At 37.5% G+C, this 144,179-nt stretch overlaps 2 long non-coding RNA genes across 2 annotated transcripts; one reads left to right on the forward strand and one right to left on the reverse strand.

The window, feature by feature from the left end:
• Nucleotides 1-36,805: 36,805 nt before the first annotated feature.
• Nucleotides 36,806-86,835, reverse strand: LOC143854277 (uncharacterized). The gene is made up of 2 exons (XR_013237474.1): nt 86,090-86,835; nt 36,806-38,202 (listed from the first exon to the last, which is right to left on the reverse strand). It is a non-coding gene; the product is annotated as an uncharacterized LOC143854277 (long non-coding RNA).
• On the forward strand, nt 79,103-85,715 carry LOC143854283 (uncharacterized). The gene is made up of 3 exons (XR_013237475.1): nt 79,103-80,142; nt 85,087-85,258; nt 85,357-85,715. It is a non-coding gene; the product is annotated as an uncharacterized LOC143854283 (long non-coding RNA).
• Nucleotides 86,836-144,179: the final 57,344 nt, after the last annotated feature.

Here is a 144,179-nt window from a genome sequence, read left to right on the forward strand (position 1 = left end):
CTCCTAAAATTCTAATTTCATGGAGAGTCCTAAGTGATTTAATTAAGCATTTACATGAAAATTAATATACAAAACACCACAATTTGTTGTGGAGCCGACTCGCGGTTGGTATGCCATCAGACATCTAAGCTGCCTACGTACCTAAGCCTCACTGGGATCAGAGTCGACGTAGTTCGGTGCACCTAAGCTAAGCTACATATGCCTAACTCAACTACGACACCGACCTAGACGGGATTGACTGTTTCAACAATTTTAGGAGAAGTTATTTAATTCAAGTTGAAGGTTTTATTATCTTAGGATTTCATCTAAGATGCTATATGATTCTTATCTAAATGCAAGTTGTTCCTTAGACTAATGCAGGTTAGCCTACATCCTAGTTTACTAGGCTTGTCCTAGGGAGAGATTGGGTGACTAGTGTAACTAGACTTATGGCACGGTTGCTATCCGTAGCAAGCATTCGTGATGAGGCTGGACTCCTAACTCTAGGACTCCCTAAAACCTAAGACTCCCTAAAACCTAGGACACGACCTGACATAAGTGTTCCTAAATTGGGCTCTAATGGTTCCTATGACGAAAACCGTGATCCAACGGTTCCGACAGACACGAGATGAATCGATTTCAGTTCTTAAAGTTAGTTAATTTCAGATTTCAAGGATTTTTCAGTTTTTTTGGACATTTAAGGATTACCAATGGCTCTACGGTTCACCAATTTCGGCCTAGAATAGCATCCGAGGAAGGGAATCGTGCGCTCTTTCCTTGCGCAATTTAATACTTAGGTTATAGCATCTTATTGCCTGGCATATCTCAGGATTTCTGTGGACAGTAACCTCGGAGCCAACAACATGCTATAGCTTAAATATTCAAATTGTCAAAGATCGAGTGCAATAGGGATACGATTATGGATGCACTGGCCATTTTTCCAGGGAAATCTAAAGATCCTAAAATTTCTGTTTTAATGGATTAAGGAGTTAATATGTGACAGAGATTTAAGGTTCTTTAGAGATTTTAAGATGATTTTCAATTAATTTCGGATTTTCAATGAATTTTATCAATTTTAAACATATGAGTGATTTTACAAGTGAAACTGTTGCAAACGGATTCAAAATGAGTTAAAACTTGTACAGCAGCAAGATATGATGAAATGTAGCTTATTGGAAGATTTTTACAGATTTTTACATTAAGGTCATATTTAATTTTGATTTAACAATTAATTGACAATATTGCAAAAATAATACAGAAACTACTAGAAATAGAAATCTATATTCAATGAAATTTCTACATAAATAAGATATGAGTAAATATAGCATGCTGTGATATTTTCATGAATTTTAGAAACTATTTACTATCCGTTTCCGATTTTTCAATTTTTAGATCAGATTATGAATTAACACTACATCCCATATGAAACAAGATCTAAATCACTTGCAAATTTTACAGAAACTAGAAATATGGAATATAAGAGTACTGTAAAATTTTGAGAATTTTATCTGTGATCTGATGTCTGTAAAAATTCTCCCAAAATCTGATAATTTTCAAAGAAAGCATAAAATAATATACCAAACCAAATCCAAAAATTCTCAAAAATTCATGGTAAAATGTATCAGCATTATATTATTTTTCCACGAAATTTCATTAATTTTGGAATTCGTTTAGATATATTTTATTTTTCTTCGTCGAAAAGATATTTTTGAAGAGTTTTTTATTTTTAAAACACGATTTTCGAGAAAATTACGATTCCGGAAAACGTCCTCCAACCTTGTTCTGATGTGATGAACACAAAAAAATTTTAAAATTCCAAAAAATAGATCATCCTGAGATGGCTATTTTTTCGAATTTCGTAATTACTCAGCCAATATTTTACATAAAATACCACTCTTCACTCAAATTCTAAAAAATCGTTGATCCAATGTCCGATCCGATCCGATAGTTATTTTACTCTATTTAAGTAGAACATCGTATTAAATTTTGGGACGAAACGGATTTGAAACACTCATGCAGATCATGATTTTTAGCTCACACATTTAATATTGAATTAAATTTAATTAAATGCTAAAAACCATGCAAAATTCATAAAAAAATGCCAAATAATCTAGGAAAAATCTGAGAATAGTGTACTAACCTGTAGGCGAGATCTCTGCCGAGTTCAAGAGTCGAAAAATCCGAAAAATCTCGCCAACGCTCGATCCGCTCCGCTTTTCTTCCTCTTTATTTTTCTTTTTTTTTTAAACTGTGGAGAGAGCGAGAGAGAGAGAGAGAGAGAGAGAGAGAGAGAGAGATGGTGAGTGAGACAGAGATTGAGAGTGAGATTGTAAGAGAGAGTGAGAGAGAGATAGAGGGGAAGGGAGAGATATAGAGAGTAACAGAGGGTAGGAGGATGAGGCAAACCGAAAACAGAGAACCGTGGGGAGGTATCCAAGATGCTCTTCTTCTTTTTTTATATGGATCGAGAGAGATGAGAGTGGGGTAGAGAAGGGCTGAAAAGTTGCTATTGTGAACGTGAGAGAGGATGAGACTGGGAACTTAGGATCATAACATGATGCTCTACTTTCCTCTCATTTTTTTTAAAAAAAAAAAATCCAAGCTGCTGCTGTTGAGATAGATGTCTAGGTCGGGGAGATGAGAGGGATAAAAGGGTGAGAGGGATAAAAGGGTGAGTGAGATGAAGAAAGAGACAGAGGGTGGTGGATATAGTGAGAGAGAGATAGAGAGAACGAACAGAGTATGAGAGGGGTAGAGAGATAGAGAGAGAGAGAGATAACAAAAAAAAGAGAAAAACATAGTATTCAATACTCTGTTTTTTCACGTTTTTTGTTTCGTTTGTTTTTTTCTTTTTTTATATAGGCTGCTGTTGGTGGGGATAAGATGGGCTGTGGAGGACGGGTTCACAGAGCTTGAGAGCAAAGGAGGTAGAAAGATTGAGAGATGAGAGCGATCCGAGAGAGCCCAGCGAGCAGTTTTTTCCTTTTTTTCTTCTTCTTTTTTTTTAACTAGGATTGGGAGAGGGATCGGGAGGAGTAGAGGTGGTGGAGTTGGGTAAGAGAAAGAGAGAGGGAGAGAGAGAGAGAGAGAGAGAGAGAGAGAGAGAGAGAGGGAAACAGAGAGGGATCCGAGAGAGATGGAGAGGACCGGCTGTGCCGAATGAGAGGGGACTTGAGAGAGAGGTGAGGATGAGAGATAGAGAGCTGTGTGGGGTATTATAGAAACATGGAAAAACAGAGGAAGAGTGGGGAGAGAGAATACCGTGCAGAGTGACGAAGAGGGTGCATGAAAAACAGAGGGTGGTAAAAAGACTCAAGAAAAACAGAGTTATCGAGGGAGAGCAAGTGAACGTGAGAAGATCATGGTTGTTCTTGGAGTAAAAAAAAACAGAGATATCGAGATGCAGAAGGGGACAGAGCATAGAGAGTGCGCAGAGTTGGGGAGGGCCTCAAGGAGGTGCTGTCTGTCTCCCTTGGAGAAGAAACCGAGAGCCCCTTTCGAAGGGCACAGTCCTTCCTTTTTTATTGATTTCTTCTTTTCTTCACCTGTGAGACAGCTTTTTCTTTCTTTTTTTTTCAAAGAGCCTCCTCCACAGAACGGCAACATGCCATCATAAAGGAATTGCATAATGTTAACTTTTTAGAAACAATCTTTGCTTTCTATCACAGCCACCCATGTTTCCATCTTTTAGCACATATAAAAGAAATACTTGCACTTTTGTTCAAATAAAAAAACTTTGTCATTATGGCAATTTCACACGTGCACAGGCTTCCTAAAATTGAAATTTTTGTTACTAGTGGGCGCACTTACTATCTTGACTGAGCATGCATTTTCCCTGCGACCGAGACATGTGGTTGGGCCCATGTTCACATTAAGTAGATGGTTCGGATCGTTTGGTGGGCCTCAATATGGAATGGGTGTGTACCCAAATTATTTCGATAGGATAATCTGGACCGCCCATTTGATGGGTCACCCTATAAATAGGGTGGCGCCCCAAATCATTTCCATGTAATGATCCGAACTATCCATTTGCTAGGCCACGGGGCAGATTGGTTACACATCCAAAGCCATTTCCATGGGCTGATTTGAACCATTTCACTTTGACGGGCCATGGTGTGAATTGGCCTTGTCCCATAAATCATCTCCGTAGAACAATCCAAACTATCCGTTTTACGGGCTGCGGCATAAATGGATTGTGCTCCCTAAATCATTTTTGTAGGCTGATCCGAGCCACTTAATTAATTGGCCTCAATGTACATCAATCAAAATTTTCACCCTTTGGAATTTCACTTATAGCACTATGCAAACCGATATCTACACCACAATGCTAGATTTACACCATGTAATAAATCATTGTGGGCCCACCACCATGGTCAAATTCTATGAAATAATTTAGTGAGCCTCACATGTGATTGTCGAATGGTGGTCTCTACTCATTGACCAAAGCCCAAGAAAATCCAATACTTGATCATTTTAAAGTGGGTCCCCTCCCATTGCTAGATTTTATTGAAAACATAACTTTCCGCTGTAAACAATGTATGGACCCTCTTGTATGAATTCTTGCGAATAACCCTTCTCAACACTTAGCGAAAAAATGCGAAACACGGCGGAAACGATTGAAAAAATTGAGAAAATATAAGAGGCGAACTCAGGAATTGGGAACACTGAAAAAGACTGATAACAAGAATACTAATTTCTTTGTTGATTAAAGTGGAGCAAAATGGGGGTGTCTACAGATGCCCCTCTTTGGTAGAGATGACGTAGTCATCGAATACCAAAGTCAAAAAGTGACAGAGCCATTTTGCGTAGCTTTAATCGACAAAGGACTCTCTAGACACAATGCAACTTAATATAATGTAAGACCCTAAACGAAATCCTAGAATTGGAATGCAATAAAAAAACCCGCTGCGTTGCCGTTCACAAACGGGCAACGAGAGCATGAGATACCATTTTAGAATGGATATTCGGAGGGAAATGAGATATCACATTTGTGTGATGCTCAAAGAGAATAAAAGACCATAGTTGTATGGACTTGAAGAGAATGAAATACCGTATTTATACGGATTCCAAGGAAATGAGACATCATAGTTGTATGATGTTCAAAGGGTATAAGAGACCATAGTTGTATGGACTCGAAGAGAATGAAATATCGTATTTGTACGGATTCCAAGAAAATGAGATATCATATTTGTGTGATGCTCAAAGGGTATAAGAGACCATAGTTGTATGGACTCGAAGAGAATGAAATACCGTATTTGTACGGATTCCAAGGAAATGAGATATCATAGTTGTATGATGTTCAAAGGGAATAAAAGACCATAGTTGTATGGACTTGAAGAGAATGAAATACCGTATTTATACGGATTCCAAGGAAATGAGACATCATAGTTGTATGATGTTCAAAGGGAATAAGAGACCATAGTCGTATGGACTCGGAGAGAATGAAATACCGTATTTGTACGGATTCCAAGGAAAATGGGACATCGCATTTGTGTGATGCTCGAAGAGAATAAGAGACCATAGTTGTATGGACTCGAAGAGAATGAAATACCGTATTTGTACGAATTCCAAGGAAATGAGACATCGCATTTGTGTGATACTCAGAGAGAACAAGAGACCATAGTTGTATGGACTCGAAGAGAATGAAATACCGTATTTGTACGGATTCCAAGGAAAATGAGACATCGCATTTGTGTGATGCTCAAAGAGAATAAGAGACCATAGTTGTATGGACTCGGAGAGAATGAAATATCGTATCTGTACGGATTCTAAGGAAATGAGACATCGCATTTGTGTGATGCTCAAAGGGAAAATATTATTTTCAAATGGATTCAGAGAGATATGATAATTTGAGTTTTGACAGAGATTATCAGAAAAAGGAAATCGAAATATCCAATTAACAACTTTAGAAGCAAAGGATTTAATAACACTATGCAGCAAAGGACTTTCAGGGCTTGGATATGAGATGCCACTTCATTAGCAGCCTGCCCCAGTTTGAGGCATTCTAACCCTCTTCTATTCATTGACCAGAGATTATTCTTTCAAACATCTTCGCCATTCGTGACAGTCTCACCTTTTCCAAATTTCTCAGAACCTGTTAATGAACCTGCCTTCAGAGTGATTGCACCCTACAACAATTCTAAAAATAGAGTTCGTAAATAAATTTTTTTTTTTAACAAAATAGAACCACTGACATTTGTAATAAGAGACAAAATAAGAAAGATTACTCCAGTAATCTCGTGATGCTTCTGACTTATCAGCATTTTCTTTTGGGTTAGGCTAGCCTCTTTTAAAGAATGTTTCTCCATTGATAAACTTCTTCACTTATTTTTAAGATAGTGATACTTCATATATCTTTCTGTCAACTTTCAGATTGCTTTTGAATTAATGTCCATAGTTTCAGGAATTGATGTTATTAGCTTTGCCTGACCTACTGTGAGCTTAGAGATTGCTGTAATTCTTCTGGGAAGAACCTAATCTTACCACGACCAAGTTCCCCTTTTCGGATTTTCAACTTGGCGGACCGCTCGGCCTTAACTTTTGCCTGAATCGCCTTTTCAGGTTTTCGACTCAGCAGGCCACCCCCTTAACTTTTGCCTAAGCCGCCTTTTCAGGTTTTCAACTTAGCAGGGGAATGATCCTAAATTTTGCCTAGATCGCCTTTTCAGGTTTTCAATCTAGCGGATCTTCAAGCTCCATTTCTTTTTTTCTTTTTCTTTAATTTTTCATTTTCTTTTTCTTTTTACTTGAACACCAAAAGGACTTTATAGGTGAGGTAGGGCTTTTCAAAGAATGGCTTAAGGTTTTGCAAGAGTTTCGACCGAACCTGTGAACAGGTTGCCTACGTATCCCAGTGTAGGAATCATGTCATGCGAAGTTCAGGGCGAATGCCCCTAGTTTGAAGGTATTTCAATTTTTCTTTTCTTTTTGCATGGATTTTTTTTCTTCTTCTTTTTTTTCTTTTCAACTTCTGTTTGGAATAATTGATTTTCTTCTTTTGAAACAACCGAACTCGGTTTGGCCGAGCTGCCTACGTACCCCAGTGTAGGGATCAAGTCATGCGTAGTTCAGGGCGAATGCCCCTAGTATATTAGGTTTTGAAGGAAAATTTTATTTACGCTCAAAAGGGTTTGCAAAAGGTTATATATATATATATATATTTTTTTTTATCTTGGGTTATGAATTTGGGATTTATTCGGCCAAAAGACGGCCTTCCGGTGTTCAAGCATAGAACTTCTTGAGTTGATCAAGATTTGTTGGTTCTGACAATATTTCTCCATTTAAATTACGGAGCTTGACGGCTTTTCCGGGTAAGATTTGGTCCATAATGTATGGTCCTGACCAATTTGGTTTGAACTTGCCCCTTGGGTCAAACACTGGTGCTCGGTTCTCTTTCAAAACAAGATTGCCTTCTTCTAGATCTCTGATTTTAACCTTTTTATTAAAAGCCCTGGCTATTCTGCGCTGATAACCCTGCACATGGTAAAGCGCCTTTAACCTCTTCTCGTCTAGCATGTTCAGCTCTTTATATCTGGCATCTGCCCATTCATTTTCTGGCAACTTGACTTCAGTCAATACCCGGAGCGAAGGTACACGGATCTCAACAGGTAGCACTGCTTCCATCCCGTAAACAAGAGAGTAAGGGGTTGCTCCAGTTGAAGCTCTAATTGATGTTCTGTAAGCCCACAAGGCGTACGGCAACTTATTTGACCAATCCTTATAAGTTTCTGACATTTTGCTAATGATAGTCTTGACATTTTTGTTTGCAGCTTCTACCGCTCCATTTGTCTGTGGCCGATAAGGTGAGGATTTATGATGCTTAATCTTGAACTCTTCACAAAGAGTGATTACTTCCTTCTTGAAATGAGATCCGTTATCTGAGATAAGTTCATGGGGAATCCCGTATCTGCATATGATGTTGGTGCGTATGAATTTAGCAACTGATGCGGATGTAAGCTTTGCATAAGAAGCGGCCTCGACCCACTTGGTGAAGTAGTCAATTGCGACGAGTATGTACTCGTGACCATTAGATGACTTGGGAGAAATCTTGCCAATTATGTCAATTCCCCATACCGAAAACGGCCAAGGAGAGGTAAGAGAATGCAATTCGGTGGGTGGTACGTGGATGAGATTCACATGTATCTGACATTTATAGCATTTCTTCACAAATGCGTGACAATCTGCTTCTAATGTTGGCCAATAGTACCCCAGACGTAGGATCTTCTTTGCCAACATCTTTCCATTCATATGAGGTCCACACACCCCTTCATGAATATCTGCGAGAATTTCTTCTGCCTGATCTTCAGTGACACATAAGAGTTGAATTCCGTCAAAAGACCGTCGATACAACTCCCCTCCACAAATGACAAAATTAGCTGCCAATCTCTGCAAAGTCCTTATTTCTTTACTCGACGCCTCATTCGGATGCCCCTGGCCTGAGATGTAGTTCTTTATGTCCGTATACCATGGTTTTCCATCGGGACATCTTGCAGCTATTTCTATAGCATCAACATATGCAGGAGCCCATTGCTCTTGAACCGTGATGGGCCTCATCTTCATATTGTGAGGTATGTCAATCATAGAAGCTAATGTTGCTAAGGCATCGGCGAATCTATTCTTCAACCTTGGCAGATAACTGAAAGTGATGCGCTGGAATTGTTTAGCAAGAGCATCCAAGTATTCATGATATGGCAATAGCTTTTCTTCTTTGGTTCTCCACTCTCCCTGAGTTTGGCAAATGATTAACTTCGAATCTCCATATACGTCAAGATTCTCTATGCCTAAGGCCAATGCGGCGTAAAGCCCAACAATGCATGCTTCATACTCTGCCATATTGTTGGTACAATTAAATTGTAACTTAACGGCAAGGGGAACATGCTCATTTCGGGGTGACACAAGCAATGCCCCTACTCCTTGTCCTGTTTGGTTTCCTGCTCCATCAAAATAGAGGGTCCAACCAGTTTCTAGATATTCATCTTCTACCATCATGATCTCTTCATCTGGGAACATTGGTTTGAAAGGCTGATTTTCTTCTCGGGGTGCTTCTGCCAATTGCTCAGCAATGACTCGGCCCTTTACTGATTTTTGGGTTACATGGGTGATGTCAAACTCAGACAACAACAATAACCATCTGGCAGTCCTGCCTGTCAAGGCTGGTTTTTCAAAGAGATATTTCAGAGGATCCATCCTTGACAGGAGCAAGACCTTATGTGATAAAAGGTAATGCCTGAGTCGCTGAGTAGCCCAAACCAGAGCTAAGCAGGTTTTTTCTAGGACAGTGTACTTCTGTTCATACTCCAACGTCTTCTTACTAAGATAATATACAGCCTTTTCATGCTTGGTTTCTGGATCTTGCTGTGCTAACATACAACCCATAGTGGTTTCTGTTACTGACAAGTAAAGCAGCAATGGATGCCCCGGTATTACTGGTGCTACTATTGGTGGTTCAACCAAACTTTGTTTTATCTTCTCAAAGGCCTGTTGACATTCCTTCGTCCATTCTTTGGAAGAGTTTTTCTTTAAGAGCTTAAAGATAGGCTCACAAGTTGATGTCAGATGAGCGATGAATCGTCTCAGGAACTGTATCCTTCCTAGGAATCCCCGAATTTCCTTCTCAGTTCTGGGCGGCGGCATCTCCTGGATAGCCTTAATCTTCTGAGGATCCACCTCTATACCCCTTTGACTCACCATGAATCCTAGCAACTTACCAGAGGTAACCCCGAATACACACTTGCTAGGATTCAAGCGAAGCTGGTATTTCAGTATTCTTTCAAAGAACTTCTTAAGGTTCGGGATATGATCTCTCCTTTCCTTGGCTTTTACAATCATATCATCGACATAAACTTCGACTTCTCTATGTATCATGTCATGGAGTAAGGCCGTAGCTGCTCTTTGGTATGTCGCACCAGCATTCTTAAGACCGAATGGCATTACCCGATAGCAATATGTCCCCCATTGTGTAATGAACGAGGTCTTAGCCATGTCCTCGGGTGCCATCTTAATTTGATTGTAGCCCGAGAAACCATCCATGAAAGATAGTAATTCATGCCCGGCCGTATTGTCTACCAGGATATCAATATGTGGTAGAGGGAAATCATCTTTTGGACTTGCCTTGTTCAAATCCCTGAAATCTACACACATTCTCACCTTTCCATCTTTCTTCGGTACAGGTACTATATTTGCGAGCCATTCTGGATATTCCACCACTTGCAGAAATCCAGCATTCAACTGCTTAGTAACCTCTTCTTCTACTTTCAAGACCCACTCGGGCTTCATTCTCCTTAGCTTCTGCTTTTTAGGTTTAATTTCTGGCAACAAAGGTAGCTTGTGCTGAACAATGTCTTCACTCAACCCGGGCATATCTTTGTAGGACCAGGCAAAAACTTCTTTATATTCCTTAAGTAGGTTTATTAATTCATCGCGCTCTTCAGATGATAGAGTATTTCCAATTCGTATTTCCTGTATTAAATCTTCTGTTCCGATGTTTATAATTTCGATTTCATCTTTAAGAGGCTGGGCTCGGCGCTCCTCCTCTTGTTTGAGCATATGCTGCAATTCAAGGGGAGTTTCGTCGATCCCTTCTTCCTCGTCTGAGGAGGGAGTGTTATCATTATTAAAGTCAGAAGCAAACACAGAGACATACTGAGAATCAGATTTCATTGAATTGAAAGAAATTACATCATTATTATTGGACTCATCCTGAACAGGCTCAGGATTCACATAGTAAATAAAATCAGAAAATGACTCGCCTGGACTAGACACTGACACTGATTCAATCGACTTAACTGGACTTGACTTAGCAATAAAATAAGATGGAAAAACATCAGAACTCCAGTTTGAAAGATTTTCTGTTGCAGGTGCAATCTGACTCTGAGGTTCAGTAAAGGTATCATTACTCTGAATAACTGCCACCAGCACAACTTCACAATCTGTCTCTTCTTGTTCTTCAGAATAGTAATCAACATCAGGCACATTTTCTTCAAACAAAGATCCCAGCACATCTGGCTCAAGGTAGACTAACCAGTCCTCAACAGCTTTCTCAACATAATATATCGGCGGTTCTGTTTCTGGGAGAGCAAGGCCACTGAATATTTCAAAACCGGGTATCATGATCCCTGTCACTGAGTCATACCATGGTTCAGAAAACCCATAGTATGTAGAGGTCTCACCTTCTTTGATAAAATGACCATTCATCGATAAGGAATATGGAGCCATTGGAAGTACCCTTCCGGTGCGGCGGACTTCTTCCTTCAATTTCAATAATTCTTCCATGGCTTCCTCCTCCTCCTCAGTAGGTACATATCCAAGACCGAAAATTCCACGGTTTGCTTTGATTGGGCGCCAGTGAGATGCCTTGCTTGGATCACGACCCAAATTCATACCAGGGAAGTAGTTCATTTTTCTCATCATCTTGGCCACCACAGGACTGATGGCAAACGGCAAACACAACTCCTCCCTAGAGGCATCCTCATAAGAAATAGCAGCAACGTCGAATGCGAAACCATTCAAGTTGTAGTCATCTACTTTTGCAACTGGAAGGATCAAGGTTTCTCCTGTTATCTGCCCTATTTCTGGCTCTTCGTCACCTCTGACAGTGAACAACTTCCCATCTTTGATGAACTTCAGTTTTTGGTGAAGGGTTGAAGCAACAGCACCTTCCTTATGCAACCAGGGACGTCCCAGAAGCATATTAAACGAGGCTTTGATATCAATAACTTGAAACTCAACCTCAAATTCTTGACCGCCTATAACGATCTTGGTGGTGAGGACTCCGACCACATTTCTGCGGGTGTTGTCATATGCGAGGATACCAAGGGTTGATTCGGCAAAATCAGTGGGACCGAAACCCAAGGTAATGGCAGTTCTCAATGGACACACATTCAAGGCGGATCCGTTATCTACCAATACAGATGGTACTTTCTTGCCTCCACAGATAATAGTGACATGAAGAGCTCTAGCATGATTCCGACCTTGGGGAGGCAGCTCCTGATCTGAGAAACTGATGACCCTGGTGGCCTGGGTTAGAGCAACAACTTCAGCCAGCTGCTCTGGAGATATTTCTGAGGATACCTGTGTTGTATTCAATTCTTTTAACACAGCCTCTCTGTGTTTCTTTGATGCTATCAATAATCCCCATACAGATATAACAGCCTGAGTTTTCTTCAACTGCTGCACAACTTCATCATCTGGATCTTTCACATATTGCGGCTCCTCTCTTCGAGCCAATGCCCCTGGATTTTCGACTCTCAATTCAGCAGGTTTGAAAATTCTTCCGCCCCTTGTCACATGTCTGACTTCATCCAATTCAGGCTCATCATAAGTGATAATTTGAGGGACTTGTGGCTCATAGGTGATTACCAAGGGAGGTACTGACTCTCTTGGGTATGATTCATCACAGAAGATGATTTGGGGTTCAGAAGCGGGTTCTAAAGCACATATGAGGGTGAGAGGGTCAAACTCAGGATCTCCTATGGTTATGGCATTAACGGCAGCAGGATGATTTGCATGACCAGGTAGAGGGTTTTGGGTGACATTGGGTCTTGGTTGGAATGCAATGACTTTCTCATCAATGAGTTTCTGGATTCTATATTTCAAGGCAATGCAGTTGTAAGTAAGATGACCAGGACCTCTGTGGTACTCACAGTGTAGGTCAGCTCGCCAATTTGTAGGTAAAGGATTGGGGGGAGGCCGGATGGCAGGTAGGGTTATGCGACCTGAAGCAAGACACTGCTTAAGCACCTCTGAAGATGGAATGGGAAGAGGGGTAAATTCTACCCAGGTTTGTTGCCGAGGTGCGGCCGCGGGTTGAGCATAGTCCATTACTAGAGGTTCTTGGGATTTGGAGGACTGAGCATTGGAACGAGAGATGTTACTGACTTGGGCTGGAGGGGACTTTTTGAAGTCTCTGGGGTTTGGGTTGCTACGGTTAAATACACCTTGAGCCATAGCCTCCTCTATCTGGGTGCCAGCCACAATGAAGTGTTTGAAGTCTGGATAGTATTGCAATGACATGTGATACTGGAGCTAGGGGAAATATTTTTCATGATTATTTGAACCTGCTCTTCTTCAGACAGGCGCTCCATCATCTGAGCTGCTATTCTCCTCCATATTTTCACAAAAATCAGGAAGGATTCCCTCGAGTCTTGCTTTGTTCTCTCTAAATCCTTTCTGGTGATTTCTGTCCCATCATCATATTTGAACTGCCTGATGAATTGTTCGCCGATATCCTTCCATGTCCTGTAACGACTTTTGTCCAAGACCATGAACCATCTCCTAGCAACCTTGGTTAGGGAAACTGGGAACAATTGAGCCATTTGCTCATTCTTCTGGAGATACATCGATCCATGTCGGAGAAATCTCTGGATTCATTGGTAAATGTGGTCCAGTCTAGTCTATCCTTTGTCATTCAATAGGGTCTACCGTTACTCCGGGGCAAGACTGGACAATTCTACTCGAGACGTGATCGGTCTGAATGACTTTTTTTGGGTTTCATGAATGAAAAAAAGATGAGTACGCGCGCCTGACTAATAGGGGCGCAACGGCAGAGATAAGCCTTGAGGCTGACACATGATGGTGAACATTTGCAAATGTGTGATTGGACAACCCACACCATCATATTTGTCGAAATCTGGCATTTGAAAATTAGCAGGAAGGCGGATTTCGGGAAATAGAGTAAGATCACTGGGATTGAAACCACCCTGGTCTTGAAACTGAATGTCTTGAACTTTCTTGGTAAGAGTCTCTAATTTCTCCATAACAGACTTATTAACCATGAACTGAGAAGGCCTACTGCGATCCTCGCTGTACTGCTCTTTTTCTAAGTCTTCTTCGGCTTTATCAGGGATATTGATGAACACTGGTTGGGCAGGCACTGCTGAAGTAGCTGCTTGGTGCATAGGCCATTTATCCTTGGACAACGACGGTCCCAACTTCTCAGAAAGCTGAGCCTTGATAACTCGGTTCTCTTCTTTGAGTTCTTGAAGCTGCTGGAGAATCAAGGTAAGAGTATCGGTAATAGCAGCAGGTGGAAGGCCATCTTGGTTATCTGCCATTGGTGAGGATGAGAAAGAAGCAGATGCTGGGGTTCTCAGAGAGGGTGGTGGAGAGACAGAATTCCTCTCCAATCGTGAAGAGACCCGAACCCAAGGAGCAGTGGGGTTAGCTATGGTGTTTTACTGCCCTGTAATATTTGAAAGACACATTTTAAAATCAAGGAAAGAAGTAAACAATGACGCATGCATAGACTAGGATAATGAGAGAGAAAGATGAACTTTATTGATCAATCATTAAAATTTGAGTACATGGTTCAATCTTTCAAAGATAAACGGATAAGATTAAACATGGAACTAAGCATTCTTTTTAGACTTCTTCTTTGGACGACAATCTTTCTCAGCTGACTCTTTTAGAGGTTTGGTGATCCTGACATCCCAAGCAGATGAAACGGCTTTGACAATCTTGGGCTTGAGATCCTCAGGCGGGTAGAAATGACGAAGGGGAGGCGCAATGGATTGCTCCTTCCATACTGACGCTGAATCCTGGCAGGAACATAGAAGGAAGTCTTTTTGAGGCCAAGAAGGCGAACATAGTTAGCTTCTCCAGTGTTGAAGACGGCTTCTTGGATTCCAGGAATTTGCCAATAAATCTGATCTTGTTGGCGAGAATTTAACCATTCAACTCAATCGCTTTTATGATCAAAGGAAACATCATGACGCCATTCACTGAAGGTGTATAACGTATGATCGAAATGCACAGGAGCTGCGATTTTTAGCTTGTGGCATAACCACACCTGGAGCAATGTAGGACATCCCGAGAAAGAACCAACGAATGAGCGAACATAAGAGCCTGGACATGAGCTGGCACGAAGACGAGCCATATCATCCAATCCATTGAAGGTTTCTGCAAGCATAGTAGGAATTGGATTGGCGCCACGATCCATTTGATCAACGAGGTCCAGAAGAACAGCTGACGCAAAGCGAGAAGGCTGGGCAGTGAGGAACCTAGCAAAGGAGCAGAATCTCAAAGTGCGCCGTCCGGCTTTTTGAATATCAACACCACCAATGTGTCCAACAGGAGGGTAAATGTCAATCAGTTGCTGCATGGACACTTCTTGGCCTTTGATGAAAGAGTTCATGGATTCATCTGGATTATTCATCAAGCGAAGGAACAAAGGACGATAATCTGGAACACATGATGGCTTCACTAGAGGGCCATCCACAAGATATTCCAATAAGGCACACCATTCTTCAAAGGTGGGACACATTTCTAGGTTGCCAAAACGGAAGACATGATGATCGGGATCCCAACACTCTGATGCGGCATAGAGTAATCCCCAATCGAGCTTGATGGTTGCCACGTAGCCGAAGAGATTCTTCTCTTGTTCACTTATGGCATAGATGTGAGATTCTCTTAATGTACCACGGATCCAATCAAGAATTGCACGAGTAGACATGGTGCCTGCAAGCCAAGAGAAGGGATAAAGAATTATCAGGATTACGTGAACACGAAATTGGGATAAGTTCCTGCCAGTAAGAGAAAGTATGGATACATGATCGAATCACATGATAGAAGATTAAAAATTGTACGATCAAGAGATGGGATGAGATAGCATAGGATTGCTTTCAACGGATAGGTCATGAATGACTAATCCTATGAGATCTTTGGAAATGATGGGGTTTATATCCTAACCCCAAAGGGAAAGTTTTTTAATCTTCGCAAATTTTAACAGTGTTACCTGAAGGCATCAACCCTAATCCTAATCTATCGGAGTGGAGAGAGAATCTCGACTCATGACTTTGTTCGTGCATCTAAGGACCGATCGTGACCATTGGAAGATGGACCACGGCCTAATCTAGACACAAATGGGTAAGATATCCTAAACTAGGCTCACACACGTGATGCACATGTGTTCGTATACTACATGCATGTGTGGGTTAATCTAAGGGTAAGGCCAAGAGTTCCCTTAGCGCGAATCCATGTTCGATATACTGTACCAGTGTCCGGCGTATCAGTACGTGAACAAGAGATCCGTTTACGCACCATAAGGTGCTAGGCTAAGGGTGGAATGCTTCTCTAGCACAGAGGCACCAGGTGATGAAATCCCAGTCAACCATGCTAGATAACACTCCGGGTTCCTAAAATAGGACGTGTGTGCATGTGAGATGCAAGAGTTTAGATGCGAGTGATGTAAGTGTGTGCAATAAGTTCGCGCAATCTATGATGCCTTCAGGTTTTGTTAGATTAAGTTTGAGTAAAATGCGATGAGAAAATAAAACATACAAACTAATCTAATAGACTTTTCATGAGCCAGTTAAATTAAATTCAAATGAATTATCTTTTGAAATTTTAATGAAGTTAGGTGGTCCCCAGCAGAGTCGCCAAACTCTGGGACCCGATCCCGCGAGAGGGGTGGGGTGCGAGCCGCCACGCTCTCTCTTGGTCTCTCGTACCCACGCGATTGGCGTGTGCATTTTTATTATTGATTTTAATTCATCTTTTATGTGAACTTGGGATCACTAAGGCAATCCGAATTCCACACAAAAGAGAGTGACAGAGTCGCCACCTAGATGTGGGATCTAGGACCCATAATCAACCAGAAATCTAGACTCGCTACCTGGTTACAAGAATGGAAGGTATGGGGATTTATCCACGACATGCATCATTCCTGCCCGATAATCGGTCTTCGATTCCAAAAGCTAACTCTTTTAGATTCATTTTAAATGGCTCATTCAACTCTTTATTAATGTGTTAGCTATGTGACATGCATCCTATGATCTAATTTAAATGTGAATCATAAATGTGTATCTTGATTTCTTAATTTGTCTGGATTCAATCTAAGTGAAAATTCTCCTAAAATTCTAATTTCATGGAGAATCCTAAGTGATTTAATTAAGCATTTACATGAAAATTAATATACAAAACACCACAATTTGTTGTGGAGCCGACTCGCGGTTGGTATGCCATCAGACATCCAAGCTGCCTACGTACCCAAGCCTCACTGGGATCAGAGTCGACGTAGTTCGGTGCACCTAAGCTAAGCTACATATGCCTAACTCAACTAAGACACCGACCTAGACGGGATTGACTGTTTCAACAGTTTTAGGAGAAGTTATTTAATTCAAGTTGAAGGTTTTATTATCCTAGGATCTCATCTAAGATGCTATATGATTCTTATCTAAATGCAAGTTTTTCCTTAGACTAATGCAGGTTAGCCTACATCCTAGTTTACTAGGCTTGTCCTAGGGAGAGATTGGGTGACTAGTGTAACTAGACCTATGGCACGGTTGCTATCCGTAGCAAGCGTCCGTGATGAGGCTGGACTCCTAACTCTAGGACTCCCTAAAACCTAAGACTCCCTAAAACCTAGGACACGACCTGACATAAGTGTTCCTAAATTGGGCTCTAATGGTTCCTATGACGGAAACCGTGATCCAACGGTTCTGACAGACACGAGATGAATCGATTTCAGTTCTTGAAGTTAGTTAATTTCATATTTCAAGGATTTTCAGTTTTTTTGGACATTTAAGGATTACCAATGGCTCTAGGGTTCACCAATTTCGGCCCAGAATAGCATCCAAGGAAGGGAATCGTGCGCTCTTTCCTTGCGCAATTTAATACTTAGGTTATAGCATCTTATTGCCTGGCATATCTCAGGATTTCCGTGGATAGTAACCTCGGAGCCAACAACATGCTATAGCTTAAATATTCAAATTGTCAAAGATCGAGTGCAATAGGGCTACGATTATGGATGCATTGGCCATTTTTTCAGGGAAATCTAAAGATCCTAAAATTTCTATTTTAATGGATTAAGGAGTTAATTTGTGACAGAAATTTAAGGTTCTTTAGAGATTTTCAGATGATTTTCAATTAATTTCGGATTTTCAAAGAATTTTATCAATTTTAAACATATGAGTGATTTTAGAAGTGAAACTGTTGCAAATGAATTCGAAATGATTTGAAACTTCTACAGCAGCAAGATATGATGAAATGTAGCTTACTGGAAGATTTTTACAGATTTTTACATTAAGCTCATATTTAATTTTGATTTAACAATTAATTGACAAGATTGCAAAAATAATACAAAAACTACTAGAAATAGAAATCTAAATTCAATGACATTTCTACATAAATAAGATATCAGTAAATATAGCATGCTGTAAGATTTTCATGAATTTTAGAAACTATTTACTATCAGTTTCGGATTTTTCAATTTTCAGACCAGATTATGAATTAACACTACATCCCATATGAAACAAGATCTAAATCACTTCCACATTTTAGAAAAACTAGAAATATGGAATATAAGACTAATGTAAAATTTTTGAGAATTTTATCTGTGATCTGATGTCTGTAAAAATTCTCCCAAAATATGATAATTTTCAAAGAAAGCATAAAATAATATACCAAACCAAATCCAAAAATTCTCAAAAATTCATGGTAGAATGTATCAGCATTATATTATTTTCCCACGAAATTGCATTAATTTTAGAATTCGTTTAGTATACATTTTATTTTTCTTCGTCGAAAAGATATTTTTGAAGAGTTTTCTATTTTTAAAACATGATTTTCGAGAAAATTACGATTCCGAAAAATGTCCTCCAACCTTGTTCTGATGTGATGAACACAAGAAAAATTTAAAAATCCAAAAAATAGATCATCCTGAGATAGCTATTTTTTCGAATTTCGTAATTACTCAGCCAATATTTTACATAAAATACCACTCTTCACTCAAATTCTAAAAAACTGTTGATCCAATGTCCGATCCGATCCGATAGTTATTTTACTCTATTTAAGTAGAACATCGTATTAAATTTTGGGACGAAACGGATTTGAAACACTCATGCAGATCATGATTTTTAGCTCACACATTTAATATTGAATTAAATTTAATTAAATGCTAAAAACCATGCAAAATTCATAAAAAATGCCAAATCATCTGGGAAAAATCTGAGAATAGTGTACTAACCTGTAGGCGAGATCTCTGCCGAGTCCAGGAGCCGAAAAATCCGAAAAATCTCGCCGACGCTCGATCCGCTCCGCTTTTCTTCCTCTTTATTTCTCATTTTTTTATAACTGTGGAGAGAGCGAGAGAGAGAGAGAGAGAGAGAGAGAGAGAGAGAGAGATAGAGCAAGAGAGAGATGGTGAGTGAGACAGAGATTGAGAGTGAGATTGTAAGAGAGAGTGAGAGAGGGATAGAGGGGAAGGGAGAGATATAGAGAGTAACAGAGGGTAGGAGGATGAGGCAAACCGAAAACAGAGAACCGTGGGGAGGTATCCAAGATGCTCTTATTTTTTTTTTTATATGGATCGAGAGAGATGAGAGTGGGGTAGAGAAGGGCTGAAAAGTTGCTATTGTGAACGTGAGAGAGGATGAGACTGAGAACTTAGGATCATAAGATGATGCTCTACTTTCCTCTCATTTATTTTTTAAAAAAAAAATCCAAGCTGCTGCTGTTGAGATAGATGTATAGGTCGGGGAGATGAGAGGGATAAAAGGGTGAGTGAGATGAAGAAAGAGACAGAGGGTGGTGGATATAGTGAGAGAGAGTTAGAGAGAACGAACAGAGTATGAGAGGGGTAGAGAGATAGAGAGAGAGAGAGAGATAACAAAAAAAGAGAAAAATAGAGTATTCAATACTCTGTTTTTCACGTTTTTTGTTTCGTTTGTTTTTGTCTTTTTTTTTATAGGCTGCTGTTGGTGGGGATAAGATGGGTTGTGGAGGAGGGGTTCACAGAGCTTGAGAGCAAAGGAGGTAGAAAGATTGAGAGATGAGAGCGATCCGAGAGAGCCCAGCGAGCCGTTTTTTCCTTTTTTTCTTCTTCTTTTTTTTTTAACTAGGATTGGGAGAGGGATCGGGAGGAGTAGAGGTGGTGGAGTTGGGTAAGAGAAAGAGAGAGGGAGAGAGAAAGAGAGAGAGAGAGAGAGCTAGAGGGAAACAGAGAGGGATCCGAGAGAGATGGAGAGGACCGGCTGTGCCGAATGAGAGGGGAGTTGAGAGAGAGGTAAGGATGAGAGATAGAGAGCTGTGTGGGGTATTCTAGAAAGATGGAAAAACAGAGGAAGAATGGGGAGAGAGAATATTGTGCAGAGTGACGAAGAGGGTGCATGAAAAACAGAGTGACGAAGAGGGTGCATGAAAAACAGAGGGTGGTAAAAAGACTCAAGAAAAATAGAGTGATCGAGGGAGAGCGAGTGAACGTGAGAAGATCATGGTTGCTCTTGGAGTAAAAAAAATATAGAGATATCGAGATGCAGAAGGGGACAGAGTTGGGGAGGGCCTCAAGGAGGTGCCGTCTGTCTCCCTTGGAGAAGAAACCGAGAGCCCCTTTCGAAGGGCACAGTCCTTCCTTTTTTATTGATTTTTTCTTTTCTTCACCTGTGAGAAAGCTTTTTCTTTCTTTTTTTTTCAAAGAGCCTCCTCCACAGAACGGCAACATGCCATCATAAAGGAATTGCATAATGTTAACTTTTTAGAAACAACCTTTGTTTTCTATCACAGCCACCCATGTTTCCATCTTTTAGCACATATAAAAGAAATACTTGCACTTTTGTTAAAATAAAAAAACTTTGTCATTATGGCAATTTCACACGTGCACAGACTTCCTAAAATTGAAATTTTTGTTACTAGTGGGCGCACTTGACTGAGCATGCATTTTCCCTGCGACCGAGACATGTGGTTGGGCCCATGTTCACATTAAGTAGATGGTTTGGATCGTTTGGTGGGCCTCAATATGGAATGGGTGTGTACCCAAATTATTTCGATAGGATAATCTGGACCGCCCATTTGATGGGTCACACTATAAATAGGGTGGCGCCCAAATCATTTCCATGTAATGATCCGAACTATCCATTTGCTAGGCCACGGGGCAGATTGGTTACACATCCAAAGCCATTTCCATGGGCTGATTTGAACCATTTCACTTTGACGGGCCATGGTGTGAATTGGCCTTGTCCCATAAATCATCTCCGTAGAACAATCCAAACTATCTGTTTTACGGGCTGCGGCATAAATGGATTGTGCTCCCCAAATCATTTTTGTAGGCTGATCCGAGCCACTTAATTAATTGGCCTCAATGTACATCAATCAAAATTCTCACCCTTTGGAATTTCACTTATAGCACTATGCAAACCGATATCTGCCCCACAATGCTAGATTTACACCATGTAATAAATCATTGTGGGCCCACCACCATGGTCAAATTCTATGAAATAATTTAGTGAGCCTCACATATGATTGTCGAATGGTGGTGTCTACTCATTGACCAAAGCCCAAGAAAATCCAATACTTGATCATTTTAAAGTGGGTCCCCTCCCATTGCTAGATTTTATTGAAAACATAACTCTCCGCTGTAAACAATGTATGGACCTTCTTGTATGAATTCTTGCGAATAACCCTTCTCAACACTTAGCGAAAAAATGCGAAACACGGCGGAAACGATTGAAAAGATTGAGAAAATATAAGAGGCGAACTCAGGAATTGGGAACACTGAAAAAGACTGATAACAAGAATACTAACTTCTTTGGGGGTGTCTACAGCATCAAACCATAATCCTAATCTAGCGGAGTGGAGAGAGGATCTCGACTCATGACTTTGTTTGTGCACCTAGGGACCGATCGTAGCCATTGGAAGATGGACCACGGCCTAATCTAGACACAAATGGGCAGGATATCCTAAGCTAGGCTCACACACGTGATGCACATGTGTTCGTCTACTACATGCATGTGTGGGTTAATCTAGGGGTAAGGCCAGGAGTTCCCTTAGCGCGAATCCATGTTCGATACACTGTACCAGTGTCCGGCGTATCAATACGTGAACAAGAGATCCGTTTACGTACCATAAAGGTACTAGGCTAAGAGTGGAATGCTTCTCCAGCACAGAGGCACCAGGTGATGAAATCCCAGTCAACCATGCTAGATAACACTCCGGGTTCCTAAAATAGGATGTGTGTGCATGTGAGATGCAAGGGTTTAGATGCAAGTGATGTAAGTGTGTGCAATATGTTTGCGCAATCTATGATGCCTTCAGGTTTTGTTAGATTAAGTTTGAGTATGATGTGATGAGAAAATAAAGCATACAAACTAATCTAACAAGTATATAAGAGATAGAGTTTTCATGAGCCAGTTAAAATAGATTCAAATGAGTTATCCTTTGGAATTGTAATGAAGTTAGGTGGTCCCCAGCAGAGTCGCCAAACTGTGGGACCCGATCCCGCGAGAGGGGTGGGGCGCGAGCCGCCACGCTCTCTCTTGGTCTCTCCTAGCCACGCGATTGGCGTGTGCATTCTTTTTATTGATTTTAATTCATCTTTTATGTGAACTTGGGATCACTAGGCAATCCGAATTTCACACAAAAGAGACTGACAGAGTCGCCACCTAGATGTGGGATCTAGGACCCATAATTAACCAGAAATCTAGACTCGCTACCTGGTTACGAGAATGGAAGGTATGGGGAGCTATCCACCACATGCACCATTCCTGCCCGGTAATCGGTCTTCGATTCTAAAAGCTAACTCTTTTAAATTTATTTTAAATGGCTCATTCAACTCTATGTTAGTGTGGTAACTATGTGACACGCATCCTATGATCTAATTTCAATGTGAATCCTAAATGTGTATCTTGATTTCTTAATTTGTCTGGATCCAATCTAAGTGAAAGTTCTCCTAAAATTCTAATTTCATGGAAAATCCTAAGTGATTTATTTAAGAATTTACAAGAAAATTAAAATACAAAACTCCACAATTTGTTGTGGAGCCGACTCGCGGTTGGTATGCCATCAGACATCCAAGCTGCCTACGTACCCAAGCCTCACTGGGATCAGAGTCGACGTAGTTCGGTGCACCTAAGCTAAGCTACTTATGCCTAACTCAACTAAGACACCGATCTAGACTGGATTGACTGTTTCAACAGTTTTAAGAGAAGTTATTTAATTCAAGTTGAAGATTTTATTATCCTAGGATTTCATCTAAGATGCTATATGATCCTATCTAAGTGTAAGTTGTCCCTTAGACTATTGCAGGTTAACCTACATCCTAGGTAACTAGGCTTGTCCTATGGAAAATTTGGGTGACTAGTGTAACTAGACCTATGGCACGGTTGCTATCCATAGCAAACGTCCGTAATGAGGCTGGACTCCTAACTCTAGGACTCCCTAAAACCTAAGACTCCCTAAGACCTAGAACACGACCTGACGCAGGTGTTCCTAAATTGGGCTCTAATGGTTCTTTTGACGCAAACTATAATCCAATGGTCCCGAAAGACACGAGATGAATCGATTTAAGTTCTTGAAGTTTATGAATTTCAGATTTCAAGGATTTTCGATTTCTGGACATTTAAGGATTACCAATGGCTCTAGCGTTCACCAATTTCGGCCTCGAATAGCATCCAAGGAAGGAAATCATGCGCTCTTTCCTTGTGCAATTTAATACTTAGGTTATAGCACCTTATTGCCTTGCATATCTCAGGATTTCCGTGGACAGTAACCTCGGAGCCAATAACATGCTATAGCTTAAATATTCAAATTGTCAAAGATCGGTTGCAATTGGGATACGATTATGGATGCACTGGCCATTTTACCAGAGAAATCTAAAGATCCTAAGATTTCTGTTTCAATGGATTAAAGAGTGGACATGTGAAATAAATTCAAGGTTCTTTTAGAAACTTTATGATGATTTTTAATTAATTTCAATTTTTCAATGGATTTTATCAATTTTAAGCCATATGAGTGATTTTACAAGTGAAGTTATTGCAAACGAATTCGAAATGAATTGAAATTTCTACAGCAATAAGATGGGAATGTATGTAGCTTATTGGAAGAGTTTTGCAGATTTTTACATTAAGATCCTATTTAATTTTGATTTAACAATAATGAGACCAGATTGAAAAAATAACACAGAAACGACTAGAAATAGAAATCTAAATTCATTGAAATTTCTACAGTAATAAGATATAAGTAATCATAGCATTCTGTGAGATTTTCATGAATTTTAGAGACTATTTACTACCAATTTCAGATTTTTCAATTTTAAGACGAGATTATGAATTTACACTACATCCCTTAGGAAACAAGATCCAAATCAATTGAAAATTTTATAACAGCAAGAAATATAGAATATAAGACTACTGTAAAAATGTTGAGAATTGTAATTGTGATATGATGTCAGTTAAAATTCTCACAGAATCTGATAATTTTCAAAGAAAGCATCAAATAATATACCAAACAGAATCCAAAAAATCTTAAAAATTCATGGTAGAATATATCAGCACCATATTATTTTCCCACGAAATGTCAATAATTTTAGAATCTATTTAGTATATATTTTATTTTTCTTCGTCAAAAATTTGTTTTCAAAGAGTTTTCTATTTTTAAAACATGATTTTTGAGAAAATTATGACTCCGGAAAATGTCCTTTAATCTTGTTCTGATGTGATGAACACAAGAAAAATTTGAAATTCCACAAAATAAATCATCCTGAGATGGCTATTTTTTCAAATTTTGTAATTTCTCAGCCATTATTTTAAATAAAATTCAACTCTTCACTCAAATTTTCAAAATCCTTTGATTCAATGTCCGATCCGATCCGATCCGATGGTTATTTTAGTCTATTTAAATAGATCAGTGTATTAAATTTCGGGACAAATCGGAATTGAAACACTCATGTAGATCATGATTTTGAGCACACACATATAATATCGAATTAAATTCAATTAAATGCTAAAAACCATGCAAAAATATATAAAGAATACCAAATAATCCTGGAAAAATCTGAGAATAGTGCACCTACCTGTGATGGAGATCCTCGCCGAATGGGCCATTTCACACAGGTTTCGGGTTTTTTCATAAAAAATCAATAAAATCTTTCTAAATTCAACATTCTATATATGGACCCAACCCATTTGACATTTATGGTGCATCCCTCACACATGATCGGACGATCTTTTTTGGGAAATAACTTTTCGGACCAAAATGCCCCTACTTGACTGTTAGACATCCAAATGCGACCAAAATACCCTCAGATTGGTTCACCCCTAAAGGGAAAAATAAAAAATGGAAAGTCTTTGTGGTCAAACTTCAAAAATAGAAACTTTTAAAATTGGGTCCTTTCGGTGAGCAATATTAAACAGAATCATTTGGTGTCCCCTGAAAATACCCAAAATGCCCTCAACACTTAAAATTTCCAAATTAAGCGAAATTCCTGAGAAATTCTAAATTTAGCAGGTTTTCCAAAATTCAGGAAATCATTCATAATCTCTCAGACATATTTCGGGGATCAAAAGAATTACATAGGAAAAGACCAAATTACCCCAAGGTGCTAGAATTTTGGCGAGACTAGGGAAAACGGTGCTAGAATTTTGGCGAGACTAGGGAAAATCCTGAGAAATTCTAAAAATAGCAGATTTTCGAAAATTTATGAACGGACTCAAGATTTCTTAGACACAACTTAGGGACCAAATATGATATGTTTGGAAATGTCTAAAATACCCCCGAAGTGCAAGACTAAGAGAAAATCTTGAGAGATCTAAATTTAGCAGGTTTCCCAAAGCTTACGAAATTACTCATAATCCATCAGCCGTACCCTCGAAATGGTTTTGGACATATGAGAAATGATTGAAATATCCATAAGATGATGAAAATGTGGAAGCCCCATGAGTTTCTAAAAATAGCAGCTTTTTCAAAATTTGTAAAATCACTCAAGATTTCTCAAATATAACTCGGGGGTCAAACGAGACACATCGGGAATGACCAAAATACCCGTGCAGTGCAAAATAGGCAAAAATGAGGGAAACCCTGAAAATTCTAAAAATAACAGGTTTTTTCATTTGCTTGGAAACTTGAACTTTCATCTTTCAGAGGCCAAAGGAACCCCCTAGAGACCTTCAGGATTGCGAATCAACTTCAAAACTCTCATAATGAAATGAAATCTACCCTAAAATGCATGGATGCCTAATCTAATGCTGAATACGGATATAAAAATTGATGATACTACCGAATCTTTTGCTTTTTAAAGCCTAGCAAAATGGGGGTGTCTACAGACTAATGCTAATCAAATTAAATGAAAGACCATCAAGAAGCAAAACATGTTCAACTTTGATGTCTTTAATTTTAATGGTACCTTCACCGATGATTTTGCTTCGTGTTTCGTCCCCAAATGTGACATTTCCTTGGTGGCTCATGGTGACGAAGGCGAACTTGGTTACGTCTCCCGTCATGTGCCTTGAGCAACCACAATCCAAAAACCATTTGTCCTTTGAGGGCTTTCCTTTCAACCAAACCTACAAAAATCAAAACTCATGTTGAAGCTTTAGGTTCCCAACTTTTCTTGGGTCCTTCAAGGTTAGTAACATCATAAAGTTCATCTTTTCTAACCCAAACAAAATTAGATACTTTTGAATTCTTAACTTTACATGCAAATCTTAAGTGTCTTACTCTACCACAATAGTAACAAGTAGGAACAAACGAGCTAGAACTACCATGCATGTAAGAGGAATGCTTTACAAATTTATTCTTGAATGAGACTTCTCCTTTGGAAAATGGTTGGTATCCAAGACCAACTTTTTCTAAAGAGACAAGCTTGTTTTTAAGAATTTCAATCTAACTTATTTTTTCCGCAAGAAAACTTTCTAAATGATAGATCTAATTCCTTACATTTCAAAACAAGTTTTTCATTTTCCTCTTTCAAGCTCTTGTTTTCAAAAATTAATTTATCAACTTCTTCATTCAAGGCTTTGTTGTCCAAGATCAATTTTTCACTTGTATTAGTTTGCAAATCAAGTTCCTTTTTCAAATAGCCAAAATCTCTAGGTATGTCATGCAAAGATTTTTTCATTGTTTTATTTTTAGCAATTTGCAAATCTAGATTTTCATGGAGTTTTTCACAAGCAACAATCAATTCATCATTAGAGAATTCATGACAAATATCAGTAAGATCATTTACCTCGGAAGTGGAGATGTCATTTGTTACTTCGGCTAGTCCCATGAAGCAAAGATCATCTTCATCTTTTCCATTTGATTCATTTTCGGATGAAGCACTCCCTTCATCCCAAGCCGCCGCACATAAAGCCTTCTTGCCGTTTCTTCTATTCTTCTTGTTTTTGTTATTTTTGTTGTTGAGTGGGCAATTTGGCCTTATGTGACCTACCTTCTTGCAATTGTAGCATCTCATCTCCTCTTGGCTTGAACGTCTATTTCTTCCTTGGCTTGAGTTGCCTTCTTTCTTATACTTGAGAAATTTCTTGAATCTTTTAGTGAAGAGAGTAAGATCATCATCTTGTATGTCTTCTTCACTCTCTTCTTCACTCTCAACTCTTGCTTTGAAAGCTATCCATTTTTTTTTTGTATCTTCTTTTTGTTTATTTAAAGTTTCTCTTCCTTTTAAAACCATTTCAAAAGTTATCAAAGAACCTATTATGCCCTCTAAGCCCATTTTTGATACATCTTTTGCTTCTTCAATGACGGTGACTTTAGGATCCCAATCTTTAGGTAAAGATCTAAGAATTTTAGTGACTAATTCCTTGTTGGACAATTGTTTACCTAAAGATTTTAAGCCATTTGTTATATTAGTAAACCTAGTGTGCATTTCGGCTATTGTTTCATTTGGGTCCATCATGAAGAGCTCATATTCTCTAAAGAGAAGATTCATCTTAGACTCCTTGACTTGATTTGTTCATTCATGTGCTACTTCAAGCATATCCCAAATCTCCTTAGCGGATTCAAGAGTCGAAACGCGGTTGAACTCCTCGGGAGATAAGGCACAAATCAAGGCATTCATGGCTTTAGCATTTCTAGTGGATTCATTCTTTTCATTGTCATCACATAGTTCCATGTCAATGGTGGGTTCCTTATATCCATTTTGAATACTTCTCCATACTTCAAAATCTAAGGATTTTAAAAAGACTTTCATTCTAGCTTTCCAATAGGGATAATTCAAGCCATTGAAGAAGTGAGGTCTAGTAGTGGATTGCCCCTCACTACTTTGAGAATAGGTTGCCATTTGGATCTTTCCCTTGTAGGTTTTCAACAGAAATCCTATATAAGATCCTAAGCTCTGATACCAAGTGATATTTCACTTAGCAACCCAAGACGGGGGTGAATTGGGTGTCTTTTGTAATTTTATGGATTTAAAAACTTTGCTTGCACTAGTTTTAGTTTAATTGAAAAGATTAAGAAAGAGATTCAACGACAAGAGTGAAGCACATACCACAATAGAAGAGAGGAAGAGACAAGTGGCTTGACACAAGATTTTTTATAGTGGTTCGGTCTCAAACCCAAAACCTACTCCACTCTTCTCAAGTTTGTCTCCTTGAGGATCCCACTAGAATCTTCTTCCAAGGAACTTAAATACGGCGTTCCTTTCGCCAAGTACAATCCAAGCTTCCAAGCTCCAAGGGTCTTAACTATGCCGCCATTTGTTACTAAGTACAATGCATAGATGAAGAAGTAGCTCACTTCCCTCTAGATAGGCTGATTACAATGTAAAGAACACTCACTCTCAATAAGAAAACAAAAGTACAAATTAATCTTATAATCTCACAAAAGTATTTTATGATTAGGGTTAGGCACAAAGAGAGGATGTGAGAGTGATTAATTATCAATAATGATGCTAAGGTATGTATTCAATGATTCAAGATGGTTATATGAGTTCTTGGAGAGCATAAATGAGCTCTAGACCATCATATATATATAGGAGACTAAATATTGCCTTTTGGGAGTCTCCAACGGCTACTACGGAGGCACTGCACAGAGCTCCATCATAGGCATTATGGCTAAAAAAAAATTGAAACAGGTTATGCCACGAAGCTCCGTGGGAACCCACGGAGTTCCGTGGAGGCACCTAGAATTGTAATTCGTTTAATCTGTTTTGCTTTTTGTTTTGCCTCGGGAACTTTGATTTTCTTGCATAGTTTGTGATGCCATGTGGGTTCAATTATGTATGAACACCACCATGGTATGCACATACATGTATGGTTTCATTTTTAGGGTTATTTTAGTCCTCTTTTTCTGTGCCTTAAAAATGAAATACGAAATGTGAAACACAGTACATTCTAAGTATACTTTGGTCTTCACTTTAATGGCGCTTCAACGAGGCTTCGTCTTTGATTCGATCAACTACTTTGATCCACGTGCACATAGCTTTAGCATTTGGACCGATCACCTTCCTTGAGTTCACTTTGCCCTTGCTTTTTGACTTTGCCTTTGATATTTTCATGTCTTTGACTTAGTTTTGATCACCAAACGATTAGGCAATTGAGGTACATGCTTGAGGTTGCTTGTGCTTGAGACATGATCACTTAAACATTGAAAGGCGTTAGTATAAACAAATATTTTACAACAAATTGAGTTTGTTCATCATCAAAACAATTGATTAGGAGAACTTGTTGAACCCTTGGGCTAACAGGCGGTTTCCTAGCTGGGACGTTGCTATTTATAAGGAAAGGATTATCTTTCCTTCCAAAACCCTTAAGTCGGTTTCTAATTATTCAGAGATGCCACGTGTCATTCATCCACGGTAAGTGACGATTTTACCCCCAACACAGAGTACGTCAAATGGGTATCCTTATCGCGCAAATCACTCACTCCAGCTTTTATTAAGGATAGTTTCGAGAAATTATGGATTTCTGGTACTTTCAAAAACAAGCATCAAACATTGGTGATTCTTCAAAATCGGGTGGATAAAAGACCCTGATACCCTTCTGACATCAACCGAAATCACCTTTTTCATTACTGCCCATTAAATTGGCGCGCTTCACAAGGCTTCTTTTGGTTTGTTTGAATGTGTATTTGAACCGACAGAACCTTGGGTTCGTTTCTATCTTGGCCGTCGGAAATAACTAGAGACGGATGGATGCTTGACACATGTTGAAAAACTTTTTGGAATGCTAACACCTTTATACATAGCCGGTTTGGTTTGGTTTTGAAATCTTTCTTTGAACCCAGAGTCCCTTGGGTTCGTTTAAATCTTGGTCGTCGCCAATATGCATAGACGGTCGGATCCACGACACGTTGACATCAATATGGAACGGTGGCGTCTTCTAATAATAGCGCCTCTCTGTATGAGATTCTGCCGGCGTACCCATTATTTCCGCCGGCAGACACTCTATTTCCGCTTAAACCCTATTTTCGCCGGCGTACCCCTTGATATTCCGGCGGCGTTCTCTAGAATCTGGTGGCGCACTCTAGAATCTGGCTGCGTATTCGATATTCCAGCGGCGTACTCGATACGTTTGGAACACATGTTTGAACCCATAAAATCCGGCAGTGTACTCGATATCCCAGTGGCATACTCTAAAATCCGACGGGATACTTGAAACCTTTGAACGATGGGTGTTTCTTGAATCCGGCAGTGTACTTGATATTCCGGCGGCGTACTGTAGAATCCAGCGGCGTTCTAAGCCAAAAGAGACGTGGGAAATAATAAAATGTTCAATAATGTCGCCGTTCCAAGCCAAAAGAGACCTACGTGATTTGATGTGAAAAGTGAGCAACTTTAACTCTTTTTTATGATATTTTCACTCCGCTTGCATTGACGTTCTCATCCTTTAAATTTTTTAAAGATAATGATTGACGTTCTCATCCATCAGGAAGGGCAACATCCGAGGACTCTCATCATGCCATAAGGGTATCAGGGTCTTTTTTCCACCCAATTTTGCAGAATCACCCGTGTTTGATGCTTGTTTTCAAAAGTACCGAAATATGTAATTTCTCAAAACCATGACAACATTCCGTACTTTTCTCTCTATTAAGTTTCCAAAGCAACAAGAAAGGAATCTGTCTTATTCACGTGTTTCTCTTCCTTCAAAGCTCCACGTGTCCACTGGCTGAGTAATGATACCCTTTTGGGGGAAAAAGAAAGAAATATGTCTTTCAATAATAGCGGTCGAATTCATTTCGTTGGGCTCTCATACTGAAGTTTGACTTCAGAAGTCAGAACACACACATATAAAACATACAATCGTAATCAGATAAAAATGCTTATTACCTGTTTGGTTTTGGGATATAGAATTGTCGAGTGATTCAATCCCAAATCGTAGTCTAAAAAAACTCCACTTCCCTTGAAAAGTTGGGAAATTGACTACGAAAGAAAAATTGACCAGTTAAATTTAAAAAGATTCAGAAATTTTCGGTTAGATTAGATTTTCAACTTATTGACATGTTAGGTTTGTTGTACAAGCAAATGACCAAACTACCCTTTTGTGCCCTCCATCGTTCTCGCCTTTACTCAACTCCATCAAACCGTCGTCTTCATGACCACCATCCTTTGCTACATTGTTTTGAATTTGTCTTTTGTCAACTCCATTAAATTGAAACTTGTCATCATAATTCGAAGGTCACTTCTTCCTCTTCCTCTATCTCTATCGATAGCTTCTTTCGCTTAAACTTTGTCGTACTTTCTCCAGGGAACAGAGCAGTGACGGTTATTTTTTTCTCTACCATGACAGAGGAGACTGGACTTTAACCTCAAAGACCATTCCAAGATTTACTAATTTCTTGTTGTTGTTTGATGAGAATATCCCATCCTGCAATGTTTGGGGCCTTGAACATCATGATGAACAAAATTTCACAGACAATGAAGAAGACAAATACCAAGACAACGAACTTAATATGTTTCTTTTGCCCAGTGTTCATCTTTTCTTTGATGTTGAGTGTCGTCGTTTATCACTGTAAAATGGAGACCCTCCAATCTAAGCAAGAGAACCATTACCAAAGATCAGACAGGAATGTCATTCCGCTCGTCTCTTTCATTTCAGAATATCTTTCTTTTCTAAACCATATATTTTTCGGACTATATTACTTCTCAGTTCTCAAGTGCCTTTTGCCGTTCATCTCATCACTGAATTGAATATTAAAAAGGACTCTGTGTTTTAGCAATTAAAACGTCTTACATGTTGTCATAGGCTTCTTAATATTTCTAATTACATTAGTTTCACTTCTAATGCAAATACGATGTTAAGGTCATCGTTTAGGATGGAAAAGCTATTGTGTGTCCCAACGGCTTATATTTATTGCATAAGGTGCGATCCTCAGAGTTTCCTAGGAAGATTAAATGCCTAGAGTCTGTACCGCTATCATCTCCGAGTTTATTGAAACATGTTAAGTCAGTAAATTATACATTTATTGAGGATTTAGGCAGCATACGTTAATAATGATCTCCCAGTACCCTATGTTGCATCTCGAGCGTCAAGAAATAACTTTATCAGCAAAAATAGGTTTAGGCAGCAGAAGCTAATAATGCATATCGGTGCCCGATGTTTCATCCCGAGTGAAGATAACTTTCTTTGACTTTCATGTCTCTTCATATTCTCCACTTCGAATATTGGGTCTGCACCTTCATCTTGCCAACAACAAGTAATCTCTCTCTCTATCAACCTTGTTAGGGGTCTCTATTGATTAATATCACCTCCAAGTAACTCTAGCATCTGTCATTCTTTTTAAACCTATTTGCAACTTTAGTACTAATAGGTCATGTTATGTGTCCTCAACACAAGGTAATGTATATAGAGGGCAGAATTACAAAGAGAGATTTGGCCAACAGTCAGCTAGAAGTGTTTGCGAATGAAGTTGCAATGGATGATACCAATCTTATTTACGTAGATCGTTGAGTAAGTGTGTTTCTTTCTGTGTAGCAAGTTACGTAGTCACAAGATTTATATTTTTAAATGGCTTTTTGATATTTAGGGAACCTGTTGTTGCATTCTTGAAAGCAACCTAGAGGAAGTGTAGGAATGGTGTGATCCCAAAGAAGGCCTGGCCATGCTCCAACTGATCTCTGAGGGTCGGACTCACGATCCCAATGTTAAAACAGTGACTTGTATGTGAATCCATGCCACAAAAAGGGATGTTGCTTTGTGGGTTTCTTGGCTTGTACACATGTAACATAAAAAGGCAAGTTGCTTGTGATCTACACACATTGGAAACCCTCCAAAACGTGAAGACCTATTCCTTTTAGGGTTATGTCACTTTTGGAATATTGCTTGTACGTGAGACCCCAAAAATAAAGGTTGAGGGTTTGCATCTTCTCTTGTATTGTACACCTCCAATGTTGAATAAAGGAAGAAGGAAGAGATTGTTGCCCATGGATGTAGGCTTGGCCGAACCATGTAAATCCGGTGTGTTTATTCTTGTTTATTTTTTATTCGTACTTCTTTTCTTCTCTATTTTCTCACTTGCTTTCTAATTTGCTTTATTATTTTTATATTGTTAGCCTCTCCACTGCAAGTATTTTCTTAACACCTAGTACCAAAGCCTAATGTTTTTAAGAGATCAATGTAGAGAAGGCTATGTTTTGTATAAAAGTTGCTCGTGATGGTTGGAAAAGTCACAACTAACTTTGAATCCATCATTTTGATGGGACTAATTTTACACTGTGAAAATTAAAGATGAATGAAGTGTCAGTGAAGGATGGTTGTGTGATTGCATTCATGGGGAAAGACAAAAGGTCAGCATGACTGAAAGATGAAGAGTTTTAGGAGGAAAATGAGATGGCTATGGCGGATCTTCTTCTTGCTTTGGATGACAAGGTTTTGTTCAATGTTGAAACTGAGACAATCGCGAAGGGGTTCTAGGACAAGTTGAAAAACATGACCGAGGGTAAATCGTGGCGAACAAAATCTTTTTGTGGTAACAGTTGTACAATATGAAGATGAAAGATGGTGCATCTATATAGGAACACCTTAATGAATTCAACACCCTTATCATTAAGTTAATGGATACGTCGCATAAGGTACAAATATCCATACCTTGAATGGTCATCCGTAAAAGTCACGAAGTATATCAGCCATCCTCTTGTCGAATGAGAAATGGGTCCACATACATCACTATGTATAATCTCCAACAAATTTTGGGACCTTCCACTGTTGCCCTTGAAGGGAATTTTGGTCATTTTACCTTGAAGACATGGTTCACCTGTTGGAAAATGTTCCACTTGGATAGAATCCAATGGACCATCGTTTAACAATCTTGTAATCCTATCTAGGTTAATATGGCCTAATCGAAGATGCCATAGATGTGTGGGATTAATAGTACTCCTTTCCTTTTTGAGGTTTGGAAAATTTTGCATAGAAATATCCTTAGTGTTACTTATATTTTCTAAGGCATAATGTACCTTCTGTAATTAAGGAATTTTCGTGTTTGATAAAAACACTACTTTTATTAAAACATGTTGAATAACCATCAATCAGTAGTCTAGATACTAAAATCAAGTTCCTTTTAGCGGAAGGTACAGGTAGACAATCATTTAAACATAAATATCATCCTGAAAATATTCGTAGTAGATCACCCATAGCTTGGACTGCAACTGTTGCATCCATCCAAACCTGTAGGTAGAGTTCGCCCTTAGTCAACTTTCTGCTTTTCCTGAACCCCTGCAAAAAGTTGCATACATGTCAGGTTGCACCAGTATCCACACACCAGGAATAAGCCGGACCAATCAAATTGGTTTCCGCAACAAAGATTTGCAACATACCTTTAAAAGTATTGTTGCTCTGTTTTGTTGCTAAGTATGTTATGTAATTACACTTCCAATGACCAACTTTTTCATAATGGAAGCATGCATCATTAGAATTGGTTGACTTCTTCTTGAAAGTTTTCTTGTTCTTGACCTTGGAAATATTTTTCTTAGAACCCCGGCCTCTTACCTTTCTTTTTTCCTTGCCTTTTAGTTTGGGAGTTGAAACTACATTAGCTTTAACCAAGAAAGAGGATTTCTTATTCATTTTCTGAAGGTCCTTAGTAGACTGAAGATCATTCAACAACTCTGTCAACGTCATTGACAATTTGTTCATATGGTAATTCATGACGAAGTCAGTGAATGTTGGTGGTAGGATGCTAACACCATGTCGACCTGCGACTCTCCACCTAACATGGCTCCTAAAACTTCGAGCTCATTTAGATAGCCCACCATCTTCAACATGTGATCTCTAACTGGGGTTCCTTCCACTATTTTTGTGAAAACTAGGCTGTTAATCACTATTTGTCTGGCACTGCAATTTTCTTCTCCAAACATTTCTCATAGATTGTATATAATATCCATAGACGAAGCCATTCTGACATGTTGTTGCTGCAACACGTTCGATATCGACTCAAGGATATAACACTGGTCATTTGATCATCTTCATACCATTTTGTGGCTCTGTCCATGACATCTTGGGGAGCATCGGGACCATGCAACTAAGGTGCCTCAGTATCAAGACCCAATAAACTTTCCCTGCTGTGAGAAGTAGAATTAAGTTCCTCTTCCAGTCCTCATAGTTTGGACCAGTAAGTTTAGTGTCTTCAAGAACCCTAGCTAATGGATTGAAGGATACCATATCTAATGCAAAGGAAACGAGGCATAATATAAGCAAAACTAACCATTTTAGATTTTATAATGGCATATAACCATTAGATCTCGATTTTTTATCTATAATGGTACCGCCCATTGTTTGTCTCATTAAATATGCCCCTCAAACACATAAACCAAGAGAAATGACTTGATTCTCCAATGGACATCAGATGCTTATCAACTACAACTTTGTTGACTATGAGTGGATTCATCTAATCCATCATATTATAATTATGATATCTGATTTGATTTTGGCCTCCAAGCAATGCAGCGTATCTATCATTTGGGCATCACCACTCTTTGCTTGGTTAAGCTAATACCCACTGTCTCGAAATCATTTTACAAAACAGACTAGCTTGTGCTTTGCCATATGACTAATATATTTTGCAAAATCTCTTATCCTTATAGGAATCTATTAGTTACTCTAGATAGAAAATCAAGATCGATATCTACTTTGGCATATGACCGTCTTGTTCTCTAAACTAGCCAACCAATAGATGGCTATGTAAGGCCATGGGGATTATTCCTTTCAATTTAAATCCCTATTTACAACTTAATATTATATAAAGAGGGTATCTTTTAAGTGAAAAAATCTAATTTCTTTGCATGTATATAAACCAAACCATCTAATGGAAATACATATATAAGGAAAGGAAAATGCAATCAACCATCACACATCCAAACTATGAACAATAAAGCAATCCCATCCATAAGCTTAATTTTGACATCTTGGATTTATAGGGATTCTACCACTAACCATTTTAGAATTACCTAACTATTTTAGAGTTAGTTCATCCCCATAATGCCATATTACCAAAATTAAGCGTGAAATTTGTGCAGCTATTCGCTATTCGCAATAGGAAAAATCCGCCGACCTCAAGGTGATTTTTCAAAGGTATTGGTACTAATATACTTCATCATTTGGAGTATTTTAGATCTGTAATAATCATGAAGAATGCGTCTGCCCTCATTTGAATTGATAGAATCGAGGTCCACCATCATCTATAGCCTTCTTTAACATCACCATGTCCAAGTTCTCTTTGATTCTTCGATTGGACACATCAAGAGTGAATTTCTTTCTTCATTACTTCTGATTTAATATGAAAATAAACAACCCCAGTGTCCTAAACTAGTCTAAACAATATGTACATCAAAATAAATTCTCCATGGGAAACCAGTTGTCCGCACAACTGCCCAGAGGGAGTACATAAACCAATAAAACTATTAATTATTACATTGCGGACATTTAATTGCTACATTCTGAATTCCTAGGGTTGGGCAACCAAGAGGGGGGTGAATTGGTTGTCTTATAAAAACTATTGCCCTTTTTAAAATTCTTTGCCAATTCACCAAAGATTAGATGTTCCAATTAATCAAGTTGTTAAAATTCTTTGCCAATTCACCAAAGATTAGATGTTCCAATTAATCAAGTTGTATTAGTGGTGTGATAGATGAGTTCAAATCCTAGCTTTGGTTTCAAATACCTGATTAATTAGAGTAGGAACCAAATTAGCAAATCAGTAAATATACAAGATAGATTATATGTTAATCTCACTCAAGTAAAGATATCATAATCAAACATAACAAAGAGAGGGAGAAAGGCGTGTACCAAAAGAGAAATGAGCGCCAAGATTTTTAAGTGGTTCGGCTTTCAAACCCAAGGCCTACGCCCACTCTTCTCAAGGTCGTACTTGAGGTTATCCACTATTTTAAGAGCACACAATGTCTGGCTCCTTACAAATCTTCCGAGGGGTTTAATTACAACGTCCTCCCCCATTACAATGATTGAAGAAGAAGAAGAACTAAGATTTTGCCTTTTTGTTGGATTGATTACAAGTTGTGGCACAAATGATTCTCTCAAGAAAGATTACATGTATAGCCTAATCCAATCTCAAAAGGGTTTACTCAAGATCAAGGCACAAGTGGGGATTAGAGAGAGATTTTCAAAGTTTTAGCTCAAGATAGATTTCCAATCTTTCCAAAAGTTGTTAAATGTGTGAATAAACATTATATTTATAGTCCATATGAGTTTGTGAAAGTTTGGGAGTGATTTGGGCAAGAAACATTTCAAAACAGTAAAAAAGTAACTAGTAGTTTGAGCCCAACAACTCTATTTCAGACCGTTGGCAGTCGGTTGGGCTCGACCAGTCGACTGGCCCAAAGGGTCAGATGGCTTTATATAAAAAAACACATTCTTTCCTCTCCCGTCGACTGGGGGGTCCAGCTGATTCCTGTAGGGTACTGGCTTGTTTTAAAAAAACAAGTTTTGGGGTGTCCAGTCGACTGGAGGGGTCCAATCGACTGCCCCTGCAAAAACTGATTTTTCTAGTTTTTGCAGCCAATCTTGTAAAATAAATGTCTCTCTCGTTTCTTATCAGATTTCGATGTTTTTGTACTCTAAGGATATTATAAGAATGATAGGAATCTGTTAAAAATATTTTCAAAATTCTTTGAAATTTTTTGGACCAATTAAATCAAATTCAAGTGCTAATGTCATGTCTGTCCGTTTGTAAACTTTGGTTAGCACTTGGGCTCTATGTCCACTTAGTTTTGGGCCTATTTTGAAAACATTTTGGATTAGTTTTAAGTGTTCCTTGACTAAGAATAAATCCAAGAGAGAGGAATACATTCTACCATTCAAAGCACTCTCTTGAATGAGTTTTCTCATAGCCTTCATCTGATCTTCACTTTGAGTGCAAGGCTTGCTTTGGGATCTTCAAATTTGAGATCTCTGCTTGACATCTTCCATTCCTCAAGATCTTCACTTGTGAGATGATGTCACCAATATCTTCAGTCTCATTTGTCCTTTATGCATGTCGATCCTCAACTTTGGCCTTCATTGATCTTCCTTTGATTCTTCAAATGCTTGGGATAGTTGAGATAGAGCTCTTCCTTGGTTGTACCTACAAGGCCTGAAGAATCATGTTTGTTTCAGTTCCTTTGACTTGTGTTTGTTACATTGCATAGGCTATGTATGGTGATGTGCTAGTATATGTCAACCTGTGAAACCCTGTCTATAGCACAACACTCAAGGCAACACATTAGTCCATAAGAACTAATCAATTTGTGTTTTTAAATCATCAAAACATGGTGATTGGTTTAACCCATGGAAACCCTTGGGCTTTACACATTCCAGCAATCTCAAACCATAAAAAAAAATAACGAACATCCAAAAATATTATCCATATTAAATCATGCTCAAATTAAAATAAATAATTTTTTCATTTCGAAATTTTTTTTTTATTCAGCCATAAAAACTACTGACATCTAATTAAATAAGATAGAATCAATTCTTATGATGTCAGAAGTCACCAAAAAAATTTCGTGCAAAAATAATATCGTTTGAGAGAAAAGCTCAAAATAGGGGTTTTTGGGAACCCTTTCAGAATAGCATATTTTTTGAATATTTTAAGTGGGATAAAAATTATTTCGAAGACCATATTAGTTATTGGTTATGCTTATTTCACACCCAAATAATTTTTGAAAAATTTAATCTTGAGATATAAATTTTTCTCACAACTTTGGGGCCATTCTGGAATAAAACATATAATTCTCAAAATAAAAATCATCAATTTTGGCCCAACTTGAAAAAATCATATCTCCCAATCCGCTCATCGAATTTTGACGATTATTGATGCGTTGGAATCGTATTCGAGTCTAATTTTAACTATCAAGAAAGATTAGATCATAAATCCCATTTAGTAGATCAAAATTGCTGACTTTTATATAACAGTCTCTATGTACATTGATGAGCACATTTATATGTGAATTGTAGGTAGGAAAAGCATGCATATTTCATATTTAGAGCGGTACTAGTAAGGTATTTTCCTTATTTTTGGTGTTTCAAGGATATTCTTTAATTTCCATGGAAAATAGAGCTAAAGAGATAAAATTCCAAAGAAAAATTCAAGTATGAGAACAACTATGGGATCACCACCATTGTGGCCCATCATTTGAAGGGTTTAGATTATCTATTGTAAGCCCAAGGGTCTACTCTCCAATCTTGTTTGGATGATTCTAAACATAATTGATTGTGTTTTTGAATACTAATCAATTTGCTTTGTAGTATTGTGTTAAAGATAGGATTGATCATTGAAGAAACCAACACACAACATGGTCATGCTTGAAAATGTACCCAACAAGAGTCAAAGGAGCTAAGTGGAGCTCACATCATCACTCAAGCAAGCATACAAAGATGGAAGATCAATTGAAGACCAAAGCTAAAGAGGAATTGAAGGTTGCATAGGTATCATTGTACATCCCTTCTCTTTAGATTTTCAAGTCAAGGCAAAACGTTTTCAAAGTGTTTTTCAAAATTGTTTTCACACAACACTTAACGAACTTCAACGGTTTAGTGAATGAGTATGTGGTGGACCAACATGTTGGGACCCTCATAAACATTCCATAATTATCATAGGAGTTGAGTTCCAAAAGCCAAAAATCAAACAAGAAATAAAATCTCAAAATATACAGATTTTTAGGCTTCTCGGAACTCCGAGATTTTTCTCGGAGCTCCGAGCTCGGAACTCCGAGAGTTCTCTCGGAACTCCGAGAAATGGTCCAGTAGCTTCTGCCCATTTTCTCGGAACTCCGAGAAATGGTCCAGTAGAATATTTTGTTCTTCTGGCCATTTTCTCGGAACTCCGAGAATTTCTCGGAGCTCCGAGAATGGTTCTCGGAACTCCGAGAACCTCGCGACAGTTCAAAAAATAGCCGTTGGGATTTAAATGTTTTGTGGTTTTTGATATCCACACCCCCCAAACGGTCATATTCTTTTGAGGGACTATAAATACAATATCTAGAGGATTATTTCCTCTCTCTTGATCATTTGAAAAATTCCCTTAAGCATTCAAGCAAACTTGCAACCCTTTCAAGCTTAAGATTTTGATTTTTCCAAACTTGCCTTGCATTTGCAAATCTATTGAGTTTGGATTTAGAGCTATCACTTGCAACCATCATTGAAGAGCAATCAAGGATCTACAAAGAGCATCAAGCTTTCAAGAAGAAGCCAAGCTATTCAATCTTCACTTCTTGTATAGGTGGCTAGGGCATTCCTTATTTTAATTCCCTAGAGAGCAACCGCTTAGAACTCGGCGGAGAAGGAGAGTCTTTGTAAAGGTGTAAGGGTATCCTCATTTAATATCCCTTGGAAGTGTAACCGCCTCGGAGCCGGGCATCGTGGAGGTCTCCAATAGTGGAACCTTAAGGACGATCTTAAGAAGAGTGGAGTAGGGCTTTGCCCGAACCACTATACATCGGTGTGTTCTTTCTTGTCTTGCATTTCCATTATTAATTTTTGGTTTGGCATTTCATTTTGTTTCTAATTATTTGCACTAACCAAATATTTAATTAAGTGAAGAAAATTCCAATTAGGTTCACAAGTAATCATCAAAAGGGATAATTTAGTGTTAAAATTCAATTCACCCCCCCTCTTGTTTATTTCAATTGGTATCAGAGCCTCGTCTCTAATTTTTAGAAAACCCTAACCGGTCTAGAGTAAAGATTCTAAAATGGCAAACTACCCTCAACACCATGAAGGTTATTCAAACACTAGGCCACCCTATTTTGATGGAACAAACTATGGTTTTTGGAAAACTAAAATGAAAATCTTTTTAACCCAAGATTATCAAATGTGGAGAGCCATTAATAATGAATACATATTACCCATAAGAAACCTAAATGATTGGACCGAAGCCGAACAACAAGCTTCGAATTATAATGCCAAAGCCATGAATTCCCTTATTTGTGCTCTATCTCCCGGAGAATTCAATAGAGTATCAAATTTGAATTCGGCTAAGGAAATTTGGGACACTTTGGAAGTCACCCATGAGGGAACCAATCAAGTCAAAGAATCTAAAATGAACCATCTCTTTCGGCAATATGAACTCTTTCAAATGACACCCGATGAAATAATTGCCGACATGTACACTAGGTTCACCAATCTTGTAAATGGACTAAGGGGACTTGAAAAACAATTTTCAAATAGAGACTTAGTGACCAAGATTCTTAGGTCCCTACCTTTGTCATGGGAATCCAAAACCTCCGCAATCACCGAAGCCAAGGACATGAACACATTGAACCTAGATGAACTAATAGGGTCCTTGATCACTCATGAGATGATTTTCAAAACAAAAGCACCCGAAATTGAAACTAAAAGTGAAAAACGAAAAGGTGTTGCTTTTGCTTGCAATGTAGGTGAAAATGAAGATACAAAGGAAGACATGGAAGATGAAGTTGCCCTCCTAACAAGAAGGATCAAATTCTTACAAAGGAACATGGGAGGCATGAGAAATAGAAGAACTAATCCCCCATTCAAGAAGAAAGAAGAACTTGGTGATGGGTCTTCTCAACCCCGATGCTACGGTTGCAAGAAGCTTGGACACATTCGCCCGGATTGTCCACTCAACAATGAACCTACTTCAAACAACCGCTTCAAGACAAGAGAAGGCAAGAAAGGAATGACCGCCATGTGGGATGAAGAAATTGAATGCGAAGGCGAACAAAATGATGGCGAAGATTGCTTGATAGCAAAGAACGTGTGCTTCATGGCCTCAACAAACGACAATAACGAGGTAAACACTTTAAATGATGTCGTTGTTTTGAAAGAAGTTCTTGATTCCTTACAAAGTGCAAATGATGAACTTGAAATTCAATTTGATAAAATTGCTTCACTTGAAAACTCTCTTGCTAACATGACAAAAGAATTTGGTTGGTTAAAGAAAGATCATGAATTTTTAGATGATAAAAATGAAAAATACAAAGTAGAAATTCATGAGTTAAATGCTTCTATCACCATTTTGAATGAAAATCGACAAGAGCTTTCGATTGAAAACAACAAGCTAAAGCATGAAAATGGTAAAATATCTTTTGAATATGATGAACTAAAGAAACTATTTGAAAATTTTGAACATAGTTCATTGAAATTAGATAGGCTTGTTAACATTCAAAGAATGCCACATGATAAAAGTGGACTTGGTCTTAAATGGAATACTACAATATCCAACTATAAAAACAAATTTTTAAAGGCTTCTTCTAATAGTACCAAAACTTGCTTTTATTGTGGTTTAGAAGGTCATTATAAAGTTGCTTGCATGCATGCTAAACAAGATAAAATTAAATTGAACTCTAAAGTAAAAACAAATGAACATAGTAAGATTAGGAAGATTTGGGTACCCAAAGGATCTCACTTGCCTATTCATATGTAGGTATGCCTTAAAAGCCATAACAAGAAGAACACATGGTACCTTGATAGTGGATGCTCTAGACATATGACCGGAGACCTTACTCAATTCGCATCCCTATCACTCAAGGATGGTGGAGACGTTACCTTTGGAGATGATAAGAAAGGAAAAGTCAAAGGTGAAGGCACCATAGGTAACTCTACCTCTCCCATACATGATGTACTATTTGTTGATGGCTTGTCCCATAATCTTATTAGCATTAGTCAATTATGTGATAATGGTTTTGAAGTTGTCTTCAATCCCGATAAATGCATTGTTAAAAATAAGATAGATGGAGAAGTAAAATTCATAGGTTCTAGAGACAATAACATTTACACAATTGGACTAGATGATCTTAGACTCCAAAATGTGACTTGTCTTAATGCCATTAGTGAGGATTCTTGGCTATGGCATAGGAGGTTGGGTCACGCCGGAATGGATCTCATTTCGACCCTCTCCTCAAAAGAAAGTGTTAGAGGATTGCCTAAGTTCAAATACATCAAAGATCACATTTGTAGAACTTGTCAATTAGGAAAATAATTGAAAAGCTCATTTGCACCTAAAAATATGATTTCAACTTCCTACCCCTTGGAGCTACTTCATATGGATCTTTTTGGACCAATGAAGACAAGTAGCCTAGGTGGAAAGAGGTACGTGTTCGTAGTTGTGGATACTACTCACGGTTTACTTGGGTCGTATTTCTACCACACAAAGATGAAACTTATGGAAACTTCCTTACATTGTGCAATCAAATACAAAATGAAAAAGGTGTTGCTATCTCTTACATTAGAAGTGATCATGGAACGGAATTTGAAAATGTACATTTTGACACTTACTGTAATGAACATGGCATAAAACATAATTTTTCCGCACCTAGAACACCTCAACAAAATGGAGTAGTAGAAAGAAAGAATCGAACTCTCCAAGAAATGGCTAGAACTATGTTGCATGAAAATGATCTCCCTAGATATTTTTGGGCGGAAGCGGTTAGCACCGCTTGCTATATCATAAACAAGGTATATTTAAGGCCAATTTCTAGGAAAACACCTTATGAGCTTTGGAAAAACTTGAAACCAAATATAAGCTATTTTAGAGTGTTTGGATGTAAATGCTTCATTTTGAACATTAAAGAAAATTTACACAAATTTGATAAGAAGTCGGATGATTGAGTATTCTTAGGGTATTCGTCACATAGCAAGACATATAGAGTATTTAATCAAAGAACCCTAGCTGTAGAAGAATCCATGCATGTGACATTTGATGAAAGAGAGCCAACACCTCAAGAAATGCCACATGATGAGGATGAACCCATTGAACATCTTTTTCCAAAATTGAGTGCTCCTCCTCATGCATCTACAAGTCATACATTACCTAGTGAGGAAGTAGAAAATAAAAATGATGACTCATTGCCTAGGGATAGGAGAACATTGGTAGATCATCCTGAATCCCAAATTTTAGGTGATGCCACATCGCCAGTGAGAACTAGATCATACTATCGTAGTGTGAGTAACAATTTGGCGTTCCTATCCGAATTAGAACCTAAATCCATCAAGGAAGCTGAAAAGGATGAATATTGGTTGATGTCTATGCAAGAAGAGTTAAGTCAATTCGAAAGGAACAAGGTGTAGAGGCTAGTGCCTAGACCTAGTGATCATCCAGTCATTGGCACGAGATGGGTGTATAGAAATAAATTGGATGAAAATGGAATTATCACTAGAAATAAAGCTAGGCTGGTAGCCCAAGGGTACAATCAGGAGGAGGGAATAGACTATGATGAGACATTTGCTCCTGTTGCCCGTATGGAGGCTATTAGGATACTCTTGGCATATGCATCCCATAAAGGATTTAAATTATATCAAATGGATGTCAAAAGTGCCTTCCTAAATGGCTATATCCAAGAGGAAGTGTATGTTGAGCAACCTCCAGTTTTTGAAGACTTCAAACATCCAAATCATGTCTTCAGGCTTGATAAAGCTTTATATGGATTAAAGCAAGCTCCTAGAGCTTGGTATGAGAGGCTTTGCACTTTCTTGGTTGAAAAAGGATTTGAGATGGGAAAGGTGGATAAAACATTGTTTATCAAAAGAGAAAATCAAGATATCCTCCTTGTTCAGATCTATGTGGATGATACCATCTGTGGCTCAACTAATCAAAAATTGTGTGATGAATTTGCAACCTTAATGAAAAATGAATTTGAAATGAGCATGATGGGTGAGTTAACCTATTTCTTAGGACTCCAAATTAAACAATACAAAAATGGAATATTTTTAAATCAAGAAAAATATACAAAGGAGTTATTACAGAAGTATGGCATGGATAGCAGTAAGATATCAAGAATTCCCATGAGTACTACTGCTAAGCTAGAAAATGATGAATTTGGAAAATTTGTGGATCAGAAATTGTATAGGGGTATGATAGGTAGTTTGCTCTATTTGACAGCCAGCAGACCAGACATTATGTTTACTATCTGTCTCTGTGCTCGATTTCAATCGGATCCTAAAGAGTCTCACCTATCAGCAGTTAAGAAGATCTTCAAGTACTTAAGAGGAACCCAAAGTCTAGGACTGTGGTATGAAAGATCATCTTCCTTCACTCTCATCGGATATTCAGATGCAGACTTTGCTGGATGTAGAGTAGATAGGAAAAGCACTAGTGGGACTTGCCAATTCTTGGGAAAATCACTTGTTTCATGGTTTAGCAAGAAGCAAAATTCAGTAGCTCTGTCCACAACAGAAGCAGAATATGTGGCAGCTGGAGCTTGCTGTGCTCAAGTCCTATGGATGAAAAGCACATTGATGGACTATGCAATCAAAATGGAAAATATTCTCATCCAATGTGACAATACTAGTGCTATAAGCTTAACAAAGAACCCCATACAACACTCAAGAACAAAACACATTGAGATTAGGCACCACTTCATCAGAGATCACTCACAAAAAGGGGATATTTGCTGAAAATATATCAACACTGAAGATCAATTAGCGGATATCTTCACAAAACCCCTTAGTGATGATAGAATTTGTTATACCCGAAGTGCCTTAAACATTTGGAGTGCGGATCAAGTCAAAGAAATTGCCAAAGAAATTGCCAAATAAATACTTTGTGTCTTTCACCAGCTTATCTATATAGTATTTATACATATCATCTTTGTTTAGTAGTATCTGCATGAATGAGATGTCAAATATTAATCTTAAAAATCACTCAATTGATACTCTTAGCCTTCTTAGTTTTCTAAGTTGGAGAGGTATCTTCACTTTAATTAAAAATACCTAACAATTTGACATTTGTCAACATCTTGATCATGAACAGGTATATGTGCATTACTTGGCTATATATTTCTATATACCATAAGCATTGATTTAGGGGGAGTTATCTACTCCTAAAATTTTTTTACACCCTTTCTGTCGATGACAAAAGGGGGAGAAGGTTTGAAATTGATTATCTATTCAATTGACTATATGCACAACATGCTTATAACTTGTATCATTTATCTGTGTGCATATATTGAGGGGGAGTTCCAGTATTCACTTGCCTACTATGTCACTCCACACACACCTCATAATCAATTTTGTTTGTCATCATCAAAAAGAGGGAGATTGTAAGCCCAAGGGTCTACTCTCCAATCTTGTTTTGATGATTCTAAACATAATTGATTGTATTTTTGAATACTAATCAATTTGCTTTGTAGTGTTGTGTTAAAGATAGGATTGATCATTGAAGAAACCAACACACAACATGGTCATGCTTGAAGATGTACCCAACAAGAGTCAAAGGAGCTAAGTGGAGCTCACATCATCACTCAAGCAAGCATACAAAGATGGAAGATCAATTGAAGACCAAAGCTAAAGAGGAATTGAATGTTGCATAGGTATCATTGTACATCCCTTCTCTTTAGATTTTCAAGTCAAGGCAAAACGTTTTCAAAGTGTTTTTCAAAATTGTTTTCACACAACACTTAACGAACTTCAACGGTTTAGTGAATGAGTATGTGGTAGACCAACATGTTGGGACCCTCATAAACATTCCATAATTATCATAGGAGTTGAGTTCCAAAAGCCAAAAATCAAACAAGAAATAAAATCTCAAAATATACAGATTTTTAGGCTTCTCGGAACTCCGAGAGTTCTCTCGGAACTCCGAGAGTTCTCTCGGAACTCCGAGAAATGGTCCAGTAGCTTCTGGCCATTTTCTCGGAACTCCGAGAAATGGTCCAGTAGAATATTTTGTTCTTCTGGCCGTTTTCTCGGAACTCCGAGAATTTCTCGGAGCTCCGAGAACCTCGCGACAGTTCAAAAAATCGCCGTTGGGATTTAAATGTTTTGTGGTTTTTTATATCCACACCCCCCAAACGGTCATATTCTTTTGAGGGACTATAAATACAATATCTAGAGGATTATTTCCTCTCTCTTGATCATTTGAAAAACTCCCTTAAGCATTCAAGCAAACTTGCAACCCTTTAAAGCTTAAGATTTTGATTTTTCCAAACTTGCCTTGCATTTGCAAATCTATTGAGTTTGGATTTAGAGCTATCACTTGCAACCATCATTGAAGAGCAATCAAGGATCTACAAAGAGCATCAAGCTTTCAAGAAGAAGCCAAGCTATTCAATCTTCACTTCTTGTATAGGTGGCTAGGGCATTCCTTATTTTAATTCCCTAGAGAGCAACCGCTTAGAACTCGGCGGAGAAAGAGAGTCTTTGTAAAGGTGTAAGGGCATCCTCATTTAATATCCCTTGGAAGTGTAACCGTCTCGGAGCCGGGCATCGTGGAGGTCTCCAATAGTGGAACCTTAAGGACGATCTTAAGAAGAGTGGAGTAGGGCTTTGCCCGAACCACTATACATCGGTGTGTTCTTTCTTGTCTTGCATTTCCATTATTAATTTTTGGTTTGGCATTTCATTTTGTTTCTAATTATTTGCACTAACCAAATATTTAATTAAGTGAAGAAAATTCCAACTAGGTTCACAAGTAATCATCAAAAGGGATAATTTAGTGTTAAAATTCAATTCACCCCCCCTCTTGTTTATTTCATCTATGGTTCACCAATTGGTTGGTTCGGTTAAGCTTTGGAAAATGATTCGATGGGTACAAGCAATTTATCCTAAGGCCCACTAAATGTGCGGTTAAGATCATCGTATGGTAGTGGATTGCAAGGTGCAAATAATTTTACATTGTTGCCCGTCGATTGAATCGTTAAGATCAGCCCACAAAAATGTTTCAAGAGGTGCAACCATTGGTAAGATTGAAATTCACATTGGGATCCATGAAATCAACAGTTTAGATCATCTCATTGGAATGGTTTAGTGGTGCAATTATATTACATGATGGACAGTCAATTGGATGGCTTGGATCGTTCCTTGGAGATCAATAGGGGAGAGGGAATTAGTAGGTGTTTTATGTGTATTACAAAGGAGGGGTAGATTTGCCATTTACGAAAATATGTGGCATGGTTGCAATTCATTGGAAAAAGTGGGGATAACTTTGTTGTTTCGCAATGTAAGCAAGAGGAAAAATAGGGGAAAATCCATTGACTTAGCTCTCTCTCCCAACTTGGTCGATTCTCTCTCTTTCCCCCCATTCCAACGATTTAGCAAATCTAGCATCCCCTATTTTCTCTCCCATCCCCCACCGAAATATCATTCTCACTCCCCTTGCTAATTCGTGTCACTCTCTCTCTCTCTCTCCCTTACACGATTTATTTTATCCATCCTCCCTTAATTTTTAGCCGTTTTGCACCCCTACTTCGTAGGAGTTCAAAAGTTGAAATCCGTTTGGTAATTGTGCTCCCTATTTCGATGGATTATCCTTCCCTATTTTCTAGCAAAAGAAGATACCCAAAATATGGCAGCTATTAGTTGGATGGCTTGGATCAACCTAAGAAAATGGGAAGGGGCCATTGGATTAAAACTTGAATTGAGTTTCGGCCAACTTGGTGGGGCCTACCATTGTTGGGGAGGAAGAATATTCGGCTAGCAAATAATGTGGGCTGTCCAAAATATTTTTCACTTATCTAATTGGTGTTATGTTAGGAGATGGGGCTGACGTTGTTTTTAGTCCACTTAAAACGTGAACATCTAGTGGGCCCATCTTAAGAAACCGACCCACTCTATCTCTTTCTTATACATAGCAGCCATCATGTGCTTGCTTACTTTATTAAGAAAGAAATCTCATATTTTGGATTGTTTCCCAACCTCTTTTCTCTCTCTTCTAAACAAGGCAATCATCTCTTTTATTTAGGGATTAAGAAGGCAAGAGTTGTTTTTTAGCCTACTCTCACTTCCTAATTTTAAACCGACTTTCCCATATCACAACTCTTAGCAATTTTATCTCTGGTCCACTCTCACATGCTGAAAAACTCTCTCTTTACAAAAAGATTTCGAATGTCTCACTCACGGTTTGGAAAAGCAAAAACCTGCATTTTTGGAAAGTCCTCATTCATGTTTCTTTTCTAAAAGAAAAAGATTTTTAGCAAGAAGCCAAAATCCTTGGACTCTTTCTCCCATGTTTAGAAAGTTGGTTGCAGTTTATTTTTTTTAAGAAACCCTTTTCCTCTTATATTCGAGGAAAAAAAGTATAAAAAAGGAGGGCCATTGCATATATCTCTCTTCTTTTTTCTCTCTCCTCTACAATTCTCGCCCACTTTTCTCTCTCATATATTTCTTCCAACATATTTTTCTTCTTCCCCTAATTTTTTTGTCAAAAATTATCTCTTTTGCTCTCTTACACCTGCCTACCTTCTTACATTAATTAATCTCTCACTCTCTCATTTCATCTTCCATCACAAGAGGCTCGATCCGACCATCCAAAATTCGTTCCAAGGCGACACCAAGGCAAAGAAGGAAGGCGATCAAGGATTCCACCATTGCTAAGATGAGAAAAAGACTAAGTTCTTATTAATGTTTTCTTTTATTTCAATTCCAAATTGATGTACTCTTGTTATAATTTCAATATTAAAGAAGAGTATATTTTATTTCTTTTCCCTTTTAAGTTCTTGATTGCACTTTATTTTCTTGTTTTATTTGTTTCTTTTTCCTTCTCTATGAGTAACTAAACCTCCTTTACTTGGGGTTCAGACGAAGCCATGGGGAAGGAGAAAGATTGTTAATTAAAATCAATGAACAGAATTGAATATTGTATAGAGTCTTATATTTGTAACATCCCAATCATTCATGCCATTGGCTTTCCCCTTTCATATGAATAATTGTTGATGAACAAATATAATTTCCATATAATTAATATAAAATTGGGTAGTATGTTTGATCAATCACTCATGGGCAATGACATCCATTGATCTTATTTCCCATTGACCGAATTTATTAAATATACAATTCAATACAAAAGTTGGTTTAATTAATTATCCAATCCAAACCTATGGTGGATTCTAACCCTAAGTAATCTTTTAATTGAATTAAGGTTTTGAAATCAGTTTCCAATTACTTTTCCAATCAACTTTTCCAATCAAAATTCCAATTCAATTTAGAGTAGTTTTTCACTCCATTTTTCCAATCAATTTAAGTTTTTAGATTTTGGTTTTCTAATTAGATGAGATAATTATTTTTAATAGAAATCCTTTATTGGTTTACTTTGCCTAAATATAAGGATTGAGTTTGTAAACGTTTCTTCATTGTTTTCGACCCATATCTATTTAGTTTATAAACTTAAATATATTGTTGGATCCGAGGCTGTAGTCCACGAAAATTCTGAGTACATTCCAGGCAACAATATATCTTAAGTTTATTTTCCAAATAGTATAAGGGTAGAAATCACAATTCTCTTCCCTGAGTTCGACCCATCTACACGCGATTATTTATAATATCACAATCAAGTTTTTGGCGCCGTTGCCGAGGAAGAGTGCGGTTACTTTAAATTTCTTATATTATTCGAAGTGATTTTTAGTTATTTAGTTTAAATTAGTTGTTTCTTTACTTTGGTTTTTTACTACTCCTTGTTCTAACTTCGCAATTTTCTGTGTATGAGTATAGGTTGGGATGCACAACTCTGTCAACCGTTTGGAGAGAGTAATTCAACCAATTTCAATTGCCATGGCGGAAGAGGAAGTTCCTAAAACCCTTCGCGATCGTTTCGACCCTGCCCTAGCAACACAATCTTCTTGTATTCGATTGCCAGCTGCTCGGAGCAATAATTTTGAGTTAAAATCGTAATTTATTATGATGCTCCCTCATTTTCACGGACTCCCTTCTGAGGATGCCTATTTATTTTTACGAGAGTTTGAAGAGGTATGTGCTTTAATTAAATTACAACAACTCACGGATGATGCTGTAAAGTTGTGGTTCATCACTTTCTCACTCAAGGAGGGAGCTAAAAAATGGCTTTACGGTTTGTCCACAAACTCCATCACCACTTGGGAGCAGTTTACAGTCACGTTTCTTTAAAATTTATTTCCTTCACATAAAACTAACAAATTAAGAAACGATATTCTTCAATTTTGGCAAAAATCCCATGAGTCGTTTTCAAAATTTATGGACAGATTTATAGATCTACTCCAAGAATGTCCTCACCATGGCTTAAATACGTAGCACTTGTGCTGTTAGCCTAAGAGTATCCCATGGGTTCATTCAATCACCTTGTTTTGATGATTAACAAACGCAAATTGATTAGTCGTCTATGGATTAATTGTTTGCCTTGAGTGTTGTGCTATACAAAGAGAATTCACAGGTTAAATCCAGGTTAGCACACACTATTTCATGGCCTATGCTTATACATGAACCATACACAAAGTCAAAGGAACTAGAGCATACTTGTACCAATCATGCCTTGGAGGTACCACCAAGGAGAGGCTCACCACTTATCATCTCAAAGCATTGAACAAATAAAGGAAGATCAATGAAGGCTAAAGCTTGTGGATCAACAACTTGCAAATGAGCTTGAACCAAATGGTGGCATCTTCCTTGGAATGTGTCAAGCAAAGAAGCTCAACCTTGAATATCCCAAAGCAAGCCATGCACTCAAAGAGATGATCAAGCAATGGCTACCTCAAGAGTTCATTCAAGAGAGTGGTAAAAAGGGTAGATTGTATCACCTATCACTCTTATGTTTTCTCTTTATCAAGGCACATCTTAAAACCCCTTAAAAATATATTTTCCAAAGAGACTAACACATCCTTTAGGAACTTAAATAGATAAGTGAATGGCCATAGTGGTGTACCAATATGTTGGGACCCATATGGCATTCAACACAACACTGAACAAAACAGAGCTCCGAAGAAACAACCTGGACTAGCAACTAAATCCTATCAAAACTTATTTAAAATATTTTCAAATATTTTTAAAAATATTTTTAACAGATAGCTCTCATTTTTCTCATATCCGTAGAGTATAAAAATGTCGAAATTCGACAAGAAACGAAGCAGATATGAATTTCTCAAGTCGGAAGCAGATTGCTGGAAACCAGCCTCGGAACTCAGAGAATTTTTCTCGGAACTTCGAGACATTTCTCGGAGCTCCAAGAAAACAACCAGGGACAAAAAAAATATAGCCGTTGTGGCCTAACGGCTAGTTGACTGTTTGACCAAATTTTGACTGTTTTGCCCCCCAAACGGTCATATAGAGTTGGAACTTCATATATCACATTAAAAGGGTGTAAAAGAGATAATGACCATGGTCCAACTCTAACAAACCCTTGAAAATTATTTGGCCATCATTTTTGGGTTTTTCTCTCCCGCTTCTCTTTGTGCCTTGATTTTGAGAAATCATTTGAGAGTGGATTAGGCTATACTTTGTACATCTATTTGAGAGAATTGTAGTGAGCTTCTACTTGCAGTGTAGCCTACATAGAGGCAAAGCTTTTAACTTCTTCATCGTTGTAAATTTGGCGAAAGGAACGCCGTGTAAGTTCCATGGAGAGTTTGGAATCGGTGGTAAGGGCATCCGTGTTTAATTCCCTTCGGTGAAGCACTTAGAACTTAGCGAAGTAAGAGAGTCGGTGTAAAGGTGGCAAGGGCATCCTCATTTAATTCCCTTGGGTTGTAAAAGCCTTGGAGCCTTGCGTGGTGGAGACTTCAATAGTGGAAATCCTCCAAGTGCGACCTTGAGTAGAGTGGAGTAGGTCACTGGCCAAACCACTATAAATCTTTGTGTCACTTGTGATGGTATTTGTCTATCTCTCACTCCCGCTTTCACTCTCTTATTTGTGCTTTGCATTACATATTTAGAATTGAGTGAGTTAACATTGGCATTTTACTTAAATACCTCTACATTGCTAATTAGGCCATTAAATCTCCTAATTAAGTGTGTTGTTTAACAAGGGTTTTTAAGCTTCTATAAATTTGTGATATTTGATTAAGTTTAACTATTTCAACTTAATTAACAAGAGATAAAACTAATGGATAAAACTAGGATGATTTTAGTAAGAGTTTTCAAAAGGGAAAGTTTTTATAATGACACCCAATTCACCCCCCTTTTGGGTTGCCTAGTGGGATTTCACTTGGAATCAGAGCTAAAGGCTCTATATAGATTTTTGAACTTTCAAATTTCTTCAAGAGAAAAGATCTATTTTGGAAACCCCTATGGATTTTGAGAAAGGCCAATCCTATCTTGCTCCTCCATTCTTTGATGGAACAAGCTATGGATCATGGAAAGTTAAAATGTTATTCTTTCTCAAATTTCTAGATTGTGAAATAATGCATATAATTAAAGAATACTTCACCTTGCCTAAAAAATGCAACAAGCTTGCTTTGAAAATATTTTCTTTGAATTCTAAAGCTATAATTACACTGTGTTGTGGAATTTCTAAAGATATTTTTGTAAAAATATCTTCATGTGTTAATGCAAAAGAAATTTGCACTACACTTGAGAACATCTATGAGAAAATTATTTGTCCTAGTGCATCTATTGATGAAAATGTTATTTGTGGACAAAATAAAGTTTCTCAAAACTCTTTTGCAAATGAAAATGGTTTCAAAAAGTCAATTTCCGATTTGCAAAATCAAATTGAAAATTTGAAAATGGAAGTTGATGAAACCATTTCCAAAAATGAAAAATTAAGTCAACTCAACAAAATTTTGATAAACAAAAATGTTGACTTAGTTCAAAGATGTAAAGATTTGGAAAGTGAAAATATAGAGCTTATTGAAAATTTTAATTGTTTAAAGGAAGATGAAGAGGAATTAAGAGCAAATTCGTCTCATGAAATTGATCGCTTAGAAGATAAACTTGAGGAGATGAAATTAGAAAAATAAAAACTTGAGTTGGAATATAAGACCCTACAAGAAAAATGTGCTAAACATGTTTGTGATTATAAACATTCTTGTTGTTCATCTAGTCCATCTATGCATGCTTCTATTTGTTGTGATTATTGTCGAAGACTTGGACATTATAAGTCTAAATGCACGTTTAGATTTGTAAAATCAATCAAATTTGTCTAGAAAATAAAAGACACATCACATAGAATAAAATTGGTTGGACCCAAAATGGTTTGGATTCCTAAACCCCCTACTTGAGTCATTTCATGTACTTAGTAGATTTAGGAGATGTGCTTAATTGAAAATCATTTAAAAATTTACTTGCATAAATACCATGTGCTTATTCTTGTTTTGATTCCATGTATCTATGCATGCTTGTGCTTTAATGATAAATTTCTTTTTGGAATTCAGAGTCTATGTGCTTAAACTTGTTTTACAATAAGACTTTGATACTTTGAACTTAAAATGTAAATATCTTTTAGAGATTTTGATGGAATAGATACCATGTATTTATTTGCTTGAAAATTATGGATCTATATCCTTATGCTTAATTATCATATCTATTGGAAAAGGTTCCCTAGATATTTTATGCTAATATCTAGTTTATATTAGTGCAAAATTGTTCAATCTTTTGTAATTTTAGATCCTAGATGTTGTATTCCTAAAGTAGATTGATATCCTTGCATCTAGCCATATGTGCTTCATGTTCACATCTTTTGAGAAGAAACAAATTATATATACAATAGACCTATCTTCTTTGATTCTTATGTATCTATATGTATTATGCTAAGTGCACACCATATGACTTAAATCTTATTGCACTTAGTACTCATCCACATGACAAGCCACATTAGAATACTTAATGTGAAAATCATGATTGATCTTACATGAATATCAACCTCTTCTTTGCCCATGAGTTCAAGTTAAACCCATAAGTGTATATCTTTCATATTTGAACTCTAGTTTGGACAAAATTGGCTTTTACTATATTATTTGGTATTTAAAGTGATTTATATATCATTTCTAGCAAAACTAAGAAATTAAATGCCATGTCTAGAAAATGAACACATCTTAGACATCTTTTATGCTCTAGGTGAGTAAATATAGTTACATATTGCTTAGCACCTAGTTGTCCTTCCAATCCCCACACAAGACTTTTTTATTATGTGCTTAATAGTTATCATTAAAAGTAATAAGAAATCTTTGATAGGTTTAAAGCATTTGTATTCCCGAAAGCTTTAATTGGATATACTCTCATGACTAGTATGAACCTTGAAAGTTAGATGATATCATATGTATTTAGTCATGGTAGTTCTCTTTGAAATACATGTGTCGAAGGTGTTATCACTTGATAGGTACATCCTTAGAGTCCTTGGATTCTTCTCTTAAAGTCATATAAGATTACATTATGTAGAAAAAGTTGATAATGAGTCTAGATTTAACATGTAAAACTCACTTGAGTAAAAATTAAAATTTTTATTTGAATCTAGTACCTTATTTGGGCATCTACTCACTATGGTTGTTGGTACACTATACTTTGTGATGGGAACACTTGTCTCCCATACACTTTGGTTTTCCATGGGATTATGCACTTTGTGCTTAATGCCTTATCATTACATAGGTGGTTGTGGATGTAGGATGTAGATGTTTGAACCATGTACTTCATTTGTCATGTTCTTATGTCCAAACATGGTAGACTATCCATGGATGTGATTGATATGGATCATGTCTTTCTCATGAGGTATACTCTCACCTTCATGAGCCATGTATGTCTCTCTAAGACATGGTACTTTATTGACCATTCTTACTATGTCTTAGTCCTATAGAATTGAGCTCAAATTGGTTTATATATATTCTATAGTTATCACCCCTTGTTTGATAGTATCTATATTTATGAGATGTCAAACCTTAAGTTAAAAGCCATTCAATCGATACTTATGCCCTCTTAAGAGACGGTACCATCATCATAATTAAAATACTTAACCAAGTGGCCTTGTGCCAACATCTCAAACATGAATAGGTATACACTTATATGTGATCTCCCTAGCTAATTATGTATGTTACATACTTAGGGAAGTAAAGATTGAATTTGAAAAATACGATATCACATTTAGGGGGAGCCTGAGCCAAAGATTGAAAATCTTTTTTGCTATGCTTGTTTATCATGTAGAGCTAGATTATGGCTATAATTTTATTCATGATAAACCGACACATAGAGAGTAGAGTGTCATTGTAGCCTAAGGGTTGATCTAAAATTGTTCATTTAAAGATCCCTTAGAGTCTATGTGAGGACAACCCTTTGGATTCATGCATTGCATGATCCTTTTTCAAAAGGGGAGTTTGAAAGTTAATCTTGTCCTTTATGTCTTATCATATGATTCTAAATGTGTATATCATTCCTCATATGATAAGTACACTCATTTGGAGTAAGGCTGCTCCATGTGTGTTGTTTTGGGCTTGTCATGTGTTCTTATTTTGGTATCATTTTCTTTTTGTATAAACAAAAAGCCCATAGCCTAGACCTTAGTGTTATACCATTTAGGCCTTTGACTTGTCTTGGATGATCATACATGTTATCATATATTCCAAGCATAAGTATTCCCATTCTAGAGCTCTATGTTACATAGTCTCTAGAATTTCTTTCATAGGATTTCTCTTATAGATGATTATCCCATTCCTTATGAAAATATCCCCTTATCATGGGCTTATAATGTGAGTCACTCTATATATCCATAATAAGCTTTATTGTCCATGTATTCACTTTCACATCTTTGGCCTATTGTGTCATGTCATGACTTAAATCTTAGGTTTACCTAATGCCAATAACAAATAATAAAGGGAAAGAGCTAATTCTTACTATCTCTATATTTATATGGATCATTGTGAGATGCTCACATTGTCCATTATAATATTTCCCCACCAATTGTGCTTTATGTTGCATATCTTAACAAAGAAAAAAAAAACTTAAATGATCTATCTTTTTAATATTTTCTAATAAGAACTAAAACTTGCATTTTCTTCTAGATACACATTCATAGAAATAAATCAAACTTGCTTATCTCAATTTCTATGAATTTTAGTGTCTATCAAGTGTATTTCCATATATCCATGATAGAGCTCACTGTCATGCCATATTAGGATCAAATGTTCATTTCTATACATGACAATTTAAGAGAATATTTTTAACTTAAAAAATATCTATTCTTGCTTATCATCATGAATCTATAACTACACATCACCTCATGATAAGATTCTAATAGGAATTCAAAAAATTGGGGGCTTATCATGCTAAACTTTAAACTTGCTTGTTTTCTTTCATGATAAGTAAAATATAAGCTTTAACTTGCTAATCTATTATTCTATTATGGGTCATCGGGTAGATTTTTATTACTTTCATTCATATACTATGATATACCTAAAAAATTGTGCTAAAAATGGTAATGACTCTTTGTTTTGCCAACATAGGCTTGATTTGTTTTGTGATTATTCATTTCCTATGTTGATTGTCTCTTATCATGCCATATATACATTGATTTCATTGGCTAATCAAGATAAGAAGCTAGGAGAGCATCATATTCTCATTATATATCTTTGATGCTTTATGTATGGTGCTTAAATGCTTAATCCTTTCTTTTTGCCGATGCCAAAAGGGGGAGAATTTGTGTAATTGATTAGATCTATAATCATATGCATTCTTGTACTATAACTAATTAAATATAACTCATGCATATGTTGAGGGGGGGTAGTTTTGCACATATTGTTTATTTAATCCTCGTAAGTGGTTCCTCCCACCTGTCTAATCAATTTGGTTTGTCATCATAAAAAAGTGGGAGATTGTTAGCCTAAGGGTTCCCCATGAGTTCATTCAATCACCTTGTTTTGATGATTAACAAACGCAAATTGATTAGTCGTCTATGGATTAATTGTTTGCCTTGAGTGTTGTGCTATACAAAGAGAATTCACAAGTTAAATCCAGGTTAGCACACACTATTTCATGGCCTATGCTTATACATGAACCATACACAAAGTCAAAGGAACTAGAGCATACTTGTACCAATCATGCCTTGGAGGTACCACCAAGGAGAGGCTCACCACTTATCATCTCAAAGCATTGAACAAACAAAGGAAGATCAATGAAGGCTAAAGCTTGTGGATCAACAACTTGCAAATGAGCTTGAACCAAATGGTGGCATCTTCCTTGGAATGTGTCAAGCAAAGAAGCTCAACCTTGAATATCCCAAAGCAAGCCATGCACTCAAAGAGATGATCAAGCAATGGCTACCTCAAGAGTTCATTCAAGAGAGTGGTAAAAATGGTAGATTGTATCACCTATCTCTCTTGTGTTTTCTCTTTATCAATGTACATCTTAAAACCCCTTAAAAATATATTTTTCAAAGAGACTAACACACATTTTAAGGACTTAAATGGATAAGTGAATGGCCATAGTGGTGTACCAATATGTTGGGGCCCATATTGCATTCAACACAACATTGAACAAAACAGAGTTCCGAAGAAACAACCTGAACCAGCAACTAAATTCTATCAAAACTTATTTAAAATAGTTTCAAATATTTTTGAAAATATTGTTAACAGAAAGCTCTCATTTTTCTCATATCCGTAGAGTATAAAAACGTCAAAATCCGATAAGAAACGAAGGAGATATAAATTTTTCAAGTAAGAAGCAGATTGTTGAAAATCCAGTCTCGGAGCTCCAAGAAAACAACCAGGGACGAAAAAATATAGCCGTTGTGGCCTAATGGCTAGTTGACTGTTTGACCCAGTTTTGACTGTTTTGCCCCCGAAACGGTCATATTGAGTTGGGACTTCATATATACCCATTAAGAGGGTGTAAAAGAGATAATGAACATGATCCAACTCTAACAAACCCTTGAAAATTATTTGGCCATCATTTTTGGGTTTTTCTCTCCCACTTCTCTTTGTGCCTTGATTTTGAGAGTGGATTAGGCTATACTTTGTACATCTATTTGAGAGATTTTGTAAGCCCAAGGGTTCAGTAAATCACCTTGTTTTGATGATTAACAAACGCAAATTGATTAGTCGTTTATGGACTGATCATTTTCCTTGAGTGTTGTGCTTTAGACAGGTCCTACACAAGTCAAATCATACTAGCACACACCTTGTTGGCCTATGCTAGAAGATGAACCAACCAATGTACAAAGGAGCTAGAACATTCTTGGACAAACCACACCTTGGAGGATCTACCAAGGAAAAGCTCAACAACAATCATCTCAAAGCGTTGAACATACAGAGAAGATCATAAAGGCCAAAGCTGAAGGATCAAGAACCAATGCAAAGGATCAAGGAGCTTGTACCACAACTTGAAGATGTCAAGCATGGAAGCTCAACCATAGAAGATCCCAGCTCAAGAGAAGAGTTCAAGAGAGTGATAGAAATGGTAGAATATATTCATATCTCTCTTGTATTTTCTCTTGTCAAGGCACATTGTTTAAAACCCTAAAACTAGTGAAAAATAATATTTTTCCAAAGAGACTACAACACATCCTTAGAGCCTAATTGGATTAGTGAATGACCACGTGGTGTTCCATCATTATGGAACCCTCATGACATTCCATTTAACATAATAAAATTGAGTTCCAAAAGCCAAAGAAAAATCAGCACTGAAAAACAGAAAATCTGCTGAATTTAGGCTTCTCGGAACTCCGAGAAATGTTCCAGGAATATAAATTATACTTTGGACATTTTCTCAAAACTCCGAGAAATTTTCTCGAAACTCCGAGAAACGGTCCAGGTAGTAAAATTTATATTCTTGCCGTTTTCTCGGAACTCCAAGAGCTTTTCTCGGAACTCCGAGAATTTCTCAGAACTTCGAGAAATGTTCTCGGAAGTCCGAGAACACTTCGAACTCAAAACAATTATAGTCGTTGGAGGCCCAACGGCTAGTTGAGAGTTTGACCCGAAAATAACCGTTTTGCCCTTAAAACGGTCATATTGGGTTGGGATAGCATATATACCCATCTAATGGGTCTAAAACACTTGATGAATATTGTCCAACTTCAACAAACCCTAGAAAATCATTTGTGAACTATTTTTGGGTTAATTTCTCTCACCAACCAAACTCATTGTGCCTTGATTTGAGAAAATCATTTGAGATTGGCTTAGGCTTAAACTTGTTTATCCTTGAGAGTATATTAGGAGCTTCATTGTGCATTGTAGCCTACTTAGAGGCAAAGCTCTCTTCTTCTTCGTTCAATCGGTGGCAAGGGCATCCATGTTTAATTCCCTTGGGTGAAGCGCTTAGAACTCGGTGGAGAAGGAGTCATTGTAAAGGTGGAAGGGCAACCTTATTTAATTCCCTTGGATTGTAAAAGCCTCGGAGCCCGGTGTCATGGAGGTCTCAATAGTGGAAATTCTCAAGGGCGACCTTGAGAAGAGTGGAGTAGGCCGTTTGCCGAACCACTATAAATCTTTGTGTCACTTGTGTGATTGGTATTTCTCTCACTCCCTCTCACTCTCTTATTTGATTATTTGTGCTTGCATTGTTACTTAGAATTGAGTGAGTAGTTAGCATTGATAATCAACTTAAATATCTTAACCTTGCTAACTAGGCTATTAAATCACTTAATGAAGTTTGCTAATCAACAAGGGTTTTGAACTTACATTAATTTGTAATATTGTTTTAAGTTCAATCATTTCAAACTTAATTAAACATGAGATAAAACTATGGTGAAATTAGGAAAAGTTTTTTAAAGGAAAAGTTTTTCTAAACATCCTATTCACCCCCCTCTAGGTTGCCAAACCAAGTCACTACTTGGATTTCAGTTGGTATCAAAGCTTGGGCTCTTGATTAAGATCCTAACTGGTTAAGAGTTAAAAGCTCAATTTTTTGGCAACTAAAAGATGGGATCTAGACTACCAATTTTGGATGGTTCGAATTATGGATCATGGTTGATCCATATGAAGACATATTTAAAAGGTCTAGATAAAGATATGGTAAAGATAATTGAAAATTGATTTGTTTTAAATGCTAAATTTAAAGGATTAAATGAATATAATAAAAAATTATCTTTGCTAAATATAAAAGCCCTAATTGCAATATGTTGTACATTATCACCTAATATTTATGAAAAAGTATCCTCTTGCAAAAATGCTAAAAATATTTTGGACTCTATTGAAAATCTTCAAAATCAAAACATGTGCTTAATGGAATTATCTAATGAAGACCCATTGGATAATGCCGAATTCACATTTGAAGAACTTGTTGAAAATGTCCAAGAATTACATAAGAAACTTGAGGATCAACTAGCTAAGAATTCAAACTTGAAAAATAATTTAGCTACTATTCACGAGGAGTTTAGGTCACTAGAAATAGATCATGCACATCTTAGTGAAGAAAATAAAATTTTTAAAAATGATTTTATTAAACTAAATGATATCATTGCTTCACTAAGAGAGGAAAATCAACTCCTTAAAGAAGAAGAAGAGAAAATCAAAATGTCTTCATCTCTTGAATTAATAAATTTTAAAACGGAAATCAATGACTTAAACATCAAGAATGAAACATTAATGTTGGAAAATTATTATTTACAAGAAAGTGCAAAACATTGTTTTCATCATAGTCATTCTTGTAAATCATCTTGTTCATCACGTCCATCTACCTACTCATATATCTCTTGTGATTTTTGTGGTAGATTTGGACATTATAAATCTAAATGCATGTTTAGATTTGTAAAGAATAGTAAATTTGTTTGGGTTAGAAAAGATACATCAACTAGAACAAACTTGCTTGGAACCAACATGGTTTGAGTTTCAAAATCTCCTACTTGAATCACATCATATGATTAGTAGATTTAGGGGTATGAGCTTTAATTTAACTATCATTTGATAAATTTGATTGTATAGATACCATGTGCTTATTCTTGTTTTGATTCCATGTATCTATGCATGCTTGTGCTTAAATGATAAATTTCTTTTTAGAATTCAAAGTCTATGTACTTAAACTTATTTACAATAAGACTTTGAAATGTTACTCTTAATTATAATATCTATTGGAAAAGGTTCCCTAGATATTCCATGTTGATATCTAGTTATGTTTGTGCTTCATGATCACATCTCTTTCAAAAAGAAATAAATTATAGATACACTTGATCTATCTAGCTTGATTATTATGTATCTATATATGTATTTGGCTAAATGCACACATTATGACTTATATCACTTTACACTTAATAATCATCCCATAGGTTTAAAGACTTGAACTCAAATGGAAATTTATAGCATCAAATAGTATTTGAGTAAAATTTGTGAATATGCCAAGGATTATTCTTTAAACTCTATTTTAGACAAACATGGCACTTGCTAGATAATTGGGTACTTAAATTATTTTAAAATATTATTTCTAGCAAAACTAAGATATTAGATGCTATGTCTAAGAAATCACTTAGAATTCCTTCTTAGACATCTTTTTGTGCCCTAGGTGAACAAACATGTTTATTTTTTTGCACCTAGTTGTCCTATCAAACCCATTCTATTACATGCTTAATGATTTTCATCAAATGTAATAAGAATCATAGATGAGTTAAAAATTAGTGTATTTTCAAAGAGGTTTAATTGGATAATCCCATGACTAAGATGAACCTTAATATGTATAGGTGTTTTATATGTAATTCACTTTAAGTAGTCATGAAAGCTCATATTGAAATACATGTGTCCAAGGTGGTTTCTATCATGTCATAAATATATTCTAAAAGTTCTTGATCTATTCACTAGATTCTTAAGGAATATATTGTGTAGGAAAAATTGAAAATGGTCTAGATTCAATGCATTTAAGTAAAATTGAAAACATCTTGTGAACACTATATGTCTCCCATACCTTGTGATGGGAACATGTGTCTCCCATTTTGGTTTTTCATGGGCTTATGCACTTTATGCTTAATGCCTTGTCATTATATGTGGGTTAAGGATGTAGGGTGTAGATGTTTGGACCTTGTACTTCATGTATCATGATCACCTTGTCCAAACATTGTTGACTATCCATGGATGCTTTGATACGGATCATATCTTTCTCATAAGGTATACTCTCCACCTTCATGAGTCATGGATGTCTCTGTAAGACATGGTATTTTATTGACCATTCTCACTATGTCTTAGTCCTATAGAATTGAACTAAAATTGATTTATACATATTCTATAGTTATCACCCCTTGTTTGATAATATTTACACGTATGAGATGTTAAACTTTTATCTTAAAAGTCACTCAATTGGTACCCTTAGCCTTCTTAGCTTCTAAGAGGGAGATGGTTCATTCACCTTAATTAAAATACATAACAATTTGGCTTTGTGCCAACATCTCAAACATGAATAGATATATGTGTGTGATCTTCCTATCTAGTTTATATGATATACACTTACGGGAAGTAAAATTTAAAATTGTAAACATTAATATCACACTTAGGGGGAGCATGAGCCAAAAATTGAAAATCTTCTATGCTATGCTTGTTTATCATGTAGAGCTAGACTATGGCTATGATTTTATTCATGATAAATCGATACTTAGAGAGTGGAGTGTCATTGTAGCCCAAGGGTTGATCTAAAATTGTTCATTTGAAGATCCCTTGGAGTTTATGTGAGGACAACCCTTTGGATTCATGTATTGCATGATTCTTTTTCAAATGGAGAGCTTTCAAGTTAATCTTATCATTTATGTCTTATCATATGATTCTAAATGTATATAACATTCCTCATATGATAAGTACACTCATTTGGAGCATGATTGCTCCATATGTGTTGTTTTGGGCTTGTCGTGTGTTCTTATTTTGGTATCATTTCATTTTGTATAGACAAAAAGCCCATAGCCTAGACCTTTGTGTATATCCTTTAAGCTTTTGACTTATCTTGGATAATAGAATATGCTATCATCCATTCTAAGGATAAGGTTTGTTGGCCAAGTATGCAATTGTTATATCTTTGGCCTATTGTGCCATGTCATGCCTTAAATCTTAGGTTTATCTAAGGCCAATGACAAATACGAGCTAATCTTTGCTATCCTTATGTTTATATGGATCATTATAAGGTGCTTATACTATCCATTCAAATATTTTTCCCACTAATTGTGCTAAAAATTTGAATATCTTAACAAAAAAAAAGGCTTAAATAATTTATCCTTTTTAAACAAGACCTTAAACTTGTAAATCCTTTTAAAACTACATTCATAGGACAAAGTTATACTTGCTAATCGTAATCTCTATGAATTTGAGTGCTTATCATGTGTATTTCCACATGGCTATCCATATATCCATGATAGAGCTCACTGTCATGCCATATATCCTAATAGTTAGCCATATTATGATCAAATGTCCATTTATATGCATGACAATTCAAAAGAACATTTTTAACTTGAAAAGATATATATATATATATATATATATATATATATATATATTCTTGCTTATCATGATGAGTCTATAACTACACATCATCTCATGATAAGATTCTAAGAGGAATTTCAAAAATAGAAGGGGGCTTACCATGCTAAACTTTAAACTTGCTTGTTTTTTTTCATGATAAGTAAAATATAAGCTTTAACTTGCTAATCTATTATTGTATTACGGGTCATAGGGTAGATTAAAATTAGTTTTATTCATATACTATGATATACCCTAAAAATTTGTGCTAATTTTGAAATGTCTTTTTATTTTTCTAACATAGGCTTGATTTATATTAGTTTATTCATTTCCTATGTTGATATGCTCTTATCATGACAATATACTTTGGATTATACTTTGATTTTAATTGGTAACTCATGATAAGAAGCTAGGGGAGCATTATATTCTCCTTAATGTGTTATGTAATTGTGCTTAAATGCTTAATCCTTCATTTTTGCTTATGCCAAAAGGGGGAGAATTTGTATAATTGATTAGATCCATTATCATATGCATTTTTATATTATAACTTGTTAAATATAACTCATGCATATGTTGAGGAGGAGTAGTAATGAATAAATTGTTTATCTAATCCTCATAAGAAGTTCCTCCCACCTATCTAATCAATTTGATTTGTCATCATAAAAAAGGGCGAAATTGTAAGCCCAAGGGTTCCCCATGGGTTCAATCAATCACCTTGTTTTGATGATTAACAAACGCGAATTGATTAGTCATTTATGGACTGATCATTTTTCTTGAGTGTTGTGCTTTAGACAGGTTCTACACAAGTCAAATTATACTAGCATACACCTTGTTGACCTATCCTTGAAGATGAACTAACCAATGGACAAAGGAGCTAGAGCATTCTTGGACAAACCACACCTTAGAGGATCTACCAAGGAGAAGCTCAACAATAATCATCTCAAAGCATTGAACATATAGAGAAGATCATAAAGGCCAAAGCTGGAGGATCAAGAACCAATGCAAAGGATCAAGGAGCTTGTACCACAACTTGCAGATGTCAAGCATGGAAGCTCAATGAAATTCCACTTAGCAACCCAAGAGGGGGGTGAATTGGGTTTCTTTTAAAATCTTACTAATTTAAAAACTTTATTTGCACTAGTTTAATATTGATTGGAAAATCAATATTAAGATTCAAGACAAAAGTAAAGAACTTCCTACAAGAGAATGAGTGAAGAGACAAAGAGGATTGACACAAGGATTTTTATAGTGGTTCGGTCTTAACCAAAGACCTACTCCACTCTTCTCAAGTTTGGCTCCTTGAGGTTTCCACTATCTTCTCCAAGGAACTTAAATATGGGGTTCCTTTCGCCTTATACAATCCGAGCTTCGAGCTCCAAGGGTCTTCTACAGCGCCCTTTGTGCCAAATACAAAGAAGAGAAAAGGATGTTGCTCACTTGCCTCTACATAGGCTAATACAAGTAGAAAGCACACTCACTCTCACAAGAAAAAGATGTACTGAAATTCCACTTAGCAACCCAAGAGGGGGTGAATTGGGTTTCTTTTCAAATTTTAAGAATTTTGAAAACTTAGATTGCACTAGTTTTAGATTTAATAGGAAATCAAAAATAGTATTCAAAGCAATGGTGAAAACTTACCACACAAGAAGAGGTGAAGAGGCAAAGAAGCTTTGACACAAAGATTTTTATAGTGGTTCGGTCTTAGCTCAAGACCTACTCCACTCTTCTCAAGTTACTCTCCTTGAGAATTCCACTATCTTCTCCAAGGAACTTAAATACGGCGTTCCTTCCGCCTTGTACAAATCGAGCTCCACGCTCTAAGGGTCTTCTACGGCGCCCTTTGTGCCAAATACAAAGAAGATGAAATGAAAAGGCTTGCTTGCCTCTACATAGGCTAATTTAAGGTAAAGCTCACTCACTCTCACAAGAACAAGATGAACAAATGAAGGTCATAAGGTCTCTCAAGAATAATCTAAGGTAAATGGCACAAGAGAGAGATGGAGAGTGAAGATCTTCAAGAGAAGGAGAATAAATGGCTTTTAGTGCTCTTGAAATCTTTGTAAAATCCTTAGGTGAAAAGCCCAAGAGTCCCTAGGTTCATATATATAGGGAGGGCAAAGAAAACACAAAATTTCGCTCCCCAACGGTCGTCTCGGACTCCGGGCTCGGAGCTCCGAGCGACATAATTTTTGAACCTGGAACAATTCTCGGAGCTCCGAGAATTTTCTCGGAGTTCCGAGCTCGGAGCTCCGAGAAGCCTACGAACAGCAGAATTTCCTTATATTTTTGCTGTTTTTGTTTGGGCTTTTGGAACTTTGATTTTTCAAGATAAATGGAATGTCATGAGGGTCCAACAATGTTGGGACACCACCATGAACATTCACAAACCCATTAAATTCTATCTAGGTTGATTTTAACTCTCCTTTGTGCCATAGACCTAGACTAAACATTAAGGACCATTTACATTCTAAATTTACTTGGTCTTCAATCTTGCTGGCACCTTGTAGGGGCTTTGACATGTCTTCACTCAACTCCATTGATGCTTAAGCCAAGCTTGAACTTTTAAGTTGATTTGCCATTTTTGTGCTTGAGTTGATTTGCCATTCTTGTGCTTGAGTTGATTTGCCATTCTTGTGCTTGAGTTGATCCTTGTCATGCACTCTTGAGGATGGTACACTGTGAACATCATAACTTTGCCAATGGAAATTATTAGTGTATAAAACCTTTATAACAAATTGAGTTTGTTAATCATCAAAACAATTCAATAGGAGTACTTGTTGAACCCTTGGGCTAACATGTACAAATGAAAAGCCTAAGGTCTCTCAAGAATAATCCAAGGTCAAAGCACAAGAGAGAGAAGGAGAGCGAAAATCTTGAAGAAAATGAGTATTAATGTCTGTGAATGCTCTTAGAATGTTAGGTTAACTCATTTGATAAGTTCTCAAAGCTCCCAAGGTTCATATATATAGTGGGGAGAAATATATGCCTTTTTTAAGCTCTCCAACGGTCTTCTCGGACTCCGGGCTCGGAGCTCCGAGTGGACCGTAGTCCCTTTAAAATTTGAACCTGGAACAATACTCGAAGCTCCAAGAATAGCTCGGAGCTTGGAGAAGCCTATAACCAGCAGGTTTTCATGTTTTCATTCCTGATTTTGTTTGGGCTTTTGGAATTCAATCTAAACATGATAAACAGAATGTCATGTGGGTCCAAATATGTTGGGACACCACTATGAACATTCACTAACCAATTAAATCATATTTTAGGTTGATTATAACTCTCCTTTGTGCCTTAGACTTAGACTATACATGATAGACTATTTACATTCTAATTTTGCTTGGTCTTCAATCTTGTTGGCACCTTATAGAGGCTTTGACATATCTTCACTCAAATCCATTGATGCTTGAGCCAAGTTTGAGCTTTTGAGTTGATTTCTATTCTTGTTGGGCTTGAATTCGACCTTGTCTTTGAATACCTTTGACTAGCCGTTGTGTTGGTCTATTCTTGTCTTTGAATTGCCTTTGTGATGGTGATGCCTTCTTCATGCCTTTGATATCACTTTGAGCATGAATGATTTGGCATTCGTTGTGCAATCTTGAATGTACTAAAGCTATTAACACAATAACTTAGCCAATGAAAATCATTAGTACATAAAACCATTTTATATCAAATTGAGTTTGTTAATCATCAGAACATGTCAATGGGAGTACTCGTTGAACCCTTGGGCTAACACTCAACCATAGAAGATCCCAGCTCAAGACAAGAGTTCAAGAGAGTGATAGAAATGGTAAAATGTATTCCTATCTCTCTTGCATTTTCTCTTATCAAGGCACACTGTTTAAAACCCTAAAACTAGTGAAAAATAATATTTTTCCAAAGAGACTACAACACACCCTTATAGCCTAATTGGATTAGTGAATGACCACGTGGTGTTCCATCATTATGGAACCCTCATGACATTCCATTTAACTTAATAAAATTGAGTTCCAAAAGCTAAAGAAAAATCAGCACTGAAAAACAGAAAATCTGATGAATTTAGGCTTCTCAGAACTCCGAGATTTTTCTCAGAGCTCCAAGCTCAGAACTCCGAAAAATGTTCCAGGGAGTATAAATTATACTCTGGACATTTTCTTGGAACTCCGAGAAATGGTCCAGGTAGTAAAATTTATATTCTGGCCGTTTTCTCGGAACTCCGAGAGCTTTTCTCGGAACTCCGAGAACACTACGAACTCAAAAAAATTATAGTCGTTAGAGGCCCAACCGCTAGTTGACTGTTTGACCCGAAATAACCGTTTTGCCCCTAAAACGGTCATATTGAGTTGGGACACCATATATTAATGGGTCTAAAATACTTGATGAACATTGTCCAACTTCAACAAACCCTAGAAAATCATTTGTGAACTATTTTTTGGTTAATTTCTCTCACTAACCAAACTCATTGTACCTTGATTTGATAAAATCATTTGAGATTGGCTTAGGCTTAAACTTGTTTATCCTTGAGAGTATATTAGGAGCTTCATTGTACAATGTAGCCTACTTAGAAGCAAAGCTTTCTTCTTCTTCTCTGTTCAATCGGTGGCACGGGCATCCGTGTTTAATTCCCTTGGGTGAAGCGCTTAGAACTCAGCGGAGAAGGAGAGTCATTGTAAAGGTGGAAGGGCATCCTTATTTAATTCCCTTGGATTGTAAAAGCCTCGGAGCCCGGTGTCATGGAGGTCTCAATAGTGGAAATTCTCAAGGGCGACCTTGAGAAGAGTGGAGTAGGCCGTTTGCCGAACCACTATAAATCTTTGTGTCACTTGTGTGATTGGTATTTCTCTCACTCCCTGTCACTCACTTATTTGATTATTTGTGCTTGCATTGTTACTTAGAATTGAATGAGTAGTTAGCATTGATAATCAACCTAAATATCTTAACCTTGCTAACTAGGCTATTAAATTACTTAATGAAGTTTGCTTATCAACAAGGGTTTTGAACTTACATTGATTTGTAATATTGTTTTAAGTTCAACCATTTGAAACTTAATTAAACAAGGGATAAAACTAGGGTGAAATTAGGAAAAGTTTTTTAGAGGAATTTTTTTTCTAAACATCCTATTCACCCCCCTCTAGGTTGCCAAACCAAGTCACTACTTGGATTTCAGATTTGTAGTCAGCTTCAACTTACATTGTAGCCTACATAGAGGCAAAGCTTTTAACTTCTTCATCATTGTAAATTTGGCGAAAGGAACGCCGTGTGAGTTCCATGGAGAGTTTGGAATCGGTGGCAAGGGCATCCGTGTTTAATTTCCTTGGATGAAGCACTTAGAACTCGGTGGAGTAGGAGAGTTGGTGTAAAGGTGGCAAAGGCATCCTCATTTAATTCCCTGGGGTTGTAAAAGCCTTGGATCCGTGCGTGGTGGAGACTTCAATAGTAGAAATCCTCAAGTGGACCTTGAATAGAGTGGAGTAGGCCGTTGGCCGAACTACTATAAATCTTTGTGTCACTTGTGATGGTATTTCTCTATCTCTCACTCCCTCTCTCACTCTCTTATTTGTGCTTTGCATTACATATTTAGAATTGAGTGAGTTAGCATTGGCATTTTACTTAAATACCTCTACATTGCTAATTAGGCCACTAAATCTCCTAATTAAGTGTGTTGTTTAACAAGGATTTTAAGCTTATATAAATTTGTGATATTTGATTAAGCTTAACTATTTCAACTTAATTAACAAGGGATAAAACTAGGGGGATTTTAGTAATAGTTTTCAAAAGGGAAGTTTTTATAAAGATACCCAATTCACTCCCCTCTTGGGTTGCCTAGTGGGATTTCATGTGCCAAATCATATACGAGGGCATTGATTTTCAAACTAAACAATTATTGAGTCCATATGCCCTACAGGATTCACATCCTATACGAATGAAGATGAAACTTTGAAATTCTTGCTTGACTTGGCAGAAAATACCCGTGAGTGGGAATCCACTCAACAAAGCGAAAGGGCCACATCAAGCAAGGGATTCTTAATTGAGGGTACCATGGCCAAGGAGGCCCATTTGGATAGTCTTATCAAATGACTAGAGGCTATAGTTGTAAAGGGACCCGCACAAGTAAATCAAATCAATCAGAGTGACTCAATGTGTAGTTGGTGCCAAGCTCCTGACCATGTCATGGAAGAGTGCCCAAATTTGTCAATGTTTGGTAATTCTATTGAAAATGCAAGTGCTTTGTTTAAAAATAACTCATATAGTAGCACTTACAATCTGAGGTGGAGGAATCATCCCATTTTCTCTTGGAGCCAAGGGAATTACCAAGGTGGGCCATCCCATTTCCAAGGTCAAGGCTAATTCCCCCAACCTAGGCCCACCTTCCCTCCCACATATGTTCAGCCACCCCTAGCCACACCCGCATCATTTCAAAACCCAATTTTAAATCATGTTTCAAATCATCAACCACCGGGTTTTCAAAAACAAGGGGAATCGGCCCGCGTAATTTCTTTGGAGAAAAACATGGAACTTCTCTTCATGACAAGCCAACACAACATGGAGAAGTGAATTTCACAACTCGCCACGGCTTTGCATGAAAGGAAAAAGTGTAAGATGCTAAGTCAACCCGTTCCTAATCCAAGGAACTTGAATGTGAATGTGAATGTGAATCCATAGGTATCGCCAAATCATTTGAATGCCATTCAACCAATTCCGCCGCCTCAAGAGCCCTCAAACCAATGCAATGCGGTGAATGCTTTAAGGAGTGGTCGAGATTACCACAAGGAAGAGGTCAGATCCGAACTCTCTAAAGATCATCAAGAGACAACCGAAGAGGTAAGTAAAGGTTCTCCTCGCACTGGTTCGACTAAGGAACCCGAAAAGGTAAGTGAAGAGCAAGTAATTACACCACCTGAAAAGGAATATGTGCCCAAGGCTCCTTTTCCAAGGAGACTTGCCAATAATAAGAAGGTGGATGCCATGGATAAGATTTTAAATGTGTTTAAACAAGTGCAAATTAATATTCTTTTGTTAGATCTGATTTCACAAGTTCCTACTTATGCCAAAGTTTTGAAAGACTTGTGCACACAAAAGCGCATAACTAATGTACCCAAGAAGGCTTTTTTGGCCTCAAATATAAGTTCCATCTTGTCTCAATAGATGGTGGCTAAGTATAAGGACCCAAAATCTCCTACTATTTCTTGCACTATTGTTAATACAAAGATTGAACATGCTCATTTGGATTTGGGTGCAAGTGTAAATCTCTTACCTTTTTCTGTATATAAGCAATTGGGACTATGAGACCTCAAACCAACCACCGTCACTGTCCAATTGGCGGATAGATCAGTTAAGACACCCAAAGGGATGGTTGAGGATGTGTTTGTTAAAGTAGGAGACTTTTTATTTCCAGTAGATTTCATTGTGTTAGATACAGAGTACGTTTGTAATATCAATGATCCAGTCCCTATCATTCTTGGGAGGCCTTTTGCTTGCTACTAGTAATGCTTAAATTAATTGTAGGAATGTTCTAATGAAATAGTCTTTTAGGAATACATCAGTAGATTTCAATGTATTTCAATTAGGTAAGCAACCCAACTTTCATGACGAAATTAATATGTTGCATTCCTTTCCTGAAGATATTATTCCTAACTTTGAAATTGATTTTGATGCAGGTTTCCAAGAATGCTTGAGCGAACTAGGAGATTCAGGAGGAGGGGATTTCTTTTTCGATGCCTTAGCCATCCAAAACGTGGAGCCCGTGGGGCCCTTAGCCACATCCCTTCCAAAGCCTTCGATTGAAGAGGCCCCACAGCTGGAGTTGAAGCCTTTCCCTTCTAATTTATGTTATGCTTTTTTAGGTGATAATTGTACTTTGCATGTAATAATTGCTGCGGACCTAACCTCTACTAAAGAGGAGGAACACATTAAATTGCTATTGCTAAAAGATAATAAAGAAGCCATAGGTTGGACAAAGGCCGACATCAAAGGAATTAGCCCTTCGATTGCGCAACATCACATCAACATTATTGAGGGATCCAATCCTTCAAGAGAACCTCAAAGAAGGGCTAATCCTGTAATGAAGGAAGCCATCCAAAAAGAGATCTTAAAATGCGTTGATAACGGGATCATATATCCCATCTCGGATAGCCAATGGGTGAATCCTATTCAAGTAGTGCCTAAGAAGTCGGGAGTCACAGTTATAGAATTCACCACCAATGAACGAATAACTACTCGTATTCAAACGGGGTGGGGGGTTTGTATTGACTACCGAAAGCTTAATACGGCTACTTGGAAGGATCGCTTTCCTTTACCTTTATTGATCAAATATTAGAAAGGTTAGCGGGTCATGAGTAATATTGTTTTCTAGATGGATATTCCTGTTACAACCAAATTCCTATAGCTCCTGAAGATCAAGAGAAAACGACATTCACATGCCCCTTTGGAACATTTGCTTATAGACACAAGCCTTTTGGGTTATGCAATGCACCGGCAACTTTTCAAAGATCCATGATGAGTATCTTTTCGGATATGGTGGAGACCTTCCTTGAGGACTTTATGGATGATTTTTCTATTCATGGCTCCACCTATGCCGAATGTGTACATCACTTGAAGTTGGTCTTAGAAAGGAGTAGGGAAAAGAACTTGGTCCTTAATTGGAAAAATTGTCATTTTATGGTAAAAGAGGGCATAGTTCTAGGTCATGTGATTTCAAAAGAAGGAATTAAGGTTAATAAAGCCAAAGTGGATCTCATTGTCTATCTTTCAAAGCCGAAAAGTGTGAAGGATATTAGATCATTTTTTGTCCATGCGGGCCTTTACCGGAGATTCATAAAAGATTTTTCTAAAATTGCTATGCCTCTAACCAATTTGTTAACAAAAGATCAAAAATTTGAGTTTTCCAAAGAATGTTGGGAGTCGTTTGAGTATTTGAAAAAGGAGGTAACTACGGCTCCTATTATTCAAGCACCCATTTAGACCGAACCATTTGAAATTATGTGTGATGCTTCTAACTTTGCAATATAAGTTGTTTTGGGTCAACGAATTAATAAATTACCACATGTAATCTAATATGCAAGTAGGACTCTCAATGATGCACAACTCAACTACACCACTAAGGAAAAAGAATTTTTAGCGGTTGTGTTTACACTTGAGAAGTTTCGATCCTACTTGATTGGATCACATGTGATAATTTATACTGACCATTCGGCAATTAAGTATCTTGTTGGAAAAGAAAGATGCAAAAGCACGCCTCATTAGGTGGGTTTTACTTCTTCAAGAATTTGATTTGGAAATTAGAGATAAGAAAGGTACGGAAAACTTGGTTGTCGATCACTCGTCTAGACTACCTAATGTGAAGGATGACAAAGGTCCCATTAATGAAAATTTTCCTGATGACCAATTGTTGGCTATTTCTAGTGAACCATGGTATGCAGATATTGTTAATTATTTGGTTATAGGTGCGACACCGGTTCATTAGTCCAACCAAGACAAATATCGGTTTCACTCACAGGTAAAGTATTTCTTTTGGGATGACCCCTATTTGTTTAAGACTTGTTCGGATCAAATTGTCAGACGATGTGTGCCCGATCAAGAGCAACAATCAATCCTATCCTTTTGTCAGGATCAAGCATGTGGTGGCCATTTCAGTGCAAAGAAAACCGCTCATAAAGTGTTACAATGTGGTTTCTACTGGCTGAGTCTTTTTAAAGATTCTTTTGAGTTTTGTAAGGCTTGTAGATTTTGTCAGTCTTTAGGTAGAGTTACAAAGAGAAACATGATGCCCCTCAACCCAATCTCAGTGATAGAAATATTTGATGTGTGGGTTATAGATTTTATGGGTCTATTTCCTAAGTCTTTTGGTAACTTGTATATTTTGTATGGAGTAGATTATGTGTCCAAGTGGATTGAAGCCGTTGCTTGCAAATCCAATGACCACAAGGTGGTGGTCAAGTTTTTAAAAGAAAATATCTTTTCTCGCTTTGGTACACCTCGTGCCATAATTAGTGATAGGGGAAAATATTTTTGTAATAGACCATTTGAGGCTCTTATGAAAAAATATGGGATCACTCATAAATTAGCTACGCCTTATCATCCCCAAACAAGTAGCCAAGTGGAGGTTTCAAATAGACAAATTAAGCAAATTTTAGAGAAGACAGTTAATCCAAATCGCAAAGATTGGTCCATTAGATTAGTGGATGCCTTATGGGCTCGTAGAATGGCATTCAAGATTGATCTTGGTCAGTCTCCTTACCGCCTTGTGTATGAAAAAGCTTGTCATCTCCCGGTTGAATTAGAACATAAAGCTTTTTGGGCTATTAAGAAACTGAATTTTGATTTGTTTAATGCAGGAAATCAAAGAAGATTTCAACTTGCCGAATTGGAGGAGTTACGTAATGATGCTTACAAGAATGCAAAAATCTATAAAGAGAAGACCAAAGCATTTCATGACAAGCATATTTTGAGAAAAATGTTTCCAGAAGGTGATAAATTTCTTCTCTACAATTCAAGATTGCATATCTTTCTAGATAAGTTAAGATCCCATTGAGATAGTCCATATTTGGTGAACAAAGTTTTCTCTCATGGTGCAATTGAAGTTTTAAATTCAAAAAATGGTGAGACATTTAAAGTAAATGGACAAAGATTGAAGCCTTTTGTTGAAATACCATCGTCATCGAATTTGGAAGAGGTCATGGATCTCCATGTGCCTATCTATTCGAATCTTTCCTAAAAGAAAAAGGTATGCCCCTCTCTTCTCTTTATTGTCCTTGTTTCTATTTTTGCATGCATTGAGGACACTGCATGATTCAAGTATGGGGGATAGTATTTTTGAAAAACTTATTTGTAATTTCTTTTTATGGTTTAAAGTAGAATATTTTCTTTTTCTTTGTTTTTAGTATTTTTAAAAAGAAAGAAATAACTAGATATTTTTGGAAAGAAATTTTTATCCTATTTTAAGAAAGGAAATTATTCTATATTTTAATTTTGAAATTTGAAAAATTAAAAAGACCATTTTCAACTTATAGGTTAGATTTCTTCTGTAATCCCATTTATAAAAGGTTTGATTAGGAAACGAGATTAGAATATTGGCTTTTATACGGTAAAGTGAAAAAGGAAAAAAAAAGAAATTACTTTTGATCTAGTCTTGACTTGTAGCCTTTTTGACTCGTGCAAGTAAGTTCGAGGGGTGTTCTACACCTAGTTCCTTAAAGCTATCTAGTTTGAGAGTAATTGACCAAAAGCTCGTTAAATGGGTCATCTAGAAAGCTTAAGAGGTCAAGACATTGCTCGGATCAAAAGTAAGTTTGAACTCATATTGCATCAATTTCTTAAGAGATATATGCAAAATTACAAAAATAATTCCAACACTGCTTAGTAACTTGGGTGTCTGGTGCCAGCCCTGCATGTCATTCACGCCAACGGCAGTAGATGAATACTTGAGTTCAATTCTTAGAAATAATGGGAACGTGGAAAGAAAGGTGGAACCATATAAGTGTTCAATTTTCTATTAAATTTTTGATTCAAATTCTTTTGTAATATAGATGACATTAGAATCATATCTATAGGGATAAAAGTGTGAAAAATATAAAGGAGGATTCCTTAGTTAAGATATATGTCGAATTTCACAACTTAGAATGGAATAATAAAGATCAAGTATGGGGGTATTTTAGAAGTTTCTATCTTGAGTGAAATATTAAAGCAAAGGGAAGTGTTATATTTGGCTTTATTCTATATTAAGGATTTGCACCGAAAATTTTTATTTTATTTTTGGAAAGTTTGAAATTTTGAAATTTTTTGTATATATTCACTGCAAACACTCACGAGACACAACTCGTCCACTAGGGCAACATAGGGGTTTAAAGGCTTGTTGCACGTGCTAAGTGCAATCGTGATTCCTACGAAAGTGAGTTTAGGATCTTTTTGTTTAGTTTTTATTTTTGCTTATTTTATTTTTGTTTGCTTGAGGACTAGCAAATCAGAAGTATGGGGCAATCTGATGAGCACATTTATGTGTGAATTATAGGTAGGAAAAGCATGCATATTTCATATTTAGAGCGGTACTACTAAGGTATTTTCCTTGTTTTTTGTGTTTCAGGGATATTCTTGAATTTTTATGAAAAATTGAGCTAAAGAGATGAAATTCCAAAGAAAAATTCAAGTGTGAGAACAACTACGGGATCACCACCATTGTGGCCCATCATTTGAAGGGTTTAGATTATCTATGGTTCACCAATTGGTTGGTTCGGATAAGCGTTGAAAAATGATTCGATGGGTACAAGCAATTTATCCCAAGGCCCACTAAATGTACGGTTAAGATCATCATATGGTAGTGGATTCAGAGGTGCAAATAATTTTTCATTGTTGCCCGTCGATTGAATGGTTAAGATCAGCTCACAAAAATGATTGAAGAGGTGCAACCATTTGTAAGATCGAAATTCACATTTGGATCCATGAATTCAACGGTTCGGATCATCTCATTGGAATGGTGTAGTGGTGCAATTATATTATATGATGGATTGTCAATTGGATGGCTTGGATCGTTCCTTGGAGATCAATAGGGGAGAAAGGAATTATTATTTATTTTATGTGTATTACAAATGAGGGGTAGATTTTCCATTTGCAAAAAATATGGCATGGTTGCAATTCATTGGAAAAGTGGGGATAACTTGGTTGTTTTGCAATGTAAGCAAGAGGGAAAATAGGAAAAAATCCATCGACTTAGCTCTCTCTCCCAACTTGGTCGATTCTCTCTCTTTCCCCCCCATTCCATCGATTTAGAAAATCTAACATCCCCTATTTTCTCTCCCATCCCCCACCGGAATAGCATTCTCTCCCCTAGCTAATTCGTCTCACTCTCTCTCTCTCTCTCTCTCTCTCTCTCTCCCTTACACGATTTGTTTAGGAAAAACTACTAGAAACCCCCTGAATAAAATCGTATCTACACGAATCACCCCAAAATTTTCTTAATTACCAATAGGGCCATAAATAACTTTTAATTTTGTCTTTTACCCATTTTGCCCTTTCTTATATTATCCTTACAAATCCCTAAAATCTCTCGCATTCTCTCTACCCTAGCTAATTCGTCTCTCTCTCTCTCTCTCTCTCTCTCTCTCTCTCATTACTAAAGTAATTTAATCGTTTGAACTCTTCTCAATCCATCTCTCCCTTCCAAGGTCCCACCATAGGAACCTCATTGGTTTCTCTGTAACACCCACCGTACGAATGTCCTCTTTTTTCGTCTCTCTCAACTAAATCAGAGATTTTATATGGTGCAAGCCCGTTTTGTCCATTATTTTTCAAAAAATATTGTACGGCTTACACCATTGATTATCCAAATCATCTATTTGATGGACCACAACTTAAATAGGTTGTGTGTCCCAAAAATCATTTCCATAGAGGTTTCCATAATATACAATTCCTCTATAGATTGGAGGGCTAGGTCCTATGGAAATGATTTTCAATTAAAAGAGAGAGTGAGATAGAGTTGCCAAAAAAAAGCTGAGAATCGTATAGTGTCGAAAAAGAGTGATTTTCATTAATGTTGTCTTTGTTGACGAAGAGGGATTTTAGGAATTAGTGCATTATTGTAGACACCCCATTTTGCTCCGCTCTAATCAACAAAGAAAGTAATGTTTTGCTATCAGTCTTTTTCAGTGTTTTCTATTCCCGTGTCCACTCCTATGTTTCCTCGATCTTTCCAATTATTTCTGCCGTGTTTTGCATTTTTTCCGTCAAGTGTCGAGAGGAGTTATTCAGAAAAATCCAAACCAGAGAGAGTTGGGACCCGTTTGGTGGGCCCACATTGAGCATTTGAATTAAATTTGGATCGAGAAAGGTGGCCCATATAAGAAATATCCAAGTTATTTGTGGAGTTTATCATGGATATTAACAATCAAATTTTATAGGAATGGGTGTGCCCAATATGAAGTGGAATTCACTAAGTTGAGGCAAGCGGACCCGCCTAAATTTTCGATGAATGGATCTCATGGAAAATTCGGCCAAGGAATAGGCCTGGCGTTTGGTTGAGGGATTTAAAATGGAGTAGCCCATTAAATATGCGTGGGGCCCGCCCAAGGTAATTCAATCTTATTCTTCGGGGTCCATTTTGAAATCTAAGGGAAAAGATTTGTGGGCCACCAATTAAACAATATGGAGTGATTTAAAAGGTGGTGTAACCGATCCACATTGCAGCCTATCAATTGGACGGCCAAGATCAGCTTGCGACAATGAATTAGAGGAGCGAATCATTTATTCGGTAGCCCTTTGAAATGGATGATTCGGACCATCCTATGAATGATCTGTAAGAAATGATTTATTGAGCATATCCCATTAATAAGTTATTAATCGGGTGGTTCAGGTTATCCTATGGAGTGGGCCCCACCATTTTCTTAAAATGATAGTAATAACAAGGCAAGATATAAGAATTAGCCATACAACATGGGACCCACTTGGAATAAGGCCGAATTGAATGGATCGGATCATCCTACAAAGACTGCGAGGCGCGCCTAATTTACGCCATAGCCCAATTTATATGGTGACTAACTATTTGGGCGGTTTGGATCAGTCCATGCGATTGATTTATGAGGGCGCAAACCAATTTACATTGTGGCATATCAATTGGATGGCTCGGATCACCTCAAGGGAATGATTTAAGGGGCGCATCCCATTTAAAGCAATGGCCCGTCACTTGGACTGTTTAGATCATGCTATGAATGAGGGGATATATCTCTTTCGAAAGAGAGGAAAATCTTCGTCAATCTAATGTGGGCCCCACGGGGAACCGATCCTATGTGAATAGAATTGTGTGGGTGGTCTTGCTTTATTCGAATCTCAATTGGGAAAAAAGAGATTGACATGTAAAAGGACTTTAATGGTAAAATATTCTATAAATATTTCACAAAGATATGCATGTGGTGGATTTTAATTTTTGTTAGAAAGACATGTGCAGCTACTTTAGGGAAAGTTGCTACTTTTTCTCTCGCACCTATTTGGAAATTTGGAGATTTTCACCTGATAAGAAAGGAAGGAGAGGGCAAGCAAGGAGAGGGCAAGCAAGGGATGGCTGTCCAACATTAGAAAATATCTAAATTGGTTTTCTAAAAATGACTACAAAAATTGGAAAAAGGGAAACGTGTTTTCTTACTGGGGAAATACACCCAAGCTTGCTTTCGATTGTTTCCAAACATATCAACCTGCTATTTTTGCAGAGAAGGCAAGCTCTAAAAGAAGAAGCTGCGCAGAAGCTCGAGTGGGATAAAAAAAAAAACAGAAAAGGAGAGGTGACTCTGTTTTTCTGGGGCTGAAGAGCAACCCCTCTCTCGATCGGTGATCGGACAATATCTCTATCTATATGACACCCCTTTATTCTCTTTGATCTCTGGGCTCTTCCCTATCATCTCTCTCTCTTTCTTTTCCCTATCCCAACAGCAGCCTCTTAATCTCTCTCCCTCTCCCATCTGTCTCGGCTCTCCCACGCTCAACAACAGTTTCCCACCATCTCAACTTCTCACCACCTCAATCCACCACTCTTGATACTCTCTATCTCTCTCCCTATCTCTCATCTCCCCTAAAAATCTCTCTCCACAGCAACTCTTTTCTTCTTTTTTAAAAAAAAAAACATGAGAAAGAAAACAGAGCATCGCATGCTCTGTTTTCTTTTCCCACGTCCTCTCTCTCTCTCTCTCTCTCTCTCTCTCTCTCTCTCTTTCTTTCTCACTCTCCCTCTACCTCTGCGGCCTCCTCACCTTCAACCTCCCTACTCTCTCACCTATCTCACCCATACTCTCTCTAATGGAATAAAAAAGAAAACAGAGTCTGTGTTTACATAGACTAGCCACCTCACGGCCTCTCTCTCCCTCTGTTTTTTTTTCGGCCATTCCCACTCTCCCTCTGTTACTCCCCGTTAACCCCTCGGCTATCCCTCACCTACTCTCAACCTTTCGGTCTCTCTCTCTCATCTCCCCAACTCTCTCACGTGAGAAAAATAAAAGGAAAAAACAAAGAAAAAGAGAAGAAGGAAACGAAGCGGATCGAGCGGCGGCGTGATTTTCGAATTTTTCGGCTCTCGGATTCGGTAGAGATCTCGCCTACAGGTTAGTACACTATTCTCAGATTTTTCCCAGATGATTTGGCATTTTCTATGAATTTTGCATGGTTTTTAGCATTTAATTAAATTTAATTCAATATTAAATGTGTGAGCTAAAAAATCATGATCTGCATGAGTGTTCCAAATCCGTTTCGTCCCAAAATTTAATACGATGTTCTACTTAAATAGAGTGAAATAACTATCGGATCGGATCGGACATTAAATCAATGGTTTTTTAGAATTTGAGTGAAGAGTAGAATTTTATTTAAAATATTGGCTGAGAAATTACGAAATTCAAAAAAATAGCCATCTCAGGATGATCCATTTTTTAGAATTTTAAATTAAATTTCTTGTGTTCATCACATCAGAACAAGGTTAGAGGACATTTTCCGGAATCGTAATTTTCTCGAAAATCGTGTTTTAAAAATAGAAAACTCTTCAAAAATATCTTTTCGACGAAGAAAAATAAAATATATACTAAATGAATTCCAAAATTAATTAAATTTCGTGGACAAATAATATAATGCTGATACATTCTACCATGAATTTTTGAGAATTTTTGGATTTGGTTTGGTATATTATTTTATGCTTTCTTTCAAAATTATCAAATTTTGGGAGAATTTTTACAGACATCATTTCACAGAAACAATTCCCAAATTTTTTACAGTAGTCTTATATTCCATATTTCTAAGTTCTGTAAAAGTTTCAAGTGATTTAGATCTTGTTTCGTATGGGATGTAGTGTTAATTCATAATCTGGTCTGAAAATTGAAAAATCCGAAACTGATAGTAAATAGTTTCTAAAATTCATAAAAATCTCTCATCATGCTATATTTACTCATATCTTATTTCTGTAGAAATTTCAATGAATTTAGATTTCTATTTCTAGTAGTTTCTGTGCTATTTTCGCAATCTGGTCAATTAGTTGTTAAATCAAAATTAAATATGAGCTTAATGTAAAAATCTGTAAAAATCTTTCAGTAAGCTACATTTCATCATATCTCGCTGCTGTAGAAATTTCGATTCATTTCGAATTCGTTTGCAACAATTTCACTTGTAAAATCACTCACATGTTTAAAATTGATAAATTCCATTGAAAATTCGAAATTAATAAAAAATCATTATCAAAATTTCTAAAGAACCTTACATTTTTGTCACATATTCACTCCTCAATCCATTGAAACAGAAATTTTAGGATCTTTAGATTTTCCTGGAAAAATGGCCAGTGCATCCATAATCGTATCCCAATTGCAACCGATCTTTGACAATTTGAATATTTAAGCTATAGCATGTTGTTGGCTCCGAGGTTACTGTCCACGGAAATCCTGAGATATGCCAGGCAATAAGATGCTGTAACCTAAATATTAAATTGCGCAAGGAAAGAGAGCACGATTCCCTTCCGTGGATGCTATTCTGGGCTGAAATTGGTGAACCCTAGAACCATTGGTAATCCTTAAATGTCCAGAAACTGAAAATCCTTGAAATCTGAAATTCATTAACTTCAAGAACTTGAATCGATTTGTCTCGAGTCTTTCGAAACCATTGGATTATGGTTTCCGATATAAGAACCATTAGAGCCCAAATTAGGAACACTGGTGTCGTGTCTTGTCTTAAGTCCTAGGTTTTAGGGAGTCCTAGAGTTAGGAGTCCAGTCTCATCACGGACGTTTGCTATAGATAGCAACCGTGCCATAGGTCTAGTTACACTAGTCACCCAATCTTTTCCTATGACAAGCCTAGTAAACTAGGATGTAGGCTAACCTGCATTAGTCTAAGAAACAATTTGCATTTAGATAGGATCATATAGCATCCTAGATGAAATTCTAAGATAATAAAATCCTCAACTTGAATTAAATAACGTCTCTTAAAACTGTTGAAACAGTCAATCCCGTCTAGGTCGGTGTCTTAGTTGAGTTAGGCATAAGTAGCTTAGCTTAGGTGCACCGAACTACGTCGACTCTGATCCCAGTGAGACTTGGGTACGTAGGCAGCTTGGATGTCTGATGGCATACCAACCGCGAGTCGGCACTACAACAAATTGTGGAGTTTTGTATATTAATTTTCTTGTAAATGCTTAATCAAATCACTTAGGATTTTTCATGAAATTAGAATTTTAGGAGAACTTTCACTTAGATTGAATTCAAACAAATAAAGTAATCAAGGTACACACTTAGGATCTACATTGAAATTAGATCATAGGATGCATGTCACATGGTTCGCACATTAACATAGAGTTGAGTGAGCCATTTAAAATAAATTTAAAAGAGTTAGCTTTTGGAATCGAAGACCGATTATCGAGCAGGAATGGTGCATGTGGTGGATAAATCCCCATACCTTCCATTCTTGTAACCAGGTAGCGAGTCTAGATTTCTGGTTAATTACGAGTCCTAGATATCACATCTAGGTGGCGACTCTGTCAGTCTCTTTTGTGTGGAATTCGGATTGCCTTAGTGATCCCAAGTTCACATAAAAGATGAATTAAAATCAACAATAAAAATGTACACGCCAATCGCGTGGGTACGAGAGACCAAGAGAGAGAGCGTGGCGGCTCGTGCCCCACCCCTCTCGCGGGATCGGGTCCCACAATTATTTATAACTAAGGTAATATAAGAAAGGGTAAAATGGGTAAAGGAAAAAAGTAAAGGCTATTTATGGCATAAGACAATACTATTGGTAATTAAGAAAAGTTTAGGGGGATTCTTGTAGATAAGTTTTAATCTACGGGGTTTCTGGTAGTTTTCCCTATTTTTGATCCCTCCCTCCTAATTTTTAGCCGTTTTGCACCCATACTTTGTAGGAGTTCAAAAGTTGAAATCTGTTTGGTAATTGTGCTCCCTATTTCGATGGATTATCCTTCCCTATTTTCTAGCAAAAGAAGATATCCGAAATATAGCAGCTATTAGTTGGATGGCTTGGATCAACCAAAGAAAATGGGAAGGGGCCATTGGATTAAAAGTTGAATTGAGTTTCGGCCAACGTGGTGGGGCCTACCATTGTTGGAGAGAATGAATATTCGGCTAGCAAATAATGAGGGCTGTCCAAAATATTTTTCACTTATCTAATTGGAGTTATGTAGAAGATACGGCTGGCTTTTTCTTAGTCCACTTAAAAACATGAACATCTAGTGGGCCCATCTCAAGAGACTGACCCACTCTATCTCTTTCTTATACATAGCAGCCATCATGTGGTTGCTTACTTTATTAAGAAAGGAATCTCATGTTTTGGATTGTTTCCCAACCTCCATTCTCTCTCTTCTAAACAAGGCAATCATCTCTTTTATTTAGGGATTAAGAAGGCAAGAGTTTTTTTTTTTTTAGCCAACTCTCACTTCCTAATTTTAATCCGACTTTCCCATATCACAAATCTTAGCAATTTTATCTCTGGTCCACTCTCACATGCTAAAAAACTCTCTCTTTACAAAAAGATTTCAAACATCTCACTCTTGGTTTGGAAAAGCAAAAACCTGTTGTGGGACCTGATCCCTCAAGAGGGGAGCGACCCGCCTCCCTCTTGGTCTCTCATACCCACATGGATGGCCTGTGCTTTTGATTTATTATTGATGTGAAACATCTTTTCCTTGAACATGGGATCATAAAAGAAATTCGAATTTCACGCAAAAGAGAATGACCAGAGTCGGCACCTAGGTAAGGGACCTAAGACCTATAAGTGACACTGCAATGAGTTGCAATCCCAGAAGTCTAGATTCGTTACATGATTACGAGAATGGAAGGTATGGTGGATTACCACCATATGTACCATTCTTGCCTGATAATTTGATTTGATTTAATTTATGTGACAGTTCTCCTAAAAAATTTAAGTTGAGAGAATTCTAGATGATTTATTTGATTTATTTTTGCCATTCACAGTTTATACTCATGCGGGCCAGGAGTTTCAGTCCTAAATGCTTAGCTAAGATGCCTAATACCTAGGATGGGTCTTGTGTAATTAATTGTATTTGATTGAGACTGAGAATTGGATGTCTTAGATATTGGAAGCTAGTGAAAGCTAACCTCTACATGCCTAGAATGCGGGTTCTAGAAGATCCTAGAACTAATGCAGGGAATCCTAAGAGCATAAGCTAAAGGTAGGGTTTGAGGTACGGGACTGGGAATCCTTGGATAAGGTATCCTAGAATTTAGGTGCTGGGATAAGGTGTTCTAAGACAAGGTATTCTAGGATTGGGTATCCTAGGTTCAAAAATCGGGATACGGTATCCAAAGTTTGGGTTCGGGTTCCACTCGGGTTGACTCGGGTTAGGTTCAGGTTCAACTACACTAAGATTTCCTAGGAGGCTTTAAGGGCTCCTAAAGGAATTTCGAATTCAAAAACTCTTAGAAATTTCAAATTTCTTTTGGGTTTGTTGAGTCTTTTAGAATTTTCGTGAAGCTTTTAATTATCTTGAAAATTTAATGTGTTTGGTATTTTTTAGATTTGATTGGTTAAGAGTCTTTAATTACACTTGAGGATTTTATGAATTTTGTATTTTTAGATATACTTTAATGTGTCCATTTTGTTTATTAGTTATGGTTCTTTTAATTGTTTTTTAGAGTTACTGCTTTTCAAATTAATGGTTCGTTAAAGTTTTTAAGTGTTTCCATCAAAGGCTTTTAGTTAGGTATTTTCATTAAGGGATTTTGATTAAAAGATTTAGCTGTTAAGTATTTTCATTAAGGGATTTCAAGGTGACTTTTAGTAACGCTATCAACACAATCATATTTTGGTAATCCCACTACCCTACTTCGTCTTTTAGTATTTCTCGAACTGTCCAAGGAATGTTAGAGTTCTCAAAAAGCTAATAGATACCACGGTTCTCAAAGAACTCTAAAGACTTTCAAATATAAAAGACAAGTTGGGTTCGGTGCAATTACCAAAATGCTAGAGAGATGAAATGATATGTTTTAAATGTGCTTTATCAAGTGATTTGCTAATAACCATGGCAAAATTACATTTCAGAGGTTGACTTTTGCAACTAATTGGAACCACATCATGAATGGGACAAAATCTGTTGAAGAGTGAGCATGTATGGCTGCACTCTCTATTGACAAGTGAGCCCACGAATAAAGACAAAATCTGCTGAAATGTTAGCCTTTGTGGCTGCACTCTCACATGCAACAGTCCCTATGAGGTGCCTTCTTGCAATAATCACTACCACCTCCCTAATCTTTTTGCCTTTTTATATCTACCCTTCTTCTCTGCTCTTAAATTTTGGTTTCTTATTTGCAGGGTGGAGATAGAGGTGGCTAGAGTGAAATCTGAGATTTAGGCATGGCTTGGGTAATGAAAGTGAAGGGGGTTTTGGGTGCAAGATAGTAGTGGGTTTTGAGTGCAAGATAGTAGTGGATTCGCAAATTTGATGTGGATTGATGTTTCTGGGTCAAAATTAGATAGACCATTGTGCTATGTGTAAAATCATGTTGTGCTCAATCTAAAAAAAAAATGTGTGTTCTCTATATTGTTTTTTTAGAAGCTTTCATGTACTCTGTTTTCTTAAAATAATTGAGTGTTCTGAGATCCCAAAAATTTGAGTGTATTGCTGTATTTAATAAAAATCCGAATAGTCTCTCTTATTCTTTGTGTTGATTTATATAGTTTATATTGTCTGTGTTTATTTATGCGGCGTTTAATTTTTAAGGACGGAGTTGTTTTGCCAAAAAAGAGAGTCGAAATTCCTATAAAGCTGATGGTTTCAAAATTCGGATCTAAATAGGTTTGGATTGGGAGACTCTAATTAACTGTAATATATCAATCATAACAACTTCACCTTAAAGTTTAACGCATAAAAAAAACATAGGAAAGATGCAACTAGAAAACTAAAACATGTGATTAACAACAAGGGAATAAAGCTAAGAGCTAGAAAACGAAGATTGAGATGTAATCATGCAACTAGGGATTAACAGCAAGAAATTAGAGGAAACCTATTATTGAAAACAAGAAACTAAGAACATGGTATGCTTACTTGAACGGGAAAATTTCACCACAAAAAGAAAGAAGAGAGGTATCCACCCCTTTCGTTACCCGAGCCACCCCTTTTGTTGTTGGAGAACCAGACCACAAATTAAGATCGAGTGTGAGAGGGTCTGCCAGATCCTCAAATGTCCGAGAGTCGAGGGAGATCCAATTGATTAACTGGTGAGAAAGTGATCTCTTTCGAATAGCCCAATGGCCTCCTTGTCATGGAACTCGATTGTAGAACTCCTTTACGTACTTGCACTCTTTTCTCTTTTTTTTTTTTTTTTTTTTTTTTTTACCCTTTGTAGAACTCCTTTACGTACTTGCACCCTTTTCTCTTTTTTATTTTTTTTTTATTTTTTAGCCTTCCCACGCATGGCCTTTTATAATCTCATTCGGTTGCTCTCTAGATTAGAAGCAAAGGGCCAGCTAGATCAAATCAGTTAGAGATAAGAAGGTTTACAAAATTTTTGAGTTTTTGGATTCTTTGCTGCTTCCAGCTCAAGAAAGAAGGGATTGGATGGCTTAGATAGCTTGGATGATTGATGAAAATGGAAGATGTAAGGTGTATATTAGATGGGGTCATTGTGTTGTTGAAGATAAACCAAAAGGAGAGATTGTTAAAGCTGGGAGATTAAGATGGCTTTTCCCTGTTGTAGATAAGAATAGCAGTAGCAAGGTGGCACGATTTTATGGGGAGAGAGAAAGCGAGATAGAGAGAAAGGACAACAGAGTTTTCGGTGGGAGACAGAGAAAGTGATTTCGGTGGATTTCCTTCCTCTTTTAAGAGCTCTCTTTCTTTTCTTTTCTTTTTATACACTGGATAATTCGAATGGGTCCCACCTATGATGAACAAATACATTTGGATTATATCTCATGGGTTCGTTCTGCGAACAAGACAAACTGTTATAAGGCTCAAATTGGCAAGGTATACGGAATAATAATCGATATTAAATGTAAGCCCCCCACTTGTGTTTGGCAGTAAAAATTCAGTTTTTCATGGTTGTCTCATGCCAAGTTGGGAAAATTTTCTTTAGAATCATTGCAGACCCACTCCTTGGCCGAACATTCTAGAGTAAAAAAAAATCCCTTTTTATAATAATGAGTCCGATCCCAAATTCAAAATCAACATTGGTGGCCCCCATGGGTCGAATTCCAATTCCCTTTAAGCCCATCTTCAAATTTGTCAAATACCCATGGTATAAAAATTCGGATTCTCATATTGATAAACCCCACCCTGAGTCAGCTAAACTTCACCCCTTTAGAACCCAAATTTTCCATGGAAAGATCCCAACTGTCCATTTTATGAGCCGTGGCATAAACAGGTTGTGTCCCCAACATTAACCTTATAGAATAATCCAAAGCATTCAAATAACGGGCCATGGCGTAAACGGGTTGCGCCCCCTAATTATTTCCATAGTATGATCTATCCGTCCAATTGATGGGCTGCAACCTAAATTAGCCGTGCCCCTAATCATTTCCCTAGGATGATCCGGACCATCCAATTGAGAGGCCACAGTGTAAATTGGTCGTGCCGCTTAAATCATTCCCATTAGATAATCCAAATAGTCCAATTGATGGGACACAATGTAAATGGGTTGCGCATGATCTGGAATGTCCAATTGATAGGCCATCCCACTTTTATAAGATGATCTGAATCGTTCAATTAGAGAGCCACAATATAAATTGGTTGCATTCCTCAAATGGCCCCTTGTTGGGTGATCCAAACCGTTCAATAGATGGGTCATTCCGCAAATTGGTCACGCCCCAAATCTTTTCCATAGGATGATCATAACTGTCTATTTGGCGGGTCATGTTGTAAATTGGTTGTGCCCTCCAATCGTTTCTATAAGATGATCCAAATCGTCCAATTGGTAGGGCCTTCATAAATGAGTTGCGTCCCTTAAATCATCTTCGCGAGCGGATTCTAGCCATCTAATTGATGGGCCCCATTACAAATACAGACAAACTTGGATTCCTCTAAATTCTATCTTTACAAATGGGCCCAATTTCCTTGTTATCCAAACCCATTAGAATTTTAAATTCACAGATTAATATGATGGGCGCATCCCAAATGGGCCTAATCCAACCCTAAAGAATTCAAATCCCCCATGGAAGAAATTCTTTGAAAAATATGCCAAAGTAAATGAAAATTGAAAGAAAGTGGTGGAAAATGGCCCTAAAATGGAAAATCTTTATTTGCTAGAGCGGAGCAAAATGGGGGTGTCTACAGATGCCCCTCTTTGGCAGAGGTAACGTAGTGACCGTATGCTAAAGCCAAAGAGACAACAACATTTTGTGTAGCTTTAGCCGACAAAGGACTAAGGACTCCAGCGCAAATGCCTTCCTAATGCAAGATCCTATTTGAAGTCCTAGAATTGGAAATTTATCAAAAACCATTTACTCTAAACACCATGACCTGGTAGTTTAGAATAATGGAGAACTAGATTTAATCTGGGTGCAAAAATCGTGCAACCCAGAACGAAAGATAATTATGATTTGGGGTCATTTTCGAACGGGCATTTCTCAACGATAATGATAATGATGATGAGCAATTTTTAAACTGACTCCTCATAAGGATAAGAACAAGATGGTAATTTTTTCACACAGATAATAGGGTGCTGTTAGCCCAAGGGTTCCCTATGGGTTCATTCAATCACCTTATTTTGATGATTAACAAACGCAAATTGATTAGTCTTTTATGGACTAATTGTTTGCCTTGAGTGTTGTGGTATGGACAGGAAATTCACAGGTTAATCCATGCTAGCACCCACCATTGATGGCCTATGCTTGAAGATGAACCAAACACGTGTCAAAGGAGCTAGAGCATACAAATGATCAATCATACCTTGGAGGATCAACCAAGGAGAAGCTCAATATTAGTCATCTCAAAGCATTGAACAAATAAAGAAATCGATGAAGGCCAAAGCTTGGAGATCAACAACTTGAAGGAGTGATTCATGCAAAAGATCAAGACTTGAAGATGAGCTTTAAAGTTGAAGATGTGAGTAATGAGTCTTGTGTTAGATTGTATAATTTAATCCCACTTAGGTACCCCTTGTTGAGGCATAATCAAGTCACTAATAAGGTCCCAAACAATATTAGAATATAAGGAAAAGACCCGTGGACCAAAGCCCTAGTGCCATAGATAGCTTAGAATTGTAAAAGATTTAAATCGGCACACTTAGTACTTGAATTTTGAGATCAGGTCATAAATCCTATGATAACTGATCCTAAACATTTTTAAATATTTTTGAAAATATTTTTAACAGAAAGCGCTCGTCATTTCCATTCAAATCGAGTATAAGAACGTCGAAATCCGACGAGAAACGAGTGAGATATGAATTTTACAAAACCGAGTCTGAAATCTGGAAAATGTCAAAAATGCCCTGAAATAGATCCGTTGGGAAGTTGCCCAGAATTACATAAATGCCCTTGTAACGGCTAATTTTGGTTTTTCTCTATATATATGGGTTCCCTAAGCATGTGAACTAATCTCACTCATTCCTAAACTTGTTGTAAACATATTAGAGAGTGGAAAACACCCTTGTGCCTCAATTTGAGAATATCTAAAGGGATTAGACCTAGGCTTATCTTTGTAATTATCTTTGAGAGACTCTTGTGAGCTTTACATTGTATCAAGCCTTCAAGAGGCTAAAGAGTGTGCTTCAATCTTCTTCTTCATTGTAAACTTGGCAACAAAGGGCGCCGTATTTAAGACCCTTGGAGCTTGGACGCTCGGATTGTACAAGGCGAAAGGAATGCCGTATTTAAGTTCCTTGGAAGATAGTTGATTCCTCAAGGAGACAAAACTTGAGAAGAGTGGAGTAGGTCTTGGGGTTAAGACCGAACCGCTATAAATCTTCGCATCTCTTGTGTGATATTTATCTCTCTCACCCTCACTCTTATTTGTGCTTGCATTTATACACTTGGAATTGAGTGAGTAGTTAGCAATGGTAATTAACTTGCTTATCTAGTACCTTGCTAATTAGCCCATTTAATCTTGTTAATTAAGTTTGCATGAGCCTTCCACGAAGTGTTTGATAAAAGGCCTAAAAGAAACCATTCATCTAATTCCTTTACCTTGTTGTGGGATTTACAATATTTAATCAACCACTAAGTATTTTCATAGAAAGATTAAAAAGGGAATAATCAACTAGGGTTTTCAAAAGCCATCTAACAAGTGTTTGACAAAAGGTCTAAGAGAGGATATTCATTTAAGATTTTGAAACTAATCTTACAAAAGTTTTTAAAGAGGATAAATTTTTTTAAAGACACCCAATTCACCCCCCTCTTGAGTTGCCTAGTCGGATTTCACTTGGTATCAAAGCTAAAGGCTCTTATATAGATTTTTGAACTTTCAAATTTCTTCAAGAGAAAAGATCTGTATTGGTAACCTAATGGCTTCTAGACTTCCTTGTTTTGATGGAACCAACTATGGATCTTGGTCGATCCATATGAGATCTTATCTCAAGACTCTAGATAGTGAATTATTGAAAGTGATTGAAAATGGTTTTGTCTTAAACTCCAAATCTAAGAGAATTAGTGAACATGATAAAAGATTATATTGCTTGAACTCAAAAGCTATGAATGCCATATGTTGTGCCTTATCTTCTCATATGTTTGAGATAATAGGTAATTGTAAAAATGCCAAAGAAATATGGACCTCACTTGAAAATATTTTTAATGTTAAATGTTTTATGGCATTAGAAAACAACAATGAAGAAAATAATGATTTTGATACGGATGAGCCTCTTACAATTGAAGAACTTCTTGATGGATGTGAGAAACTAAATAACTCCTTAAATCTTGAAGTCTCCAAGAATCAAAAACTTAAAAACTCTCTCAACTAAATTTCTAAGGAATTTGAAAACCTTGAAAATGATTATCAAAATTTGCTAAAAGAAGAAAAGAAGTTGAATAAAGATAACAATATTCTTGAAAAGAGAAATTTTGAATTAATGGAGAAACTCAAAATCTTGATGGAAAAAGAAGATGAAGTAAAAACATCCCCATCTCATTAAATAAATCACTTGAAAATGGAAATTGAAGAAATGAGATTGAAAAATAAAAATCTTGAGTTGGACAACAAATTCCTACAAGAAATGAATGATAAACATGTTTGTGTGCCTATGCATTCTTGTAATTGTTCATCTAGATTCTCACCTACCTATTCTTATGATTTATGTGATTATTGTGGTAGATTAGGTCATCACAAATCTATGTGTAGACTTAGGTTTGTGAAATCTTGCAAGTATGTGTGGATTAGAAAAGATGATCTATTTCATAGAACAAACTTGCATGGACTCAAGATGGTTTGGGTTTCAAAACTCCTTACTTGATCTATTTATGACTTAGTAGATGTAGGGATGTGCTTCAATGTTTATATCATATGAAAATGGTTGTTTGGATACAAAAATGTCTATCTTGCATGAATGCCATATTAGAGTAATTAGGGTTTAAGCAAAGATGCTTAAAGCATTACACCCAAGGTATCTAATTTGGAATACCAAGTTTGTTGCCTCCAGCCCCTATATATAGAGATACACTAGGGTTATAAGAGGTTAATGGGCTCCAGCCCAAATGGGCCCACTACACCTGATCCATTACCTATTGGGCTTATATTAGAACATACATGGGTTATATTACATACCCAACAATCTCCTCCTATGTTCTACATATAGCACAATCCAATAGATAGATAATGTGATGTTCAAACAAAGTTATTGAATCATCCATATCACCATATCAATAAAGATTTGTAATCCAACTGAAAACAAAAATACTTTAAAGAATAACCAAGAGTTTTAGAAATAATCTAAACTCAAACATAAGCAGTTTTATATGTAGGTGAACTATTTAATCAACGGAAAAGAAAATAATAGTTCCCACTGCGCTATAAGGATTCACTCATCAAGTAAGTCATCCTCATCAAGATCCAAATTGAGGCAATCTCCTCCATTTTTGCCAATTCTTGTAAATTACCAAATATGAATTTCATTAAAAATGAATCCAATCATTTGTGTATTTTACTAAAGGTATCTAGTTATACCAGAAGAACTTAGTAAAATTTCATAATGGCTGAAAAAATAAATATCAATATCAATAAGCATCAATGTCAAGTTTCATTCAAGAACAAGACCTAAACAGTTTCTTTACAAAGAACCATTCCATGTTTCCATTTGGAATGTTACAGGCATCATATCCAAATTGAGTTAAGCTGTATCATCAAGTTTGGAATGAAACAACCTTTCCCAAGAAGGACATATCATCAAATGTGGAATGACATAAAGATAACTGTAAACATGATTGAAACATATCAAGTGCCTATCTTGGCCAAGATAGGGAGATTCGAATAATTCAAAATAATATGAATGTAGGTTAAGACACGTCTACACAGTCTTTAACCCCATCTCCCCTGCAGTTTTGAATATTTGATCTTTGTTCAGTCCCTTCGTAAGAGCATCGGCCATATTATCCTTTGATCTCACATCAACCAAAGTGATAATACCTTGTTCTAGAAGATAATTCAGCATGGCATGTTTCAGCCTAACATGTATCCTCTTACCATTAAAGAGTGAGTTTTTCACAATCGTAATTGTAGCTTGATTATCACAAAACAAACTTAAAGAGGTAATCTTTAAATGTGTCAATAGAATGTCCAGGATCAGATCTCTGATCCACTCTGCTTCATCTCCTGTAGAAGCTAAAGCATAAAGTTCTGATTCCATAGATGACAGAGCAATACAAGTCTGTCTCTTTGACTTCCATGCAACAGCGGCTCCACCCAGTGTAAAAACATAACCACTGGTAGATTTATTGTCTCCTAATTCTGAGCCCCATGATGCATCAGAATACCCTTCCAGGATAGGAGGATGGTCATTACAACATAGAGCATATCCTTGAGTACCCTTAAGGTATCTCATCAGCCGCATAAGGGCATCCCAGTGCTCATGGCCAGGATTACTAGTGAAACGACTCAGCATGCCAACTGTAAAGGCTATGTCTGGCCTAGTGCAACTCATAGCATACATGAGACTACCAATCAGTTTAGAATAATCTAACTGATTCACACTGTCTCCGTCATTAGAGATCAGCTTCTTGGTATAATCAAATGGTGTCTCAATCGGTTTACACTCACTGTATCCCCATGTAGAAAGTAGTTTTTCAATATAATGGGCTTGGCTAAGAGTAATCCCTTGCCTTTCAAAACTTACTTTCATACTAAGAATGGTGTCAACCACACCAAGATCTTTCATGTCGAATTCTTGAGTCAAAGTGGTTTTCACGTCACTCACTACAGAGAGATGAGAACCAAGAATCAACATATCGTCTACATATAAGCAAATAATCACAATCTTATTCGACACAGAACGAAAGTAAAGGCATTTATCTGAGTAACTGGTCTGAAAACCAAAGCTCTTTACTACCTTGTCAAACTTTTGATGCCACAATTTAGGTGCTTGTTTAAGACCATACAAAGATTTGTGTAACTTACAAACTTTGTTCTCGAAACCCTCCATGACAAACCCTTCAGGTTGGTTCATGTAGATTTTCTCTGTGAGGTCTCCATTAAGGAAAACTGTTTTTACATCCATTTGATGCACAACATACTTCTCAATAGAAGCCAAAGCAAGAAGAATTCTTATCGTTGCCAAATGACAGACCGGTGAGTAAACATCAAAGTAGTCTATCGCACTGACTTGAGTATAGCCCTTAGCTACTAATCGTGCTTTATACCGAGCTATGGATCCGTCAGGATTAAGTTTCTTCTTCAAAATCCACCTACAGCCCACAGTCTTAGCCCCTTTTGGCAAATCGACTGGCTGCCAAGTTTGATTTTGTAACAGAGAGCTCATTTCATCATCAATGGCTTCTGTCCACAACAAAGAGTCCATAGATCTCATCGCTTCCTTATAGGTTGACGGATCAAACTCTACATAGTAGGTCACAAAGTCCTCATCAAAGTTCTTGGGTACTCTATCTCTTGTAGAAACTCTTAAAGGTTCTGATGTAGAAATCAGTGTAGGACAGGTATCAGAAATATTCTGTTCAAACTCTACATGCGATTTTGTAACCATCGCAGTATCGCCAGGTAGGTTCAAACCATGATCTCTGAGAAATTTATTCTCAAAGAATAGTGCATCTCTAGATTCTATAACCAAATTGGTAGATAGATCCAAAAACCGATCAGCAGCACTATCTTCTGCACCACCTAGATAAACACAAGTGTTTGTTCAAGGTCCTACCTTAGGTCTCCTAGGGTCTTGTATCCTCACATAAGCAATACAGCCCCAAGTCTTAAGAGTGTCATATCTACAAGGATGTTTATGCCATAACTCATAAGGAGTAGTGGTCAACTTAGAGTGTTGTACTCTATTCAGGATGTGATTTGCAGTTAAAACTGCTTCTCCCCAATAGCTAGTAGGCATGCCAGCTGTCAATAACATAGAGTTTAACATTTCAGTTAACGTCCGGTTCTTACGTTCAGCTATGCCATTAGATTGAGGTGAGTAAGGAGCAGTAGTTTCAAGTATTATGCCCTGAGAGGCACAGAATCCCTTGAACTCTGTCAAAGTGTATTATCCTCCTCTATCACTCCTAAATCGCTTAATTTTCAAGTTCAATTGATTTTCAACACGATTCTTGAAAATTTTAAATTTATCAAAAGCTTCATCTTTCAATTTTAGGAGATAAATATGACAATATCTAGAAAAATCGTCTATAAATGTGATTAAATACTTCCGACCACCTCGAGTAGTGAAACTTTTAAAGTCACAAATGTCAGAATGTATTAATTCAAGAAGTTGTGTGCTCCTAGAAACCGAACGAAAATATTTTCTAGTGATCTTGGTTTGAGCACACACTTCACATCTGTCAAATCTAATCGATGTATCTAAAGGTATATCATAACTTTTAGCAAGTGTGACCATTTTCCTATAGTTCACATGTCCCTATCTAGTGTGTAACAACTTAGGATCAATTAAAGTGGAACTAACCTGACTAACGTTTTCATTTGCTAAACTCAGTCTATACATACCATCGATTAAGAAAGCACAACCAAAATAATAAGAGTTAAAAGTTAAAGTTACTCTACCACCCAAAAAGGATGAACACATGCCAGCATTGTCTAAAAGACTAATAGAAATTAAATTCTTTTGAATAGCAGGAACTACTTTAACATTTTTTAAAGTTAGTATCTTACCTGAAGAAAGGACCAGGTTCGCAGTTCCAGTGTGAGTCACTTTTGCCTCAGCTCCACTAGCCACTGTAACGGTCTCTTTCACACCAACAGCATCCGTAAGTAGTTTCTTCGAGTTGCAAACATGGCAGGTGGCTCCTGTATCTAACCACCAGGCTGAAGATGTACTGGCCTTACCATTGCCTAACATGACAATAAAGCTCTGAGGCGCAGCACTTCCTACCATCATATGAGCTTCCTTTTGTGGTGTGTCAGATTTAGCCTTCTTAGGTTGTTTACATTCTACAGCAAAGTGACCCCATTTTCCACAGTTGTGGCACTTGCCCTTCTTTTTCTGAAAGATAGTCTTTTTGGCCTCCAACTTGGGATGTTCACTTTTAGGTGACTTGGATTTCCGAGAAAATTTCTTGGGATATGTTACCGCGTTAGCAGCAGACTGTTGATGTATAACCATCTCCAAGTTATTCCTAGCTCGATTCTCATCTTCGATTCGAATGAATCGTTTGAGATCATCCAGTCCCACTTGCACCTTTTTCCGATACATCTCGGTTTTGAAAGAATGCCATGCAGATGGTAATTTATATATAATTGCTCCCACAAGAAACGAATCACAGACAGCTATTTTTTCATTATTCAACTTAGATCTCAAATTCTCTAGATCAGTTACTTGAGGAGTGATTTTCTTGTTTTCTTGAAACTTGAAATCCATGAATTTGTCCACAAGATGGGTCTTGGACAATTCCTCTTCCTTCTTGAATTGAGCATCTAAGTTGTCCCATATTGCTTTAGCAGTGTTAAATTTACTATAGGTTTCTGCAAGACGATCTGAAAGACAATTCAACAAGTAGTCTTTGCAGAAATCCTCATATCTAAGCCATTGAGATTCATCAACTTCTTCATCCGTCTCAGCAAAGGTACTCAAAACAGTGTAAAAACAATTCATATATTTTAGACTGAATTGAGTCTTTCGCTTCCAAGAGTTAAACTCAGACCCACCAAATGATTGAAGTTTGACCATCTCAAAAGGCATAAAATTCTTTTCCATTTTAATATTTAGGTGAAATTAAAAATTGGAAAGAGTGCACCTGATTGACGAAAATCAAGAACCGAATCACAAGAATCAAAGCCAAGAACCGAACCACGTGAACCGGTCGGGGTAACTGGTGTGAAACGGCGGCGGCAACACCACCCAAGAACTAACTTGTGAAAATTATCCCAATCGGCGGCGTGTGAAAACCAACGACCACAAGAACCGGCCACTAACCAAGAATCAGCCACAAGAGATGGTAAATATTAAATCAATTTGAACCCCGTCCAATTTCCGGCGAGAAACCGAGAAGGAAGCTTGTAAATCCGGCAAAAAAGGCACGGTCCGCAACGAGAGATGGTAAATCGAACTCTTCCACGAAGAGAACCCCAATAGATTAAGGAGCCTCTGTTCAGAGAGAGAGACCCAAACAGAAAATCGATATTCTAGGTGAGAATAAACCCACTCCAGAAGAACGTATTTTTAGGGAGTAAATCCACGGCCAAATCGTGAAGAACGTATCTAAGTGGAAGGTGAGAATAAACCCACTCCCAAAGAACGTTGCCTTCTTGGGGATGAAGAAACGACGATGGCCCTTACCTGACCCTCTTTTTCAAGAATTGGAAAAACAAAACACACCAACCTCTGTTTAGAGAGAGAGACCGACTGAAAAGTGTATAACATTCAAGAGAGAAGAGGGCGGCAATAGAAACCCATGCTCAAAATGGTTAGAAATTAGGGTTGCAGAAAGTTGCTTCAAGAGAAGAAAACCCAAATCGTTATGGCCCAAATCGTTGTTGAAACAGAGTATTTCTGTTGCTTCAAGAGAAGAAAACCCAAACTGATTCTTGTTGAGAAGATAACTCAACACCCAAATCCAAACGATGAAGTGAGAGAAGAAAACTTTCGTCCAAAAGAATCCAACAACGAATTCAAACCCACTATAAAAAAAAATCTTTTAAACGTGAGAGAGGGGAATATTGCTTTAAGATTGTTAGAGTAATTAGGGTTTAAGCAAGGATGCTTAAAGCATTACACCCAAGGTATCTAATTTGGAATACCAAGTTTGTTGCCTCCAGCCCCTATATATAGAGATACACTAGGGTTATAAGAGGTTAATGGGCTCCAGCCCAAATGGGCCCACTACACCTGATCCATTACCTATTGGGCTTATATTAGAACATACATGGGTTATATTATATACCTAACATGCCATGTATTCATATTTTGTGCTTAAATGTTTATCTTTTTGAAAATTCAAAGTCTATATGCTTAAAACTTGATTTGTATTAGACTTTGACACATTGCGCTAAATTGTTATATCTATTGGAAAAGGTTACCTAGATATCTCACTTGATGTATAATTTATGTTTGAGCTAAAATTGTCAAATCCCATGGAATGTATACTTCTAGATACAATATGCTTGATTCCCATGTATCTAGTTAATCTTGAGCTTAAATGCCATATCCCTTGAGTTTATTTGGGTACTAGATGTCACATTAATATTTTCTTGCATCTAGCCTCAAATGTGTTTTAAATATCACCTTTTTTTTAAAGAAACAACTTATAGATACATTAGACTTATATTGTTTGATTCTTGTGTATCTATATATACTACTCTAAGTGCACTCACTAAGACTTAGATCCTTTTTCACTTAGTAGTCATCCACATGTAAAATCACAACAGAGCAGTTAATGTGAAAACCATGATTGATCTTATATGAATACCAACCTCTTCATTGCCCATGAGTTAAAGTTAAACTCATAAGAGTAAATCTTTCATATTTGAACTCTAATTTGGATAAAAATGGCATTTGCTAGATTAGTATATACTGGAATTGATTTATTTATTTCTTCTAGCAAAATTATGTGCTTAAATGTCATGTCTAGGAAAATTATTTCAAATCATTTCTTAGACAACTTTTTATGCCCTAGGTGAGAAAATGTATTTGAAAATCTCTGTGCACCTAGTTATCCTTTACACTATCACTAGACTTTCCTATTATACCTAAATGGTTATCATTATATGTAAAGTCTTTGATCAGTTGTAAGTATATGTATTTCCAAAGGTTTTAATTGGATATTTTTTCATGACTAATGTGAATCTTGCTCTTTACAAGTAATATAAATTATTCATATAGTCTTGAAAATCCTTTTTGGAATGCATATGTCCAAGGTATTAACTTGATATTTATCCTTAGAGTCCTTGGATCCATCCCTAGAATCTTATAGAATATATTTTGTAGGAAAAATTAAAAATGGTTTAGATTCAATGTATTTAAGTAAAATTGAAAATATCTTGTGAAATCTAGTATCTTATTTTGGCAAATTTCACCTTGGTGGTTGATACCCTATACCTTGTGATGGAACATGTGTCTCCCACGCATTTTGGTTTTCATATGGGCTTATGCACTTTGTGCCTAATGCCTTGTCTTTATATTGGTGGTTTGTGAATGTAAATGCAAATATTTGGACCATGTACCTTATATGTCATGTTCTTTATGTCTAAACATGGTAGACTATCCATGGATGTTTTAATATAAATTATATCTTCCTCATGATTACCCATAGTGGTATACTCTCACTCATGAGCCATGGATGTCTCTCTTAGACATTGTACTTTGTTGTCCATTCTTCTATGTCTAAATCCTATAGAATTGATCCAAATAGGTATATTTAAATAATCTATAATTATCACCCCTGGTTGGTAATATCTACATAATTGAGATGTCAAACCTTAACCTTAAAAGCTACTCAATTGGAGCCCATAGCCCACTTTGACCAAAAGGGGAGTCGATACCTTCACAATAATTAAAATACTTAATCAATTGGCCTTGTGCTACCATCTCAATCATGAATAGGTATATGTATTTGTGTGATATCCCTAACTTATTTGTATGCTATATACTTAGGGAAGAAAATTTGAAATTGTAGAAAATAATATCACACTTAGGAGAGCATGAACCAAAAATTGCAAATCTTTTGTGCTATGCTTGTTTATCATGATGAGCTAGACTATGGCTATCATTTTGATAATGTAAACCGACACTTAGAGAGTAAGTGTCATTGTAGCCCAAGGGTTGAGTCTAACTTGGTATCTTCTGGAAAATATATTCAAAACCCCTTGGTAACTATGTATTGGACAGCCCTTTGGATTCATACTTTGTATGAGTCTCTAACAAATGGGGGTACTATATATGTAATATATGTCATTCTCATCTTATCATATGTTGTTTAATATGTATACTTCATTACATATGATAAGTGCACTGATTTGGAGCATGGTTGCTCCATATGGGTTGTTTTGCCATTGTCTTGTGCTAGTATATGTATTTTGAGTTTAAGAAAAGTAAGCCCATTGCCTAGATTTTAAGGTCATATCCTATTAGGCTTCATAGTTATTGTGGATAATCGAATGTGCTATCATCTATTCCAATGATAAGTTTTGTTGGCCATGTACTCACTTTCATTCCTTTGGCCTATTGTGTCATATCATGCCTTGCCATATAGGTTTCACCTAAGGCCAATGACATAGACCTAGGGGGAAAGCTAATCTTTGCTATCTTCATGTTTATATGGGTCATTGTGAGATGCTCACATTGTCCATTCAAACATATCCCCTCTAATTGAGCTAAGAATTGTATATCATTTTAGATATTCATTCATAGGAGTGAACTGAAATTGCTAATCTTAGTTTCTATGGATTTGATTGCTTATCATGTGTCATTTTACTTCATGATAAGTTTGTCTGCCATGCTATATTATGATCAAATGCTCATTTCTATACATGTCAATTTCAGAGAACATTTTTAACTTGAAAATATCTATTCTTGCTTATCATGATGGGTTCAACATTATTTCATTCATCTCTTCATGATAATATTCTAATAGGAATTCAAAAAATTCGGGGGCTTATCATGCTAGATCTAAATCTTGCTATTTTTCTTTCTTGATAAGTAAAATATAAGCCTTAACTTTAAAATCTAATATTGTATTATAGGTCATAGGGTAGATTTATATTGAATTTATATATATACCAAGATATATCCTAAAATTTGTGCTAAATTGGTATGTCTCTTTGTTTTTCTAACATAGGCTTGATTTGTATTAGTTTATTAATCTCTTATGTTGTTATGCTCTTATCATGCCATATGTACTTTAATTTTAATTGGTAAATCATGATAAGAAGCTAGGGAAGGATCTAGTTTGATTAAACATCTTTGATGCATTACTTTTGTACTTAATTGTATATCCTTCATTTTTGCTTATGCCAAAAGGGGGAGAAGTATGAAATTGATTAGATTGTCCATAATCCATATGCATGTATGCTAAAACTTGTTAAATTTATCTTATGCATATGTTAAGGGGGAGTAGTCACACTCATCTTTCTTATATAATCCTCCCACCTCTCTAATCAATTTGGTTTGTCATCACAAAAAAGGGGGAGATTGTTAGCCCAAGGGTTCCCCATGGGTTCATTCAATCACTTATTTTGATGATTAACAAACGCAAATTGATTAGTCTTTTATGGACTAATTGTTTGCCTTGAGTGTTGTGGTATGGACAGGAAATTCACAGGTTAATCCATGCTAGCACACACCATTGATGGCCTATGCTTGAAGATGAACCAAACACGTGTCAAAGGAGCTAGAGCATACAAATGATCAATCATACCTTGGAGGATCAACCAAGGAGAAGCTCAACATTAGTCATTTCAAAGCATTGAACAAACAAAGAAAGATCGATGAAGGCCAAAGCTTGGAGATCAACAACTTGAAGGAGTGATCAATGCAAGAGACCAAGACTTGAAGATGGGCTTTAAAGTTGAAGATGTGAGTAATGAGTCTTGTGTTAGATTGTATAATTTAATCACACTTAGGTATCCCTTGTTGAGGCATAATCAAGTCACTAATAAGATCCCAAACAATATTAGAATATAAGGAAAAGACCCGTGGACCAAAGCCCTAGTGCCATAGATAGCTTAGAATTGTAAAAGATTTAAATCCGCACACTTAGCACTTGAATTTTGAGATCAAGTCATAAATCCTATGATAACTGATCCTAAACATTTTTAAATATTTTTGAAAATATTTTTAACAGAAAGCGCTCATCATTTCCGTTCAAATCGAGTATAAGAACGTCGAAATCCGACGAGAAACGAGTGAGATATGAATTTTACAAAACCGAGTCTGAAATCTGGAAAATGTCAAAAATGCCCTGAAATAGATCCATTGGGAAGTTGCCCAGAATTACAGAAATGCCCTTGTAACGGCTAATTTTGGATTTTCTCTATATATATGGGTTCCCTCAGCATGTGAACCAATCTCTCTCATTCATAAACTTGTTTTAAACATATTAGAGAGTGAAAAACACCCTTGTGCCTCAATTTGGGAATATCTAAAAGGATTAGACCTAGGCTTATCTTTGTAATTATCTTTCAGAGACTCTTGTGAGCTTTACATTGTATCAAGCATTCAAGAGGCTAAAGAGTGTGCTTCAATCTTCTTCTTCATTGTAAACTTGGCAACAAAGGGCGCCGTATTTAAGACCCTTGGAGCTTGGACGCTCGGATTGTACAAGACGAAAGGAACGCTGTATTTAAGTTCCTTGGAAGATAGTTGATTCCTCAAGGAGACAAAACTTGAGAAGAGTGGAGTAGGTCTTGGGGTTAAGACCGAACCACTATAAATCTTCGCGTCTCTTGTGTGGTATTTATCTCTCTCACCCTCACTCTTATTTGTGCTTGCATTTATACACTTAGAATTGAGTGAGTAGTTAGCAATGGTAATTAACTTGCTTATCTAGTACCTTGCTAATTAGCCCATTTAATCTTGTTAATTAAGTTTGCATGAGCCTTCCACGAAGTGTTTGATAAAAGGCCTAAAAGAAACCATTCATCTAATTCCTTTACCTTGTTGTGGGATTTACAATCTGTAATCAACCACCAAGTATTTTCATAGAAAGATTAAAAAGGGAATAATCAACTAGGGTTTTCAAAAGCCAGCTAACAAGTGTTTGACAAAAGGTCTAAGAGAGGATATTCATTTAAGATTTTGAAACTAATCTTACAAAAGTTTTTAAAGAGGATAAATTTTTTTAAAGACACCCAATTCATCCCCCTCTTGGGTTGCCTAGTGGGATTTCAGGTGTCGTTTTCAAACGGACAATGAGGGAATGGAGCACCGTTTCCGAAGGGCTAGGAGAGAAAACGAAAACCGTTTTTTAACGGGCTCACAGAGAAAATGAGACACCATTTTCGAACGGACTCAGAGAAAATGAGACACCACTTTCAAGTGGGATCAGAGAGAAAATGATACCGTTTTCAAACGGATTTGGAGAAAATGAGACACCATTTTCGAATGGGCTCAACGAAAATGAGACACCACTTTCGAGCGGGGCTCGGAGAGAAAAAATACTGTTTTCGAACAGACTCGGAGAAAATGAGACACCATTTTCAAGTGGGCTCAAAAAGAAAAAGATACCGTTTTCAAACGGATTTGGAGAAAATGAGACACTGTTTTCGAATGGGCTCGGAGAAAATGAGACACCATTTTCAAATGGGCTCGGAGAGAAAAGGATACGGGTTTCAAACGGATTTGGAGAAAATGAGACACCGTTTTCGAACGGGCTCAGAGAGAATGAGACACCATTTTTAATGGACTCAGAGGAAGTGAGACACCATTTTCGAACGGGCTAGAAGAAAATGAGACACCATTTTCTAATGGGCTCGGAGAGAAAAGGATACCATTTTCAAACGGATTTGGAGAAATTGAGACACCGTTTTCGAACGGGCTCAGAGAGAATGAGACACCATTTTCATTTTCGAATGGGCTCAGAGGAAATGAGACACCATATTCATATGGGTCTTGAATAAAATGAGGCACCGTTTTCGAACGGGCTCGAAGAAAATGAGACACCGTTTTCGAATGGGCTTGGACAAAATGAGACACCATTTTCGAATGGGCTCGGAGTGAAAAGGATACCTTTTTCAAACGGATTTGGAGAAAATGAGACACCATTTTCGAATGGGCTCAAAGGAAATGAGACATCGTTTTCGAATGGGCTCAGAGAAAATGAGACACCATTTTCGAATGGGCTCGGAGAGAAAAGGATACTGTTTTCAAACGGATTTGTGAAAAATGAGATACAATTTTCAAACGGGCTCCTAGAGAATGAGACACCATTTTCGAATGGGCTCAGAGAGAATGAGAGACAGTTTTAGAACGGACTCGGAGAGAATAAGACACCGTTTTCAAACGGGCTAAAACGGTCTTCAAGATAATGAGACACCATTTTCGAATGGGTCTCGGAAAGAATGAATAGATTAGCATTTTGATTAATTCTTCCAAGCATTAGTCATTGGACACCAAAACAGGATGACTTAGGAGACTTGACTAGATTAGCATTTTGATTAATCCTTCCAAGAATTAATCATTGGACGCGGGAGAAGGAAACATGATGACTGAAAGGCTGACTTATTCACCCAAAAATAGGGGATTTAAGATGCCAAAGTTTTGAAACACTAAAGTACTGGAGTGTTTTAATTAGAAATGAGAAGCATGGGACCTGACCATGGCACAGAAATTTTGATCATTTGAAAATAAGGATGGAGTGGAAGGGGATTTGATTTTTCTCATTTTTCTGAGAAATTGGCTCCACCACCATCACATCTGAGACTTCCTAAGGTGCCTCTCCTGGGTATGATTTTCTCATAGAACTATGTCATATGATATTTCTATTTCTGAATTCTTCTGAGCTGATCTTCTTTAAAACGAATCACTTTCACTAGATTCTCGAAGTCTTTCCTTCAGGATTAACTTGGCTCTGGTACAATCATCAGGGCCTAAGACGTTGGGCCTCTTTCACTGAGATAATTGCATCATTTGGACATAAGGATGGCGACTGAAAGAGGAAATTTGGGTAAAAACATTATTCAAAGGATAGATGAACTCTGAAAGGATGAACTTAGAAGAACTGGGATTAACAGACTACACTGACAAACACAGTGATGCTTCTGACTTAGTTAACGTTTTATTTGGCTGGTCTAGCCTTTCAAAGAGTAGTTTCTCAATTGATAAACACTGGACTTCTTCCTTAAAACAGTAGTGCTCTTAGGATTTGATTACCATTCCTAAGATTGCTTGGTTTCAACGCTCCCAATTTCTAGGATGACACTTGAACTCGCTTGAACTTCTTTTCGATCTTCAGTCTTGATACCGGTTGTAGCCTTCTTATAATGATTCTCTTACCGTGACCAAGTCACCTCTTCAGGGTTTTTAACCTGGCGGACTGTGTTAGCCTTAACTTTTGCCTGAACCGCCCTGCTAGATTTTTGATCCAGCAGGCTATCCCTTTAGCTTTTGCCTAAGCCGCCCTTTCGGGTTTTCAACTTAGCAGGGGAATGATCTTAAATTTTGCCTAGGCCGCCCTTTCAGGATTTTAGTCTAGCAGATCTTCAAACTCTGTTCTTTTCTTTCTTATTTCTTTTTTATTTTATTTTGGGACCTAGATCCTTGATTTTGAACATCGGAAGGACTTTATAGGTAAGATGAGGCTTTTAAAAGAAAAGGCTTAAGGCTTTGCAAAGATTTTGACCGAACCTGTAAACATGTTGCCTACGTATCACTGTGTAGAAATCAGGTCGCGCGTAGTTTAGGGCAGATGCCCCTAGTTTGAAGTTAAATTAATTTTTCTTCTTTTGTTTCTTTCTTGATTGACTCTATTTTCTTTTTCTTTTTTTTCGATTGACTTCTTTTTCTCTGATTGATTAACTCTTTTTTTTTCTTTTTGGAACGATTGAATTTTTTCTTTTTGAAACGATCGAACTCGGTTCGACTGAGCTGCCTACGTACCCCAGTGTAGGGATCATGTCTCACATAGTTCAGGGCGGATGCCCCTAGTATAATGAGTTTTCAAAGGAATTTTATTCAAGCTCGAAGAGTTTGCAAACGGGTATTCTTTTTTACACTGGGTTATGATTTTGGGATTTGTTCAGCCAAAGGAGGCCTTCCGGACTTGTAATTGATCTAGGTTGATAGTAACTTCCTTCATTGATGAATCGATAACTCTTGATATTTGATGATCGCTTTTCAAAACTTGCTTTTGAACTTTCTTATCTTGAATTTGTCAGGTTCACACTATCACATGATGAATTTGGGAACCAAGGTCATCGACTGGAGACATGAAAGTTGTTTCCAATCCATGCCCCTTGTATAGCATGTTGAAATAAACAAGAGGGGGGGTGAATTGATTTTAACACTAAATTAGCCCTTTTGAAAATTAATTAGTGAACCCTAATTTGAATTTTCTTCTCTTAATTAGATTTTGGTTAGTTCAAATGAGATCAACACAAATAGAAATACCAAACCAAAATTAAGAATGAAAGTGCAAGAATAAGAAAGAACACACCGATATATAGTGGTTCGGGCAAAGCCCTACTCCACTCTTCTTAAGATCGTCCTTAAGGATTTTCACTATTGGAGACCTCCACGATGCCCGGCTCCGAGGTGATTACACTTCCAAGGGATATTAAATAAGGATGCCCTTACACCTTTACACCGACTCTCCTTCTTCGCCGAGTTCTAAGTGATGCTCCCTAGGGTATTAAAGTAGGATGCCCTAGCCACCTTTACAAGAAATTGAAGATAAATAGCTTAGCTTCTTCTTGAAAGCTTGATGCTCTTTGAAGTTCCTTGATTGCCCTTCAATAGTGATTGCAAGTGAAAGCTCTAAATCCCAACTCAATAGATTTGCAAGTTGCAAGGCAAGTTTGGGGAAAAAATAAAATCTTAAGCTTGAAAGGGTTGCAAGTTTACTTGAATGCTTAAGGAGGTTTTTCAAAATGTTCAAGAGAGGAAAATAATCCTCTTGAATGTGTATATATAACCTCTTGCTAAAATATGACCATTTGGGATTAAGAAAATCAAAAAACAACTTTTTAATTCAAAGCCCAACGGCTATTTTTTGATCTGCCGGAGCTCCGAGAAATTCTCGGAGTTCCGAGAAATATTCTCAGAGTTCTGAGAGAACGGCCAGAAGATGAAAATTTCTACTGGACCATTTCTCGGAGTTCCGAGGGAACTCTCGGAGTTCTGAGCTCGGAGCTCCGAGAAAAATCTCGGAGTTCTGAGAAGCCTAAAAATCAGCAGATTTTGTGTTTTTATTGCTTGTTTGATTTTTGGCTTTTGGAACTCAACTTCTATGATAATTTTGGAATGTTTATGAGGGTCCCAACATGCTGGTCCACCACATAACCATTCACTAATCCATTTTAAGTTCTTAAGTGTTTTTGAAAAACTCTTTTAAAACACTTTGCCTTGACTTGAAAATCTAAAGAGAAATGATGTACAATGATACCTATGTAACCTTCAACTTCTCTTTAGTCTTGGTCTTCAATTGATCTTCCATCTTTTGTATGCTTGCTTGAGAGATGATGTGAGCTCCGCTTAGCTCCTTTGACTCTTGTTGGGTACTTCTTCAAGCATGACCATATAGTGTGTTGGTTTCTTCAGTAATCAATCCTATCTTAAACACAACACTTTAAGGCAAATTGATTAGTATTCAATAACATAATCAATTATGTTTAGAATCATCAAAACAAGATAGGAGAGTAGACCCTTAGGCTTACAATCTCCCCCTTTTTTATAATGACAAACAAAATTGATTATGAGGTGTGTGTGGAGTGACATAGTAGGCAAGTGAATGCTGGAACTCCCCCTCAATATATGCACATAGATAAATGAGCATATGGTGCATACAGTTAATTGAATAGATAATCAATTTCAAACTTCTCCCCCTTTTGTCATCGACAGAAAGGGTGTACTAAAATGTACAGCAATTTAGGAGTAAATAAAGATTGAGTTAGGTACTCCCCCTAAATCAATGCTTATGGTATAAACATATTTAGTCAAGTAATGCACATATACCTGTTCATGATCGAGATATTGACAAAAGTCAAATTGTTAGGTATTTTTAATTAAAGTGAAGGTACCTCTCCAACTTAGAAAACTAAGAAGGCTAAGAGTACCAATTGAGTGATTTTTAAGATTAATATTTGACATCTCATTCATGCAGATACTACCAAACAAAGATGATATAGATAAATACTATATAGATAAGCTGGTGAAAGGCACAAAGTATTTATTTGGCAATTTCTTTAACTTGATCCGCACTCCAAATGTTTAAAGCACTTCGGATATAACATATTCTATCATCACTAAGGGGTTTTGTAAAGATATCCGCCAATTGATCATCAGTATTGATATATTTTAAGCAAATATCCCCTTTTTGTGAGTGATCTCTAATGAAGTGGTGCCTAATCTCAATATGTTTTGTTCTTGAGTGTTGTATGGGGTTCTTTGTTAAGCTTATAGCACTAGTATTGTCACATTGGATGAGAATATTTTCCATTTTAATTCCATAGTCCATCAATGTGCTTTTCATCCATAGGACTTGTGCACAGCAAGCTCCAGCTGCCACATATTCTCCTTCTGTTGTGGACAGAGCTACTGAATTTTGTTTCTTGCTAAAGCAAGAAACAAGTGATTTGCCCAAGAATTGACAAGTCCCACTGGTGCTTTTCCTATCCACTCTATATCCAGCAAAGTCTGCATCTAAATATCCAATGAGAGTGAAGGCAGTAGATCTTTCATACCATAGTCCCAGACTTTGGGTTCCTCTTAAGTATTTGAAGATTTTCTTGACTGCCGATAGGTGAGACACTTTTGGATCCGATTGAAATCGAGCACAGAGACAGACAGTAAACATAATGTCTGGACTGCTGGCTGTCAGATAGAGTAAGTTACCTATCATACCCCTATACATCTTTTGGTCCACGGATTTGCCAAATTCATCATTTTCTAGCTTAGCAGTTGTACTCATGGGAATTCTTGATGTCTTACTGCTATCCATGCCATACTTCTTTAATAACTCCTTCGTATATTTTTCTTTATTTAAAAATATCCCATTTTGGTATTGTTTAATTTGGAGTCCTAAAAAGTAGGTTAACTCACCCATCATGCTCATTTCAAATTCATTTTTCATTAGAGTTGCAAATTCATCACACATTTTTTGATTAGTTGAGCCACAGATGGTGTCATCCACATAAATCTGGACAAGGAGGATATCTTGATTTTCTCTTTTGATAAATAATGTTTTATCCACCTTTCCCATCTCAAATCCTTTTTCCACTAAGAAAGTGCAAAGCCTCTCATACCAAGCTCTAGGAGCTTCCTTTAATCCATATAAAGCTTTATCAAGCCTGAAGACATGATTTGGATGTTTGTAGTCCTCAAAACCTGGAGGTTGCTCAACATACACTTCCTCTTGGATATAGCCATTTAGGAAGGCACTTTTGACATCTATTTGATAGAGTTTAAATCCTTTGTGAGATGCATATGCCAAGAGTATCCTAATGGCTTCCATACGGGCAACAGGAGCAAATGTCTCATCATAGTCTATTCCCTCCTCTTGATTGTACCCTTGGGCTACAAGCCTAGCTTTATTTCTAGTGATAATTTCATTTTCATCTAATTTATTTCTATACACCCATCTCATGCCAATGACTGGATGATCACTGGTCTAGGCACTAGCCTCCACACCTTGTTCCTTTCGAATTGACTCAACTCTTCTTGCATGGCCATCAACCAATATTCATCCTTTTCGGCTTCCTTGATGGATTTTGGTTCTAATTCGGATACGAATGCCAAGTTGTTACTCACACTTCGATAGTATGATCTAGTTCTTACTGGCGATGTGGCATCACCTAAAATTTGGGATTCAGGATGATCTACCAATATTCTCCTATCCCTAGGTAATGAGTCATCATCTTCATTCTCTACTTCCTCACTAGGTGATGTATTACTTGTAGATGCATGGGGAGGAGCATTTGACTTAGGTAAGAGGTATTCAATAGGTTCATCCTCATCATGTGGCATTTCTTGAGGTGTTGGCTCTCTCTCATCAAATGTCACATGCATGGATTCTTCTACAACTAGGGTTCTTCTATTAAATACTCTATATGCCTTGCTATGTGAAGAATACCCTAAGAATATGCCATCATCCGACTTCTTATCAAATTTGTGTAGGTTATCTTTAATGTTCAAGATAAAGCATCTACAACCAAAAACTCTGAAATAGCTTATATTTGGTTTCAAGTTTTTCCAAAGCTCACAAGGTGTTTTCTTAGAAATTGGCCTTATATATACCCTATTTATGATATAGCAAGCGATGCTAACCGCCTCCGCCCAAAAGTATCTAGGGAGATCATTTTCATGCAACATAGTTCTAGCCATTTCTTGGAGGGTTCGGTTCTTTCTTTCTACAACCCCATTTTGTTGAGGTGTCCTAGGTGCCGAAAAATTATGTTTGATGCCATGTTCATTACAGTAAGTGTCAAAATGTATATTTTTAAATTCCGTTCCATGGTCACTTCGAATGTAAGATATGGCAATACCTTTTTCATTTTGTATTTGATTACACAATTTAAGGAAATTTTCATAGGTTTCATCTTTATGTGCTAAAAATATGACCCATGTAAATCGTGAGTAGTCATCCACAACTACAAACACGTACCTCTTCCACTTAGGCTACTAGTCTTCATTGGTCCAAAAAGATCCATATGAAGTAGTTGGAAGGGGTAGGTGGTTGAAATCATATTTTTAGGGGCAAATGAGCTTTTTAATTGTTTTCCTAATTGACAAGTTCTACAAATGTGATCTTTGGTGTATTTGAACTTAGGCAATCCTCTAACAATTTCTTTTGAGGAGAGGGTCAAAATGAGATCCATTCCGGCATGACCCAACCTCCTATGCCACAACCAAGAATCTTCACTAATGGCATTAAGACAAGTCACATTTTGGAGTCTAAGATCATCTAGTCCAATAGTGTAAATGTTATTGTCTCTGGAACCTATGAATTTAACTTTTTCATTTATCTTATTTTTAACAATGCATTTGTCGGGGTTGAAGACTACTTCAAAACCATTATCACATAATTGGCTAATGCTAATAAGATTATGGGATAAGCCATCAACCAAAAGTACATCATGTATGGGAGAGGTAGAGTTACCTATAGTGCCTTCTCCTTTGACTTTTCCTTTCTTATCATCTCCAAAGGTAACATCTCCACCATCCTTGAGTGATAGTGATGCAAATTGTGTAAGATCTCCGGTCATGTGTCTAGAGCATCCACTATCAAGGTACCATGTGTTCTTCTTGTTATGGCTTTTAAGGCATACCTACATATGAATAGGCAAATGAGATCCTTTAGGTACCCAAATCTACCTAATCTTGCTATGTTCATTTATCTTCACTTTAGAGTTCAATTTGATTTTATCTTGTTTAGCATTCATGCAAGCAACTTTATAATGACCTTCTAAACCACAATAAAAATAAGTTTTGGTGCTACTAGAAGAAGCCTTTACAAGTTTGTTCTTATAGTTGGATATTATAGTATTCCATTTATGTCCAAGTCCACTTTTATCATGTGTCATTCTTTGAATGTTAACAAGCCTATCCAATTTCAATGAACTATGTTCAAATTTTTCAAAAAGTTTCTTTAGTTCATCATATTCAAAAGATAGTTTATTATTTTCATGCTTTAGCTTATTGTTTTCAATTGATAGTTCTTGTCGATTTTCATTTAAAATTTTGATAGATGCATTTAAATCATGAATTTCAACTTTGTATTTTTCATTTTCATCATCTAAAAATTCATGGTCTTTCTTTAACTAACCAAATTTTTTTGTCATGTTAGAGAGAGAATTTTCAAGTGATGCATTTTTATCAAGTTCTATTTCAAGTTCATCATGTGCACTTTGTAATGAATCAAGAACTTCTTTTAAAATAATGACATCATTTAAAGTATTTACCTCTTTATTGTCGTTTGTTGAGGCCATGAAGCAAACATTTTTTGCTAACAAGCAATCTTCTCCATCATTTTGTTCGCCTTCACTTTCAATTTCCTCATCCCATGTGGCGGTCATTCCTTTCTTGCCTTCTCTTCTCTTGAAGCGATTATTTGAGGTAGGGTCATTGTTGAGTGGACAATCCGGGCGAATGTGTCCAAGCTTTTTGCATCCATAGAATCACGGTTGAGACGATCCATCACCGAGCTCTTCTTTCTTCTTGAATGGAGGATTGGTCATTCTATTTCTCATGCCTCCCATGTTCCTTTGCAGGAACTTGATCCTTCTTGTTAGGAGAGCAACTTCATCTTCCATGTCTTCCTTTGCATCTTCATTTTCACCTACATTACAAGCAAAAGCAACTCCTTTTCCTTTTTAAATTTTAGTTTCAATTTCGGGTGCTTTTGTTTTGAAAATCATCTCGTGGGTTATCAAGGACCCAATTAGTTCATCTAGGTTCAATGTATTTATGTCCTTGGCTTCGGTGATTGCGGAGGTTTTGGATTCCCATGACAAAGGTAGAGATCTAAGGAATTTGGTCACTAAATCTCTATTTGAAAATTGCTTTCCAAGTTCCCTCAATCCATTTACAAGTTTCGTGAATCTAGTGTACATGTCGGCAATAGTTTCATCGGGTGTCATTTGAAAGAGTTCATATTGCCTAAATAAGTTATTCATTTTAGATTCTTTGACTTGGTTGGTTCCCTCATGGGTGACTTCTAAGGTGTCCCAAATTTCCTTAGCCGAATTCAAATTTGACACTCTATTGAATTCTCCGGGAGACAAAGCACAAATCAGGAAATTCATGGCTTTGAAATTGTAGTTTGAGGCTTGTTGTTCGGCTTCGGTCCAATCATTTAGATTTCTAGTGGGTATTATATATTCATTATTAATGGCTCTCCACATTTGGTAATCTTGGGTTAAAAAGATTTTCATTTTGGTTTTCCAAAATCCATAGTTTGTTCTATCAAAGTAGGGTGGCCTAGTGTTGAGTAACCTTCATGGTGTTGAGGGTAGTTTGCCATTTTTAGAATCTTTACTCTAGACCGGTTAGGGTTTTAAAATAAATTAGAGACGAGGCTTTGATACCAATTGAAATAAACAAGAGGGGGGGTGAATTGATTTTAACACTAAATTAGCCCTTTTGAAAATTAATTAGTGAACCCTAATTTGAATTTTCTTCTCTTAATTAGATTTTGGTTAGTTCAAATGAGATCAACACAAATAGAAATACCAAACCAAAATTAAGAATGAAAGTGCAAGAATAAGAAAGAACACACCGATATATAGTGGTTCGGGCAAAGCCCTACTCCACTCTTCTTAAGATCGTCCTTAAGGATTTCCACTATTGGAGACCTCCACGATGCCCGGCTCCGAGGTAATTACACTTCCAAGGGATATTAAATAAGGATGCCCTTACACCTTTACACCGACTCTCCTTCTTCGCCGAGTTCTAAGCGATGCTCCCTAGGGTATTAAGGTAGGATGCCCTAGCCACCTTTACAAGAAATTGAAGATAAATAGCTTAGCTTCTTCTTGGAAGCTTGATGCTCTTTGAAGTCCCTTGATTGCTCTTCAATAGTGATTGCAAGTGAAAGCTCTAAATCCCAACTCAATAGATTTGCAAGTTGCAATGCAAGTTTGTGAAAAAAACAAAATCTTAAGCTTGAAAGGGTTGCAAGTTTACTTCAATGCTTAAGGAGGTTTTTCAAAATGTTCAAGAGAGGAAAATAATCCTCTTGAAGGTGTATATATAACCTCTTGCTAAAATATGACCATTTGGGATTAAGAAAATCAAAAAACAACTTTTTAATTCAAAGCCCAACGGCTATTTTTTGATCTGCCGGAGCTCCGAGAAATTCTCGGAGTTCCGAGAAATATTCTCAGAGTTCCGAGAGAACGGCCAGAAGATGAAAATTTCTACTGGACCATTTCTCGGAGTTCCGAGAAGCCTAAAAATCAGCAGATTTTGTGTTTTTATTGCTTGTTTGATTTTTGGCTTTTGGAACTCAACTTATATGATAATTTTGGAATGTTTATGAGGGCCCAACATGTTGGTCCACCACATAACCATTCACTAATCCATTTTAAGTTCTTAAGTGTTTTTGAAAAACTCTTTTAAAACACTTTGCCTTGACTTGGAAATCTAAAGAGAAATGATGTACAATGATACCTATGTAACCTTCAACTTCTCTTTAGTCTTGGTCTTCAATTGATCTTCCATCTTTTGTATGCTTGCTTGAGAGATGATGTGAGCTCCGCTTAGCTCCTTTGACTCTTGTTGGGTACTTCTTCAAGCATGACCATATAGTGTGTTGGATTCTTCAGTAATCAATCCTATCTTAAACACAACACTTTAAGGCAAATTAATTAGTATTCAATAACATAATCAATTATGTTTAGAATCATCAAAACAAGATAGGAGAGTAGACCCTTGATCTTACACATGTGTCACTCACTTTCTTTATTCTTTTGAGCTTTATATCTAGGTTTAGCCCTTGGTATCGGTTGTAGCGCTTCTAGACAATCCTCTTATCCTCGAAATGGGTTTATTAATTCCTCGCGCTCTTTAGAGGGTATTGTATTTCCCATTGCATTTACTGGATTAAAGTTTCAGTGACAGTGTTTATCATTTTAGTTTCTTCCATAAAAGGCTGAGCTCGATGCTTCTCCTCTTGTTTGAGCATATGCTACAACCCAATGGGAGTTTCATCGGCACTTCTTCCTCATTTGAGGGGGGAGTCTCATTTTTGTTATTATTAAAATCAGTAGTATACTTGAGAACAGACACAGATGAGTTATTAGGACTTAAATTTTATTTAAAGAAAAGTTATTACATTGAATGACCTATCCTGAACATGCGCAGGATTCACAACACTCAAACTGAGAAGAAAAAGTGAAAATCAACTTGCCTGGACTAGGCATCGACTCTGACCTGTAAGACCTATCTTGAACATGCCCAGGATTCACAACTCTCAAACTGAGAAGAAAAAGTGAAAATCAACTTGCCTGGACTAGGCATCTACTCTCAAACTATAACTAGTCTCATTTTGAGATGTAATCGTGCAACTAGGGATTAACAGCAAGAAATTAGAGGAAACCTGTAATTGAAAACAAGAAACTAAGAATATGGTATGCTTACTTGAAGGGGAAATTTTCAGTACAAAAAGAAAAAAAAGAGGTATCCATCCCTTTCTTTACCCGAGCCACCCCTTTTGTTGTTGGAGAACCAGACCACAAATTAAGATTGAGTGTGAGAGGGTCTGCCAAATCCTCAAATTGCCGAGAGTCGAGGGAGATCCAATTGATTAACTGCTGAGAAAGTGATCTCTTCCGAATGGCCCAAAGGCCTCCTTGTCATGGAACTCGATTGTAGAACTCCTTTCTTAAGAGAAAACGTACTTGCACCCTTTTTCTCTTTTTTTTTCAGCCTTCCCACGCATGGCCTTTTATAATCTCATTCGGTTGCTCTCTAGATTAGAAGTGAATGGCCAGCTAGATCAAATCAGTTAGAGATAAGAAGGTTTACAAAATTTTTGAGTTTTTGGATTCTTTGTTGCTTCCAGCTCAAGAAAGAAGGTATTGGATGGCTTAGATAGCTTGGATGATTGATGAAAATGGAATATGTAAGGTGCAGATTAGAAGGGGTGATTGTATTGTTGAAGATAAATCAAAAAGAGAGATTGTTAAAGCTGGGAGATTAAGATGGATTTTCCCTGTTGTAGATAAGAATAAAAGTAGCAAGGTGACACGATTTTATGGGGAGAGAGAAAGAGAGATAGAGAGAAAGGACAAAAGAGTTTTCTGTGGGAGAGGGAGAAAGAGATTTCGGTGGATTGCCTTCCTCTTTTAAGAGCTCTCTTTCTTTTCTTTTTATACACTAGGTAATTCGAATGGGTCCCACCTATGATGAACAAATACATTTGGATTATATCTCATGGGTTCGTTCTGACAACAAGATAAACTGTTATAAGGCTCAACTTGGCAAGGTACACAGAATAATAATCGATATTAAATGGTAAGCCCCCACGTGTGTTGGGCCAAGTAAAAATTCAATTTTTCATGGTTGTCTCATGCCAAGTTGGGAAAATTTTCTTTACAATCATTGCAGACCCATTCCTTGGCCGAACATTCTAGAGGAAAAAAATCCCTTTTTATAATGATGAGTCTGTTCCCAAATTCAAAATTGTAAGCCCAAGGGTTCCCATGGATTAATCATTCACCTTACCTTCTTGTTTTGATGCTAGCAAACTAAATTGATTAGCATTTATGTACTGATGTGTTGCTTTGAGGTGTTGTGTTTTATACAGGAATTTTATGTCATAATCGCCATTACACAACTCTTCATAACACATGGCTTGTGGATCAACAGACAAATGAACAAAGAGCTTGCACCTACATTGGAGTCATCACCATTTGGAGATGATCAAGTCAAGAAGCTCAACATGCTGATCCCACAAGTTCCTAAGCAAGTGTCAAGAAGGAGCTTGGAGTTAAACATGCCATGGTGACACCTCATGCACCTTTCAACATGCATTGAAGATTGGATAACAAGTCACAAGAGCCAAGACAAGGTCAAGATGTTCACCCAAGCAGCAGAAGCCTAAGAAAGTGCAAAGGAGCCAAGACATCCTAAGAAGACTCAAGGTTCTTATTTTTAAAATGTATTTAGAGTCCTCTTGATTTTATGTTTACATGCACTTTCAAAAGGTTTTCAAATGGTTTTCACACTTAACTGTTTATATCTTTGAAAACCATACACACACCCAAAAATGTGTTTGAAAACCTAAGACTTAAGCCCAAGACCATGGCCCAAAAGCCCCAGATTTTTAAAGTTAAAAATGAAATTTCACATAGGGCCGGTCGACCAAGCTTTTCTGGGCGACCGCGAGATGGAACCTAGAAGTTCAGGACATCTCGAAATTTATCGGGCCGGTCGACCGAGACAATCCGGTCCACCGCAGATTGATTTTCTGGAAATCCAGAAAACATCCAGGTTGGGCTTGGCGGACGACCACAATGGATCGGTCGACCGTTGGTAGGTTTTTGAGCTGAATTTTTGAGCTAACAGGTTAGCCTTGCCAGACGACCTCCATGGGGCCGGTCGACCGCGATGGTAAGAAATTTGAAAATACAAAAGGGCGCTCGATAGGGGCGGGCGACCGCGGTGGCTTGGTCGACCGCGACTGTCGGGCAAACAAGCCGTTGGGTCATTTTCTGCTTGACTTTTTCAAGCCAATTATTTACAGTTTTACCCAAAACGATCATATTTTCAAATACACTATATATACATCATTAAAACCTATCTCTATAAGCTTTTGAACATTTGAGAAAGATCAAATCCCATTTCTCTTTGAGCTTCAACATTTTATTTCAAAAGCTAAAAACCTCTTTTATCTTCCATTTCTACATCTTATCAAGAGGCACTCCATAGGGCTTTACATTTGTATTTTCTTGGAGTGATTGTGAGCTATTAAAATTATAATCCCCCTATTAAGAGGCACGAGAGTTTTTATTTTATTTGTTCTTCATGTGAGGGTCTTCTCTTCGGCCAGTTAAGAATTGTGAAGACGAGGGTCTCCTCTTCGGCCCGTTAAGAAAGGTGAAGACGTGAGGGTCTCCGATTCGACTCGTGAAGAAAGGTGAATCATGTAAGAGGGAGTGTCCCTCGCAAGGATTCGTGCGAAAAGGGTGTGTACCTTTTGGAGTTGGTGGAGTCGTGGTGTATAGCTTGGTGATTCGCCATTGAAGAATCCCAACTTTAGCGGAGCATCCAATGAGGAACTTGAAAGAGTAGAGTAGGTCTTGTGATAGACCGAACCATTATAAAAAACTTGTGTCTCTTGTAGTTGCTTCCTCTTCTCCTTCTCTTGCACGTGTGGTGATTGGTAAACTCTAACCCTAATTTGTATTCGTGCTTTTAATTGAACAAGGGTTAGTAAATGCACTTGATTGAAATGTTTAAACCCTAATTGTATTTTAATGTCTATTTGAACAAGGGTTTGCAAATATGCATGATTAGAATGTCTAAATCTTAGCTTTTATTAACACACCTATTTGAACAAGAGTTAGACTAATTAGTGTTTAATTAAATGGATTAAGTTTTAATCTTCCCCTAACTAAGCCTAAAATTTCTAATTGACCAATTCACCCCCATCTTGGATTGTCACACTTGTATTTCAAAAATCAACATTGGTGGCCCCTCATGGGCCGAATTCCAATTCCCCTTAAGCCCATCTTCAAATTGGTCAAATACCCACAGTATAAAAATTCGGATTCTTATATTGGTAAACCCCACCTGAGTCAGATATACTTCACCCCTTTAGAACCCAAATTTTCCATGGAAAGATCCCAACTGTCCATTTTATGAGTCTTGGCATAAACAGGTTGCGTCCCCAAAATTAACCTTATAGAATAATCCAAAGCATTCAAATAACGAGCCATGGTGTAAATGGGTTGCACCCCCTAATTATTTCCATAGGATGATCTATCCGTCCAATTGTGCAATCTAAATTAGTCGTGCCTCTAATCATTTCCCTAGGATGATCCAGACCATCCAATTGAGAGGCCACAGTGTAAATTGGTTGTGCTGCTTAAATCATTCCCATTAGATGATCCAAACAGTCCAATTGATGGGACACAATGTAAATGGGTAGCGCATGATCTGGACTGTCCAATTGATAGGCCCTGCCACTTTTATAAGATGATCTGAATCGTTCAATTAGAGAGCGACAATATAAATTGGTTGCATTCCTCAAATGGCCCCTGTAGGGTGATCCAAACCGTTCAATAGATGGGTAATTCTGCAAATTGGTCGCGCCCCAAATCTTTTCTATAGGATGATCATAACTGTCTATTTGGCGGGTCATGATGTAAATTGGTTGTGCCTTCCAATCATGCTATAAGATGATCCAAATCGTCCAATCGGTAGGGCCTTCATAAATGGGTTGCGTCCCTTAAATCATCTTCGTGAGCGGATCCGAGCCATCTAATTGATGGGCCCCATTACAAATACAGACAAACTTGGATTCCTCTAAATTCCATCTTTACATTTAGTGGGCCCAATTTCCTTGTTATCCAAACCCATTAGAATTTTAAATTCACAGATTAATATGATGGGCGCATCCCAAATGGGCCTAATCCAACCTTAAAGAATTCAAATCCCCCATGGAAGAAATTCTTTGGAAAATATGGCAAAGTAAATGAAAATTGAAGGAAAGTTGTAGAAAATGGCCCTAAAATGGAAAATCTTTATTTGCTAGAGTGGAGCAAAATGGGGGTGTCTACACCTGCATTTTTGGAAAGTCCTCATTCATGTTTCTTTTCTAAAAGAAAAAGATTTTTAGTGAGAAGCCAAAAATCCTTAAACTCTTTCTCCCATGTTTAGAAATTTGGCCGCGGTTTGTTTTTTTTTTTAAGAAACCCATTCCCTCTTATATTCAGGGAAAAAAGTATAAAAAAAAAGGAGAGCCACTGCATATATCTCTCTTCTTGTTTTTCTCCCCTCTACAATTCTCGCCCACTTTTCTCTCTCATATATTTTGTTCAACATATTTTTCTTCCACCCGTAATTTTTCGTCAAAAGTTTTCTCTTTTGCTCTCTTACACCTGCCTACATTCTTACATTAATTATCTTTCACTCTCTCATTTCATCTTCCATCACAAGAGGCTCGATCCGAACATCCAAAATTTGATCCAAGGCGACACCAAGGCAAAGAAGGAAGGCGATCAAGGATTCAACCATTGCTAAGAGGAGAAAAAGACTAAGTTCTTTTTTTTATTTTTTTTATTTCAATTCCAACTTGATGTACTCTTGTTATAATTTCAATATTAAAGAAGAGTATATTTTGTTTCTTTTCCCTTTTAAGTTCTTAATGGCACTCTATTTTCTTATTTTCTTTGTTTCTTTTCCCTTCTCTATGAGTAACTAAACCTCCTTGACTTGGGCTTTAGACGAAGCCATGGGGAAGGAGAAAGATTATTAATTGAAATCAATGAACTTAACTGAATATTGTATAGGGTCTTGTAATTGTAACATCCCAATCATTCATGCCATTTTGTATGAATAATTATTGATGAACAAATATAATTCATATATAATTATATAAAATTTGGTAGTATGTTTGATCAATCACTCATGGGCAATGACATCCATTGATCTTATTTCCCATTGACCGGATTTAATAGATATACAATTCAATACAAAAGTTGGTTTAATTAATTATCCAATCCAAACCCATGGTGGATTCTAACCCTAAGTAATCTTTTAATTGAATTAAGGTTTTAAAATCAATTTTCAATTACTTTTCCAATCAAAATTCCAATTCAATTTAGAGTAGTTTTTCAATCCAATTTTCCAGTCAATTTAGGTTTTTAGATTTTTGTTTTCTAATTAGATTAGATAATTAATTAATAGAAATCATTTATTAGTTCACTTTGCCTAAATATAAGGATTGAGTTTGTAAATGTTTCTTCATTGTTTTCGACCTGTATCTGTGGGACCCGATCCCGCGAGAAGGGTGGGGCGCGAGCCGCCACGCTCTCTCTCTTGGTCTCTCGTACCCACGCGATTGACGTGTGCATTTTTAATATTGATTTTAATTCATCTTTTATGTGAACTTGGGATCACTAAGGCAATCCGAATTCCACACAAAAGAAACTGACAAAGTCGCCACCTAGATGTGGGATCTAGGACCCATAATTAACCAGAAATCTAGATTCGCTACTTGGTTACAAGAATGGAAGGTATGGGGAGTTATCCACCACATGCACCATTCCTGCCCGATAATCGGTCTTCGATTCCAAAAGCTAACTCTTTTAAATTTATTTTAAATGGCTCATTCAACTCTCTGTTAATGTGCGAACTATGTGACATGCATCCTATGATCTAATTTCAATGTGAATCCTAAATGTGTATCTTGATTTATTTATTTGTATCTAAGTGAAAGTTCTCATAAAATTCTAATTTCATGGAAAATCCTAAGTGATTTGTGGGACCCGATCCCGCGAGAGGGGTGGGGCGCGAGCCGTCACTCTCTCCCTTGGTCTCTCGTACCCACGCGATTGGCGTGTGCTCTTTTATTATTGATTTTAATTCATCTTTTATGTGAACTTGGGATCACTAAGGCAATCCGAATTTCACACAAAAGAGACTGACAGAGTCGCCACCTAGATGTGGGATCTAGGACCCATAATTAATCAGAAATCTAAACTCGCTACCTGGTTACAAAAATGAAAGGTATGGGGAGCTATCCGCCACATGCACCATTCCTGCCCGATAATCGGTCTTCAATTCCAATAGTTAACTCTTTTGAATTTCTTTTAAATGGCTCATTTAACTCTATGTTAGTGTGCGAACTATGTGACATGCATCCTAAAATCTAATTTCAATGTGAATCATAAATGTGTATCTTGATTTCTTAATTTGTCTAGATTCAATCTAAGTGAAAGTTCTCCTAAAATTCTAATTTCATGGAAAGTCATAAGTGATTTAATTAAGAATTTACAAGAAAATTAATATACAAAACCCCACAATTTGTTGTGGAGCCGACTCGCGGTTGGTATGCCATCAGACATCCAAGCTGCCTACGTACCCAAGCCTCACTGGGATCAGAGTCGACGTAGTTCGGTGCACTTAAGCTAAGCTACTTATGCCTAACTCGACTAAGACACCGACCTAGACGGGATTGACTGTTTCAACAGTTTTAGGAGAAGTTATTTAATTCAAGTTGAGGATTTTATTATCCTAGGATTTCATCTAAGACGCTATATGATTCTTATCTAAATGCAAGTTATTCCTTAGACTAATGCAGGTTAGCCTACATCCTAGTTTACTAGGCTTGTCCTAGGGAAAGATTGGGCGACTAGTGTAACTAGGCCTATGGTACGGTTGCTATCCATAGCAAGCGTCCGTGATGAGGCTGGACTCCTAACTCTAGGACTGCCTAAAACCTAAGACTCCCTAAAACCTAGGACACGACCTGACACCAGTGTTCCTAAATTGGGCTCTAATGGTTCTTATATCGGAAATCATAATCCAATGGTTCCGAAAGACTCGAGACAAATCGATTCAAGTTCTTGAAGTTAATGAATTTTAGATTTCAAGGATTTTCAGTTTCTGGACATTTAAGGATTACCAATGGCTCTAGGGTTCACCAATTTCGGCCTAGAATAACATCCAAGGAAGGGAATCGTGCGCTCTTTCCTTGTGCAATTTAATACTTAAGTTATAGCATCTTATTGCCTGGCATATCTCAGAATTTCCGTGGACAGTAACCTCGGAGCCAACAACATGTTATAGCTTAAATGTTCAAATTGTCAAAGATCGAGTGCAATATGGATACGATTGTGGATGCACTGGTCATTTTTCCAGGGAAATCTAAAGATCCTAAAATTTCTGTTTCAATGGATTTAGGAATTAATATGTGACAAAAATTCAAGGTTCTTTAGAAACTTTATGATGATTTTTAATTAATTTCGAATTTTCAATGGATTTTATCAATTTTAAACCATATTGGTGATTTTACAAGTGAAATTATTGGAAATGAATTCGAAATGAATTGAAACTTCTACAACAGTAAGACATGATGGGATGTAGCTTACTAGAAGATTTTTGCAGATTTTTACATTCAGCTCATATTTAATTTTGATTTAACAATAACGAGACCAGATTGCAAAAATAACACAAAAAAGACTAGAAATAGAAATCTAAATTCATTAAAATTTCTACAGTAACAAGATAGAAGTAAAAATAGCATGCTTTGAGATTTTCCTTAATTTTAGAAACTATTTACTATCAATTTCGAATTTTTCAATTTTCAAACCATATTATGAATTAACACTACATCCCATATGAAACAAGATCCAAAGCACTTGAAACTTTTACAGAAACAAGAAATATTGAATATAAGACTACTGTAAAAATATTGAGAATTTTATCTGTGATCTGATATCAGTAAAATGTCTCCTAAAATCTGATAATTTTCAAAGAAAGCATAAAATAATATACCAAACAGATTCAATAAATTCTCAAAAATTCATGGTAGAATCTATCCGTATCATATTATTTGTGCACGAAATTTCATTAATTTTGGAATTCATTTAGTATATATTTTATTTTTCTTTGTCAAAACGATATTTTTGAAGAGTTTTCTATTTTTAAAACACGATTTTCGAGAAAATTACGACTCCGGAAAACGTTCTTTAATCTTGTTCTGATATGATGAACACAATAAAAATTTAAAATTCCAAAAAATAGATCATCCTGAGATAGCTATTTTTTCGAATTTCGCAATTACTCAGCCATTATTTTAAATAAAATTCCACTATTCTCTCAAATTTTTGAAACCCTTGATCCAAAGTCCGATCCGATCTGATGGTTATTTTAGTCTATTTAAGTAGAACATCGTATTAAATTTCGGGACAAAACGGATTTGAAACATTCAGATCATGATTTTTAGCTCACACATATAATATTGAATTAAATTCAATTAAATGCTTAAAATCATGCAAAAATCTAAAAAAATAGCGAATCATCCGGGAAAAATCTGAGAATAGTGTACTAACCTGTAGTCGAGATCTCTGCCGAGTCCAAGAGCCGAAAAATCCTGAGAATCTCGCCGACGCTCGATCTGATATCCGCCTTCTTTCTTCCCTTCTTTTTTTCGTTTCTCACTGTGGAGAGAGAGAGAGGGAGAGATTGAGAGAGAATGAGAGCGAGCACGAGTGATAGAGAGGGAGTTGAGAGATGGAGAGTGAGAGAGAGTGAGCAAGATAGAGATTGAGAGAAGGAGATTGAGTGAGAGAGGCAGAGAGTGGAGTGAGAGTGAGAGAGTGAAACGTGGAGTGGAGTGTGAGACAGAGATTGTGAGAATGAGATTGAGAGAGTGAGTTTGAGACAGAGAGGGGGAGGGATGAGCGTGAGAGAGAAAACAGAGAGATAGGGGCTATGGAGAGCAAAGGGAGAGAGAGAGAGAGAGAGAGAGAGAAAACAGAGCATACCATGCTCTGTTTTCACGTTTTTTTTTTAAAAAAAAAAAAAAAAAAAACTGCTGTCGGTGGGGGATGAGAGGGCTACTGTTGGGAGGGAGGAGGACTGAAACTGATACTCTGTTTTTTCTTCTCTTTTTCCTTTTTTTTTTTAGATAGAGTGTGGGTGAGAAAGATGAGAGAGTCGTGGAGAGTCGCCTCGTCTGTTGAGAGAAGGAGAGATAGCCGGCTGTTGAGAGGGGTGAGGGATGAGAATGGTCAGGGATGAGAGTGTGTTGAGAGGGACATAGAGACGAGAACTTGTTGAGGGAGAGCCAGAACTGTTCAGAGGGAGAGAGTCCATTTTCTTCCGACAATTGCTATCCTTCCCCTCTTATGATGAAAAGACAGTATTGCCATAATTTCCTTCATTTTTTTTAAGGAACCACCTTGCCGAGATCTCATTTTTTCCTTTTCATCGAATCTCCTAATTTCCAAAACAAGTTCTTTAGAAATATATAAAAAAAATCGAATTCCCCAAACATGACCTCTTTGCCCAAAACAGAATCTGTTCAAGATAGCAACAACCCATATTATGATGTCAGTGCAAGATTATCAATGTTGTCTTTTATAGAAACAATTCGGACTTATTTTCTCCTTCCCTGCCACATGATATAATCTGCTTTGTATGATATTTTAGCAAGAGCAATACATTACCTACTATGTCCAAGTCAAGATTAGAAGTTAGCTACACATTAGCTGATCTCTAAAATAGAATAACTATTCACACGACTATTAGCAGACTTAGCACACTTGCACGCTTGGGTGTTCAATGGGTGATCCACCGATCAATGGTCATGTTACCATAAGAATCCACGAGCAACTCATATAGCAAAATCCAACCATGTCATTTAAGAATTAACCCATACCCCTTCCACATTCAAAAATGGGCTGCACGTCTCAATCCATTGGTCCATCCGAACCGTCCATTTGTTGAGCCATAGCGTCATTAGGTTGCACCCCTAACTCATTTCCATGATCCGAACCATCCTTTCGACGGGTCACTACCTAAATAGGCTGTGCTCCAATTATATCCAAGGGATAATCTAAACTGTTTATTCGATGGGCCGCGGCATGGACAACTTGTATCGTCCAACTATCACCTCCATGGGATGATCCAAACCAACTATTTGACGAGCCGCAATGCAAATTAGTTGCACCCAGCGAATCCTTTTTGTCGCATAATCTGAACCGTCCATTAAACATGCATCAATATATGAATTAGTTGCGCCCCTCTAAATCATTTCGGTGGGCCGATCCGAGCCGTTCAAATAACTGGCTATCAATTAATTGGCTAGGATTACTCATAACGTGGGCCCCCTAAGTCACTCCCATGGGACGATCCAATTTGACGAGCCCCAGCTTTAAATTTTAATTTTTCACAATGATGGGTCCATATCAGATTGGCAAAAATACACTCCGCCCATCATAGAAATTAATCTCGTTTATTGGATCCAAATGAATTAAAAAAACCATATTCTTCATTAAAAACAATGCAGGGCACACCTGTTTGATCTCATTTTAATAGGAAATGCTCAATGCGGGCCCCCCCAAACGGGTCCAAATTTCAATAAATGTTCAATGCGGGCCCACCGAATAGGTCCGAATTCTTCCCTGGCTTGGATTCTCCTGAATAACCATTCTCGACACTTAGCGAAAAGAAAAATACGGAACATTGCGGAAATGATCGGAAATATTGAGAAAGCATAAGGGGCGGACACGGGAATGGGAAATACTGAAAAAGACTGATAACAAGAATACTAACTTCTTTGTTGATTAAAGCAGAGCAAAATGGGGGTGTCTACAGATGCTCCTCTTTGGTAGAGATGACGTGGTCATCGAATACCAAAGCCAAAGTGACAGTGCCATTTTGCGTAGCTTTAATTGACAAAGGACTCCCTAAACACAATGCAACCTAATATAATGCAAGACTGTAGACACCCCATTTTGCTCTGCTCTGATCAACAAAGAAATTAGGGTTTCGCTGTCAATTTTTCAGTGTTTTCTATTCCCGTGTCCGCCTCGTATGTTTTCTCGATCTTTTCGGTCATCTCGGTCATGTTCTGCATTTTTTTTGCTAAGCGTTGAGAGGGGTTGTTCGCAAGAATCCTAAACAAAGAGAGAATTTGGACCCGTTCGGTGGGTCTGCATTGAGCATTGGTTTAAATTTGGATCAACAAGGGGACCCGCATATTGTTTTAATGAAAAATGAGTGTTGAGCCTATTTCGATCTAATGCATACAGATGTCCATCAAATTGGACAATTCGGATTAAACCAAGGAAATGATCAAGGGCATAACCCATGTTGGTTTTAGCCCAATCCAATAGTGACTCGGATTATCCTATGAAAAATGATTTGTGGGCCCAACCCATTTATATTGCGGCCCACTAATTGGGTGCATTGGCTCATCCAATGGCTGATTTGTGGGGTATGACCATCCGTGTTGTGACCCATCAATTTGGTAGTGCAGATCATCTTACGGAGATAATTTCAAGAGTGCAACTCATTTATGTTGCGGCCAAATCAAATGGACAGTTTTGGATCATCTAATGAAGAAGATCTAGAGGGCATGGTTAATCGGTTGGATGGCTCGGATCATACTAGGGAAATGATCTTGGGATCGCAACATGTTCATATGTAGCCCATCTATTGGACGTTCCAGATTATCCTGTTAGTGTGAATTAGATGAAGGAGGTATTGCCATTAACATGGGGGAATGGGGTATTTTTGTCAAAATGAAAATCAAAAGGCTAATTTGTAAGGAAAAGAAAAAACGGCAGATTTGTAGAAATCATCTTTGGAGAAAACGGCAAGTGAACAAAATTATTTTTTTGAAATGGCAAACTGCCACTCTTGAAAAGATAAAACAAGAAACATGCTAAAAGGTCTGCAAAGATATTTAGAAAATTCTAAAGATTAATTGGCTTAGATGATCAAAGTGGCAAGAGGACAATTAATTGTAAATCGAAAAAGGCGACTATACGAAGTTGCTGTATTGGGGTAATGCCTCATACATATATGCTGGGACGATGAAAAAAAAGAGGAGGAAAAAAGGAAAAAAAAATATAGCTTCTCATCTCCTGGATCCCAGTTTTGGCTCCGGACAGCAATATCTCATCTCCTCCACCCTTTTGTTCCTGATCTCCAACAGCCCTCTGACTCACCTTCTGTTTTCTTCCCCCTCGTCTCTCTCTAACCCAGAAAAAGAACAAAAAACAGAGTACTCTCTGCATACTAAGAAGAGGAAAACCGTGCTCTCTCTACACTCTCTGTTTTTATTATTCCCATCCCCTTCCCTCTGTTCTTTGGATTCCCCATCAATTCTCCCTCTGTTTTTCATCAACCCATCCCCTCTCTACCACTCTATGTTGATTCTCTCTCATCCCTCCATCGGTTTTTTTTTGTGTTGATTATTTCACAAAGAAAAGAAGAAAGAGAAAAGAAAAACAGAGTGCTGTGTCGTTCTCTCTCTCTCTCTCTCTCTCTCTCTCTCTCTCTCCCCATCTCTCTCGGTTTTCTCTCTCCCATTCTCATGCTCTGTTTTTTTCTTTTTTACACTCTCACTCGGTTTTCTTGTCTTTCTCTCTTCCTCATCTCTCTCTGTTATCTATCTCTACAACTATCTCCCACTCTCTTTACTCCCTATCTCCCTCTGTTACTCTCAACCTCTCAATCTCTGTCCCTCTGTTACTCCTACACTCTCTCTATTCTTCTACCCATCTTTGTGTGTCTCTCTATCTTTTAATCTTTATCTATTTATCTGTTTATCTACCTCTCTATCCATCTATCTCTCTCTGTCTCTCTACCTATCTCTCTATCTCACTTGCTCTCAATCACTCTTTCCCCATATCCCTAGCCATCCCCATCCATAGCAAGATAAAAAAGCAAAGAAAAAAAAAGAGAAAAAAAAGAGAAGAATAAAAGCGGCGCGGATCGAACAACGGCCGGATTTTCGGATTTCTTCGGCTCTCGGATTCGGCGAGGAACTCCACCACAGGTTGGTATACTGTTCTCGGATTTTTTCAAGATCGTTTGGTATTTTTTATGAATTTTGCATGATTTTTAAGTATTTAATTCAATATTATATGTGTGTGCTTAAAATCATGATCTGCATGAGTGTTTCAAATCCGTTTCGTCCCGAAATTTAATACAACGATCTATCTAAATAAAGTAAGATAATCATCGGATCGGATCAGACATTGGATCAACGGTTTTCGAAAATTTGAGGGAAGAGGGGTATTTTATTTAAAATAATGGCTGAGTAATTACGGAATTCGAAAAAATAGCCATCTCAGGATGATCTATTTTTTGGAATTTTAAATTTTTCTTGTGTTCGTCACATCAGAACAAGGTTGGAGGACGTTTTCCGGAATCATAATTTTCTCGAAAATCGTGTTTTAAAAATAGAAAACTCTTCAAAAATATCTTTTCGACGAAGAAAAATAAAATATATACTAAACAAATTCCCAAATTCATGAAATTTTATAAGAAAATAATATAATACTGATACATTCTACCATAAATTTTTGAGAATTTTTAGAATCTGTTTGGTATATTATTTTATGCTTTTTTAAAAATTATCAGATTTTGGGAGAATTTTTACTGATGTCAGATCACAGACAAAATTCTCAACATTTTTACAGTAGTCTTAAATTCCATACATCTTGTTGCTGAAAACTTTTCGATTGGTTTGCATCTTGTTTCATATGGGATGTAGTGTTAATTCATAATCTGGTCTGGAAATTGAAAAATACGGAATTGATAATAACTAGTTTTTAAAATTCATGAAAATCTCACAGCATTCTATTTTTACTTATATCTTACTCCTTTAGAAATTTCATTGAATTTAGATTTCTATTTCTAGTAGTTTCTGTGTTATTTTTGCAATCTCGTCCTATTATTGTTAATTCGAAATTAAATATGAGCTTAATGTAAAAATCTGCAAAACTCTTCCAGTAAGCTACATTTCATCATATATTGCTTCTGTAGAAGTTTCAACTCATTTCAAATTCGTTTGCTACAGTTTCACTTGTAAAATCACTCATATGTTTAAAATTGATAAAATTCATTGAAAATCCGAAATTAATTGAAAATCATCTGAAAATCTCTAAAGAACCTTAAATCTCTGTCACATATTAACTCCTTAGTCCATTGAAACAGAAATCTTAGGATCTATAGATTTTCCTGGAAAAATGGCCAGCGCATCCATAATCGTATCCTTATTGCACTCGATCTTTGACAACTTGAATATTTAAGCTATAACACGTTGTTGGCTTCGAGGTTACTGTCCACGGAAATCCTGAGATATGCCAGGCAATAAGGTGCTATAAGCTAAGTATTAAATTGCGCAGGGAAAGAGCGCACGATTCCCTTCCTTGGATGCTATTCTGGGCCGAAATTGGTGAACCCTAGAACCATTGGTAATCCTTGAATGTTCAGAAACTGAAAATCCTTGAAATCTGAAATTCATTAACCTCGATAATTTAAATCGATATGTCTTGTGTCTTTCGGAACCGTTGGATCGCAGTTTCTGTCATAAGAACCCTTAGAGCCCAATTTAGGAATACTGGTGTCGTGAATTGTCCTAAGTTTTAGGGAGTCTTAGGTTTTATGGAGTCCTAGAGTTAGGAGTCCAGCCTCATCACGTACGCTTGCTATGGATAGCAACCGTGCCATAGGTTTATTTACACTAGTCACCCAATTTTTCCTAGGACAAGCCTAGCTAACTAGGATGTAGGTTAACCTGCATTAGTCTAAGGAACAACTTGCATTTAGATAAGAATCATATAGCATCTTAGATGAAATTCTAGGATAATAAAATCCTCAACTTGAATTAAATAACTTCTTTTAAAACTTTTGAAACAGTCAATCCCGTCTAGGTCGGTGTCTTAGTTGAGTTAGGCATAAGTAGCTTAGCTTAGGTGCACCGAACTACGTCAACTCTGATCCTAGTGAGGCTTGGGTACGTAGGCAGCTTGGATGTCTGATGGCATACCAACCGCGAGTCGGCTCCACAACAAATTGTGGGGTTTTGTATATTAATTTTCTTGTAAATGCTTAATCAAATCACTTAGGATTTTCCATGAAATTAGAATTTTAGGAGAACTTTCACTTAGATTGAATCCGGACAAATTAAGAAATCAAGATACACATTTAGGATTCACATTGAAATTAGATCATAGGATGCATGTCCCGTAGTTAGCACATTAACAGAGAGTTGAATGAGCCATTTAAAATAAATTTAAAAGAGTTAGCTTTTGGAATCGAAGACCGATTATCGGACAGGAATGGTGCATGTGGTGGATAAATCCCCATACCTTCCATTCTTGTAACCAGGTAGCGAGTCTAGATTTCTGGTTAATTATGGGTCCTAGATCCCACATCTAGGTGGCGACTCTGTCAGTCTCTTTTGTGTGGAATTCGGATTGCCTTAGTGATCCCAAGTTCACATAAAAGATGAATTAAAACCAATAATAAAATGCACACGCCAATCGAGTGGGTACGAGAGACCAAGTGAGAGCGTGGCGGCTCGCGCCCCACCCCTCTCGCGGGATCGGGTCCCACAGTTTGGCGACTCTGCTGGAGACCACCTAACTTCATTAAAATTCTAAAAGATAACTCATTTGAATTTAATTTAACTGGCTCATAAAAACTCTATCTCTTATATACTTATTAGATTAGTTTGTATGCTTTATTTTCTCATCACATTTTACTCTAACTTAATCTAACAAAACCTGAAGGCATCATAGATTGCGCGAACTTATTGCACACACTTACATCACTTGCATCTAAACCCTTGCATCTCACGTGCACACACGTCCTATTTTAGGAACCCGGAGTGTTATCTAGCATGGTTGACTGGGATTTCATCACCTGGTGCCTCTGTGCTAGAGAAGCATTCCACCCTTACCCTAGCACCTTATGGTGTGTAAACGAATCTCTTGTTCACGTACTGATACGTCGGACACTGGTACAGTATATCGAACATGAATTCGCGCTAAGGGAACTCTTGGCCTTACCCCTAGATTAACCCACACATGCATGTAGTATACGAACACATGTGCATCACGTGTGTGAGCCTAGTTTAGGATATCCTACCCATTTGTGTCTAGATTAGGCTGTAGTACATCTTCCAATGGCTACGATCGGTCCCTAAGTACACAAACAAAGTCATGAGTCGAGATCCTGTCTCCACTCCGTTAGATTATGATTAGGGTTGATGCCTTCAGGTAACACTGTTAAAATGTGCGAAGATTAAAAACTTTCCCTTTCGGGTTAGGATATAAATCCCATCATTTCCGAAGATCTCATAGGGTTAGTCAAATAATGATCTATCCGTTGAAAGCAATCCTATGCTATCTCATCCCATCTCTTGATAATACAATTTTCAAACTTCTATTATGTGATTCGATCATGTATCCATACTTTCTTTATACTGGCAGGAACTTATCCCAATCTCGTGTTCATGTAATCCTGATCATTCTTTATCCCTTCTCTTGGCTTGCAGGCACCATGTCTACTCGTGCAATTCTTGATTGGATCCGTGGTACATTAAGAGAATCCCATATCTATGCCATAAGTGAGCAAGAGAAAAATCTCTTCGGCTATGTGGCAACCATTAAGCTCGATTGGGGATTACTTTATGCCACATCAGAGTGTTGGGATTCCGATCATCATGTCTTCCATTTTGGCAACCTAGAAATGTGTCCCACCTTTGAAGAATGGTGTGCCTTATTGGAATATCCTGTGGATGGCCCTCTAGTGAAGCCATCCTGTGTTTCAGATTATCGTCCTTTGTTCCTTCGCTTGATGAATAATTCAGATGAATCCATAAACTCTTTCATCAAAGGCCAAGAAGTATCCATGCAGCAACTGATTGACATTTACCCTCCTGTTGGACACATTGGTGCTGTTGATATTCAAAAAGCTAGACGGCGCGTTTTGAGATTCTGCTCCTTTGCTAGGTTCCTCACTGTCCAGCCTTCTCGCTTTGCGTCAGCTGTTCTTCTGGACCTCGTTGATCAAATGGATCGAGGCGCCAATCCAGTTCCTACTATGCTTGCAGAAACCTTCAATGGATTGGATGATATGGCTCGTCTTCGTGCCAGCTCAGGTCCAGGCTCTTATGTTCGCTCCTTCGTTGGGTCCTTCTCAGGATGTCCTGCTTTACTTCAGGTGTGGTTATCCCACAAGCTAAAAATCGCAGCTCCTGTGCATTTCGATCATACGTTATACACCTTCAGTGAATGGCGTCATGATGTTTCCTTTGATCATAAAAGCGATTGTGTTGAATGGTTAAATTCTCGCCAACAAGATCAGAATTATTGGCAAATTTCTGGAATCCAAGAAGCTGTCTTCAACACCGGAGAAGCTAACTACGTTCGCCTTCTTGGTCTCAAAAAGACTTCCTTCTATGTTCCTGCCAGGATTCAGCGTCAGTATGGAAGGGAGCAATCCTTTGTGCCTCCCCTTCATCATTTCTACCCGCCTGAGGATCTCAAGCCCAAGATTGTCAAAGCCGTTTCATCTGCTTGGGATGTCAGAATCATCAAACCTTTATAGGAGTCAGTTGAGGAAAATTGTCGCCCGAAAAAGAAGTCTAGAAAGAGTGATTAATTTCATATTCAATCTTATCCGTTCATCTTTGAAAGAATAAACCATGTACTCGAGCTTTAATGATTAATCAATAAAGTCCATCCTTCTCTTTCATTATCTTTGTCTATGTGTGCATCATCGTCTATTCTTCTTTCTGATTTTAAAATATGTCTTTCAAATATTTAAGGGCAGTAAACACCATAGCTAACCCCATTACTCCTTGGGTTCGGGTCTCTTCACGATTGGAGAGGAATTCTGTCTCTCCACCACCCTCTCTGAGAACCCCATCATCTCCTTCTTTCTCATCCTCACCAATGGCAGATAACCAAGATGGCCTTCCACCTGCTTCTATTACCGATACTCTTACCTTGATTCTCCAGCAGCTTCAAGAACTCAAAGAAGAGGACCGAGTTATCAAGGCTCAGCTTTCTGAAAAGTTGGGACCATCATTGTCCAAGGATAAAGGGCCTATGCACCAAGCAGCTACTTCAGCAGCACCTGCCCAACCAGTGTTCATCAATATCCCCGATAAAGCCGAAGAAGACTTAGAAAAAGAGCAGTACAACGAGGATCGCAGTAGGCCTTCTCAGTTCATGGTTGATAAGTTTGTTATGGAGAAATTAGAGACTCTTACCAGGAAAGTTCAAGACATTCAGTTTCAAGACCAGGGTGGTTTCAATCCCAGTGATCTTACTCTATTTCCCGAAATCCGCCTTCCTGCTAATTTTCAAATGCCCGATTTCGACAAATATGATGGTGTGGGTTGTTCAATCACACATTTGCAAATGTTCACCATCATGTGTCAGCCTCAAGGCTTACCTCCTGAGCAAATGGCTCAATTGTTCCCAGTTTCCCTAACCAAGGTTGCTAGGAGATGGTTCATGGTCTTGGACAAGACTCGTTACAGAACATGGAAGGATATCGGCGAACAATTCATCAGGCAGTTCAAATATGATGATGGGACAGAAATCACCAGAAAGGATTTAGAGAGAACAAAGCAAGACTCGAGGGAATCCTTCCTGATTTTTGTGAAAAGATGGAGCGCCCGTCTGAGGAGGAGCAGGTTCAAATAATCATGAAAAATATTTCCCCCCAACTTCAGTATCACATGTCATTGCAATACTATCCAGACTTCAAACACTTCATTGTGGCTGGCACCCAGATAGAGGAGGCTATGGCTCAAGGTGTATTTAATCGTAGCAACCCAAACCCCAGAGACTTCAAAAAGTCCCCTCCAGCCCAAGTCAGTAGCATCTCTCGTTCCAATGCTCAGTCCTCCAAATCCCAAGAACCTCTAGTAATGGACTATGCTCAACCCGCAACCGCACCTCGGCAACAAACCCGGGTAGAATTTACCCCTCTCCCCATTCCATCGTCAGAGGTGCTTAAGCAGTGTCTTGCTTCAGGTCGCATAACCCTACCTGCCATCCGGCCTCCACCCAATCCTCTACCTGCAAATTGGCGAGCTGACCTACATTGTGAGTACAACAGAGGTCCTGGTCATCTTACTGACAACTGCATTGCCTTGAAATATAGAATCCAGAAACTCATTGATGAGAAAGTCATTGCATTCCAGCCAAGACCCAATGTCACCCAAAACCCGCTACCTGGTCATGCTAACCCTCCTGCTGCCGTTAATGCCATAACCATAGGAGATTCTGAGTTTGACCCTCTCACCCTCATATGTGCTTTAGAACCCGTTTCTGAACCCCAAATCATCTTCTGTGATGAATCTTACCCAAGAGAGTCAGTACCTCCCTTGGTAATCACCTATGAGCCACAAGTCCCTCAAATTATCACTTATGATGAGCCTGAATTGGATGAAGTCAGACATGTGACAAGGGGCGGAAGAATTTTCAAACCTGCTGAATTGAGAGTCGAAAATCCAAGGGCATTGGCTCGAGGAGAAGAGCCGCAATATGTGAAAGACCCAGATGATGAAGTTGTACAGCAACTGAAGAAAACTCAGGCCGTTATATCTGTTTGGGGGTTGTTGATAACATCAAAGAAACACAGAGAAGCCGTGTTAAAAGAATTGAATACCACATAGGTATCCTCAGAGATATCTCCGGAGCAACTGGCTAAAGTTGTTGCTCTAACCCAGGCCACCAGGGCCATTAGTTTCTCAGATCAGGAGCTGCCTCCTCAAGGTCGGAATCATACTAGAGCTCTTCATGTCACTATTGTCTGTGGAGGCAAGAAAGTACCATCTGTGTTGGTAGATAACGGATCCGCCTTGAATGTGTGTCCATTGAGAACTGCCATTACCTTGGGTTTCGGTCCCACTGATTTTGCCGAATCAACCCTTGGTATCCTCGCATATGACAACACCCGTAGAAATGTGGTCGGAGTCCTCGCCACCAAGATCGTTATAGGCGGTCAAGAATTTGAGGTTGAGTTTCAAGTTATTGATATCAAAGCCTCGTTTAATATGCTTCTGGGATGTCCCTGGTTGCATAAGGAAGGTGCTGTTGCTTCAACCCTTCACCAAAACCTGAAGTTCATCAAAGATGGGAAGTTGTTCACTGTCAGAGGTGACGAAGAGCCAGAAATAGGGCAGATAACAGGAGAAACCTTGATCCTTCCAGTTGCAAAAGCAGATGACTACAACTTGAATGGTTTCGCATTCGACGTTGCTGCTATTTCTTATGAGGACGCCTCTCGGGAGGAGTTGTATTTGCCTTTTGCCATCAGTCCTGTGGTGGCCAAACTGATGAGAAAAATGAACTACTTCCCTGGTATGAATTTGGGCCGTGATCCAAGCAAGGCATCTCACTGGCGCCCAATCAAAGCAAACTATGGAATTTTCGGTCTTGGATATGTACCTACTGAGGAGGAGGAGGAAGCCATGGAAGAATTGTTGAAATTGAAGGAAGAAGTCCGCTGCACCGGAAGGGTACTCCCAATGGCTCCATATTCCTTATCGATGAATGGTCATTTCATCAAAGAAGGTGAGACCTCTACATACTATGGGTTTTCTGAACCATGGTATGACTCAGTGACATGGATCATGATACCCGGTTTTGAAATATTCAGTGGCCTTGCTCTTCCAGAAATAGAACCGCCGATATATTATGTTGAGAAAGCTGTTGAGGACTGGTTAGTCTACCTTGAGCCAGATGTGCTGAGATCTTTGTTTGAAGAAAATGTGCCAGATGTTGATTACTATTCTGAAGAACAAGAAGAGACCGATTGTGAAGATGTGCTGGTGGCAGTTATTCAGAGTAATGGTACCTTTACTGAACCTCAGAGTCAGATTGCACCTGCAACAGAAAATCTTTCAAACCGGAGTTCTGATGTTTTTCCATCTTATTTTATTGCTAAGTCAAGTCTAGTCAAGTCGATTGAATCAGTGTCAGTGCCTAGTCCAGGCGAGTCATTTTCTGAGTTTATTTACTATGTGAATCCTGAGCCTGTTCAGGATGAGTCCGATAATAATGATGTAATTTCTTTCAATTCAATGAAATCTGATTCTCAGTATGTCTCTGTGTTTGCTTCTGACTTTAATAATAATGATAACACTCCCTCCTCAGACGAGGAAGAGGGGACCGACGAAACTCCCCTTGAATTGCAGCATATGCTCAAACAAGAGGAGGAGCGCCGAGCCCAGCCTCTTAAAGATGAAATCGAAATTATAAACATCGGAACAGAAGATTTAATACAGGAAATACGAATTGGAAATACTCTATCCTCTGAAGAGCGCGATGAATTAATAAACCTACTTAAGGAATATAAAGAAGTTTTTGCCTGGTCCTACAAAGATATGCCCGAGTTGAGCGAAGACATTGTTCAGCACAAGCTACCTTTGTTGCCTGGAATTAAACCTAAAAAGCAGAAGCTAAGGAGAATGAAGCCCGAGTGGGTTTTGAAAGTAGAGGAAGAGGTTACTAAGCAGTTGAATGCTGGATTTTTGCAAGTGGTGGAATATCCAGAATGGCTCGCAAATTTAGTACCTGTACCGAAGAAAGATGGAAAGGTGAGAATGTGTGTAGATTTCAGGGATTTGAACAAGGCAAGTCCAAAAGATGATTTCCCTCTACCACATATCGATATCCTGGTAGACAATACGGCCGGGCATGAATTACTATCTTTCATGGATGGTTTCTCGGGCTACAATCAAATTAAGATGGCACCCGAAGACATGGCTAAGACCTCGTTCATTACACAATGGGGGACATATTGCTATCGGGTAATGCCATTTGGTCGTAAGAATGCTGGTGCGACATATCAAAGAGCAGCTACTGCCTTACTCCATGACATGATACATAGGGAAGTCGAAGTTTATGTTGATGATAGATTGTAAAAGCCAAGGAAAGGAGAGATCATATCCCGAACCTTAAGAAGTTCTTTGAAAGAATACTCAAATACCAGCTTCGCTTGAATCCTAGCAAGTGTGTATTCGGGGTTACCTCTGGTAAGTTACTAGGATTCATGGTGAGTCAAAGGGGTATAGAGGTGGATCCTCAGACGATTAAGGCTATCCAGGAGATGCCGCCGCCCAGAACCGAGAAGGAAATTCGGGGATTCCTAGGAAGGATACAGTTCCTGAGACGATTCATCGCTCATCTGACATCAACTTGTGAGCCTATCTTTAAGCTCTTAAAGAAAAACTCTTCCAAAGAATGGACAGAGGAATGTCAGCAGGCCTTCGAGAAGATAAAGCGAAGTTTGTCTGAACCACCAATAGTAGCACCAGTAATACCGGGGCATCCATTGCTGCTTTACTTGTCAGTAACAGAAACCACCATGGGTTGTATGTTAGCACAGCAAGATCCAGAAACCAAGCATGAAAAGGCTGTGTATTATCTTAGCAAGAAGATGTTCGAGTATGAGCAGAAGTACACTGTCCTAGAAAAAACCTGCTTAGCCTTGGTTTGGGCTACTCAGCGACTCAGGCATTACCTTTTATCGCATAAGGTCTTGCTCCTGTCAAGGATGGATCCTCTGAAATATCTTTTTGAAAAACCAGCCTTGACAGGCAGGACTGCCAGATGGTTATTGTTGTTGTCTGAGTTTGACATCACCCATGTAACCCAAAAATCAGTAAAGGGCCGAGTCATTGCTGAGCAATTGGCAGAAGCACCCCAAGAAGAAAATCAACCTTTCAAACCAATGTTCCCAGATGAAGAGATCATGATGGTAGAAGATGAATATCCAGAAACTGGTTGGACCCTCTATTTTGATGGAGCAGCAAATCAAACAGGACAAGGAGTAGGGGCGTTGCTGGTGTCACCTCGAAATGAACATGTTACCCTTGCCGTTAAGTTACAATTTAATTGCACCAACAATATGGCAGAGTATGAAGCATGCATCGTTGGGCTTGAGGCTGCATTGGCCTTAGGCATAGAGAATCTTGACGTATATGGAGATTCGAAGCTAATCATTTGCCAAACTCAAGGAGAGTGGAGAACCAAAGAAGAAAAGCTATTGCCATATCATGAATACTTGGATGCTCTTGCTAAACAATTCCAGCGTATCACTTTCAGTTATCTGCCAAGGTTGAAGAATAGATTCGCCGATGCCTTAGCGACATTAGCTTCTATGATTGACATACCTCACAATATGAAGACGAGACCCATCACGGTTCAAGAGCAATGGGCTCCTGCATATGTTGATGCTATAGAGATAGCTGCAAGATGTCCCGATGGTAAGCCATGGTATACGGACATAAAGAACTACATCTCAGGCCAGGGGCATCCCAATGAGGCGTCGAGTAAAGAAATAAGGACTTTGCAGAAATTGGCAGCTAATTTTGTCATTTGTGGAGGAGAGTTGTATCGACGGTCTTTCGATGGAATTCAACTCTTATGTGTCACTGAAGATCAGGCCGAAGAAATTCTCACAGATATTCACGAAGGGGTGTGTGGGCCTCATATGAATGGAAAGATGCTGGCAAAGAAGATCCTACGTCTGGGGTACTATTGGCCAACATTGGAAGCAGATTGTCATACATTTGTGAAGAAATGCTATAAATGTCAGGTACATGCGAATCTCATCCATGTACCACCCACCGAATTGCATTCTCTTACCTCTCCTTGGCCGTTTTCGGTATGGGGAATTGACATCATTGGCAAGATTTCTCCTAGGTCATCTAATGGTCACGAGTACATACTCGTCGCGATTGACTACTTCACCAAGTGGGTCAAGGCCGCTTCTTACGCAAAGCTTACATCCGCATCAGTTGCTAAATTCACACGCACCAACATCATTTGCAGATATGGAATTCCCCATGAACTTATCTCAGATAATGGATCTCATTTCAAGAAGGAAGTAATCACTCTTTGCCAAGAGTTCAAGATTAAGCATCACAAATCCTCGCCTTATTGTCCACAGACAAATGGAGCGGTAGAAGCTGCAAACAAGAATGTCAAGACTATCATTAGTAAAATGTCAGAAACGTATAAGGATTAGTCGAATAAGTTGCCGTACGCCTTGTGGGCTTACAGAACGTCAATTAGAGCTTCAACTGGGGTAACCCCCTACTCTCTTGTTTATGGGATGGAAGCAGTGCTACCTGTTGAGATTCGTGTACCTTCGCTCCGGGTATTGACTGAGGTCAAGTTGCCAGAAAATGAATGGGCAGATGCCAGATATAAAGAACTGAACATGCTAGATGAGAAGAGGTTAAAGGCGCTTTACCATGTACAGGGTTATCAGCGCAGAATAGCCAGGGCTTTTAATAAAAAGATTTAAATCAGAGATCTAGAAGAAGGCAATCTTATTTTGAAAGAGAACCGAGCACCAGTGTTTGACCCAAGGGGCAAGTTCAAACGAAATTGGTCAGGACCGTACATTGTGGACCAAATCTTACCCAGAAAAGCCGTCAAACTCCGTAATTTAAATGGAGAAATATTGCCAGAACCAACAAATCTTGATCAACTCAAGAGGTTCTATGCTTGAACACCAGAAGGCCGTCCTTTGGCCGAATAAATCCCAAATTCATAACCCAAAATTGAAAAATATATAACCTTTTGCAAACCCTTTTGAGCCTAAATAAAATTTTCCTTCAAAACCCAATATACTATGGGCATTCGCCCTGAACTACGCATGACCTGATCCCTACACTGGGGTACGTAGGCAGCTCGGCCAAACCGAGTTCGGTTGTTTCAAAAGAAGAAAAGCAATTATTCCAAACAGAAGTTGAAAAGAAAAAAAAAGAGAGAAGAAAAAAAATCCTTGCGAAAAGAAAAGAAAAATTGAAATACCTTCGAATTAGGGGCATTCGCCCTGAATTACGCATGACCTGATTCCTACACAGGGATACGTAGGCAACCTGTTCACAGGTTCGGTCGAAACTCTTGCAAAACCTTAAGCCATTCTTTGAAAAGCCCTACCCCACCTATAAAGTCATTTTGGTGTTCAAGTAAAAAGAAAAAGAAAAAAAAATAAAGAAAAAGAAAAAAAAATAAAGAAAAAAAAATAAAGAAAAAGAAAAAAGAAAAGAAATAGAGCTTAAAGATCCGCTAGATTGAAAACCCGAAAAGGCGATCTAGGCAAAATTTTGGATCATTTCCCTGCTAAGTTGAAAACCTGAAAAGGCGACTTAGGCAAAAGTTAAGGATGTGGCCTGCTGAGTCGAAAACCTGAAAAGGCGATTCAGGCAAAAGTTAAGGCCGAGCGGTCCGCCAAGTTGAAAATCCAAAAAGGAAGACTTGGTTATGGTAAGATGGGGTTCATGCCAGAAGAATTACCTCGATTTCTGAACTCGCGGTAGGTCAGGCAAAGCTAATAAACAATGATTCTCGAAACTAGGGGCATTAATTTCAAAGCAATCTGAAAGATGATAGAAAGATATATGAAGTATCACTGTCTTAAAAATAAGTGAAGAAGTTTATCAATGGAGAAACATTCTTTAAAAGAGGCTAGCCTAACCCAAAAGAAAATGCTGATAAGTCAGAAGCATCACGAGATTACTGGAGTAATCTTTCTTATTTTGTCTTTTTATTACAAATGTCTGTGGTTCTATTTTGTTAAAAAAATAATATATTACAAACTCTATTTTTAGAATTGTTGTAGGGTGCAATCACTCTGAAGGCAGGTTCATTAACAGGTTTTGAGAAACTTGGAAACGGTGAGACTGTCACGAATGGCGAAAAAATCTTTGAAAAGATGATCTCTGGTCAATGAATAGAAGAAGGTTAGAATGCCTCAAACTGGGGCAGGTTGCTAATGAAGTGGCATCTCATATTCAAGCCCTGAAAGTCCTTTGCTGCATGGTCTTATTAAATCCTTTGCTTCCAAAATTGTTAATTGGAGATTTCGATTTTCTTTTTCTGATAATCTCTGTCAAAACTCAAATCATCATATCTCTCTGAATCCATTTGAAAATAATATTTTCTCTTTGAGCATCACACAAATGTGATGTCTCATTTCCTTGGAATCCGTACAAATATGGTATTTCATTCTCTTCGAGTCCATACAACTATGGTCTCTTATCCCCTTTGAACATCATACAACTATGATGTCTCATTTCCTTGGAATCCGTACAAATACGGTATTTCATTCTCTTCGAGTCCATACAACTATGGTCTCTTATCCCCTTTGAACATCATACAACTATGATGTCTCATTTCCTTGGAATCCGTACAAATACGGTATTTCATTCTCTTCGAGTCCATACAACTATGGTCTTTTATCCCCTTTGAACATCATACAACTATGATGTCTCATTTCCTTGGAATCCGTACAAATACGGTATTTCATTCTCTTCGAGTCCATACAACTATGGTCTTTTATTCCCTTTTGAACATCATACAACTATGATGTCTCATTTCCTTGGAATCCGTACAAATACGGTATTTCATTCTCTTCGAGTCCATACAACTATGGTCTCTTATACCCTTTGAACATCATACAACTATGATGTCTCATTTCCTTGGAATCCGTACAAATACGGTATTTCATTCTCTTCGAGTCCATACAACTATGGTCTCTTATACCCTTTGAACATCATACAACTATGATGTCTCATTTCCTTGGAATCCGTACAAATACGGTATTTCATTCTCTTCGAGTCCATACAACTATGGTCTCTTATTCTCTTTGAACATCATACAACTATGATGTCTCATTTCCTTGGAATCCATACAAATATGGTATTTCATTCTCTCCGAGTCCATACGACTATGGTCTCTTATACCCTTTGAACATCATACAACTATGATGTCTCATTTCCTTGGAATCCGTATAAATACGGTATTTCATTCTCTTCAAGTCCATACAACTATGGTCTTTTATTCCCTTTGAACATCATACAACTATGATGTCTCATTTCCTTGGAATCGGTACAAATACGGTATTTCATTCTCTTCGAGTCCATACAACTATGGTCTCTTATTCTCTTTGAGCATCACACAAATGTGATGTCTCATTTCCTTGGAATCCGTACAAATACGGTATTTCATTCTTTCCGAGTCCATACGACTATGGTCTCTTATTCTCTTTGAGCATCACATAAATGTGATATCTCATTTCCCTCCGAATATCCATTCTAAAATCGTATCTCATGCTGTCGTTGCCCGTTTGTGAACGGCACCGCAGCAAGATTTTTTATTGCATTCCAATTCTAGGATTTCGTTTAGGGTCTTGCATTATATTAAGTTGCATTGTGTCTAGAGAGTCATTTGTCGATTAAAGCTACGCAAAATGGTTCGGGCACTTTTTGCTTTGGTATTCGATGACTACGTCATCTTTACCAAAGAGGGGCATCTGTAGACACCCCATTTTGCTCCGCTCTGATCAACAAAGAAATTAGGGTTTCGCTGTAAATTTTTCAATGTTTTCTATTCCCGTGTCCGCCTCGTATGTTTTCTCGATCTTTTCGGTCATCTCGGTCATATTCTGCATTTTTTTTGCTAAGCGTTGAGAGGGGTTGTTCGCAAGAATCCTAAACAAAGAGAGAATTTGGACCCGTTCGGTGGGTCTGCATTGAGCATTGGTTTAAATTTGGATCAACAAGGGGACCCACATATTGTTTTAATGAAAAATGAGTGTTGAGCCTATTTCGATCTAATGCATACAGATGTCCATCAAATTGGACAATTCGGATTAAACCAAGGAAATAATCTAGGGCATAACCCATGTTGGTTTTAGCCCAATCCAATAGTGACTCGGATTATCCTATGAAAAATGATTTGTGGGCCCAACCCATTTATATTGCGGCCCACTAATTGGGCGGATTGGCTCATCCAATGGCTGATTTGTGGGGTATGACCATCCGTGTTGTGACCCATCAATTTGGTAGTGCAGATCATCTTACGGAGATAATTTCAAGAGTGCAACTCATTTATGTTGCGGCCAAATCAAATGGACAGTTTTGGATCATCTAATGAAGAAGATCTAGAGGGCATGGTTAATCGGTTGGATGGCTCGGATCATACTAGGGAAATGATCTTGGGAGCGCAACACGTTCATATCTAGCCCATCTATTGGACGTTCCAGATTATCCTGTTAGTGTGAATTAGATGAAGGAGGTATTGCCATTAACATGGGGGAAAGGGGTATTTTTGTCAAAATGAAAATCAAAAGGCTAATTTGTAAGGAAAAGAAAAAACGGCAGATTTGTAGAAATCATCTTTGGAGAAAACGGCAAGTGAACAAATTTTTTTTTTTGAAATGGCAAACTGCCACTCTTGAAAAGATAAAACAAGAAACATGCTAAAAGGTCTGCAAAGATATTTAGAAAATTCTAAAGATTAATTGGGTTAGATGATCAAAGTGGCAAGAGGACAATTAATTGTAAATCGAAAAAGGCGACTATACGAAGTTGCTGTATTGGGGTAATGCCTCATACATATATGCTGGGACGATGAAAAAAAAGAGGAGGAAAAAAGGAAAAAAAAATATAACTTCTCATCTCTTGGATCCCAGTTTTGGCTCCGGACAGCAATATCTCATCTCCTCCACCCTTTTGTTCCTGATCTCCAACAGCCCTCCGACTCACCTTCTGTTTTCTTCCCCCTCGTCTCTCTCTAACCCAGAAAAAGAACAAAAAACAGAGTACTCTCTGCATACTAAGAAGAGGAAAACCGTGCTCTCTCTACACTCTCTGTTTTTTTTATTCCCATCCCCTTCCCTCTGTTCTTTGGATTCCCCATCAATTCTCCCTCTGTTTTTCATCAACCCATCCCCTCTCTACCACTCTATGTTGATTCTCTCTCATCCCTCCATCGGTTTTTTTTTTGTGTTGATTATTTCACAAAGAAAAGAAGAAAGAGAAAAGAAAAACAGAGTGCTGTGTCGTTCTCTCTCTCTCTCTCTCTCTCTCTCTCTCTCTCTCTCTCTCTCTCTTTCTCTCTTTCCCCATCTCTGTCGGTTTTCTCTCTCCCATTCTCATGCTCTGTTTTTTTCTTTTTTACACTCTGACTCGGTTTTCTTGTCTTTATCTCTTCCTCATCTCTCTCTGTTATCTATCTCTACAACTATCTCCCACTCTCTTTACTCCCTATCTCCCTCTGTTACTCTCAACCTCTCAATCTCTATCCCTCTGTTACTTCTACACTCTCTCTATTCTTCTACCCATCTGTGTGTGTCTCTCTATCTTTTTATATTTATCTATTTATCTGTTTATCTACCTCTCTATCCATCTATCTCTCTCTGTCTCTCTATCTATCTCTCTATCTCACTTGCTCTCAATCACTCTTTCCCCATATCCCTAGCCATCCCCATCCACAGCAAGATAAAAAAGGAAAGAAAAAAAAAAGAGAAAAAAAAGAGAAGAATAAAAGCGGCGCGGATCGAACAACGGCCGGATTTTCGGATTTCTTCGGCTCTCGGATTCGGCGAGGAACTCCACCACAGGTTGGTACACTGTTCTCGGATTTTTCCAGGATCGTTTGGTATTTTTTATGAATTTTGCATGATTTTTAAGTATTTAATTGAATTTAATTCAATATTATATGTGTGTGCTTAAAATCATGATCTGCATGAGTGTTCCAGATCAGTTTCGTCCCGAAATTTAATACAACGATCTATCTAAATAGAGTAAGATAATCATCGGATCGGATCGGACATTGGATCAACGGTTTTCGAAAATTTGAGTGAAGAGGGGTATTTTATTTAAAATAATGGCTGAGTAATTACTGAATTCGAAAAAATAGCCATCTCAGGATGATCTATTTTTTGGAATTTTAAATTTTTCTTGTGTTCGTCACATCAGAACAAGGTTGGAGGACGTTTTCCGGAATTATAATTTTCTCGAAAATCGTGTTTTAAAAATAGAAAACTCTTCAAAAATATCTTTTCGACGAAGAAAAATAAAATATATACTAAACGAATTCCAAACTTAATGAAATTTCATGAGAAAATAATATAATACTGATAGATTCTACTATAAATTTT

Source organism: Tasmannia lanceolata, unplaced genomic scaffold (assembly GCF_043159265.1).
Source record: "Tasmannia lanceolata isolate RefF3 unplaced genomic scaffold, GAP_Taslan_0.1 ptg000003l, whole genome shotgun sequence".
NCBI classification, from domain to species: Eukaryota; Viridiplantae; Streptophyta; class Magnoliopsida; order Canellales; family Winteraceae; genus Tasmannia; species Tasmannia lanceolata.